Source organism: Emydura macquarii, unplaced genomic scaffold (assembly GCF_026122565.2).
Source record: "Emydura macquarii macquarii isolate MOO-44397 ecotype Brisbane River unplaced genomic scaffold, CSIRO-AGI_Emac_v2 contig_737, whole genome shotgun sequence".
NCBI lineage: Eukaryota > Metazoa > Chordata > Testudines > Chelidae > Emydura > Emydura macquarii.
The window spans coordinates 1-136,275 of NW_027130874.1; the positions used below are offsets into that span (position 1 = coordinate 1).

A 136,275-nucleotide genomic window follows, 5' to 3' on the forward strand; every position below is an offset into this window, starting at 1 on the left:
AGTCAAGGTATAGACAGTATAGACAGAAGCAGCCTAGGGCACCGGTGGGGGGGCTGCTCGATCCGAAACACACGGGACAGTTACGTTCTCCCCGGGAGCTCAGTCCCTGGTGCTGGGTCCCTCTGGTCCCCCTTGTCCTGCCCCTCCCAGAGGTGGGGGGGTGGCTCTGCAGTTAAGGCCTTGGCTTGGGGCACAGGAGATCTGGGGCAGTGCCCAGCTCTGCTACAAACGTCCTGTGCGCCCTGGGCCTGACACTGACCCTCTCTGAGCCTCAGCTGCCCTGTGAACCAGGGGCTGAGAATCCTCTGTGGCCGACGGCTCCCGTCAGCCTGGAACCTGCTCGGCCACAGCCTGTCTCTGGCTCCGTGTCTGGACGCCCCAGCGCGGTGAGGCTCAGTCTGGGCTGGGCTCCAGGCACCATTGAAATAGAATAAAATTATAGAGCAACGAAGTGCGTTAAACGAACGTCTCAGCCAGAACCAGGGAGTGGCCGGAAGGTGCAAAAGCTAATGAATGGGTCCTGCGCGAGCGGGCGAAGGTCCCGGGGTGCAGACTGGGTTGGAGGTGGGGCTGGGGTTTCTCTAAGCCGGTTACCGGCTCCAAAGGGTTCAGGGGCTCAGAACAGCCACAGACTAACCAGCCTCCCCCTGCCAGTCACAGGGGTCCCTTCCGGGCAAGCCGAGCAGCCAAGAGGCCCGGCCTGGATGGGGACCGAGCTCCTCCCTGCGCCCCGGGGGCTCCCCAAGATCCACAGGAGGCAGGCTGGGGCTGGGGCTGGGGCGGGGGGAGGAGCAGGGCGGCTTGTCCTGTCCCTGCCCTGTGGCGAGGGAGAAGAATCAGCCTCCAGCACCTTCGACCCAGCTCTGTCCCCGGCAGGAGGGACACTCAGAAATCAGTCACCCCCGATCCCCTGGGCTGTCCCCTCCCATCCCTTCCCCCCCGTGTTTCCCTCCCCAGGCACTATGTGGTGGTGAGCCCAGCCGAGCTCTACCACCCGCACACGGGGACGGTGTCAGTTCATCTCAGCGCCCTCAACGAGACCGTCCGGGTGAGCGTGCGGCTGGAGAGGGGGAATGGGACCAGCGCCATCACCCTGCTGGAGAGAGAGGTCCAGGGGCCCCGTCTGCACGAGAACGTGCGCTTCCAGGTGAGCCGCCCGCAGCCGCCAGCACGGCCCGGGGCACTGCCATGGGCACGGCGCCCTTGAGCGCTGGGTCTGCAGCCCCAGCCCAGCCGCAGGCCGGGCACGGGAGGGCTCAGGGGACTGGCCGTGCGCAGGGAGCTGCTCACTCACTGGGCAGCTGCAGCCGCAGCCCTCGAGAGCGGCCCTCAGCAGTGAGAGCAGGAGGGAGCCGGGACGGGACGGGTGCAGGGACAGAGGGCGCCTTGGCTTCCAGCTCCATCGAGCGCCCTTTGTCCATGCTCCCTCCCATTCACAGTCCTGTGTCTGGGGCGGTTGTAACGGTGACTCGCAAACACCACTGCCCCTCCCCACGCGATAGCAGGTCTGCCCCACGCCCAGCCCGTTCCAGCCGCTCTGGCCTTGTTGGGGTTTCCCGTGTGCAGGTCCCAGCCCCGTCCGGTGGGGAGCAGGAAGTTGCAGAGCTGCACGTCTCCATCCAGGGAGATTCCCTGCAGTTCTCTGAGCAGAAGAAAGTGCTGGTGCGGGCGCTGGAGCCCGGGACCTTTGTGCAGACAGACAAGGCCGTCTACGTGCCGGGACAGACAGGTGAGAGGGCAGGAGCTGCTGGAGGGGTTTTGAGGGGCCAGGCCCTTGGGATGGACTCCCGGGCTCTGGGTACAGGATGGTGCCCAGCAGTGGGTACGGAACTCTCACTACGAGGTCCCCAGCTGCACCCGGCCCCAGGGGGAGGGAGACCCAAAGCCTGAGCCTGTTTGGGGCCTGTATGGACTGAAGTGGGGGTCTCAGCCCGTCCTTGGTGACGGCCCAGACGCTGCAGGGGCACCGATCGGCCTCCTCTGGCAGCCTCAGCAGTGAGGCCGGGGCCAGCTGGGCCCGGGAGGCCGAGCTCCCCTCCAGCCGCCCAGGGCAGGGCCGCAGCACGGTGGCAGAGGGCAGCCAGGGGAAGCCTGGGCCGCCCTGCACAGCCTGTGCCATTCTGCGGGTTCGCAGAGGCCGCAGAGCCCAGGGCGTCCGGCTGGCTGCGTCCCCAGCTGGGAATTCACTCGGGCAAACGTAGCCGGGGCTGATCCCTGCCTCTGCGTCTGATCCTTTGCAGTGAAGTTTCGAATCGTCCGTTTGGACAAAGACTTCGTTCCCAGCAGCAGGAAGGTGAGCGCAGGGGCGGGGCTGGGGGCAGGTAACAGGCCCTGGGGCACTGAACTCGGTCGCTCTGTCTACCCAGGAGGCCACGCGTCCAGTGTGAAATCAGACCGTCTCTTTTTGAGGGGTTTCCCCCATTCATCCCATGCTGTTGTCTGGTGTCAGACTGGGGACGCCATTCAGAAGAGTGCGTCGCTCTGCCCCCACCAGCGTGAACTCACACTCGCCGTGTGTGCAAGTCATGCCACACGGACTCCACACGGACAGACAAGCACCCACCGCCTGTATCCACCGTCGCAGGGAGGGGCGAGAGCTGCAGCTTCACGGTCCCGGCGTGGGCAGGGCTGTGGGCTCCCCGTCATCTCCCTGCTCTCGGTCACCCGCGCTGCTGCCCGTACGATCCCCCACGGCCCCACAGACACCCGGCCTGGGCAGGTCACAGGCAGACGCCTGGGCACTGTGGGGTGTTTCCTGCCCCTCTAACCGAGCCCTCTCCTGTCTGTTTGCTTTGCAGCTGCCCCTGGTGACCCTGCAGGTCAGTCTGTCCCGCTCCAGCCTCCTCCTCTTCCTGTCTGGCTCCTTCAAGGGCACCAGGGGGTGTTCAGTGGGGGGGAGTCCAGAGGAGTCTGGGCTGTGACCACAGTGTCTGGCAAATCCAGCCCTAGACCCCTGGGCCCTGCTGTGGGGTGCAAAGGGTCCCAGAGCCCAGGGCATTGCTGGGCTGGGCCACATGGGGCAGGGAGGGGACATTTGTGCCATCGGGTTACGCCCTCCCCACCCCGAGTTTGCAGAGTCTGGGGCTGTCTGTCTGGGGGGCAGGAGGGTTTGGGCCGGGTTGGGATCCTTGCCTGAGTCACTCACCTCCAATGTTCCCAGCCCCCGAAGTCTGGGTCAGGCCAGGGGAACTCAGCGGGGAGCTCCCTGGGGACCCTCATTGGGGAAGGGGAGGGAGGGTCTCTGGGAGCTGCAGAGGCAGAGGGGAGGGGTGGAGGTTGGGGGAGGCTTCACGGGGGGAGGAGGACAGGGAACATTACCCCAGAGGGCTAGAGCTGAGATGGGAATGATCCCTACGGCCTGTTCCCTGGGCTGTGTCCAGGCTGATGAGGTGCCTGTGGGAGATTGTCCCTCCCCAGAGGTGGTGCCCTCAGGTCAGGGCTGAGGGGCGCTGGCTGGGGGCACCATGTGGGGGAACTTGCCCAGCGGCTGCCCGGCGGTGCCTGCTCCAGGGATAAAGAGAAGGATTTGAGCCCCCGGCCGTCGATCCAGCCCCCGTCAACAGCAGGAGGCGCACTCGGGGGCTGACGGGAGAAGCCATCTGTGGGGGGCAGAGGCTGAGCAGGGCGTGTCCGTGTGCCAGGATCCCAGCGGGAACCGCATCGCCCAGTGGCGAGATGTGACTCCGCAGCAGGGCATCGTGGACCTGTCCCTTCCGCTGTCTGCAGAGCCGGCCCTGGGGACGTACGCCATCGAGGCGGAGGGGAGGAGGCACTCGTTCAATGTGAAGGAATACGGTGAGCAGCGGGGCACGTGTGGCGGGAGGGGATTCATGATTCTCCTTGGGGCAATGTGTCTGTGGGGCTCCGTCAGAGGGTCCCTGGGAGCTCAGAGCCCTGGGACTGTCCCAGCCGGCCCCAAACTGTCCTGGGCCTCAGCCACCCTGTGCCCACTGCTCCCAGCACAGGGCACTGGAGGGGGAATTCAGTCTCCCTGCCCCCCCCCGTCCCTGCCCCACTGCAGTGACTTCCGCCTTTTTTCATTTGCGGGCCCCTTGGGAAATTCCCTGTGGAGGTGCCGGCTCCTCTGGAAACCCATTGCCGGTGGGAATAGTTGATTGTGTCCAGTCAGTTTTCGGTCTGTGTCTTTGACGGAAAACGCACTGAACAGAATTCAACGAGCGATGCTGCGCGCTCGGCCGGGCATCGGAGGCAGCGCAGAGGGCGCTGAGCTGAGCTGAGCTGAGCTGAGCTGCCGGCTGCTCTGGTCCGACAGCCCTGCCGGGGTCGGCTGAGGTGAGTGTGAGCAGGGAAAGGGAGGCAGGGCTAGAAACGCACGGCGCCCGGGCCCTGGGGGAGGCCTTAGGTCAGCAACCCCCGCGCCTCCTGGGGGTCAGACACCCTCCCCCGAGCCCCCCAAATGCCCCTGCTACCCCAGCCCTGACTCTGTGCCTGGTGCAGCCATAGACAGAGGCTCTGTGCCCCTCCTGGAGGGAGCAGGGATCACGGGGGACAGAGCCAACCTGAGGTGCTGGGCTCTCTCAGCTCCCCCCTCCCCCCTGTTGATGGTTTTAGCTGATCCCTCTCCCCCCCCCCTTCCCAAAAGCTCCTTTGGCTCCTGAGGGGAGGGGTGAGAGCTCTGCCTGCTCCTTCAGCAGCTGATTGGCTGCTCTTCCCACAGGAGGCGGGGCAGTGGGGAAGGCAGCCAATCAGCGCTTGCAGGCGGGGCTGGAGGTCGGGTAAAGGCCGGACCGTCCCACGTCTCCCCTGAGGGCCCCACCTGGCGGAGCCGGGCACTGGCCGAGGTGGGGATGCTGCTCCCCACAGCCCTGGCCTGCCCAGCGCCCGTCACCGGGGCCACGGGGCGCCGAGGAGCTGAGTCTGGGCGTGGCGAGAAGGGACTAGCCCCGCCCCCAGGCCGAGCAGGGGTCTCCGCACAGGGTCAACTGCTCGTTCCCTGACCAATCCACGGCCTGGGGGCTGCCCTGCCCTCCCGCCCCTCTGCCCCATGGCCCCTGCCCAGCGCAGGCCCAGCCGTTCCCCGGGCACCGAGCAGCCTGTCTGAGGGCAGACATCCTGCCCCAGGGGCTGATGGGAAGCAGTGACTCTGTTAGTCCCGGGCTCTCGTGGTCTCCAGGCCATTGTTAGTCGTCGCCATGGCAGCCACTTGGGCAGGGACCACGAGATGCTGCAGGGGTGAGGAGATGCCCCAAAGCTGCCAGCTATCCTGAGAGTCACAACAAGACTCCCGAGCCGGGGCTGTGGGTCCATTTCACCCTGTCCCTCTCTGCCCCCCAGTGCTGCCCGTGTTCGAAGTGACCATCGAGCTGCCCCCTGTGGTGACGGTGCTGGATGAGACGATCTCGCTGCGAGTGTGCGGCCCGTGAGTGTGAACCTAGCCCTGCCAGCCAGTGAAGGGGGGGCCTGGCACCACCCTGGGCCTGAGCCTGCCCCTGCCCCTGCCTGCCACGTGCTCAGCCATGGGGCTCACACTCCCACCCAAACCACCAACACCCCCACATGGGAGCCCCCTGTGAGCATCGGCCCCCCTCACCTCCCACTTACCCTCTCCCTCCCCTCTGCTAAACAGATACACCAACAGGAAGCGCGTCCTGGGGAGGGTCCAGGCCAGCCTGTGTCGGCAACACCACTCCTCATATATCTGGTGGGATTATAACCCAAATAAGAATCTGTGCATAGAGCTCACTGGCCAGGTGAGTGCGCCTGGGGAGGGCGGGTGAACCTGGCATGTTGCTGGATGCCAAGGGGGAGGGGGTCGCTGAGACTAGCTATGATGATGCTGTACATTCCCCTGGTATCTTTCATCCTGAAACGGTTTCAAAGCACTTTGTAGACTTGGGGGCCGGCTCTCACCTTCAGTGGGGTAAGTCAGTGATTACTGTGGAGAGACCCTGGTGTAAAACAGGTGTCAGTGGAGGTGAATCAGGCCCTGGAACCCTAGGGGTTCCTCAGCTGGGGTGGGGGTTGGGGGCAGCTGTCCAGCAGTGCACAGCAGCAACTCTTCAGGATGGGGAGAAGATTAAAGGATCCCACGAACCTGCTGTGATGTGTCCCGTGTGCACAGCAGGTTGCAGGGCTGCACCCAGAGGGTCAGGCTTCTGTAGCAGATATGGACTGGCTACAGAGCTCCCACAGTGTAGAGATACAGCAGAGATGTGGTCGCTATAAGACCCTTCAGTGCACTGCCAGGAATGGCTGTTGTGAGGTTAAATATATTACACATATCGCCACCTAAGGGATGAACCTCTGAAGTACCTGGCATTGGCCACTGTCGGAAGACAGGATACTGGACTAGATGGACCATTTTTTTGAGTCAGTGTGGCCGTTCTCATGTATTCACCCAAGTGTTCTGAAGAAACTCAGATATGAAATTGCAGAACTACTAATGGTCGTATATCACCTATCACTTAAATCATCCTGTGTACCCGATGACTGGAAGGTAGCTAATGTCATGCCTATTTTTTAAAAGGGCTCCAGAAGCAATCCAGGCAATTGCAGCTTGGTGAGCTTAACTTCAGTTTCAGGCAGATTGGTTGATACTATAATAAAGACAATATTTCTCAGACACATAGATAAACACTCTGTGTTAGGGAAGAGTCAACATGGCTTTTGTAAAGGGAAATCACGCCTCACCAATCTATTAGAATTCTTTGAGGAAGTCAACAAGCAAATGGACAAAGGTGATCCAGTCGATGTAGCGTACTTGGACTTTCAGAAAGCCTTTGGCAAGATTCCTCACAGACAGCTCTTAAGCAAAGTGACCAGTCATGGGATAAGAGGGAAGGTCTCTCATGGATCAGTAACTGCTGAAAAGACAGGAAAGAAAGGGTAGGAATAAATGGTCAGTTCTCAGAAGGAAGAAAGGTAAATGCAGAGTCCCCCAAGGGTCAGTACTGGGATCTGTGCTGTTCAACATATTCATAAATGAGCTTGAGAACGGGCTGAACGTGAGGTGGCAAAATCTGCAGACGATACACAACTATTCAAGACAGGTAAATCCAAAGCTGACTGTGAAGAGCTACGCTGGGATCTCACAAAACTGGGCGAGTGGGTACGAGTCAGTGTGTGAGTGCAGTGGTTCCTCTTTGGCCAGGCGGGACATGGCACCTGAACCCACTTGGCCTGGTGGGCTGTTCGACTGTTACTGGTGCCCGGGGGTCTGATGATCCTCTCCACTCTTACGTCCGTCAGGGGATCAGGAGGGGAACGTAGGCCGGCCTGCCCACTCCGCTGCGTCCCAGCTCAGGCCATCAAGCTAGATGAGCCGGATCAGGGTTCGTCATCTCCGGCTGTGTCCTGAGCTCCTTCCTGCCTCTCCCGGGTTTCTGCCGGCTTTTCAGCCTGCTGGTCTGGCTGTTTCTTTCTAGGGTGTTGTCCCTGAGCAGCTCTTCAGCAGCTCGCTGGCCTGAGTTCCCCCCTCCTCCAGGCCTGCTTCCTCTGCTGGTGCCGCCCCGCCCTGCCCCTCTGCTTCTCCGTCCTTTTATCCTCCCAGCTGCGTCCAGGCTGCCAACCAGCAATGGCCGGCCTGGCAGTGCCTGTGCTGCCCTTCGGTTGAGGGCCAGCGCGGGCACATACAGCTCATGAGACTGGGCAACCAAACGGCAGGTGAATGTCCATGTTGGTACCTACAAAGCAGTGCACATTGGAAAACGTAATCCCAGCCGTACCTACAACATGGCAGGGTCTAAATTAGCTGTTACGCTCAGGACAGAGATCTTGGCGTCACTGTGGGCAGTTCTCTGAACACATCCGCTCAGTGCGCGGCAGCGTCAATGTAGTGAACAGAACGCTGGGCACCACGAGGAAAGGGATAGATACTGAGACAGTAAATATCACTCGGCTGGGATGGGCACGAGTGGCCAGGGCCTCCTTTCGCAGCTCCTCCAACGACAGCAGCTCCAGCCGCACAGCGCCCCTAGCACCACGCTGGGACACCGCAGTCAGGGCTGACTCCAAGGCCAGAGAATCCCCCACTGCTGCTTTCACCCCCAGGCTTCCTTTGAGTGTCTCCCCTCCAAGTACTGACCAGACCCAGCCATTAGAGACCAGCTGAGCTGACACGTGCCGGGCCTGGCTGCTGCTAACCAGACTGTGATTCTCTCCCTCTAGACTGAGAGGAACGGCTGCTTCTCCAGAGAGGTGGGGACAGCTCCATTCAACCTGACCCGCTCTGGCTACGGGATGAGTCTCCAGGCCAAGGCGTCGCTAGTGGAGGAGGGAACAGGTGGGACCCAACACGTACTCCCGTGCACAGGCATCCACAGACACACGCCCTCATCCTCAGACACACACTGATGTGTGCAGCCCCATGCACACACATGCACTATTGAACGCACACACAAGCACTCATTTTTCACCCATGTGGTGAGCCAAAATCTGGGGGGGTTGCAGGCTGTTCTAGGGAGCAGGTGAAATGGCAGGTGGAGGCAGGGTCTCTTTGATGCAGTTTTGTTTATTTACCAGGAAAGTGCCAAGTCCTGTTTTCCTGAACACAGGAGGAACCGAACAACAGGAGACCGGGTCCTTGATGGCAGCCCCAAAGCTCAGAAATCCTCCCTCTAGGCTTCTGTCAGGGCCACAGGGCTTGTCCAGGCTGCGTCTGCAGCTTCCTTCCCTATCTGCGCACCCCCACCCTGCCCTTACCCCAAAACCGATTAGCCAACGAAGCCTCCACCCAGCTAGTTGTAATTCCTGGGCGGAGTCGCATGTGCCTTTGTTAAAGGGGCTGATGTAAAGCAGCTGAAGTGTGTTTACGGCTGTCTTTACCGCAGGGCGGCAGTTTCATGCACCAGCCTCAGGGAGGTTTGACCCAGCCTGTAATACGCCGCTGAGCACATGTACACACGGCCCACGACAGTGATCTCCGGAGGCAGAGGGGTCTGATACACATGTGATAATGTTGTTTCTAGCCCAGCTGCTCTAGAGATGGGCCCAGGGGGCAGCATTTGGGGGGTTTGGGCCTAGGGTTCGGTTTGGCCCCCCTCAGTGACCGAGCCCTCATGTGAGCTCAGATCTGGACCCAGAGCCGAACTCCCCACAGCTGGCGCTGCTCACAGCCGGGGTTCTGGCGGGGCTCATCTAGCTGACATGACGAACTTCTCATCTGCTTCGCTGCTTCTGTTGCAGGCTGCTCCCAGCCAGGATCTGGCAGGGATTCCCCTGGCCCAGGTACAGCCGGGCACAGCCATCTTCCTCTGATGTGTGCGGTGTTGTGTTTGGATCTTTGGAAGTGACTTGCACTCAGAGAGAACCAGCAGCCAGGGACACAGAGAGATGTAAACACACACAGACAGGGCCTTATTCAGCTACTCTAAGAGCAGACAGAATGGCTGAGCTGTCCTACAGTAGTCTAGCTCTGTTAGCTATGGCAAGGTGGCAGGACATAAAATGCACAACATGCGGCATCAGCTATTGTGAGAGACGGGACTCTGGGCCAATGATCTGATCTGGTACCACAGGAGGCAGGATGCCGGGCTCGATGGGCACTGGTCTGATCTGGGACCACGGGAGGTGGGACTCCAGCGCACATAATAAAACCACCCAGACCGAGTCAGGTAGACACTCTCCAGCTGGATGTGCCCCTCCCAGGAAGACACTCACTTGCTTCTGGATAGACCAGTTGCTGCAGCGGTTCCCTGGTCGCACAGTCGGCTTGGCTTCCCAGCCTGAGCTCATTGCTAAACTCTGGAGGTGGGGGCTGGGTGTGGGGATCCTTGTGAGATCTCACCCTGCTGTGTTGAAGTGTCCCACTACGACTCCACTGTGTGTGTGTGTGTGGGGGGGGGTGTTATTGTCTGGCATCTCCCATCACCTGTCATGTGCAGAGAGGTCTCTTGGAACTGAATTAACATCACAACCCATCAGGGCGCGGCTCAGCAGTTCCAATCTGTGCCATGTTGGCTCAGGCCTGTCACAGCAGAGCAATGTATATCACACAGGGACTGCGCTGTGAGCCATGGTCCCTCCTGGGAGGTCCCAGGACGCGGGGCAATGGACAGAGTGGCTCATTGTACTCAGTGGCGTCTCCTGGTGCAGGACAGCGGGAGGTTGCCCAGCCCAGGAGCCGCGTGGCCATGAGCCGCCCTCGGTGATTATTATTATCACTGTTATTGCCAGGTGGCTTTATACTGACATGAAAATGAACTGATTGTGGGCCCCACCACCTCCTCTCAGAGGAACCTTCCCACAAAGACTAAACCCTCTCCCGCGGGTGGCCTCTGGGTTTGGATTGAGCTGGCACAGACTGCAGAGAAGGGCCCAGCCTGTGTCGCTGGGTCCTGAGTCACTGCAAGTGCTAATCGCTGAGCAACGAACCTAGATAACTTCACCTTTAATCCATAAGAACCTGATCTCCAGAGCAGCCGCCTCCCATTTGTCTGAAAGCTTTAACCGTGGGGTGGCGAAAACGTTACCCAACATGTGCTGACCTCAGGGATGAAACAGCTGGAGGAGAGCGGGTCCAGAACGGCAACGGGTCCCTGGGCCCTGCTGAAAACAGCCTTTCTGGGAGCACGCCCCTGTTCTGAGAGGCCTGTGTGCGGGGTCGGCTCTGGGGCCATTCAGTAAAGAACACTGCTGGGGAAAAGAGCCAGGAGACCCTGCCAGCAAATGTCAAGGGGCTGGTTTGGGATTGAGCCCCATGGGAAGGTGAATCTAAATTTTCTAGTTTCCAGATTCCCCAGGAAAATCCTTCTCTGGCCCCAGTTTAACCTTCCAAATCCTCCCCGAAATTGTGCCCTCCGGTGCCACGCTAGAGGGGTGAGAAACGGCTGGGCGGCTTGTTGTGGAGGGAAATCTGGGAAGCAGCAGCCTGAACTCGGGTGTCGCTCCCGGCACCTTCCTCCTATCGTCCCTCCCACTCTGCTAGGCGTGGAGCTCCACGGGACCAAGAGCTGCACCATCGTGTCTGAAATTGCTACCGTGACCTTTGAGGAAGCTGACGATATCTACAAGGCTGGGATCTCCTACACTGGCGAGGTAATGAGATTACCCGCAACCTAGCTCACCCCAGCACGTGCTCACCCCAGCAACCACCGCTATTCCAGTCGTGCCCCCATACCCATCCCAGCCCTCAATCCTACCCCCAGCACACTCAGCTATTCCAGTCTTGTGCCCGCCCCATCGTGGCTTTGCCTACACGCCTCAATCCTGACCTCCAGGACCCCGGCTGTTCCAGGCCTGCCCTTTCTCAGGAGGCTGCACCCCAGAGTTGTGCGTCTCCCCATTTCTCTCTCGACTCAGATGCTCCTGAGGGCGGCAGACGGCTCTGTGCTGAAGAATGAGAAGCTGCAGCTCTTTGTTCACTATGGAGACGTGCAGAAGAACGAGACCTTCCTGACGGACGAGTCTGGCAGAGCCTCCTTCGAGCTGGACACCTCCGGCTGGACCTGGACGGTCACTCTGACGGTAGCAACGGGATCCGAGCCCCAGAGGGGACCCTGCTCTCCTGCCTCTATTCTTGTTTCTGTGATTTATAATGTTTATTTCGGTAGTGCCTAAGGAGCAGCCAGGATCGTGGCCCCATTGTGCTAGGCGCTGTACGCACAAACCGTCCCTGCCCCGAAGAGCCTTCAGGCTGAATAGACAGACAGACGGACCCCGGGCAGAGAAGGGACACAACCCCCCAGCACAGCCACCAATGGGGTGGCGCAAACGGCATCTCAGTGCCCCACTTGTCTTCACCTTAATGTTACTGGTGGGGTTAGGCTAGGACGGTCGCCCCCTGCGGGCTGCCCTGGCACCTTCGCCCTGTGTACGAGGCACCAGCGCTGGGCCCAGCAGCTCAGGGGTGCATTGCCGCTGTGGCTGCCCCATTCAAACCTTCTGACGGGCGCGGGGCCTTGAGGGCGAGCTCAGTCAGCAGCATCAGAGCCCGCCCTGCCCGGCAGCTTTCCTGTCCTGTGCCGGGCGCCTGCCCCCGGCGATCCCCATCGCTCTCTGCGTCCCACAGGGGAAGTTCACGAAGGAGATTCCCAGCTCTGTGGATGAGAGAGTCTCTCCCAGCTACCGGGATGCCATTCTTCACCTGGAGCCCTTCTACTCCAAGAGCCAGAGTTTCCTGAAGATCCGCTCGCTGGGAGGGGAGCTGCCCTGCGACCGGGCCCAGCAGCTGCAGGTGGATTATGTCTTTGCTAGAGAGTCGCTGGGGAACGGGTCCGAGAGCCTGGATTTCATCTTCCTGGTGAGCGCCATCCTGGGAGACTAAAGTGTGTGTGTGTGTGTGTGTGTGTGTGTGCGTGTGTGTGTGTGTGTGTGTGTGTGTGACAGCGCGAGGTGCGCAATCCGTCTTGTGAGCCATGACAGACCAGCAGGGAACAGAAGGTCCCTGTGACCGACAAGGGCTGGGCTAGATCAGGACGGGGCATCTCCCCTTTCCCCACGAGGAGGTTCTGGGTCCAGTCTGGCCCCAAAGCTGGGGCTGGCTACCCCGGGGGGCTGGGCACCGGGATACGGGACTTTCTCCCCCAAGGGGCGCTGGGTCCACTCCAGCCCCAGGCTGCTGGTGTCTGAATGTCCTCCCCCCGCCCACCCCACCTCTGCGGGCTCAGCGCATGGGGGGAGAGGCTGCGCCCTGCCCTGACTCCTGCGTGGCCAGCCCCACGTTTTTCAGCTGTGGAGAGCGTCAGCTCCGTGACTCCGTCTCCTCCTCCGCAGGTCGTGGCCAAGGGAGCCATCGCCAGGACCCTCCAGAAGGGGCTGGACCTCAGAGTGGGGGCTGGTAGGTGGCGGGGGAGGGTCTGTGCAGGGGTGAGGGGGGATTGAGCCCCTGGGCAGGGGCCGGGCTGGGGGAGGGGCTCTGCCGGCTGGCCCTGACGTCCCCTGTGTGTTTCCCACGCTCCGTAGGGCTGAAGGGCTCCTTCTCTGTGGAGCTGCCTGTCGGCGCCGACCTGGCACCCTCTGCCAAGGTGCTGGGTTACACGGTGCTGCCCGACGGAGAGATGGCTGCCGACAGCGCCCTGCTGCGCGTGGCCAAGTGCCTCCCAAACAAGGTGAGCCGGGCTCGGGGCAGAGGAGCCTCTGGGGGGGAATCGCTCCCTGCCCCACAGCTGGAGCTCTGACTAGGGGCATGGCTGGTGCCCTCGGCCCCTCCCTTCCCCGGCCTTACAGCAGCGCCAGGGTTGTTGCACCCCCATCTCCCCCCACCATGCACGCTGCCCGGCGTGTCTAGAAACAACTGCAGCCCCAGGAGCCGCCCCACGGGGGCACTGAATGAGCCTGGGCTGCCTCAACTCCCCGCTCCAGCCCCCAGCCCCGACTCCCAAAGCACCAGCCCTTCCGCCAGCGGGGCCTGGGCCAGAGCGACCTGGGTGCCCACAGCTGGGCCCCTGCCAACCCTGCCCGGGACTGTCTCCTCCTCCCCTGGGGTCTCCCCCACGTGACGCCCTGTGCCCCCGCAGGTGAAGCTGGCCTTCTCACAGGACCGGGCCCTGCCGGGCTCAGAGCTGCAGCTGCGGGTGCAGGCTGCCCCCGGGTCCCTGTGCGCCGTCCGCGCCGTGGATCAGAGCGTGCTGCTCATGAAGCCCGAGGCCGAGCTCAGCGTGGACACGGTGAGTCCAGAGCAGCTCGGCCGCTCGCCCGGCCCCCCAACATGTCCCCCCCTCGCAGGCAGGGGCCGTGCAGAGCCGCTGGGGGACGGGCCCTCCAGGCCACCTCTCCCCAATCTCAGGGCTGCTCCCATGGCACTTGACACCCCGAGCTCTGTAGGGTCCCCGCTTGCCTTGTCTGTTCTCCTATCAGCCCTTGCAGTGTCGTCCCCCCTCCCGACACCCCCACCCCGGCTCTGGCTGGGAACAGGGAGCTCAGAGCTGAGATAGTGGCCGGGAAGCGGAGCTCGCTCTCCAGGGCAGAGCTGGCCCCGGGGCAGGGGCAGGAGAATTTCCTGCTCCCCACGTACAGCATGGACAGCTGGCCAGGTGCATTGTGGGAGGCTCCAGCTTCCCCCGGGAGCCAGGATTGGCCCTGCCTGGGTGGTGAGAAGGAATCGCCCTCGGCCTGGCGCTGGCGCTGCCGTCAGGGGCTCCCGGGCTCTGCACACGGCCAGTGAAGCCTCCCAAGCGCCGTGAGGCAGCAGGGACAGGACTCAGTGGGCCAGGGATGACCCACACGTCCCTATGTGCTGCCGCCCTAGGGCAACCCTCGACGAGGACCCCCCGTGATGCAGACAGAGTGGGGGAGGGGGCACTAAGAGCCCCACAGAGAGAGGGGGCACCTGCCCTCCCCCCCACAGGTTCTCCCAGTGCGTTGGGAGCCGCGGGTCCCTCTTGTAGGGCTGGGTGGGGGAAGGCACAGGGAGAGGCCCCTGCAGGGTGCGGGGGCTGGGCAAGTGGGTGGAGGTGTCCAGACTGGGGATGAGGCTGGGGCGATAGGGGAGGGTTGTGGGGTGATGCGTTAGTGAGGGGAGGGGCAGCAGTTGGCCCTGGGGTAGCTCGTGTCTCGGTTTCGTGGCTGATGTTGTCTGTTGTTATCTTTAGGTCTATGACGTGCTCCCCCATTTTCTGCAAGGAGACTATCCCGCTGCGGCTCGAGACCCTGATTCACCTCATTGTGCATATGTCCATTGGAAGCCGGAATTTCCAAGTTCCTCAAGTCTAATTCCTACCTTCCATAATTTCCCGATGGACTTTTTCCAGAGGAGGAAAAGACAGACTAGCAGCTGGACTCCACCTCTGCTTGACCCCTTCAGCCTGTTTAAGGTAGGTTACCCCTGGCCGTGTCTCACGCTGCTTTGTAGCCTGCAAGGACTAAAATGGCTCCGATGCACCCAGGGCTGCTGGCACCCAGGGGCGATGTCCCAGCCTAACGCTCTGGCCGGCTCTAATGGTCCCCAGGGACGCTCCTAGCAAACTCAGGCCTGGGATACACCTCACCAGCCACCCCCAGACACGTCCCGGGCCCTGGGACAGATCCCCTGGCGTATCCGGAGAGCAGCCATACCCCACCCCGCCCACTCCGGGGCACTGGGATGTTACAGGCGGGGCTGGCAGCGCCATCTCCAGTTACGGGTGCCTGGCACTTCCCGTTACAAGTTACAAGTTTTCAGTTCTTGTCACTTTCTCAGACAGAAACGGTTGGGTGTGAAATGTCCCGAGCCAGGCGTCTGCCTCAGGCTGAACTTTCTGAGACGTTTCAGCTAAAACAGCTCAGCAGTTGCTCAGCCAGGGAGGAGGGGAAAACACCCGTTTGACCACGATAAAATAAACTGACTGAGAAGCTCCCTGCCGCGGAGCAGAGACTAGACCCTTGGCCGGGAGGTCGCCGGGGGTCAGGGAGGTGCCCTTTGCCTTCCCTGTGAAATTCAGCCCCCTTTGGCTGACTGGGAAGCCCTGGAAGTGGCTGTGCCCACAGGCCAGCAGGGCTTGGAGTTGGCTGCGTTATTCTCCGAGGAATCCCTCTGCACCGAGCAGGCTCCATCCCCGGCAGTTGCCGACCGGCCTGTGCGCACCTTCCCCCCGGCGACTGAGCCTGCTCCAGTCCGGGGCTGCAGGGCCTGAGCTGGTTTTCCTGAAATTGCTGCTCCCAGCCAGCGGGAGCTACGGCGGCTCTGGGTGCGGAAACGGAGCCCCCGGAGACGGTGCCTCCAGCGCGTCCACTGCACCCCTGCCCCTACCAGGCAGCCTGGAGGAGGAGGAGGAGGAAGGCACCTGAGTGAAATGTGCACAGGGGGCAAGGAGAGGGAGAGGGGATGGGGAGAGGAGGGGCAACTTGGGGGATGGGGAGGGGAGGGGCAGGTGGGGGATGGGAGCAGGGGGTTCAGGGACTGAAGCTAAGAGGAGTTGGGAGCCCACATCCCCTTTTGCAGACCTCGCCCTGCGTCTGCAGCGAACAGACCCGCCAGCATCAGGAGCTGGAGTCACGTTCTCGAGAGCCACTGGCATCCTGCCCCGCCGGGGGAGGGATGGACGACCCTCTTCCAAAGCCCTGTGGGGCTGGGAGCCAGCAGACCAGGGCTCTTGGCCCAGCTGGGGGTGCTCTGAGTGACGGCAGCCTCCCCAGGGCTTGGGATCCTGGTCAGGCGGCCACCATGCAATGGCCCATGGCTCGGCCTGTCCTGCCAGGAGGCCGCGTATGGCCGGGCAGCACCGGAGTAAGAGACGGCCCCTGCCCCCAAGAGCTCCCAGTCTGAGCAGTCAAAGGGAGGGGACGGAACAGGGGAGATGGGACCGGCCCAATGTCACCCAGCAGGTCGGTGCTGAAGGGAGGAACAGAACCCAGGTATCCTGACTCCAGCTCAGTGTCCCAGCCTCCGGCCCACAGGGCCCGTCATGGGACACAGTGAGGAGCAATGGGATCCAGCCACGGGGAAATGTCACGGGATAACTTCCCGACCGGGAGATGTGAGAGGCTGGAATCGTCTCTGGAGGAGGCTCCTTGCTTGGGACTTTTAACGCTAAAGCCAAAACCCTGGGAAGAAGTGGTGTAAGGGACAGTCCTGCCCCAGCCCAGCGGGACGAGAGGGTGGAGAGAGGAGCCGATGGCTCTTTACCATCTCTGACCTCTGTGACCCCATGCCTCAGTTTCCCCATGTACAAAATACTGACCCTCCCCCTTTGCTAAGCCAGTTGTAGGGTGCTGGGCACGGCCCTTGTCTAAGTGAATTCTGCTCCTGTATCGCTCTGTTGCTGTGTGAGCATTTAGCGTTTCAATGGACACTGACAAAGGGCATCGCGCCGCCTCCGATGCTTTTCCTGCTCCTGACGCTTTTTCCTCATCTTCCTTCTCTCCCAGGATGCGGCTTTGAAAACTCTCACCAACACCAACACCAACACCAGGAAGCTCTGTGAAAGTTCAATCTCATTTTTTCCTAATGGTATGAGAGGTGCGGCTGGCGCGCCGGGCCCTGCATTCACCTCACCATGGCAGTGGGGACAGGAGCTTCCATCCCTCTTGATTAGCAATTCCAAACGCCCTCTCAGACGAGACGGCCCCCAGGGGCTCATGGGCCAGGCCTGGGACCTGGGTTCGGATCCTGGCTCTGACTCTGCCCTGGGCAGTTCCATTGTTCTCAGTGGGGCAGGGATGGGGGTTTTGCCGTTGTTCTCAGCGGGAGCTGGGCAGACGTGATCATCTGACCCGTCCCATTCAGCTCTGCTCCTCCCCTTCCACTGTCGGCTTCGAGCCTGGGCCTGCACTTGCCTGTTGGGGAGACGGAGCCCAGCCTCCTGCGGGCACCACCCCGATGCCCATTCTAATCACCCTGCGCCACGTGGGGGTGACCGTGGCATCGCCGGGCTCCCTGCCTGTCTCTCGGCAACTCTAGCCCAGACACACTCGCTTCTCTCGGACAATGACGGCGTTTCTAGCACCAGCCCCACGCGCTGCCCTGGGATGTGAGTCAGGCTAGCTGGTCATGGAAGCGATCACATGGGCCCTGCAATGCCCCTCGTGGTCGGTGGTTGCAGTAGAAATGCCCTGAGCCGTGCTAGGCTCCATTTCCAGCTGCTGAGTGTGGCTAATGATTCTACCTGCCTGGCCAGCGTCTGTGTGTGACGGGCTCTGGGAGTGCGACGTAGGATTGACGCTGCTCAGGGGCAACGCTGGCACTGAGCACAGGTGTCCCTGGCTCCCACCAACATGCTGAGCCCACTGGTGTGTGCTGCCCCTAAGACACCCCCAGCCGGACCCCCCCAAACCCCAGCCCTGCCACTGGCTGCTCCCCACTCAGGTCACGCACGGGTCAGTTCTCAGCAGAAGAGGCTTTTGGTTTGTTCACAGTCACGGTTGCCATGTTCAGTCCCTGAAACGTCCCAAAAAATCCAGACTTGACCAGTGCAAACACACGTGAATCATAGCCTGGATCTGCCCCCACTGTGGGGTTCCCTCAGCCCCCTTTGTATCTTTTCTAGTGGTCCCTGAGGGGGAAGCCTGGCCCCCACTGAGCAATTACCTGCCAGCGCCAAGTGCGTACTTCCCAGAGACCTGGCTGTGGGACCTGGTCCCTGTGGGGTGAGTGAGGAGCTGTCACAAACCTTCCCTACAAAGCGGCCTCCAGGCCAGAGCCCCTGAGGCAGTAGCTTCCAGCCGTGGCGCACTTGCTGGGCAGGGCTGGCTGCCGCCGTGGGGCTGGGTCCTGCACCCTGCTGCCAGCAGAGAGGAACCCAGCGCAGCAGCAGGGAATAAAAAGTCCCTGGGCCGTGGGATTTGTCTCTTTACAGATGTGACAAACCCACAGAGGGGGGAGAGGGCTGGGAGCCCAGGGAACTCCGTGACCCTGTGTCTGGCCAGCAGGGTTCTCCCCCGCCCTGCCCCAGCCATTCCCTGGTCCTGACACGTGGCCCTTTGTGGTGTTTTAATTCCCACGCAGTGCCCGGGAGCTGTGGCGCTAAGAATGTGGGAGGGGTTTGAACCCAGGGAGAGGCCGTTGAGGGTGGACATGGGGTGTAAGTGGGAGAGGCGGGGGATCCCGAGCAGGGGGTTTGAGGATGACTCCCAACAATAACACCCTGACAGGGAGACGTGTCCAGCTATGGAAGGGGGGGGTCCCCATCGCGTGGGACACTGAACCCAGCCCGGAGAGCCCAGGGCAGGGAAGAACCCTGCGCTAGCTGGCGTGGGGCGGAGGAGGGGATGAGATGGGGGCACCGACAACTCTTCCTCCGATGTCTGGGACTGGCCTGTTCTGCGCAAGCGGCCCCAGGGCCCCAGCCCCCAGGAGTGTCGGGCAGAGACGTCTCTGATGGCTGTGCTCGTGGGCACTTCCCAGGGGCTGGCCGTGTGTCTGATGCTCTGTTTTTGTCCGTCCCGCCCAGCGAGGGGGGCTCCAAGGACGTCCCAGTCTCGCTGCCTGACACCATCACGGAGTGGAAAGCCGGGATGTTCTGCACGGCAGAGGTGGGCTTTGGGCTCTCCCCCACGGCCACCGTCACGGCCTTCAAACCCTTCTTTGTGGAGCTGGCGTTGCCGTACTCCGTGGTCCGGGGAGAGACCTTCACCCTAAAGGCCACCGTCTTCAACTACCTGCAGCAGTGCATCAAGGTGAGCGGCGCCCGGGGCTGAGCTGCTGGAGCTGCTGGGGCCGGTGACCTGGGGCTGGGGGCTGGGCCGTGGCGGAGGCCGACGAGTGGCCCCGGCAGTCCCTGGATGTGACCCGGACGCTCCACAGCGACCCCGTGACCACTGGGCTCAGCACATCGCGGTGAGCGGGGCCTGAGCCCCAGAGAGGCACGTCTCGGCCTGGAGCTGGGACGTGTGAGCGCATCCCCCACAGCCCTAAGGGGCTCCTGTGTTGGGTACCACAGGTGCGGGTGATGCTGGCGGAGTCTGCGCAGTTCCAGGTGCAGGTGGGCGAGGACGGCGCTTACACCAGCTGCCTCTGTGCAGACGAAGGGAAAACCTTCCAGTGGGAGGTGACGGCGAGCAGCCTGGGTAAGGGGCGCTGGGGCCGGTGCTGGGAGGAGTGGGGGGAAGGGAAGGGCTGGTGGGGGGAAGGAAATCCCAGCAGGGAATCCCCTTACCCCGCACTTGTCATTTCACACAGTCACTGCTTCCCTCCATCAACCCCCCCGCGGCCTTCTCTCTCTGTTCTCCCCTTTTCTCGCTCTCTCTCCCGCGGGGAGGGGTGCTGGGGCTGTCTAAGGGGGCATCTCCTGCCTTGCTCCGCAGGGGAGGTGAACGTCACCGTCAGCACCGAGGCTCTGCGCACCGAGGAGCTGTGTGGCAACGAGCTGGCCGTGGTGCCGGCCCAGGGGCGAGTGGACACCGTGATAAAGCCCCTGCTGGTCCAGGTCAGTGTCTGGTCGGCACCATCTGGGCAGAGCGGAGGGAGATCGGGTGCCCGGGTCTCACCTCACTGGCTGGAGGCAGAGATGATGATTCTTGTGACCTGCCACAGAAAATAATCCCCCAGCCCCACGCCGTCCGCGTCCCTGACCCCGACCTGCACTGCCCCGACACGCGGCCTCGCCACAGCGAGATGAGGGAGAAGGCGGGAGACCTCTGGGGCAGATAGAGACGGGTGTTACCCCAAGGGGGGCAGCCGGGAGTGACACAGGAGCAGTTCGAGGGGGCGGGGGAACGAGCAGAGGGAAGCTTCGCGGTGCAGAGGAGGAAGCCGCGAGATCTGCTGGGCTGAGAACCGTCTCCCCTGGCGCTGAGAGCGGGATGTGCCCAAGCACTCCCTAGCAGGCCCTGTCAGACTGTGACGTGTGTGGTCCATGCTCCTGAGCTTCTGTCTGATGCTCCTTCCCGACAGCCGGGGGGGATCCTGGAGGAGAAGTCGCACAGCTCCCTGCTCTGCCAGGAAGGTAGGATCCCAGCGCCTGTCCGCGGCTCAGTGGGGTCAGTAACACAGGGAGACGCCTCAGCCGTATCTCGGCGCTGGCCGGCCCAGCTAGGAGAACAGGAGCCACCAGGCGGTACTGGACCTGAGCAGGGACCGTCCAGGCCAGTGTCCTGCCTCTGACAGGGTCAGGACCAGCTGCCCAGGGAAGGGGCGCCCCTCGTGGGCAGTCAGGGAACATCGGCCATAGACCAATGGCTCGAGCATGGCTGGCTCCTGCTCCCGACTCGCATGGGGACCCTGTTGTACCAGCTCCTCTTCCCTGCAGCCCCCCTGTGCGTATGATGCTCCCTGCAGAGCTTGTCACACCGGCTCTATGGGGCCCGGGGAGGAACCGAGTCCCACACCACAAGGGCACGTCTGTGTCATGGCGGGGGAGCTTGGCATTGAGAGAGGGGCTGTGACGGGGCGAGGGAGCCCCGAAGGGTCAGAAACGGAGGGATCTGATTGGCTGGAAGCGGGGACCGGTTCCCGACAGGCCTGTAACGTTGTGTCTTTGCCTTCATGTTATGCAGCGTCCGAAGAAATCTCCTTGCAGCTGCCTGCGAACGTCCTGCCGGGGTCCGAGCGCGCCCACGTGACTGTGCTGGGTAAGGAATTTCCCTGCCCCATCCCTGCCAGGGCGCCAAGCCCTTCGGCCAGCCCATCTGGGCACAGCGCTCTGATCAGAGACGCCGGGGCATCGCGGATGGAAAGGATCAGTGAGGTCTAGTGGGTCCCTGGGGCCGGGGCAGGACTGGTCCCTGCAGTCTGTGCTCCAGGGCCTCGTGCTGCCCCAGCGAGGGGCCATAGACTCACGCGGTGATGTCATGCACCAGGGCATTGGTGTCATGGGCTATTCATCACCGTGTATCCATGTAAACCCACCAGGCCTGATCTGAACTGGGGGTGCTGGGCCCCCGAGTGCCTGGGCTCCAGGGACGTGGTGTTGGGGACGGGGCAGCTGTTGTGCAGTCTGGTCATTTTCTGCTCCCCCGACTCCCTTGGTGCCAGGAGACATGATGGGCACGGCTCTGCAGAACATAGACCGCCTGCTGGCCATGCCCTACGGCTGCGGAGAGCAGAACATGGTCCGGTTCGCTCCCAACATCTACATCCAGCAGTACCTGGAGAAGAGCGGGCAGCTGAGCCCGGAGATCAGAGACAAGGCCCAGGGATTCCTCCAGAGCGGTGAGTGTCCTCCCGCCCCTCCGCCCCAGGGCATGGCCGGGGACCTGCGACCGCCCTGTCCATGCCACCTCTGGGGCACAGGTTCCAATCCAGCCCCAGATGAGGGCGCTGGCTGGCTCTGGGGGTCGGGGAATGGGATCGTTTCCGTCTCGTTTCTGGGGCACCAGTTCCAGTTTTGGTCAGCTGGAATGATCTGCAGGACGGGGTGGATTGCACCCTCAGCATGTCAGCAGATGACACGAAGGTGGGGGAAGTGCTAGATACGCTGGATGGCAGGGACAGGATACAGAGCAACCTAGACAAATTGGAGGATTGGGCCGAATAATTCTAATGAGATTCAACAAGGACAAGTGCAGAGTCCTGCACTTAGGACGGAAGAATCCCATGCACAGCTACAGACTGGGGACCGACGGGCTAGGCAGCAGTTCAGCAGAAAAGGACCTGGGGGTTGCAGTGGAGAAGATGGTGAGTCAGCAGTGTGCCCTGGTTGCCAAGAAGGCTAACAGCATATTGGGCTGCATTAGTGGGAGCATTGCCAGCAGATGGAGGGAAGTGATTATTCTCCTCTATTCGGCATTAGTGAAGCCACATTTGGAGTATTGTGTCCAGTTTTGGGTTCCCCACTACAGGAAGGATGTGGACAAATTGGAGAGTCCAGCGGATGGTAACAATAATGATTAGGGGGCTGGAGCACAAGACTTATGAGGAGAGGCTGAGGGAACTAGGCTTGTTTAGTCTGCAGAATAGAAGAATGAGGGGGGATTTGATAGCAGCCTTTAACTACCTGAAAGGGGGTTCCAGGAGGATGGAGCTAGGCTGTTCTCAGTGGTGGCAGATGGCAGAACTCGGAGCAATGGTCTCAAGTTGCAGTGTGGGAGGTCTAGGTTGGATATGAGGCAGAACATTTTCCCTGGGCGGGTGGTGAAGCACTGGAATGGGTTACCTAGGGAGGAGGTGGAATCTCCATCCTTAGAGGTTTTTAAGGCCCGGCCTGATAAAGCCTGGCTGGGATGATTTAGCTGGGGTTGGTCCTGCTTTGAGCAGGGGGTTGGACTAGATACCTCCTGGGGTGCCTTCCAACCTCATCTTCTATGATTCCAGCCCAGGCCCAAGTCATAAGGAATTATGCTGCAACAGTCATAAGGACCGTTTGCCTCAGGGCTTCAGTGAATAGGAGACGGGACCTTCCCCTCTAGGGGCGCCAGTTGGGGTCCAGCCGCAGGTCGGGGGTGCTGCAGGGTTTGGGGGATCAGGGCCCTGTTCAGCCTTAACTCCATCCCCCCAGTCAGACCATCCCCTGCAATCTCTGAGTCTCAGTGTCGTGGGGGAGGGGAGGCTAGGGGGACCCACAGGACACAGGCTGGGGTGGATACTAGCCCTGTGGCTGAGCAGATCCAGGACTCGCTGTCTCTCTCCCCCACCGCAGGGTACCAGCGCCAGATGCTCTATAAGCGCAACGACGGCTCTTACAGCGCCTTTGGGTGGAGCGACTCCTCGGGCAACACCTGGTGAGGGGCCGCACGGCGTGGGCGAGTCAGGGGCTCTGGGGGGGCAGAGCTACGTGGGCTGCAGCCTGACCCCAGCCCCTCTGCTACCCCAGTCCTGTTCCCCACACAGCTCTGCCCCACGTAGCGTACCCCAAACCCCCCGTTCCCGTCCTGGCTGCCCTGATAGCTCTGCTCATCCCCCCCAATGCTGACCCCCAGCCCTGGCCCCCTGATCCCTTCCAACCCCCAGCATCTCCAGCAGAGTGTCCCTCTAACGGGTCTCTGCCCGCTCAGGCTGACGGCCTTCGTCCTCAAGTCCTTTGGCCAGGCCAGACCCTTCATCTTCATCGACAAGAAGCACCTAAAGGTCGCCCTCAAGTGGCTGCAGCGTCACCAGCTGGAGAGCGGCTGCTTCCAGAGCGTGGGGAAGCTGTTGAACAACGCCCTGCAGGTGGGAGGCTGGGGGGACGGGCTGATGGGGTGGGGGAGGAGGGGACACGCTGAGGAAGGGGGAGAAGGGTCCCCATGGCAGGAGGTTGTTGCAGTTCAGGTGTTGGGGATTCCCTGGGTTTTTAACAAGGGCTGAATGGCCGGGACGACTGGATCAGCTGCTTTTTGCAGGGAAGGAGGGAGCAGCCCTGGCCCAGCCACCCCGGCTCCTGTGCAGCCCAGCCCCCTCCCGCTGTCACTGAGCAGACCCACAGAGAGCCTGACAGCACAGCCTGGCCCAGCCCTGAAGTCATGTGACTCCCACAACTCCCCACACAGCTGGGTCAGGAGGGCCGTCGCGGTGCATCATGGGAGATGTAGTCCGAAGGCGCCGAAGCCGGGCCCCTGGGGAGAACGGGGCACAAGGCAGATGCAGTTGCAGGTTGAAGCGATTTGCAGCGAAAGGTTTCGGTTCAGGCCGCCAAGCCGAGAGGCTGCGATTCGGGCCCTGCCGACCCACAGCAGAATGTCGCGTTTCCATTTTCCAACAGACGTCGAAACATGTCAGCAAAAGTCACATTTTCCCTCCAAGTTTTGGTTTTGTGGAAACTGCATCTTCTGTCGAGAAATCATTTCAGTGGGAAATTCCCCCCAGCTCGAGTCACAGCCTCGTTCCTGCCGCTGGCCAGGAGTTGGCAGGAGCCGGGTCTCTGCGGAGGGGCCGGGGCTGCACCTGGGCGTTCGGGAGTGAGAAGGAGACGAATCTGAGGGAAAGTCCAGGAGCTCGTGCAGCGAGGGGCGAATCCTTCAGCCGCTGCAGAAATGTCCCCTTGTCTTCACTGGAAATTGGGCAAATGTCAGTTCAAACCAGCTTACCAGCCTCTGGTTATGGGGGGGCTCAAATAGGATTTTATCCTGGGAGCCCAGTGCAGCCTTGGCTATGTACCAGCTACTGCCTCTCCCAAACCAACCTGTGGAACTCACTGCCACAGTGTGGCCTCCCTGACTGCCAGAACTGGGGGCAGCTGCTTGGGACCGACATGGGCCTGACAGGACCCAGCAGCAGATGGGACCAAGTCCAGCAGGCCGAGTGCAGCAGAGCTAGTTCTGTGGTGGCCCAATGGGCCTGTCCTGGGCATTGGCCCGTCTAGCAGTGCGGTGCACGGCACGGCTGAGCCGGCTCTTGGTGTCTCTCCCCTCAGGGCGGCGTGGTGGGGGAGCTCTCTCTCTCGGCTTACATCACGGCGGCGCTGCTGGAGCTGGGGCGGCCGCTGACGGTGAGGCCAAGCCCTGTGTTCCCAGGGGAGGGGCCGGGAGCTGGGAGGGGAGCTGGGGTTCGGCGATTGGGGGGTACCCAGCGGGGGTCAGAGCAACGTTGGGGGCAGTGGCGAGGGCTGGCACGGGGAGAGGGGAGAGGTGATGATGTGGGGTCAGTGGGGGGTTGGTAACAAGATGGGGGTCAGGATGATGTGGGGAGTCGCTGTGGGGTTGGGGTAGGAGAACAATTCAGCAACTTGTGGAGGGTCTGGGCTGTTTTGGTGTCTAGCGCTCGGGGGGATCTGGGTGAGGCTTGTGAGGTGCAGGGGGTGGGTAGCGGCAGAGCGGGACGGTCGAGGGGAGGGGACGACTGACAGGCAGGGGGTTGTTAGGACCCCACTGGGTGGTTGCCGGGGGATGCGCACACAGGCTCCGGGTGCAGGGGGTCCCCTCTGGCCGGCTCAGCCTGACGGGGCGTCTGTTCGGTGTCTCCCCGTCCCAGGACCCCATGGTGAGCCGGGCCCTGCAGTGCCTGCGGGAGTCCTCGAACACCAGCGACCTCTACACGCAGGCGCTGCTGGCCTACGCCTTCGGGCTGGCGGGCAGCGCCGAGCTGCGGAGCGCCCTTCTGCAGAGCCTGGCCCAGCACAGCGTCAGCACCGGTACCGGCAGCGCCTCGTTCTCGTGCTCTCCAGCCTGACGGCCTCCAGACACAGGCCAAGGCCAGCTGCCCACGACCTGCCCACCCGGGTGCCCCCTGCCCCGGGGGACTCCTCAGGCTGGCAGGGCAGCTGGGTCCCCGTGACCCAGGCAGTCCGTGGTCTCTGCTGAGGGCGCCAGCGAGGGGCCGACGCGCTGGGCTGTTGTGGGGACACTCGCCTCCTCAGACCTGGAGTGAGATCGTCCCGCCATTTCCCAGGGCCCAGCGCACGGGGCAAAGGGGCCGAGGCTGGGTCGCAGCCAGCCTGGGGGGCTGGGAGCTGAGAACGAGAGGGGCAAAGCCCCATGTCCCAACCCAGCCGCTAAAGCGCCCGTGGTCACGACTGAGGCGGGTCCGTAGCACTCAGAGCCCGCGGGGCAGGGCGTCGCGTAGGCAGCTCCCAAGGGGAATGGGCCGTAACCGAGCCCTGGGGAGATGCTGCAGGATCCCAGCCCCCATCCTGGGTGGGAGACATCCCAGCTGGGGGCATCGTGTTACACTTGTGTAGCCCTCCTGTGCGCTGAGAATCAGCTGCCGTGTCTGCCCCAGAGGTGGCTGCATTCAGTGGGGAGCAGGAGTCCCTCTGGCCTGGGAAGCCCCTGGGGCCCCTTTGGAAAGCAGAGACGTGACCCATGGTGTGGTAACTGCAGCCGTGGGGCTGCCCTTCCATCGGCCCCTCTCCTAGGGGGACAGCTCCACTGGCAGCGGAAGGTGAAGGCCCTGCCCAGCACCGAGCCCTACTGGAACCAGGCCCCGTCGGCCGAGGTGGAGATGACGGCTTACGTGCTCCTGGCCTATCTGTCCCTGCCCAGCGTGTCTGCTGCCGACATGGCGACCGCCGCCCAGATCGTCCGCTGGCTCAGCAAGCAGCAGAACCCCTACGGGGGCTTCGCCTCCACGCAGGTAACGCCCCCGCCTCGGGGCAAAGCCAGCGCTGGGGGCTCTGGGGGAAGAAGGGGCCAGGAGCCCCCTGGGGTCTGCATCTGTGCAGCTGAGCTGGGTCCCTTCCTGGGCGAGGGGTCCTGGGTGCAGAGCCCCCTGCCCTAGGGGCTGGGAGCCTGGGCCCGGTGTCAGCGCCCCTGCGGGTCCCGATCCTGCTGCAGTGAGACTGAGCCGGGCTCCTGTCCCCAGAGCGTGACAGCAGCTCGGTGACCCTCCTTCCCCAGGACACGGTGGTGGCGCTGCAGGCCCTGGCCAAATACGCGGCCCTGACGTACAGTGCGAGCGGGGCTGTGTCGGTGACAGTGAGCTCCCAGGCTGGGGCCCGGCAGGAATTCCACGTGGAGAACGCCAACCGGCTGGTGCTGCAGCGAGCGGCCCTGCAGGAGATCCCCGGGCGGTACACGGTGCGGGCCAGCGGTGAGGGCTGTGTCTTTGTGCAGGTGAGTGCAGGGGCCCCTGGGGACCAGCAGGCCAGTGCTGGCTGTCTGTGCCCGTCGACTGCCCCACGGTGGGGGCCCACGGCACCTGGCTCTGCCCCAACCCTCTTGCTCTTCTCCCAGATGACTCTGCGCTACAACGTGCCGCCCCCAAAGAGCCCCGCGACCTTCGACCTGCGGGTGGAGACGGAGCCGAAGGAATGCACCGAGAACGCCACATCCCGCTTCAGCCTCACCCTGCACGCCCGGTACGAGCCCTAGAGCCCAGCCCAGCTGGGTCCGAGCGCCCGGGGCAGGGACAGGCTGCAGGGAGTGGGGGAATGGCCAGGCAGGGATGCCCCACTGCAGAGCCGGGGCTGGGCAGGAATCACTGGGGGAGCCATCCACACGCAGGGCTTGGGGCAGAGGCAGGGGCCCTTGAAATGCACCAGGCACTAAAGGGCTGGTCCTGGGGCTGATCTAGAACAGACAGTCGCTCCTGAGGAGCTCCGGGGCCGGTGCCCCTTGTCTGGGGAGCTCTGGGGTGGTCGGGGCTAGCGGGGGTCACAGCCCAGAGCAGGCAGAGGGCATCAGAGATGCCTGCAGGGCCAAGGAGACGGGAGGGCTCCCTTCCCCCACCGTCTTCCCTGGGCTCTGTGTCCAGGGCAATCCCTGAGCAGAGCGCATGGCTCCTGTTGCAGGTACAGCGGGCAGCGCTCAGCCACCAACATGGCCATCATCGAGGCCAAGCTGCCGTCCGGCTACAGCCCCGACAAGGGCTCCCTGTGGCAGGTGAGCTTCCCAGGGAGGAGAACAGGCCGGGTCAGTCAAACAGCATGAAACCAGGGCCCTGATCCACTGGGGGAGAGCCCAGAGCCCAGGAAAACACCGATTGCAGCTCTGAGCCCCGGGGGGAGCATCCTACAGAGCCTGCCCCCTGAGCATAGCACAGCACCCCTAGCGCTGCAGCAGGCACTGGGCAGCCCTTGGTACCCATCCCGTCACTGAGCAGGTCGGGCCCCTGCTTCGCTCCCCCACGTCTGTGTCTAGAGTCGGGCCCCAAGACTGGGGACACCCCATGATCAGGTGTGAGTGACGCGGGGGTGGCAGCCAGTCCCCTTGGCCACGGGATGTCTTTGGTGCCCCATGTCCCAGCCCGCAGCAGAGCAGTGACTCTGGCCCCAGCCCCACAGTCCCAGGCTCAGCTGTTTCCTCACCCTGTCCCTAGCTGAAGAATCAGCATTTGGTGAAGAAGCTGGAGGTGCAGAACGACCAGGTGACGCTGTATCTGGACCAGGTGCGTGCGGGCGGCTGGGGGCTCTGGGAGCCCGGTGTGAGCGCAGACGGCAAAGGATGGGGAGATGGGACCAGACTCAGCCAAACCCCAGGGAGGGCCCTGAACAGAGCGATGGGGAGCTCAGGGGTGGGGAGGCGGGAGCTGGGCCCTGAGTGTGAGGAAGGGGGTCACGTTTCAGGGGTGGGTAGAACAGGGATTGAGAGGAGCATTTTCAGCCTGTTCTAGGGGAGAGGGCTGGGCCAGTCCGAGCCAGGTGGAGGAGGGGTTCTAGCTGCCCACGCAGACCTTCAGCCCTGGCGCTCGCTGTGTCACTCTCTCGGTAGCTGACGAAGGAGGCGGCGAGTTTCACCTTCTCCCTGAAGCAGGATTTCCTGGTGAAGAATCTCAGAGCAGCCAGTGTGAGGCTGTACGATTACTATGAGACGGGTGAGTCCTGCCCTGCCTCTGCCTCCGCCTCTGCTCCAGCCGCTCCTGTGGGCTCCATGGCACAGTCAGTGTCTAGGGAGGACGATCCTGCCCTGATAGTGCCTGTGGTACAGCTGCCTTCGTGGCTCTATGGCGCACTCAGAGCCTGGGTGGCCATGCCCTGCCCTGGCGCCACCCGCATACAGCGGCTCTCGTGGGCTCCGTGTCACACTCAGGCTGTGGAGTCACTTAAATCTCCCCTGCTTCCAAGTGCCCCATTTCCATAAATCCTGCCCAGGTCTGAGCGTGGCCGGGTTTGATCTGTTGGTGGGATGTGCTCAGCGGGAGGGACACGGCAGCCTGTGCCCGTCGGGCGAGTGGGACAGTGCAGCTGATGTCACGGGGTCTCTCCCAGCCAGAACGGCTAGAGCAGGTGTGTCCTGCCCCTCCAGCACCCCACACATTTACCCTGCGATCCCTCTCCTCTGACTCCCCCAGAATCCTTTGTGCTGAGCCCAGGAGGTGGCAGGACAGTTTCCATGGGCCCTTGGAGGGTGGCTGGATGGCAATTGATGGAGCCCAGCTGGCTTAATTGGAGACAGGGGATGGGAGAGAGTTTGCAGTCCACTCCGGCAGCTGGGGTTGACTCCCCAACCCCGCCTAGGGGGTCAGAGCTACAGGAGGGATCCCCTGGGGCTGCAGTAAGAGACTCTGCCTGTGCGGGATTGGGGGGAGGGGCTCTCAGCCCCCCACTGGGTCTCTCCATTCCTTACATCCCTTGTTATCACAGGTGAGCACACGGAGGCTGAGTACAGCGCCCCCTGCAGCTCAGGTAAGTGTGATGCACCCATACCCCACTCCAGTCCCTACACGCTATGGGTGGGGGTGTCCATGGGCAGAGAGGTCTGTGTGTGTTGTGGACTGCAGAGGCGGGGGTGGGACCGTGGAACCCACAAGGACTATGTGTGGGGAGACATCTTGGGGGAAGAGTCGTGGGGCACAAGGGAATCTGTCTGGAGGACTGGGGGGTGCGTCTGAGGGGAGAGTCTTTGTGGGGTGGGCAGAATTCTGGGGCCATGTGTACAGGACTCTGACAGGTGTGCGGGGTGTGTGTGGATTTCGATCCCTATCTCAGGGGATGTTTGTGTTTGTTTAAAGCCCCTGACGCTGACACGATGGGAAATTCCCGTTGAAGCCCCTGGCCGTGCTGGGCGACCCCTTCCCCACCCATCCCGACAGCACCGCTCCGGCAGCCAGACACCCCGGGATGTGGGAGGCATGGACAGGCCCCTTCTCAGCCGCTGCTCCTCCCCGTACCAGCTGCCCTGCCCCCCAGCTCCTCGCTGCAAGGGGGCTGCAGCCCCACGGCCAAGACATGGACTCTTAGCGCCTTCTTCAGCCAGTGTGTTCCCATTCACCTTGGAAACATCCCACCTGCCATCCCGTCTATCAGCCTCCAAACCGGCCAGCCTGATCCCAGCCGTCTGTCACACGTGGGGCCAGGGGCTGCAATGGGGACCCCTGGGATTGCTGCCCGTCCTGCCTGGAGCGGCACATCAGAACTGGTTCAGTGTAAAATTAAAACGTCATCTGCTTGAGTGGCCGTTTTTTCACTTTGTGCCTGGCTTTCTACTGCTCCTGGCACGACTCTTGTGCATCCTTAGAGCAGGCAGATCCTGGGACTGCAGCTCTGTCCCCTTCCCCAGCCCTACGGTCAGTGGTGAGGAGTTTGGCTTTAAACCTCTGGGAAGGGCAGCGTCAGCGACAGCCCCCCGGGTTCCAGCCCCGGCTGGCAGAGCTGCCCTCGTTACACAAGTCCACATGAAAATGGAACCATTGAACTGAAATTAGTTTTTAAACCAATTTACTAAAACTAGTGAAAAGCCCAGTGTGGATGCACTTAGTTTGGTTTGAAGCAGGGTTAGTTTAGTTTAGGTTCAACCAATGAGGAGTTGATTGAAGCTAAACCAGAACGCGGCAGGAGAGCTGTACGTTAGTATTTGGGAAGTAGGATGTGCTCCCACATGGAAAGACGGTGTTGTCCTGTGTACAGCAAGGGGGCAGTCACAAAAAGGCATTTCTCTTTCTGTTTGCCAGCGCCTGGCTTCTGTACCCGCAATGTCAGGCTACCAGCGCTGGGGGTATTTGATTCCTGTTGTTGGGGGTGTCTATAGGGGGAGCTAGTAGCAGCCCCTATATTCAGGTTCCCTGACCCTTTCCCTGATAAAATAGCCTTGCAATCTTTTCTTGAGACGCTCTCACACCTCCCTTGTTTGCAGCAGGCCTTTGATATTCAGCCCTCGGGCTGGAGAACTGGCTGTTCTTTGTCCCATCAGATTCCATACAGATACTGCTGGGTATAAATCCCTGGTTTACAACCTGTTTTCATGTGCGGACCCCTAACGTATTTCGAAGGGAGATGCAGACTCCTCTGGAAATCTTAGACATGCTCTGCCGACCCCCAGGGGGCCGTGGGTGCAGTTTGAAAACCGCTGATATAAACCGTTGAAAACTATCCCCATTTCCCCTCCGGCACTTGTGTTTCTGCCAGAATATCACCGACCGCGAAGGTTCCCGGGTGCCAGGCTCAGGCTGCCACGCCCAGAGCAGCAGCGCCAGCTCCTGCCCCGGGAACAAGTGGGACCTGCTCTAGCAGGAGCCGTGGCCTTCGCCCACAGGACACGGAGCATGGCCCCAGTGCCTCTGCCACCTCTGGGGTCACATGGAGCAGGAGCGCCGTCCCAACCCCCACACTGAGCCAGGGAGCCCATCCCCCACCCAGGATAACAACCTTCTCTTGCTGCAGCTTCACAGAATACTGTGGCTCTAGTAGCAGCAGCCTGTGCTGACGGTTAAAAAGCACCAGGAACATTGCACAAAGGGCTCATTGTCAACTGCTCAGCAAACACTGGACGCCCTGAGCAGCGTGGGCAGCTCTGCAGGGGAAGGCTGGAGACTGAACTCAGTTGTGAGCGTGTCAGACCCCGGGCGGGCCCAGCACGGAAGGCTCCGCACGACCTGAGCCCTGGAGTCGCTGTGAAAACCAGAGCAGATCAAAGGGAGACAGTGCCATGGGTCCCTGCGCAGCCCCGGGGGCACATGTCCCACCAGCCACGTTTCCCTTTATTTGGGGGGTTCTCTGCACAGACGGGTCCGTGGTTCGGCAATGGGTCCCCCCTGGGTCCTGCAGTTCCTTCAGTCTGTGTGTGCAGGGGAGACAGCCGTGTTCTCCAGACCCTCCTATGGGGTCCCTCGTTAGACAGGAGGCTTGCAGGGCTGGGGGTGGGAGGGGCTGCCCACAGAGGATGTGGTGAGGCCTGAGATACAGCTAGGCACATGGTGCTGTGCAGAGAAGGCCCTGACAGACGGGAGATCTGTCGGGAGGGGGCAGCATTCAAACCTGGCTGGAACCGGCTGTTTCGGGTTCTCTTGGCCCTGCCGTGTTAGCTTCGTTTTCTGAGCTGAATCGTGTTTCTCTTATTTCCTGGCCAGTCGCCGAATCGCACCAGGTGCCTTCGGGTTATTTCCTGTCCTGCTCTGTGCAGCTGCTCTCTAGTTAGTGTCACTGATGTGCCTTGAGGAGGCTGGTCCATAAAATGGGGCCTGACCCGAGCCTGGGGTGCAGGCGAGCCCCCTCCCACCATCCTAACTAAGGGTGTGTCTGGCAGCTCCGTTAGCAGCCTCGGGCCCCGCGTCTCTGCCTTTGGGTTCTTGTCACTCTTTGCTATGGCCAGAAAGGCTGGAAGTGAACAGCCTCTGAGGAGAGGGGGTGACGTTCCCTCTGCCACCTGCACTGGGGTAAAGCTGTGTCAGCCCAACCCCTCACTCCTGGGCCCCACTTGCACTTACTCTTCTGTGTGACCCCCACTCCCGGGTCAGTCCACGCACAGCCTCCTGCAAGCTAGCGGCCCCCAGCTCAGTGAGTGAGTGCTTCTGGCCAGCCGCTCCTGGGATTATGCCATAGACTGACCCCAACAACCACCCCCAGTCCCAGATCCAACCCTAGGAATTTCCCTCTTGCAATGTTCAGTGCTGCCCACTGAGCAATGCAAGCCATGATCAGTGCCTCACTTTATCAGAGAATTGCTATGTTCCAGCCTGGTGCCCCTAAATGAACTCTCTGACACACGACACCACATGCACTGCTTAGATAGAACAAACACACACATTTATTAGGTACAGACAGATTTGTAGTGATTATAAGTCAGAGGAAAGCGGGTCAGAGTTGATCCCAAGTAAATAAAAGGCAAATCACATTCTCCACCAAGCGTAACACTTACAGCGACCATGCACTCTGGCCAGTCCGCCTCCAGCCAGGCCCTCCCCCCGTGGTCAATGTCTCAGTTGCTTGATGTTGTTTGTAGATGGAGTGGAAGAGAGAGAGAGATTGCAAAATCTCTCTGCATTTTAACATGTTCCTTTTCCCCCTCTTCAGGGTCAGGTGATGAACAATGTCCGAGTATGGCCCCCTCCACCTGAGTCCGTGAGTTTTCCCTTCTCGATGCTTGGCCTAGTCCACCGTTCCTGGAGGAGCTGGTTCTTTTATTCATGCCTCAGGGAGGCGTGAACTACCTCTCTGCTCTTGGAGGGTTTTCCCTGACTCTGCTTCGAGCCAGGAGGCACATGTTTGGGAATGATACAGAGCAGAGCCTCACAACCGTACATCTGACACTGCAACAAACGTATCACTGCAACAGTAATGTTCAGCGTGTCATGAGCACTCCAAAAACATCTCACACGACACACTCTGCATGAAACACTACACAATCACAGCACAGCGTGAGCATGAATGACGACCAATCACAGCGCAAGGGTGAGCAGAGGGTGCAGTGGGGCCCTAGGAGGCAGGAAAGAGAAGGAGCTAACGCAGCCCTCAGGGAGCAGCAGCGGGGCTGCTCCGGAGGGTCCATGGCTCGCTCTGACTCTCAGGCCAGCGCCGTGTCGCTGTGATGCCGCACCCCGAGTGTCCCACTGCACCCTACCCCTGGCCTGGGCCCTCACAGGAGAGAACAGAACCTGGCTCCCCAGCAGTGATCTCCCCGCGGGGATGGCCTCAGGCTGGGCACCGCCAGGCGTTTCCCTCCGGTGAGAGCCACTAGCCTGGCCCGCAGGGGCGCGGCAGGCCCAGCCCGAGTCATTTCACACCTGCCCTGGCCTGTGACAGAAACCTGAGCCCTTCATGGACGCCATCCAAGGGATACGGGCCCCAGGCCTGATGCCCGACGCTCTCCCCCTTCCTGAATCGCTCTCCCCTGGGCAGGGGGCTCCCACCCCGCCCCCAAGGGCCCTGATTGCCTGTTGGTGCTGAAATCCCTGTGACCTTTCAACTGCCCAGAGGGCAGGTAAATATTTGAGGGTAACCAGCAAGGGCCAGTGACCTGGGGCCAGATCTCGGCGTCCCTGGAGCTAACACAGAGCCAGGGCAAGTCAGCTGCAGCCTCACAGTGTGTGTAGGTGTCTGCAGTGCTGGGGGAGGGGAGGGGAGGGGACAGACCCAAACTCCCACTTCCCAAACCCGCGGCTTTGTGTTGTCTTCTGAGTCTCTTTGTAGGACTCAGCAAGTCCCAATGGATCCCCCTCCCCCATCTGATCACTGCACGGGACGGTAATGAGACATGATTCCCCTGTGACCCATCCCGTGCCTAGGGCAGTCACCTGAAAATGCCAAGATTAGGGCAGGCTGTAAAAGGAGAGCAGATTCTCCCAATCTGGAGGGTGACACTGAAGCCCGGCTTCCCAACCAGCTACAAACTGTGCTTCTGATTCCCCTACACTGGTTATCAAGAAGCCAGTACACAGATACACACAGCCCCGTTTACTGCATTTCAGTTTCTGGCTCCCAATCAGCCACTAAGTCCAGTAAAGAGACCAGTTATTTAAACTCTATGCTCTTTACTAAAAAGGTTCCCTTTGACCCCAAGGGGTCAGCCACAGCACCAGTCCAATATAAGTTTGCATCTTATGCAAAATACCACGCTGGCAGCCAATCCTTTAGTAACTAAAACTAAAGGTTTCTTGTAAAAAGAAAGAAATAAACCATGAGAGAAATGTTAAAGGGTTAGAGCAATCACATACATACAAATGATTAAAGGTCCATATACTTCAGGTTTCTGGAAGAAATGTGGAGTTGCAGGCTTGTATAGTTCCTCTGATGTACATCCAGTACCTAGATGGGCCTCAGTTCTTTGTTCACAGCTTCAGTTGCAGATGACTTGATTCAGAGGTAGACAGGTGTTTGAAGCTGAGTCCTGACTGAAAGATTGGTGACTGAAGACAAAATGGATTCTGAAGGTCTCTGCCTTATATACCCTGTGTCCCTGGCCATGCGGTCTGTAGAGTTTTACAGGAACTAAAATGGAGTTCAGAGCCACATGGGCCAGTCCTGGTGCCTCATCAGGTGTATCTCCGGCTTCTCCCCCTGGGCCCCTGGCACCTGGGGATGTCTTAATGGGCCATTAAGCAGGCTATTGTCCTGCCGCCTCTGTCTGGGGTATATCCCAGCCAGCACAATTTGAAATACAGGTACATCAAATATGTCCATAACTTCCATTACAGATATAACACATGAACATAAGTATTGTCATCTTTCTCAGTGCATTACATCCTTTCTAACAGTACCTGACATGGCATATCTTACATGAATCGTTATGATTTTGACATATTAATGTTACACGATACAGTAAACGCCGCCCCCCTCAAGCCAGCCCGCGTGACACATGGAAAGTGAATTCTCCTCCCACCCCAGCTGGGTCTCTGCTGGGGGAGCCGTGTCTGCACCTGCTTGTGCGTGTGCCTGTGAACACGTGCTCGTGCTGCCCGTGTGTGAAGGAGAGAGCTCAGCCTGTCGGTGGATTAATTTCTAGAGCTGGGAAGGAGGCTTAAAGAAAAACAAACTTTTTTTTACCTGCCACTGTAAGGATCCCCACCAGTACAGCCCAGGGCCGGAGATTTTAAGGCCAGGAGGGCCATACGATCATCTAGTCCAGGGGTTCTCAAACTTTTTTTGCTGGGACCCCCTTTGAAAATATTTCAGGCTGTGACACCCCCTACCCCAAAAGAGATGATCCCTGAAGACATGCCGCCCTTCCCAGCATGCCTGGGGGCTGACAGCTTGTGATCCCCCTCCCCCCATAATAACCTTGCAGCTGCCTGAGTGGTCACTACCCCCAGTTAGAGAACCCCTGATCTAGCCCGACCTCCTGCATAACACAGGCCAGAGAATTTCATCCAACTTTTCCTGTACTGAGCCTGTGGTTTGTCTTTGACTGAAGCGCATCTTCCCGAGAGGCGTCTGGTCTGGATGTGAAGATGTCCATCGTTGTTCTCTCCATCCAAACTGGAAAATAAGAGCTGGTGGAAACATGAAGATTGGCTGCAAGCACAGTGCGCCTCCCCCTAGGACAAAGTGTATTTAGATGGCAACACACAGGAGGATCTATTGTGTCTGTCCTGTCTCAGCCAGGGGGTCCGCAGGGATGGTAGAAGAGCAGGGTCAGGGCACATGGGATTGTGGGGCTAGGGAGCAGGTTCAGTGCTGATGTAGGTGACTGGGTCTGTAGAACATGTTCAGCGTGGATGGACAAGAACAGGGCTGGAGTGTGCTGAGCGCAGATTCAATGCACCAGAGACTTTAGCAGCAAAGCATCATAGACTGATAGCTTCCAAGGCCGGAAGAGACCATTGTGGTCATCTAGTCTGACCTTCTGTGTAACCCAGGCCAGAGAACTTCCTCAAAACAATTCCTAGAACTGACCTTTTAGGAAAACATCTAATCTTGATTTTAAAATTGCCCGTGATGGAGAATCCATCATGAGCCTCAGTAAATTGTTCCAAGGTTAATTACCATCAATGTTAAAAAAGCACACCATATTTCCAGTCTGAATTTGTCTAGATTCATCTTCCAGCAATTGCATCGTGTTATACCTTTCTCTGCTAACTTGAAGAGTCTGTTACCAAATATTTGTTCCCCGTGTAGGTTCTTATAGACGGTGATCAAATCACCCCTTAGCCATGTCTGTGGTAAGCTAAAAATATTGAATTCTTGAGGATATCACTGTAAGGCAGGTTTTCAATCCTTTAGACATTCTTTTGGCTCTTTGAACCCTCTACAATTTATCAACATCCTTTGTGAATGATGGACACCAAAACCGGACACAGTATTCCAGCAGCAGTCGCACCAGTGCCAAACAGTGTACAAAGGTCAAATAACCGCTCTACGCCTACCCGAGGTTCCCCCGTTTATGCATCCAAGGATCACATTAACCCTTTTGGCCGCAGCATCACATTGGGAGGTCATGTTCAGCTGATTATTCAGCACCACCCCCAAATCTTTTTCAGTCATCACTTCCCAGAATACAGTCCCCCATCCTGTAAGTAAGCCCTGCTTTGTTCCTAGATGGGTACATTTACATTTCGCCACACTGAAACAGACTGTTTGCTTGCGCCCAGCTTACCAAGTCATCCATACAACTCTGTATGAGTGACCTGTCCTCTTTGTTTTTTACCCCTCCCCCAATTTTTGTGTTGCCTACAGAATGCATCAACTGATGATTTTAGGTTTTCTTCCAGGTCATTGATAAAAATGTTAAATAGCAGGACCAGGAACCGATCCCTGTGCAACCCACTGGAAAGTCACCCTATCAATGATAAGTCCCTATTTACAATTCCATTTTCAGATCAATCAGTTAGCCAGTTTTTAATCCATTTAATGTATGGCATTTTAAGTTTATATTGTTCTATTTTTTAATCAAAATTTCAAGTCGTACCAAGTCAAATGTTTTACAGAACTCTCAGTATATTACATCAACACTATTACCTTTATCTACCAAATCTATAATCTCATAAAAAACATCAAATTCATTTGACAGGATCTGTTTTCCATGAACCCAATGTAACTGGCAGTAATCATCTGACTGTCTTCCCATATCAGACACTCCATTATTGTGCCAGGGATCCATGTCAGACTGACAGGTCTATCATTACTCAGGTCATCCCATTTTCCCTTTTAAAGTATTGACAAAACATTAGCTTTCTTCCAGTCTTCTGGAACTTCCCCAGTGTTCAAAACTTACTGAGAATCAACATTACAGATCCAGTGAGCTACTGACCAGCTCTTGTAAAACTCTTGGAGGTAAGTTATCTGCACCTCCTGATTTTAAAATGTCTAACTTTACAAAGTGCTTTTTAACATTCTCCCCAGACACTAGTGGAAGAGAATGAGTGTTATCCCCTTCATAACATGACAACTTCATCTGTTTTTTTTCTCAAATGCAGACCAGAAATACTTATTGAACACTTCTGTCTTTTCTCCATTCTTATTGATAATTATACCACGTCATCTAGTAAAGGACCATTGTTATGATTCATTTGTTCCTCATAGGCTTTAAAAACTCCTTCTTTTTGTCCTTAACTCTGCTGTCCATGTTGCAGGGTCGATTGAGGAAAGATTGAGCCGGGTGGAGTGATCAGGAGTGTTTATTCAGTTACAGCCTCTAATCCACTCGTTCCCCTGCGATCGATGAAGTGAACCCCGAGTGAACTGCTTTACAACTCTTTAGCTAAAATAATATGCAAATATACACACTTCTACAGAGCCCCATAAAACCCCGATTTCGTAATATAAATGGTAACAAAATTAACATGAATGGTCATGGGAGGCAAATAATCATACCCACCCCTGTTTGTTATTTCCAGAATTAACTCTCAGAACGCAGGCACGCTGCCTTGAAAACTAACAGTCTGCAAAATATGCAGGGGAGGGAAATAAGAGAATGCCCTCTTCCCACCAAAGGTCTTGTGCAGGAGGGGGGCATAGTTACTTTGTTAGTCTCAGTCCCCGCACAGATGTCTAGGAAGAGAGAGAAAGAAGAGAGAGAACCCGACTTCTAACTAGACATTAGACCGACCCCATTCCCATGGCACCCCTCCCTAACCCCAACGTTAGGGAGCTGCTGTGTGCTCAGCGCATGATTATTGCTTGTGTAGTGCATGGCCTTTAGCCCAAGCCAGGGGTCCCGTGGAGGACAATTTGTGTCCAAAGGCTGGGCCCAATTCCCAGCCCCACAGGAATGTGCCTAGCGCTGACCTCCTTTGTCCCCGCACCCACACGCCTTATATTTCTTCCAATGTTGCTTTGCTTCCCTTAACAATTTTCTGCAGTTCCTAGTTTCTGATTTACATTCATTACTGTCAGCTTTTCCTTTCTTCTCTCTGTTATACAGCATTTTTATACATATATTTTATAGTTGCTTTCATGTGCCTCTTAGCCAGGCCAGGTTTTTAATAAGCGTGGCCGGCTTCCTTGATTGTGGCTTTTGGGGCATCTAGTAAAGTGTTCGTAAACAATTTCCAATTATCATTCACATTTTCCTGATAAAACTTCCTCCCAGCTGGTTTACCTCAGCATTGTTTTCAGCTCTTTGAAATTGGTCCTTTCAAAGCACAAGTGTATATATTGCTGCTCTGGACTTTATTCTGTTTGCACATTATAAATGTGACCAAGTCATGATCACTTGTACCTAAGCTACCGTTAACTTTTAGTTCTGTGATCAATTCCTCTTTCTCTCTCAAGACGAGCTCTAATATAGTTCTAAGGATGTTTTAGTACCAGCAGCATCAGACCCCAGCATGGGTCGCTGATATTGAAATCCCCCGTGATCTCACAGCTTTTTTCCTACACTCTATAAACAGCTGCAGAAGCAGCCGCTCATCCTGTTCCTTAGTGTGATTTGGTGATCTGCCCCAGACACCAGCTAATACCCCATCTTGTGCTTTGTGGGTTAGGACAATGATCCATAACCATTCCAGATCATTTTCTTCCAAGTTGTCAGTGACTGGGAAACAAGTCAGACACTCTACTGAACATGTGCACATGGCCATGTTCTGTACTTTATAACCGAGCCAGATTTTCATAGCAACAGGAAAAAGACTTCTCTTTCCCTAGCCCAATCACCCTGCCACGTTTCAATTCCAGGCTCCAAAGCATGGAGGCACTAGAGGTCTTCAAAGAAATGGTCAGAAAAATGGATTTCCCTGGAAAATAACTACCTGTCTTAATGCTAACCTTGTTCTTGGAAATGGCTCAACTCGTTTTTGCTGAAACTTTACAAAAAAATTCAACCCAAGGCAGAGACTGAGCATGGAGATTTCATCCCCGGCAGACACAGGTTGGAGAGTTATAAGCGATTGAGAATGGGGTTCTCATGAGAAGTGTTCGGCAACCCTAATCTTCTTCTTTGCATTGCAGTAGTGGGGTCACCGCCCGAACCCACGTTAATGAGCTCATTCCACAGCAAGCTCCTCCCCCCTGCTCCTGCCAGGGCTTTCCCGGCATCCTGGCTACTGCATCATCACCGCCTGGCGGAGGGTCCCACCCCTGCCATGTAACCAATGCAGGGGCCTCCCTGGCCAGCCTGAGCCTTTGCCCAGCAGCATCGTCTGAGTCAAGTTGTCAGAGCCTCCAATCCAGCAGCTGGGGGTGGTGGGTAAATATTGTCCTAGCTGCGTCCCAGCCCCAGCCAGAGACCTGAGACGACCCTTGTTTACCCCTGGATCAAAGACGACGCTCCCGCTCCAGAGTCTCTCTCAGAGCAGAGCAGGCTGGTCTGCAGCACAGAGCGTGGCAGAGAGGGAGGAAGAAGGACCCGGAGGGGTGTGACGTGTGTCTGTCCCCTCGCGTCTGCCTGTCTGTCCGCACCCCAGGAATGGGAGCCCCAGTGACCCCGGCCTGCCTGCTCCTCCTCCTGCACCTCACAGCTGGGACGTCTGCAGAGCCGTAAGCCCTGTCCGTGTCTGTCTGTCTGTCTGTGGTGGTCGGCGCGGGATGGCTGGAAGCAGCCTAGGGCACCGGCGGGGGGGCTGCTCGATCCGAAACGCACGGGACAGTTACGTTCTCCCCGGGAGCTCAGTCCCTGGTGCTGGGTACTCCTGGTCCCCCTTGCCTTGCCCTCCCAGACGCAGGGGGGTGGCTCTGCAGTTAAGGCCCTGGCTTGGGACACAGGAGATCTGGGGCAGTGCCCAGCTCTGCTACAAACGTCCTGTGCGCCCTGGGCCAGACACTGACCTTCTCTGAGCCTCAGCTGCCCTGTGAACCAGGGGCTAAGAATCCTCTGTGGCCGACTGCTCCCATCAGCCTGGAAACTCCTTGGCCATGGCCTGTCTCTGGCTCCGTGTCTGGACGCCCCAGAGCGGTGAGGCCCAGTCTGGGGCTGGGGCGGGGGGAGGAGCAGGGGGGCTTGTCCTGTCCCTGCCCTGTGGGGAGGAAGAAGAATCAGCCTCCAGCACCTTCGACCCAGCTCTGTCCCCGGCAGGAGGGACACTCAGAAATTGGAGTCACCCCCGACCCTCTGAGCTGTCCCCTCCCATCCCGTCCCCCCCATGCTTCCCTCCCCAGGCACTATGTGGTGGTGAGCCCAGCCGAGCTCTACCACCCGCACACGGGGACGGTGTCAGTTCATCTCAGCGCCCTCAACGAGACCGTCCGGGTGAGCGTGCGGCTGGAGAGTGGGAATGGGACCAGCGCCATCACCCTGCTGGAGAGAGAGGTCCAGGGGCCCCGTCTGCACGAGAACATGCGCTTCCAGGTGAGCCGCCCGCAGCCGCCAGCACGGCCCGGGGCACTGCCATGGGCACGGCGCCCTTCAGCGCTGGGTCTGCAGCCCCAGCCCAGCCGCAGGCCGGGCACAGGAGGGCTCAGGGGACTGGCCGTGCGCAGGGAGCTGCTCACTCACTGGGCAGCTGCAGCCGCAGCCCTCGAGAGCGGCCCTCAGCAGTGAGCGCAGGAGGGAGCCGGGACGGGACGGGTACAGGGACAGAGGGTGCCTTGGCTTCCAGCTCCATCGAGCGCCCCTTGTCCATGCTCCCTCCCATTCACAGTCCCCTGGGCGGGGGGGTTCCTGTGTCTGGGGGGGTTGTAATGGTGACTCGCAAACACCACTGCCCTCCCCCAAATGATAGCGGGTCTGCCCCACGACCAGCCCGTTCCAGCCGCTCTGACCTTGCTGGGGTTTCCCGTGTGCAGGTCCCAGCCCCGTCCGGGGGGAAGCAGGAAGTCGCAGAGCTGCACGTCTCCATCCGGGGAGATTCCCTGCAATTCTCTGAGCAGAAGAAAGTGCTGGTGCGGGTGCTGGAGCCCGGGACCTTTGTGCAGACAGACAAGGCCGTCTACAAGCCGGGACAGACAGGTGAGAGGGCAGGAGCTGCTGGAGGGGTTTTGTGGGGCCAAAGCCCTTGAGATGGACTCCCGGGCTCTGAGGACAGGATGGTGCCCAGCAGTGGGAACGGGACTCTCGCCACGAGGTCCCCAGCTGCACCCGGCCCCAGGAGGAGGGAGACCCAAAGGCTGAGCCTGTTTGGGGCCTGTATGGACTGAAGTGGGGGTCTCAGCCTGTCCTTGGTGATGGCACAGACGCTGCAGGGGCACCGATTGGCCTCCTCTGGCAGCCTCAGCAGGGAGGCCGGGGCTGGCTGGGCCTGGGAGGCCGAGCTCCCTTCCAGCTGCCCAGGGCAGGGCCGCAGCACGTTGGCAGAGGGCAGCCTGGGGAAGTCTGGGCCGCGCTGCCCAGCCTGTGCCATTCTGCGGGTTCGCAGAGCCCAGGGCATCCGGCTGGCTGCGTGCCCAGCTGGGAATTCACTCGGGCAAACGCAGCCGGGGCTGATCCCTGCCTCTGCCTCTGCTCCTTTGCAGTGAAGTTTCGAATCGTCCGTCTGGACAAAGACTTCGTTCCCAGCAGCAGGAAGGTGAGCGCAGGGGTGGGGCTGGGGGGCAGGTAACAGGCCCTGGGGCACTGAACTCGGTCGCTCTGTCTACCCTGGAGGCCACGCGTCCAGTGTGAAATCGGACGGTCTCTTTTTGGGGTGTTTGCCCCCATCCAGCCCATGCTGTTGTCTGGTGTCAGACGGGGGCTGCCATTCAGAAGAGCGCGTCGCTCTGCCCCCACCAGCGTGAACTCACACTCGCCGTGTGTGCAAGGTCACGCCACACGGACTCCTCACGGACTCTCCACATGGACAGACGGACTCGCCATTCCTGGAAGTACCAGACAGTCTGGTGTCTGGGAGTGCCTCAGTGGCCACCCTGGTCTATGCGGCTGCCGTGGGCGAGTCTCCCGGGCGGGCTGGCAGCCTGGTGATATCAGGGCTTGCACTAGCTAAGAGAGCCGGGTGCACGTCTGGCTCGGGCTGTAGCTGGGGCTAAGCCTTGGCCTTCGGAGCCTGGTGCCCTGGGCAGTGGCCTCACGTGTCTGCAGTCACTTTACTGCACAAGGGGGTTAATTGCACCTTCGCTGACCTGGCAGCGGGCGCTGGGCACCCACTGGGCCTGGCTCGAATGCAGTCTGTGCATGTCTGTGGGTGCAAGGCCCCGCCCCGGGATGACCCTCATTAGCACCTTCAGCCTGGCACTGCCGGGCCTCTGAGTGAGAGCGGCAGAGGCAGGCCCACTGGGGACACCCAGATTTACAGCTCCCCCCTGCCCCCTGGCATGGCCACTGGCTGCAGCGCAGCCCGGCCCTCAGACTGCGCATTGGCGAGACACCAGCAGCTCGGCCCTGCTCCTCCACGGACAGACCCGCACCCACCGCCTGTATCCACCGTCGCAGGGAGGGGCGAGAGCTGCAGCTTCACGGTCCCAGCGTGGGCAGGGCTGTGGGCTCCCCGTCATCTCCCTGCTCTCGGTCACCCCTGCTGCTGCCCGTACGATCCCCCACGGCCCCACACACACCCGGCCTGGGCAGGTCACAGGCAGACGCCTGGGCACTGTGGGGTGTTTCCTGCCCCTCTAACCGAGCCCTCTCCTGTCTGTTTGCTTTGCAGCTGCCCCTGGTGACCCTGCAGGTCAGTCTGTCCCAATCCAGCCTCCTCCTCTTCCTGTCTGGCTCCTTCGAGGGCACCGGGGGGTGTTCAGTGGGGGGGAGCCCAGAGGAGTCTGGGCTCTGACCATAGTGTCTGGCAAATCCAGCCCTAGACCCCTGGGCCCTGCTGTGGAGTCAAAGGGTCCCAGAGCCCAGGGCATTGGTGGGCTGGGCCACATGGGGCAGGGAGGGGACATTTGTGCCATCGGGTTATGCCCTCCCCACCCCGAGTTTGCAGTCTAGGGTTGTCTGTATGGGGGGCAGGAGGGTTGGGCCAGGCTGGGATCCCTGCCAGAGTCGCTCGCCCTGAATGTTCCCAGTCCCCGAAGTCTGGCTCAGGCCAGGAGATCTTAGCGGGGAGCTCCCTGGGGACCCCGGATGGGGAAAGGGGAGGGAGGGTCTCTGGTACCTGCAGAGGCAGAGGGGAGGGGTGGAGGTTCGGGGAGGCTGCACGGGGGAGCGGACAGGGAACATTACCCCAGAGGGCTAGAGCTGAGATGGAAACGATCCCTATGGCCTGTTCCCTGGGCTGTGTCCAGGCTGATGAGGTGCCTGTGGGAGACTGTCCCTCCCCAGAGGTGGTGCCCTCAGGTCAGGGCTGAGGGGCGCTGGCTGGGGCACCGTGTGGGGAACTTGCCCAGCGGCTGCCCGGCGGTGCCTGCTCCAGGGATAAAGAGAAGGATTTGTGCCCCATGCCGTCGATCCAGCCCCCGTCAGCAGGAGGAGGCGCACTCGGGGGCTGACGGGAGGAGCCATCTGTGGGGGGCAGAGGCTGAGCAGGGCGTGTCCGTGTGCCAGGATCCCAGCGGGAACCGCATCGCCCAGTGGCGAGATGTGACTCCGCAGCAGGGCATCGTGGAGCTGTCCCTGCCGCTGTCTGCAGAGCCGGCCCTGGGGACGTACGCCATCGAGGCGGAGGGGAGGAGGCACTCGTTCAGCGTGGAGGAATACGGTGCGCAGCGGGGCTCGGGGCACGTGGGGCGGGAGGGGATTCATGAGTCTCCTTGGGGCGATGTGTCTGTGGGGCCCTGTCAGAGGGTCCCTGGGAGCTCAGAGCCCTGGGACTGTCCCAGCCGGCCCCAAACTCTTCTTCTGGGCCTCAGCCACCCCGTGCCCACTGCTCCCAGCACAGGGATTGGAGGGGGAATTCAGTCTCCCTGCCCCCCCCCGTCCCTGCCCCACTGCAGTGACTTCAGCCTTTTCTCATTTGCGGGCCCCTTGGGAAATTCCCTGTGGAGGTGCCGGCTCCTCTGGAAACCCATTGCCGGTGGGAATAGTTGATTGTGTCCAGTCAGTTTTCGGTCTGTGTCTTCGACGGAAAACGCACTGAACAGAATTCAACGAGCGATGCTGCGTGCTCGGCCGGGCATCGGAGGCAGCGCAGAGGGCGCTGAGCTGAGCTGAGCTGCCGGCTGCTCTGGTCCGACAGCCCTGCCGGGGTCGGCTGAGGTGGGTGTGAGCAGGGAAAGGGAGGCCTCCTCTGGGACCCGGACCCGGATGTTCGTAGTCACCTTTTGCGGGCCCCTTAGCCATAGTCCCCTGATCCCCGTAACTGCCCCCTGCTCCTGAGGCACTCAGCTCTCTCAGCTCCCCCCGCCCCCATGTTGATGGTTTTAGCTGGTCCCTCTCCCCCCCCCCTTCCCAAAAGCGCCTTTGGCTCCTGAGGGGAGGGGGAGAGCTCCGCCTGCTCCTTCAGCAACTGATTGGCTGCTCTTCCCACAGGAGGCGGGGCAGTGGGGAAGGCAGCCAATCAGCGCTTGCAGGCGGGGCTGGAGGTCGGGTAAAGGCCGGACCGTCCCACGTCTCCCCTGAGGGCCCGGCCGGGCGGAGCCGGGCACTGGCCGAGGTGGGGATGCTGCTCCCCACAGCCCTGGCCCTGCCCAGCGCCCGTCACCGGGGCCACGGGGCGCCGAGGAGCTGAGTCTGGGCGTGGCGAGAAAGGACTAGCCCCGCCCCCAGGCCGAGCAGGGGTCTCCGGGTGAGGTCAGCTGCTCGTTCCCTGGCCCATCCACGGCCTGGGGGCTGCCCTGCCCTCCCGCCCCTCTGCCCCATGGCCCCTGCCCAGCGCAGGCCCAGCCATTGCCGGGGCACCGAGCAGTCTCGTCCTGCCCCAAGGGCTGATGGGAAGCGATGGCCATGTGATGCCCGGGCGATGCCGGCCTCCAGGCCATTGTTATTCGTTGCCATGGCAGCCACTTGGGCAGGGGCCACGAGATGCTGCAGGGGTGAGGAGATGCCCCAGAGCTGCCAGCTATCCTGAGAGTCACAACAAGACTCCCGAGCCGGGGCTGTGGGTCCATTTCACCCTGTCCCTCTCTGCCCCCCAGTGCTGCCCAAGTTCGAAGTGACCGTCGAGCTGCCCCCCGTGGTGACGGTGCTGGATGAGACGATCTCACTGCGAGTGTGCGGCCGGTGAGTGTGAACCTAGCCCTGCCAGCCAGTGAAGGGGGCCTGGCACCACCCTGGGCCTGAGCCTGCCCCTGCCTGCTACGTGCTCAGTAATGGGGTCACACTCCCACCCAAACCACCAACACCCCACATGGGAGCCTCCTGTGAGCATCAGCCCCCCTCACCTCCCACTTACCCTGTCCCTCCCCTCTGCTAAACAGATACACCTACGGGAAACCCGTCCTGGGGAGGGTCCAGGCCAGCCTGTGTCGGGAACCAGAATTCAGACGTTATTTTCTACGTCAAACCAACGAGCTGTGCATAGAGCTCACTGGCCAGGTGAGTGTGCCGGGGCAGGGCGGGCGTACGTGGCATGCTGCTGGATGCCAAAGGGGGGCGCTGGGACTTGCTGTGATGATGCTGTACATTCCTCTGGTAAATTTTGTGCTCCCAGGGCTTCAAAGCATTTTGCAGAGTGGGGGCCTGATCCGGCTCTCACTGTCAATGGGGTAAATCAGGAGTAACCCCAGTGATGACTGTGGAGAGGAACTGGTGTAAAACAGGTGTCAGTGGAGGTGAATCAGGCCCTGGATCCCTAGGGGTTCCTCAGCTGGGGTGGGGGCTGGGGGCAGCTGTCCAGCAGTGCACAGCAGCAACTCTTCAGGATGGGGAGAAGATTAAAGGATCCCACGAACCTGCTGTGATGTGTCCCGTGTGCAAGGAATGGATCTTCTGTAGGATTTTCTTGGCTGTCCATACAGCTCCCTCTCTCTCCATTTGTTTGTCGGTAATGTGAGCTACTGGGAATATGATCAGAATCGTACTTTGTCTGGAGTAACTTAAATTCTGCTACAGTGAATTGGGGCCCATTCTCCATCACTAGTTGTGCTGGAATACCAATGGGGGCAAAAGTGACTTCAGTTTCCCGAGAACAGTACATTATTTCTACTTCTCTGGAAAAATAGCCCCTGATGACCAGGTAACGATGTCGTCTGAATCTGCATGAATTCAGTCTCTTCCAAGCTCCCGAGAACACTGCAATATGTCTCTCAAGTATATTATTTCTACTTCTCTGGAAAAATAGTCAAATAGTCAAATCGCTAACTGCCTTGGTACAGCAAACAGCTGCAAAACGTCCATGTTTGGTGCATGTATTACACTGTGCGCCTCTGTCTACACATACCTTGGTTGGGCTTTACATTTTCTCCATCTTGTACATTCATAGCCTCAGGGCTTTCAGACTTTTTGCACTCATGCTGTGTCTATTTACAGCTTTAAGATAGTTTCAGCTTCTTCGGGTGGGTCCTGCCTCTCTCTGCGGTCTGCATAGTTCAGACTGCTTGGCTACCTGTATAGCTGTGCGTAGAGCTCTGATTTTGCAGAGCTCTTAGGAAAGATTCCACATTTTCTCTTGGTTCCTGAATTCTCTGGTGAAAACATCCTCTTTCACATACCACGTCTCTGAGGTGTAAAGTATGCATCAAACATCGTCCACACTGTTTCACAATCATCTTTGTGACTGTCTTCAGTAAACGGAAAAGATTTAAAAAGATGCTCTGCCTGTTTCCCCATAGCGTAAATTAGGAAACACACCTGGATGTCTCTCTCGTTCCATGTGGACTTTGGTTGCGATTTAAAGTCTTACAGAGCACTGCTTCCAGCCTGCCCAGTCTGAAGGTTTCTTGTAGCTGAAGTTCTCCAGGGCATTGAAGAGAGGCATAGTGATGAGATTGATCCTGCAACCTTTATTTTTTGCTCTTCCTGTTTGCAATCTTTATTGCAATTTTCCTTCTGTTTCTGCTCTCCTCTGGCACCACTTAGGCAGTCTTTACTTCTGACTCTATGCCATGTGTACCTTAGGCACAGCAGGTTGCAGGACTGCTTCCAGATGGTCAGGCTTTTGTACCAGATATGGACTGGCTACAGAGCTTCCACTGTATAGAGATACACTAGAGATGGGGTTGCTATAAGATCCTTCAGTGCCCTGCCACTGCCAGGAATGGCTGTTGTGACCTTAAATATGCTATACATGGTGGCACCTAGAGGCTGATCTGTATAATGCAGTTTACCGTTCCCTTGCAACGGCACAGGAAATGTAGGGAAGCAGATTTATTTTGCATACGCAATCCCAGCCAAGCCACAGCGTTCTTATCATCGATGTTCAAGGCACGAAGACCTCCAGAAAGCTGAGTCATTTTGCAGTTCTCAGCAATCTGTGTCATGGTTTGTGGCCAACCACACTGACGTACTGGACTGTTTAAAACGCCACCGAAATTCCACTGCAGCACCAGTTCCATGTCTGGTATGAAACCGGTTCAGCAGGCTCCATTGCCTTGGTGGTAAATCAAACCTGGGTTGACACTGAATGGGGTCCGAGACACAATAAATTATTTCCTACTTTCTCTGTGGACCATGAAGCGCACCACGTGTCCTCTACCGTAAATCCCTCACCTGGTAAACCTATCCACAACAGGCGCTGTGAGGGCAGACAACCATGTGGTGGATCAAACAAGTCTTTAATTGATGGTAGATGTGGCCTCTCACGCGATTGTGTCATGAGATTTGCAGGGTTAACACCATGCTGGCTGGAGAGCACAGCGAGATTTGTGCTGAAGGAGAACTCAGCGAAGACAAGGCTGGTGTGGAGAAGCTAAATGAATTCTCTGCATCAGTCTTCACTGCAGCGCCTGTGTCCGACGTTCCCACACCTGAGCCATTCTTTCTAGGTGACAAATCTGAGGAATTGTCCCAGATTGAGGCGTCAGTTGAGGCGGTTGTGACACACCAGGGCACAATCCAGAGTAGTGTGGGACTGTCACCCCTGCCCTGCAACCTTGGGTGTCTTACGATGCTTTGCCGCAGTAGCTGCCACCTGGGCCGCTCACAAACAGCCTCCAGCATGCGGGTCACACCCTGAGTGTCTGTGTGTAACTGCAGCCTGCCAGCCACACGTGGGTTATACTCCAGCTCTCATCAGCCTTGGTTATGTTGCAGGGTGACCCCAATCCACCCCCAGTCTTAGATTTCCCCCCAGAAATGTGCGTCTTGTACTGCCCAGCTCTCTCCTGGACGATACAAGTTACATTCAGTCTGTTATTCCTTTGAGAGAACATCTTGTCACCCCAAATGGAGTTTTCCAGGCATTTCAATTGAAACACACTGGATTAGATAAAACAATAAAACAAGTTTATTAACTACAAAGAGACAGATTTAAATGAGTACAAGTATTGAGGCATAAAAGCCAGAAATGTTACAAGAAAAATAAAGAGAAGACATTTACTAACAGCTAACGTCACAAACTATAGCAGATCCAAGCAAAGTTTCTCACCACATGCTTTCAGCAGTCTGACTGCCCGAGCCCTCTAGGTCAGCACCCCTTCTCCCAGAGTACAACAAATGCTTCCTTTGTCACTTCAGGTACAGTGGACGCGATGGGCAGGGAGAAAGAGAGGGGTTTCTGGGGTATTTGTTCCTCCTTTTTATAGTTTCAGTCCCTCTCTTGAAAAACATTTCCATCTGAGTCTATGCGGAAGGATGTTCCGTGCTGACTTTTTCTCACCTATTAGAGCAGGGATAGTCAATTTTTTTTTTTCAGGTCCAAATTTCTTGGTCAAAGTCCAGACTCCAGAGAAAAGAATTTGAAATAACAATAATAACAATAACAATAATAATAAATAATTAATAAGTAAATAAAAAGATTTCAGGGTCCGTTCAAAAGCATCTGGCGATCCAGATATGGCTCCCGGTCCGCCTATTGACTATTCCATGTTAGAGATTTTTTAGTTTCCCTTGCTGCTCGATGACTCTGTTTACTACTTAAATGCAAATGTAGCAGAGCACACCTTCCTTTGTTTAGCACAGACCTTTGCTAATCTGGCCAGCACTGTGGGTTTGGAACAAGTGTTAGTAACATTATACAGGTAATCTTACAACTGAACATACAATGCTGTCACACTTATTTTGTCAGGATAATACTGACCAGCAAATGATGTAGTTTTCTGATGACACCTTACAAGACTTGCCTTCTACTAAAGCTATTACAATGGTGTGTAGGGTGTGAGCACAGCGGAACATTCTGTCCCAGAGCTTTGGGAGCAAATGGATAAATTAAAAAGTAATAATTCACTGAGAACAACTGGGATTAGCTGTTAGCAATGTCTATTAGCCAGGATTAGCCAGGATGGGCAGAGAGCAAAGCCATGCTCTGAAGTGTCCCTATCCTCTGTTTGCCAGAAGCTGGAAATGGGTAACAGGGATCACTTGATGATGACCTGTTCTGTTCATTCCCTTTGAAGTACCTGGCATTGGCCACTGTTGGAAGACAGGATACTGGGCTGGATGGACCATTGGTCTGACCCAGTGTGGCCATTCTTACGTTCTTATGTATTCACCCAAGTGTTCTGAAGGAACTGAAATATGAAATTGCAGAACTATTAACTGTGGTATGTCACCTATCACTTACATCATCCTCTATACCGGATGACTGGAGTATAGCTAATGTCATGCCTATTTTTTAAAAAGGCTCCAGAGGCAATCAAGGCAATTGCAGGCTGTTGAGCCTAACTTCAGTTCTAGCAGACTGGTTGAAACTATAATAAAGAAAATATTTCCCAGACACATAGATAAACACTCTGTGTTAGGGAAGAGTCAACACGGCTTTTGTAAAGGGAAATCACGCCTCACCAATCTATTATAATTCTTTGAGAGAGTCAAGAAGCAAATGGACAAAGGTGATCCAGTTGATGTAGCGTACCTGGACTTTCAGAAAGCCTTTGGCAAGATTCCTCACAGACAGCTCTTAAGCAAAGTGACCAGTCATGGGATAAGAGGGAAGGTCTCTCATGGATCAGTAACTGCTGAAAAGACAGGAAAGAAAGGGTAGGAATAAATGGTCAGTTCTCAGAAGGAAGAGCGGTAAATGCAGAGTCCCCCAAGGGTCTGTACTGGGATCTGTGCTGTTCAACATATTCATAAATGAGCTTGAGAACGGGCTGAACGTGAGGTGGCAAAATCTGCAGACGATACACAACTATTCAAGATAGGTAAATCCAAAGCTGACTGTGAAGAGCTATGCCAGGATCTCACAAAACTGGCCGAGTGGTTAGGAGTCAGTGTGTGAGTGCAGTGGTTCCTCTTTGGCCAGGTGAGACATGGCACCTGAACTAACTCAGCCTGGTGGGCTGTTCGTCTGTTACTGGTGCCCGGGAGTCTGACGACCCTCTCCACTCTTAAGTCCGTCAGGGGATCGGGAGGGGCACGTAGGCCGGCCTGCCCACTCCGCTGCGTCCCAGCTCAGGCCATCAAGCTAGATGAGCCGGATCAGGGATCGTCATCTCCGGCTGTGTCCTGAGCTCCTTCCTGCCTCTCCCGGGTTTCTGCCGGTTTTTCAGCCTGCTGGTCTGGCCGTTTCTTTCTAGGGTGTTGTCCCTGAGCAGCTCTTCAGCAGCTCGCTGGCCAGAGCCCCCCCTCCTCCAGGCCTGCTTCCTCTGCTGGTGACCGCCCTGCCCTGCCCTTCTGCTTCTCCGTCCTTTTATCCTCCCAGCTGCGTCGAGGCTGCCAACCAGCAATGGCCGGCCTGGCAGTGCCTGTGCTGCCCTTCGGTTGCTGGGCCAGCGCGGGGCACATACAGCTCCTGAGACTGGGCAACCAAACGGCAGGTGAAAGTCCATGTTGGTACCTACAAAGCAATGCACATTGGAAAACGTCATCCCAGCCGTACGTACAGCATGGCGGGGTCTAAATTAGCCGTTACGCTCAGGACAGAGATCTTGGCGTCACTGTGGGCAGTTCTCTGAACACATCCGCTCAGTGCGCGGCAGCGTCAATGTAGTGAACAGAACGCTGGGCACCACCAGGAAAGGGATAGATACTGAGACAGTAAATATCACTCGGCTGGGATGGGCACGAGTGGCCAGGGCCCCCTTTGGCAGCTCCTCCAACGACAGCAGCTCCAGCCGCACAGCGCCCCTAGCACCACGCTGGGACACCGCAGTCAGGGCTGACTCCAAGGCCAGAGCGTCCCCCACTGCTGCTTTCACCCCCAGGCTTCCTTTGAGCGTCTCCCCTCCAAGTACTAACCAGACCCAGCCATTAGAGACCTGCTGAGCTGACACTTGCCGGGCCTGGCTGCTGCTAACCAGACTGTGATTCTCTCCCTCTAGACTGAGAGGAACGGCTGCTTCTCCAGAGAGGTGGGGACAGCTCCATTCGACCTGGCTCGCTCTGGCTTCATGATATGTCTCCAGGCGTCGCTAGTGGAAGAGGGAACAGGTGGGACCCAACACGTACTCCCGTGCACAGGCATCCACAGACACACGCCCTTATCCTCAGACACACACTGATGCGTGTAACCCCATGCACACACATGTATACACGTGACTCTTGAATTCACACACACACATGCATATCATGCTCACTCATACACATGCATTTGTTACCCATGCCGTGAATCAAAAATTGGGGGGGTTGCAGGCTGTTCTAGGGAGCAGGTGAAATGGCAGGTGGAGGCAGGGTCTCTTTGATGCAGTTTTGTTTATTTACCAAGAAAATGCAAAGTCCTGTTTCCCTGAACACAGGAGGAGCCAAACAGGAGACCGGGTCCTTGATGGCAGCCCCAAAGCTCAGAAACCCTCCCTCTAGGCTTCTGTCAGGGCCACAGGGCTTGTCCAGGCTGCGTCTGCAGCTTCCTTCCCTATCTGCGCACCCCCACCCCACACTTACCCCAAAACCGATTAGCCAACGAAGCCTCCACCCAGCTAGTTGTAATTCCTGGGCAGAGTCTCATGAGCCTTTGTTAAAGGGGCTGATATAAAGCAGCTGAAGTGTGTTTACGGCTGTCTTTACTGCAGGGCGGCAGTTTCATGCATCAGCCTCAGGGAGGTTTGACCCACCCTGTAATACGCCGCTGAGCACATGTACACACGGCCCACGACAGTGATCCCCAAAAGGCAGAGGGGTCTGATACACATGTGGTAATGTCATTTCTAGCCCAGCTGTTCTAGAGATGGGCCCAGGGGGCAGCGTTTGGGGGGTTTGGGTCTGGGGTCCGGTTTGCCCCTCTCAGTGACCGAGCCCTTGTGTGAGCTCAGATCTGGACCCAGAGCTGAACTCCCCACAGCTGGCGCTGCTCACAGCCGGGGTTCTGGTGGGTCCCATCTTTCACATTAGCTGACATGATGACGAGTTTCTCATCTGCTTCGCTGCTTCTGTTGGAGGCTGCTCCCAGCCAGGATCTGGCAGGGATTCCCCTGCCCCAGCTACAGCCGGGCACAACCACCTTCCTCTGATGTGTGCGGCATCAGCTATTGTGAGAGATGGGACTCTGGGCCACATGGGCCAGTGGTCTCATTTGGTACAGCGGGAGGCAGGATGCCGGGCTCGATGGGCAGTGGTCTGATACGGAACACAGGAGGTGGGACTCCAGTGCACATAGGTTCTATAATCTAACACACCCAGACCCATGCAGGTAGACACTCTCCAGCTGGATGTGCCCCTCAGGAAGACACTCTCCTCCTTCTGGATAGACCGGTCACTGCAGCAGTTCCCTGGTCACACAGTTGGCTCATTGCAACACTCTGGGGCTGCAGGCTGAGTGTGGGGATCCTCTTGAGATCTCATCTGCTGTGTTGATGTGTCCCTCGATGACTCCACAGGGTGTGTGTGTGTGGGAGGGTGTGTTATTGTCTGGCATCTCCCCATCGCCTGTCATGCACGGTCTCTGGAAACTGAATTCCCATCACAACCCGTCATCAGTTCCAATCTGTGCCATGTTGGCTCAGGCCTGTCACAGCACAGCAATGGATATCACACAGGGACTGCGCTGTGAGCCATGGTCCCTCCTGGGAGGTCCCAGGATGCCGGGCAATGGACAGAGTGGCTCGTTATACACAGTGATGTCTCCTGGCGCAGGACAGCGCAAGGTTGCCCAGCCCAGGAGCCGCGTGGCCATGAGCTGCCCTCGGTGATTATCATTATCACTTTTATTGCCAGGTGGCTTTTTACTGACTGGGACATTGGCCTCCAGGGGAGCCATGCTGAGATAGCTTAAACAGGGCAAAGTGCAAAGAATGGGGCAGGCAAAGCCCTATGTACTGGTGGGTTTTCTTCCATAAGATAGACCACGCCAGCACCAAACAGCTTCTGATGACCCCACGGATCGTTCGGTCGACAAAACACAGTTCCCTTAAAACTATCCAGCCCTTTGGCTAGCACCCAGACAGCCAAGTCAAATACGATGGGATTCCTGAAAATCTTTATCCATCATATGTAAAAAAGTTCCACCAATCTCAAAGGATCGGACACATTACCAAACAGTAGTAATTCAGATCTTACCCAAATACACGTTTAAAGCCAATGCTTATTAACTAAACTAATATTTATTTGAAAAAATAAAAAAGGAAAGCGGGTAATGGTGAAAAGGTCAGTATAGATACGCAGATGAAAAGAAAGTTCTTAAGTCAGTTTCAAAGTAGAGACGATAACTGAGTTGTAAAGTTCTTTAATTGCAGAGTCTCTGAAATTACCCAGACAGTTTGGGAGCCATCACTCCTTGTTTAGAACTTCGTTGTTAGAAATCCAGTCCAGAGAAATGAAGACTAAATAGTCCATGTGCAGAGTTCGTTCAAATTGTCCCATGAGGGTGATTCCAGGCTGGTGGTGGGATCCCAATCTTGCGATCCAAACTTTCCCTGACAAGCTTGGACAGATTTGAGATAAAAAGGATCAGTCCACTAGGGTCTTTGATAGATCTGTGCGGCAGACAGATATCTTCTTGACAGCAGGTGCCTTCTTGAGCAATTAATAGATGATTAATTGTGGCTCTGAAGTATCATCTCCTATGTCCTGTGCACACCGGTAACTAGTTACACTAGCACAAGGCAATTGGCCATTTACAACCATTCACAGGCATTTACAACTTAAACTTCAAAGAGAAATACAAACAATAGTATTGATACATTGAAGTTGCAGCTAAACGTTCATGTCTTCCTTTTGAATTCTTAATCCATAGAACAGTGACAGACAGGAAAGCAGTTCATCTACGTTGCCAACCTCTTAACTAAACATACATAAACAACAGCAAATAACTACCAACAATACATTTGCAGACCAAGCTCTGATCTACTTATAAGGAACGACCCTCACTACCATTGTGTTTTCCTATAACAGGTCTCTAACGGTCAGATTTGGGCCATGCTACTTGCAAATTGCTTAGTTTTTTCTGGCCTCATGTCACACTGACATTGAAAATAAACTGATTGTGGGCCCCAAGAACTCCACTGAGAGGAACCTTCACGCAAAGACTAAACCCCCTCCCGCGGGTGGCCTCTGGCTTTGGATTGAGTTGGCACAGACTGGAGTGATGGACCCTGCCTATGCCATGGGTCTTGAGTCACTGCAAGCACCAATCACTGAGTAATGAACCTAGATAACTCCACATTTAATCCATAAGAAACCTGATCTCCAGAGCGGTAGACACCCATTGATCTGAAAACTTTAACTGTGGGGTGGCTAAAACATTACTCAACATGTGCTGACCTCAGGGATGGCGAAGTAGCTGGAGGAGAGCGGTTCCAGAACGGCAACGGGTCTCTGGACCCTGCTGAAAACAGCCTTTCTGGGGGCACGCCCCTGTGCTGAGAGGCCTGTGTGCGGGGCCGGCTCTGGGGCCATTCAGTAAAGAGCCTTCTGCTGGGAAAAGGGCCACAGAGCCAGGAGACCCTGCCAGCAAATGTCAAGGGGCTGGTTTGGGATTAAGCCCCATGCGAAGGTGAATCTAAATTTTCTAGTTTCCAGATTCCACAGGAAAATCCTTCTCTGGCCCCAATTGAGCCTCCCAAATCCTCCAGTCCCACGCTAGAGGGGTGAGAAACGGCTGGGCGGCTTGTTGTGGAGGGAAATCTGGGAAGCCGCAGCCTGAACTCGGGTGTCGCTCCCGGCACCTTCCTCCTATCGTCCCTCCCTCTCCGCTAGGCGTGAAGCTCAACAGGACCAAGAGCTGCACCATCGTGTCTGAAATTGCAGCCGTGACCTTTGAGTTAACTGACACTACCTACAAGACTGGGATCCCCTACACTGGAAAGGTAATGAGATTACCTGCAACCCTCAGTGCTCACCCCAGCATACCCCGCTATTCCAGTCCTGCCCCCGTATCAATCCCAGCTCCCCTGGTGGCCCCCAATCCTGCCCCCAGCGCACTCAGCTATTCCAGTCCTGTGCCCGCCCCATCCCAGCCTTGCCTACACCCCTCAGTCCTGACCTCCAGGAACCCAGCTGTTCCAGGCCTGCCCTCTCCCAGGAGGCTGCACCCCAGAGTTGTGCGTCTCCCCCTTTCTCTCTCGACTCAGATGCTCCTGAAGGCGGCAGACGGCTCTGTGCTGAAGAATGAGGAGCTGCAGCTCTTTGTTCGCTATGGAGACATGCAGAAGAACCAGACCTTCCTGACGGACGAGTCTGGCAGAGCCTCCTTCGAGCTGGACACCTCCAGTTGGACCGGGAATGTCATGCTGACGGTAATGACGGGATCCAAGACCCAGAGGGGACCCTGCTCTCCTGCCTCTATTCTTGTTTCTGTGATTTATGATGTTTATTTCGGTAGTGCCTAATGGGCAGCCAGGATCAGGGCCCCATTGTGCTAGGTGCTGTACGCACAAACCGTCCCTTCCCCAAAGAGCCTTCAGGCTGAATAACAGGACGGATGCTAGGCAGGGAAGGGGCAGAACCCCCCAGCACAGCCACCAATGGGGTGGCGCATACGGCATCTCACCTTAATGTTTCAGGGTGGGGTTAGGCTAGGACGGTCGCCCCCTGCGGGCTGCCCTGGGCACCTTCGCCCTGTGTACAAGGCACCGGTGCTGGGTCCAGCAGCTCAGGGGCTGCATTGTCGCTGTGACTGCCCCATTCGAGCCCCTGGGGCTTTCTGTCGTCCCTCTGACGGACGCAGGGCGCGGGGCCTTGAGGGCGAGCTCAGTCAGCAGCATCAGAGCCCGCCCTGCCCGGCAGCTTTCCTGTCCTGTGCCGGGCGCCTGCCCCCGGCGATCCCCATCGCTCTCTGCGTCCCACAGGGGCGGTTCATGAAGGAGGATCCCAGCTCTGTGGACAGGAGAGTCTCTCCCAGCTACCGGGATGCCATTCATCACCTGCAGCCCTTCTACTCCAAGAGCCAGAGTTTCCTGAAGATCCGCTCGCTGGGAGGGGAGCTGCCCTGCGACCGGGCCCAGCAGCTGCAGGTGGATTATGTCTTTGCTAGAGAGTCGCTGGGGAACGGGTCCGAGAGCCTGGATTTCATCTTCCTGGTGAGCCCCATCCTGGGAGACTAAAGTGTGTGTGTGTGTGTGTGTGTGTGTGTGTGACAGCGCGAGGTGTGCAATCCATCTTGTGAGCCATGACAGACCAGCAGGGAACAGAAGGTCCCTGTGACCGACAAGGGCTGGGCTAGATCAGGACGGGGCATCTCCCCTTTCCCCACGAGGAGGTTCTGCTTCAGTCTGGCCCCAAAGCTGGGGCTGGCTACCCCGGGGGGCTGGGCACCGGGATACGGGACTTTCTCCCCCAAGGGGCGCTGGGTCCACTCCAGCCCCAGGCTGCTGGTGTCTGAATGTCCTCCCCCCGCCCACCCCACCTCTGCGGGCTCAGCGCATGGGGGGAGAGGCTGCGCCCTGCCCTGACTCCTGCGTGGCCATCCCCACGTTGGCGTTTCTCAGCCTCGTAGAACGTAAGCTCCATTACTCCGTCTCCTCCTCCGCAGGTCGTGGCCAAGGGAGCCATCGCCAGGACCCTCCAGAAGGGGCTGGACCTCAGAGCGGGGGCTGGTAGGTGGCGGGGGAGGGTCTGTGCAGGGGTGAGGGGGGATTGAGCCCCTGGGCAGGGGCCGGGCTGGGGGAGGGGCTCTGCCGGCTGGCCCTGACGTCCCCTGTGTGTTTCCCACGCTCCCTAGGGCTGAAGGGCTCCTTCTCTGTGGAGCTGCCTGTCGGCGCCGACCTGGCGCCCTCTGCCAAGGTGCTGGGTTACACGGTGCTGCCCGACGGAGAGATGGCTGCCGACAGCGCCCTGCTGCGCGTGGCCAAGTGCCTCCCAAACAAGGTGAGCCGGGCTCGGGGCAGAGGAGCCTCTGGGGGGAATCGCTCCCTGCCCCACAGCTGGAGCCCTGACTAGGGGCATGGCTGGTGCCTTCGGCCCCTCCCTTCCCCGGCCTTACAGCAGCGCCAGGGTTGTTGCTGCCCCATCTCCCCCCACCATGCACGCTGCCCGGCATGTCTAGAAACGACTGCAGCCCCATGAGCTGCCCCACGGGGGCACTGAATGAGCCTGGGCTGCCTCAACTCCCCGCTCCAGCTCCCAGCACCGACTCCCAAAGCCCCAGCCCTTCCGCCAGCAGGACCTGGGCCAGAGCGACCTGGGTGCCCACAGCTGGGCCCCTGCCAACCCTGCCCAGGACTGTCTCCTCCTCCCCTGGGGTCTCCCCCCACGTGACGCCCTGTGCCCCCGCAGGTGAAGCTGGCCTTCTCACAGGACCGGGCCCTGCCGGGCTCAGAGCTGCAGCTCCGGGTGCAGGCTGCCCCCGGGTCCCTGTGCGCCGTCCGCGCCGTGGATCAGAGCGTGCTGCTCATGAAGCCCGAGGCCGAGCTCAAAGTCGACACGGTGAGTCCAGAGCAGCTCGGCCGCTCGCCCGGCCCCCCGACAAGTCCCCCCCTCGCTGGCAGGGGCAGTGCAGAGCCGCTGGGGGACGAGCCGTCCAGGCCACCTCTCCCCGACCTCAGGGCTGCTCCCATGGCACTTGACACCTCGAGCTCTGTGGTGTCCCCGCTTGCCTTGCCTGTTCTCCCTTGCAGTGTCATCCCCCCTCCTGACACCCCCACCCGGCTCTGGCTGGGAACAGGGAGCTCAGAGCTGAGATAGTGGCCGGGAAGCGGAGCTCGCTCCCCAGGGCAGAGCTAGCCCCGGGGTGGGGGCAGGAGAATTTCCTGCTCCCCAGGTACAGCATGGACAGCTGGCCAGGTGCATTGTGGGAGGCTCCAGCTTCCCCCGGGAGCCAGGATTTGCCCTGCCTGGGTGGTGAGAAGGAATCGCACTCGGCCTGGCGCTGGCGCTGCCGTCAGGGGCTCCCGGGCTCTGCACACGGCCAGTGAAGCCTCCCAAGCGCCGTGGGGCAGCAGGGACAGGACTCAGTGGGCCAGGGGTGACCCACACGTCCCTATGTGCTGCCGCCCTAAGGCAGCCCCGAGAAGGATCCCCCGTGATCCAGACAGAGTGGGGGAGGGGACGCTAAGAGCCCCACAGAGAGAGGGGGCACCTGCCCTCCCCACACAGGTTCTCCCAGTGCGTTGGGAGCTGTGGGTCCCTCTCATAGGGCTGGGTGTGGGGAGGTGTCCAGGCTGGGGATGAGGCTGGGGCGATAGGGAGGGTTGTGGGGTGATGCGTTAGTGAGGGGAGGGGCAGCAGTTGGCCCTGGGGTAGCTCGTGTCTGGGTTTCGTGGCTGACGTTGTCTGTTGTTACTTTTAGGTTTATGACTTGCTCCCCCATTTTCCGCAAGGAGACTATCCCGCCGCGGCTCGAGACCCTGATTCACGTCATTGTTCACTGGAAGGAGCATATCTGCCAGGTCCAATTCATAAGTCCCCGATGTACTATCGCCATGGGTGGAAAAGACGGACTAGCAGCTGGACTCCCTGGCTGCGTGACCCCTTCAGCCTGTTTAAGGTAGGTTATCCCTGGCCGTGTCTCACGCCCCTTTGTACCCTGCAAGGACTAAAATGGCTCCGATGCACCCAGGGGCAACGTCCCAGCCTAACACTCCGGCCGACTCTAATGGTCCCCAGGGACGCTCCTAGCAAACTCAGACCTGGGATACACCTCACCAGCCACCTGCAGACACGGCCCGGGCCCTGGGACAGATCCCCTGGCGTATGCGGAGAGCAGGGATCCCCCACCCCGCCCACTCCCGGGCACAGGGATGTTGCAGGCGGGGCTGGCAGCGGAGGTGTACGAGCGCAGGATTCGCAGCGCTCTGAACTGCACAGGCTGACTGGGATTGTCCTGAAATTGTCTCTGCCTCACGGCAGTGCAGGGCCAGGTCAGAGGGCCACGAGTGGGGTCATGTGAGCAGGGGCGTCCCAAGATCGAGCCCCCTCACAAAACGGGGTTACACACTCACCCGGCTCTTACCCTGCTTCTTGCCCACACTGGGGGCTCCAGCTCTGGCTCTGACTCTCCCAGACCGATCTCAGCTGCTGGGGATTATCTCAGCTAGAGCCTGGCCCCACCCACCCCGGGGCAATATCCCAAACGTCAGTACGGGGAAAGCTCAGACCTGAGGTCGGGCGACCCGAGCTGTGGAGAGTGAAATGCGCATGTGTGGCCAGGCTGGGCGCTGTGGAAGCCAGCGGGTTTGCAGGCAGGCTGGTGTCACAGTCCCTGAGGGGTGCCAGGTGACAGGCTGTGGCCTGTGAATCGCTGGGGCACCCTTGTGCTGTGAGTTCAAGCCCCACCCGTGGCAGGTTTCAGGCTGAGTTGTGCACGTTGCCTCTGTTATGCGGCGGCTCCTTCTGGAAGTTTTGCCGAGACCGAGATTTCGGGTTGAGGGCGACGTTTTCAGGGGCTCTAAGATGCGCACGCAGACGCTGCCTCTGCTGCAGAGGTTTGCCAAGGAATGAGCATCCACTGGACGGCAGGGCAAGGACACCAGCGCCCAGTTAGGATAATCTAAGCAGGCTCCTCAGCGCTGGACTGAGGCTGACTTGATCCTTCGAGGTAGACGTGCCCCTCTCCTCACGTCCCAGGGGCGGCTCTGCCAGCTCCAGCCAGTCCCGGCACCTCGCGCCCACCGCACCCAGCGCCGTGAGCACAGCTGCAGCGCCCGCAGCAATTCCTGGCTGGGGGTAGCACGAACCTTAACTCTTCATTGCCTGGTGCTCAGCAGTTCAGGGCTGGGTGCACTCCTCAGCCTGGCAGGGCACAGGGCACCGCTGGGCAACCTTCAGTCTGTGCTAAGGGCGTTTGGGGGCATTTAACACACGGAGTAAGAGACGGCCCCTGCCCCCAAGAGCTCCCAGTCTGAGCAGGCAAAGGGAGGGGGCGGAAGAGGGGAGATGGGACCGGCCCAGGGTCACCCAGCAGGTCGATGCTGAAGGAGGAACAGAACCCAGGTGTCCTGACTCCAGCCCAGTGTCCCAGCCTCCGGCCCACATGGCCCGTCATGGGGCAGAGCGAGGAGCAATGGGATCCAGACCCGGGGAAATGTCACGGGATAACTTCCCGACCGGGAGATGTGAGGGGCTGGAATCGTCTCTGGAGGAGGCTCCTTGCTTGGGACTTTTAACGCTAAAGCCAAAACCCTGGGAAGAAGTGGTGTAAGGGACAGTCCTGCCCCAGCCCAGCGGGATGAGAGGGCAGAGAGAGGAGCCGATGGGTCTTTCCCATCTCTGACCTGGGTGACCCCCTGCTCAGTTTCCCCATATATAAAATACTGACCCTCCCCCTTTGCTAAGCCAGTTGTAGGGTGCTGGGCACGGCCCTTGTCTCAGTGAATTCTGCTCCTATATCGCTCTGTTGCTGTGTGAGCATTTAGCGTTTCAATGGACACTGACAAAGGGCATCGCGCTGCCTCCGGTGCTTCTCCTGCTCCTGATGCTTTTTCCTCGTCTTCCTTCTCTCCCAGGATGCGGCTTTGAAAATTCTCACCAACGCCAACACCAGGGGGCCCTGTGAACACAGAGATTTTTCCCAGCGTGTTTTAAAAACTATGGCTGTCCTGCCAGGTCCTGCATTTTCCGCACGAGGTCAGTGGGCCAGGAGCTTCCATGCCTCTTGATCAGCAATTCCAAACGCCCTCTCAGAGGAGACGGCCCCCAAAGGCTCGTGGGCCAGGCCTGGGACCTGCGTTCGGATCCTGGCTCTGACTCTGCCCTTGGCAGTTCCATTGTTCTCAGTGGGGCAGGGATGGGGGGTTTTGCCGTTGTTCTCAGCGGGAGCTGGGCAGACGTGATCATCTGACCCTTCCCGTTCAGCTCTGCTCCTCCCCTTCCACTGGCGGCTCCGAGCCTGGGCCTGCATCTGCCTGTCGGGGAGACGGAGGCCAGCCTCCTGCGGGCACCACCCCGATGCCCATTCTAATCACACTGCCCCACGTGGGGGTGACCGTGGCACCGCCGGGCTCCCTGCCTGTCTCTCGGCGACTCCAGCCCAGACACACTCACTTCACTCGGACAATGACGGCGTTTCTAGCGCCAGCCCCACACGCTGCCCTGGGATGTGAGTCAGGCTGGCTGGTCATGGAGGTGATCACATGGGCCCTGCAATGCCCCTCGTGGTCGGTGGTTGCAGTAGAAATGCCCTGAGCCGTGCTAGGCTCCCATTTGCCAGCTGCTGAGTGTGGCTAATGATTCTACCTGCCTGGCCAGCGTCTGTGTGTGACGGGCTCTGGGAGTGCAACGTAGGATTGACGCTGCTCAGGGGCAACGGTGGGACTGAGCGCAGGCGTCCCTGGCTCCCACCCACATGCTGAGCCCACTGGTGTGTGCTGCCCCTAGGGCACCCCCAGCCGGACCCCCCAAACCCGAGCCCTGCCACTGGCTGCTCCCCGCTCAGGTCACGCACGGGTCAGTTCTCAGCAGAAGAGGCTTTTGGTTTGTTCACAGAGTCACGGTTCCCATGTTCAGTCCCTGAAATGTGCCAAAAAATCCAGACTTGACCAGTGAAAACACGTGAATCATCGCCTGGATCTGCCCCCACTGTGGGGTTCCCTTAGCCCCCTTTGTATCTTTTCTAGAAAGGACCTTTCTTCAGAAAGCAGCACCCCCAATGAGAAATATCCTGCCAGCACCAGAACCCAGCATCCCAGAGGAGCCAGCCCCACGTGTGTACTTCCCAGAGACCTGGCTGTGGGACCTGGTCCCTGTGGGGTGAGTGAGGAGCTGTCACAAACCTTCCCTATAGAGCGGCCTTCAGGCCAGACCCCCTGAGGCAGTAGCTCCCAGCCGTGGCGCACTTGCTGGGCAGGGCTGGCTGCCCCCGTAGGGCTGGGTCCTGCACCCTGCTGCCAGCGGAGAGGAACCCAGCGCAGCAGCAGGGAATAAAAAGCCCCTGGGCCGTGGGATTTGTCTCTTTACAGATGTGACAAACCCGCAGAGGGGGGAGAGGGCTGGGAGCCGAGGGAACCCCATGACCCTGCGTATGGCCAGCAGAGCAGGGTTCTCCCCAGCCCTGCCCCAGCCATCCCCTGGTCCTGACACGCAGCCCTTCATGGTGTTTTCATTCCCATGCGGAGCCCAGGAGCTGCGGCGCTAAGAACGTGGGAGGGGTTTGAACCCAGGGAGGGGGCATTGAGGGTGGCACATGGGGTGTAAGTGGGAGGGGCGGGGGATCCCAAGCAGGGGCAATTGAGACTGACTCCCAGCAATAACACCCTGACAGGGAGACGTGTCTGGCTATGGAAGGGAGGGTCGCCATTGCGTGGGACACTGAACCCAGCCCGGAGAGCCCGGGGCAGGGAAGGATCCTGCACTAGCTGGCGTGGGGCAGAGGAGGGGATGAGATTGGGGCACTGACAGCTCTTCCCCCCGATGTCTGGGACTGGCCTATTCCTGTGCAAGCGGCCCCAGGATCCCAGCCCAGAGGAGGGTCGGGCAGAGACGTCTCTGATGGCTGTGCTCGTGGGCACTTCCCACGGGGCGGCCGTGTGTCTGACGCTCCGTTTGTGTCCGTCCCGCCCAGCGAGGGGGGCTCCAAGGACGTCCCAGTCTCACTGCCCGACACCATCACGGAGTGGAAAGCCGGGATGTTCTGCACGGCAGAGCTGGGCTTTGGGCTCTCCCCCACGGCCACCGTCACGGCCTTCAAACCCTTCTTTGTGGAGCTGGCGTTGCCGTACTCCGTGGTCCGGGGAGAGACCTTCACCCTAAAGGCCACCGTCTTCAACTACCTGCAGCAGTGCATCAAGGTGAGCGGCGCCCGGGGCTGAGCTGCTGGAGCTGCTGGGGCGGGTGACCTGGGGCTGGGGGCTGGGCCGTGGCTCAGGCCGACGAGTGGCCCCGGCAGTCCCTGGATGTGACCCGGACGCTCCACAGCGACCCCGTGAGCACTGGGCTCAGCACATCGCGGTGAGCGGGGCCTGAGCCCCAGAGGGGCACGTCTCGGCCTGGAGCTGGGACATGTGAGCGCGTCACACAGCCCTAAGGGGCTCCTGTGTTGGGTACCACAGGTGCGGGTGACGCTGGCGCAGTCTGCGCAGTTCCAGGTGCAGGTGGGCGAGGACGGCGCTTACACCAGCTGCCTCTGTGCAGACGAAGGGAAAACCTTCCAGTGGGAGGTGACGGCGAGCAGCCTGGGTAAGGGGCGCTGGGGCCGGTGCTGGGAGGAGTGGGGGGAAGGGAAGGGCTGGTGGGGGGAAGGACACCCCAGCAGGGAATCCCCTTACCCCGCACTTGTCATTTCACACAGTCACTGCTTCCCTCCATCAACCCCCCCCCGGCCTTCTCTCTCTGTCCTCCCCTTTTCTCGCTCTCTCTCCCCCCATTTTCTTTCTCTCCCTTTTCTACTGTTCTCGGCCTTCACCATCCTCTCTCCTCCCCCTTCCCGTCCTGTATCCTACCCGGGGTCTCTCTGCCGCGGGGAGGGGTGTTGGGGCTGTCTAAGGGGGCGTCTCCCGCCTTGCTCCGCAGGGGAGGTGAACGTCACCGTCAGCACCAAGGCTCTGCGCACCGAGGAGCTGTGTGGCAACGAGCTGGCCGTGGTGCCGGCCCAGGGGCGAGTGGACACCGTGATAAAGCCCCTGCTGGTCCAGGTCAGTGTCTGGTCGGCACCATCTGGGCAGAGCGGAGGGAGATCGGGTGCCCGGGTCTCGCCCCCGCTGGCTGGAGGCAGAGATGATGATTCTTGTGACCTGCCACAGAAAATAATCCCCCAGCCCCGCGCCGTCCGCGTCCCTGACCCCGACCTGCACTGCCCCAACGTGCGGCCTCGCCACAGCGAGATGAGGGGGAAGGCAGGGGAACTCTGGGGCAGACCGAGACGGGTGTTACCCAAGGGGGGCGGCCGGGAGTGACACAGGAGCGGTTCGAGGGGGCGGGGGAACGAGCAGAGGGAAGCTCCGCGGTGCAGAGGAGGAAGCCGCGAGATCTGCTGGGCTGAGAACAGTCTCCGCGGGGAAGGGGGAGCCCCATCTCTGGGCGCTGAGAGCGGGATGTGCCCGAGCCCCCAGCACGGGCTGTAGGGGATGATCCTGCCCTGGCTGGGGACTGGGGGCACTGGCTGACCTGGCAGGCCCTGACAGGCTGTGACGTGCGCGGTCCATGCTCCTGACCTGTCTGATGCTCCTTCCCGACAGCCGGGGGGGATCCTGGCGGAGAAGTCACACAGCTCCCTGCTCTGCCAGGAAGGTAGGAGCCCAGCGCCTGTCCGGGGCTCAGTGGGGTCAGAGGATGAGCCATATCTCGGCGCTGGCCGTCCCAGCTAGGGGCACAGAAGCCGCCAGGCTGGACTGGACTGGACCAGGGACCGTCCAGCCAGTGTCCTGCCTGTGACAGGGCCAGGACCAGCTGCCCAGGGAATGGGCGCCCCTTGTGGGCAGACAGCGAACGTCGGCCATAGGCCAATGGCTCGAGCACGGCCGGCTCCTGCTCCCCACTCGCACGGGGACCCTGTTGTACCAGCTCCTCTTCCCTGCAGCCCCCCGTGTGTGATGCTCCCTGAAGAGCTCATCACAGCAGCTCTCTGGGGCCCGGGGAGGGACCGAGTCCCGCAGGCAGGACCCTGCGCTGATACCCCCGGCCCTTGGTCACAAGGGCACATCTGTGCCACGGTGGGGCAGCTTGGGATTGAGAGAGGGGCTGTGACGGGGCGAGGAAGCCCCGAAGGGTCAGGAACGGAGGGATCTGACTGGCTGGAGGCAGGGGCTGGTTCCCGACAGGCCTGTAACGTTGTGTCTTTGCCTTCATGTTATGCAGCGTCCGAAGAAATCTCCTTGCAGCTGCCTGCGAACGTCCTGCCGGGGTCCGAGCGGGCCCACGTGACTGTGCTGGGTAAGGAATTCCCCTGCCCCATCTCTGCCAGGGTGCGGAGCCCTTCGGCCAGCGCGTCTGTGCACAGCGCTCTGATCAGAGAGGCTGGGGCATCGCGGATGGAAAGGATCAGTGAGGTCTAGTGGGTCCCTGGGGCCGGGACAGGACTGGTCCCTGCAGTCTGTGCTCCAGGGCCTCGTGCTGCCCCAGCGAGGGGCCATAGACTCACGCGGTGATGTCATGTGCCAGGGCATTGGTGTCATGGCCTATTCATCAGCGTGTATCCATGTAAACCCACCAGGCCTGATCTGAACTGGGGGCGCTGGGCCCCCGAGTGCCTGGGCTCCAGGGACGTGGTGTTGGGGACGGGGCAGCTGCTGTGCAGCCTGGTCATTCTCTGCTCCCCCGACTCCCTTGGTGCCAGGAGACATGATGGGCACGGCTCTGCAGAACATAGACCGCCTGCTGGCCATGCCCTACGGCTGCGGAGAGCAGAACATGGTCCGGTTCGCTCCCAACATCTACATCCAACAGTACCTGGAGAAGAGCGGGCAGCTGAGCCCGGAGATCAGAGACAAGGCCCAGGGATTCCTCCAGAGCGGTGAGTGTCCTCCTGCCCCTCTGCCCCAGGGCATGGCTGGGGACCTGCGACCGCCCTTTCCATGCCACCTCTGGGGAACGGGTTCCAATCCAGACCTAGATGAGGGCGCTGGCTGGCTCTGGGGATCAGGGAATGAGATCGTTTCCCTCTCGTTTCTGGGGCACCAGTTCCAGTTTTGGTCAGCTGGAATGATCTGCAGGATGGGGTGGATTGCACCCTCAGCACGTTTGCAATGACACTAAGCTGGGGGAAGAGGTAGATACGCTGGATGGCAGGGACAGAATACAGAGCAACCTAGACAAATTGGAGGATTGGGCCGAATAAATCTAATGAGATTCAACAGGTACAAGTGCAGAGTCCTGCACTTAGGACAGAAGAATCCCATGCACAGCTACAGACTGGGAACCGATGAACTAGGCAGCAGTTCTGCAGAAAAGGACCTGGGGGTTACAGTGGATAAGAAGCTGGACATGAGTCAGCAGTGTGCCCTGGTTGCCAAGGAGGCTAACAGCATATTGGGCTGCATTGGTAGGAGCATTGCCAGCAGATGGAGGGAAGTGATTATTCCCCTCTATTCAGCACTGATGAGGCCACATTTGGAGCATTGTGTCCAGTTTTGGGCCCTCACTACAGGAAGGATGTGGACAAGTTGGAGACAGTCCAGTGGAGGGCAACAATAATGATTAGGGGGCTGGAGCACAAGACTTATGAGGAGCGGTTGAGGCAGAACTTGGAGCAATGGTCTCAAGTTGCAGTGCGGGAGGTCTAGGTAGGATATGAGGCAGAATGTTTTTCCTAGGTGGTGAAGCACTGAAATGGGTTACCTAGGGAAGAGGTGTAATCTCCATCCTTAGAGGTTTTGAAGGCCCGGCCTGATAAAGCCTGGCTGGGATGGTTTAGCTGGGGTTAGTCCTGCTTTGAGCAGGGGTTGGACTAGACACCTCCTGGGGTCCCTTCCAACCCCCATCTTCTCTGATTCCAGCCCAGGCCCAGGTCATAAGAACTGTTTGCCTCAGGGCTTCAGTGAATGGGAAACGGGACTTTCCCCTCTAGGGGCACCAGTTGGGATCCAGCCCCAGGTCGGGGGTGCTGCAGGGTTTGGGGGATCAGGGCCCTGTTCAGCCTTAACTAGTCCCCCCCATTCTGACCATCCCCTGCAATCTCTGAGTCTCAGTGTCGTGGGGTGGGGGAGGCTAGTGGGCCCCACAAGGCAAAGGCTGGGGTGGATACTAGCCCCGCGGCTGAGCAGATCCAGGACTCGCTGTCTCTCTCCCTCCCCGCAGGGTACCAGCGCCAGCTGCTCTATAAGCGCGACGACGGCTCTTACAGCGCCTTTGGGCAGAGCGACTCCTCGGGCAACACCTGGTGAGGGGCCGCACGGCGCGGGCGAGTCAGGGCTCTGGGTGGGCAGAGCTACGTGGGCTGCAGCCTGACCCCAGCCCCTCTGCTACCCCAGTCCTGTTCCCCACACAGCTCTGCCCCACGTACCGCACCCCAAATCCCCCCGTTCCCGTCCTGGCTGCCCTGATAGCTCTGCTCACCCCCCACAATGCTGACCCCAGCCTGGCCCCCCGCACCCTATCCGACCCCCAGCATCTCCAGCAGAGTGTCCCTCTAACGGGTCTCTGCCCGCTCAGGCTGACGGCCTTCGTCCTCAAGTCCTTTGGCCAGGCCAGACCCTTCATCTTCATTGACGAGAAGCACCTAGAGGACGCCCTCAAGTGGCTGCAGCGTCACCAGCTGGAGAGCGGCTGCTTCCAGAGCGTGGGGAAGCTGTTGAACAACGCCCTGCAGGTGGGAGACTGGGGGGACGGGCTGATGGGGTGGGGGAGGAGGGGACACGCTGAGGAAGGGGGAGAAGGGTCCCCATGGCAGGAGGCTGCTGCAGTTCAGGTGTGGGGGATTCCCTGGGTTTTTAACAAGGGCTGAATGGCCGGGACGACTGGATCAGCTGCTTTTTGCTTGGAAGGAGGGAGCATCCCTGGCCTAGCCACCCTGGCTCCTGTGCAGCCCAGCCCCCCTCCCGCTGGCACTGAGCAGACCCACAGAGAGCCTGACAGCACAGCTTGGTCCAGCTCTGAAGTCATGTGACTCCCACAACTCCCCACGCAGCTGGGTCAGAAGGGCCGTCGCGGTGCATCATGGGAGATGTAGTCCGAAGGCGCCAAAGCCCGGCCCGTGGGGAGAACGGGGCACAAGGCAGATGCAGTTTCAGGTTGAAGCGATTTGCAGCGAAAGGTTTCGGTTCAGGCCGCCAAGCCGAGAGGCTGCGATTCGGGCCCCGCCGACCCACAGCAGAATGTCGCGTTTCCATTTTACAACAGACGTCGAAACATGTCAGCAAAAGTCACCTTTTCCCTCCAAGTTTTGGTTTTGTGGAAACTGCATCTTCTGTCGAGAAATCATTTCAGCAGGAAATTCCCCCCAGCTGGAGTCACAGCCTCGTTCCTGCCGCTGGCCAGGAGTTGGCAGGAGCTGGGTCTCTGCGGAGGGGCCGGGGCTGCACCTGGGCGTTCGGGAGTGAGAAGGAGACGAATCTGAGGGAAAGTCCAGGAGCTCGTGCAGCGAGGGGCGAATCCTTCAGCCGCTGCAGAAACGTCCCCTTGTCTTCATTGGAAATTGGGCAAATGTCAGTTCAAACCAGCTTACCAGCCTCTGGTTACGGGGGGGCTCAAATAGGATTTTATCCTGGGAGCCCAGTGCAGCCTTGGCTATGGAGCAGCTACTGCCTCTCCCAAACCAACCTGTGGAACTCACTGCCACAGTGTGGCCTCCCCGACTGCCAGAAGTGGGGACAGCTGCTTGGGACCGACATGGGCCTGACGGGACCCAGCAGCAGATGGGACCAAGTGCAGCAGGCCGAGTGCAGCAGAGCTAGTTCTGCGGTGGCCCAATGGGCCTGTCCTGGGCATTGGCCCGTCTAGCAGTGCAGTGCACGGCACGGCTGAGCTGGCTCTCGGTGTCTCTCCCCGCAGGGCGGCGTGGTGGGGGAGCTCTCTCTCTCGGCTTACATCACTGCAGCGCTTCTGGAGCTGGGGCGACCGCTGACGGTGAGGCCAAGCCCTGTGTTCCCAGGGGAGGGGCCGGGAGCTGGGAGGGGAGCTGGGGTCCAGCGATTGGGAGGTACCCAGAGGGGGTCAGAGCAACGTTGGGGGCAGTGGCGAGGTGTGGCACGGGGAGAGGGGAGAGGTGATGTTGTGGGGTCAGTGCGGGGGTTGGTAACAAGACGCGGGTCAGGATGATGTGGGGAGTCGCGGTGGGGTTGGGGTAGGAGAACAATTCAGCAGCTTGTGGAGGGTCTGGGCTGTTTTGGTGTCTAGCGCTCGGGGGGATCTGGGTGAGGCTTGTGGGGCGCAGGGGGTGGCAGAGCGGGATGGTCGGGGGGAGGTGATGGCTGACAGGTGGGGGGTTGTTAGGGGCGCATTGGGTGGTTGCCGGGGGGGACACACACAGGCTCCGGGCGCGGGGGGTCCCCTCTGGCCGGCTCAGCCTGACGGGGCGTCTGTTCGGTGTCTCCCCGTCCCAGGACCCCATGGTGAGCCGGGCCCTGCAGTGCCTGCGGGAGTCCTCGAACACCAGCGACCTCTACACGCAGGCGCTGCTGGCCTACGCCTTCGGGCTGGCGGGCAGTGCCAAGCTGCGGAGCGCCATTCTGCAGAGCCTGGCCCAGCACAGCGTCAGCGCCGGTACCGGCAGCGCCTCGCTCTCGTGCTCTCCAGCCTGATGGCCTCCAGACACAGGCCAGGCCCAGCTGCCCACGACCTGCCCCCCCGGTTGCCCCCTGCCCCAGGGGACTCCTCAGGCTGTCAGGGCAGCTGGGTCCCCGTGGCCCAGTCAGTCCGTGGTCTCTGCTGAGGGCGCCAGCGAGGGGCCGACGCGCTGGGCTGTCGTGGGGACACTCGCCCCCTCAGACCTGGAGTGAGATCGTCCCGCCATTTCCCAGGGCCCAGCGCACGGGGCAAAGGGGCCGAGGCTGGGTCGCTGCCAGTCTGGGGGGCTGGGAGCTGAGAACGAGAGGGGCAAAGCCCCATGTCCCAACCCAGCCGCTAAAGCGCCCGTGGCCATGACTGAGGCGGATCCGTTGCGCTCAGAGCCCGCGGGGCAGAGCGTCGCGTAGGCAGCTCCCAAGGGGAACGGGCCGTAACCGAGCCCTGGGGAGATGCTGCAGGATCCCAGCCCCCAACCTGGGTGGGGGACATCCCAGCTGGGGACGTCATGTTACACTTGTGTAGCCCTCCTGTGCGCTGAGAATCAGCTGTCGTGTCTGCCCCAGAGGTGGCTGCAATCAGTGGGGAGCAGGAGTCCCTCTGGCCTGGGAAGCCCCTGGGGCCCCTTTGGAAAGCAGAGACGTGACCCATGGTGTGGTAACTGCAGCCGTGGGGCTGCCCTTCCATCGGCCCCTCTCCTAGGGGGACAGCTCCACTGGCAGCGGAAGGTGAAGGCCCTGCCCAGCACCGAGCCCTACTGGAACCAGGCCCCGTCGGCCGAGGTGGAGATGACGGCTTACGTGCTCCTGGCCTATCTGTCCCTGCCCAGCGTGTCTGCTGCCGACATGGCGACCGCTGCCCAGATCGTCCGCTGGCTCAGCAAGCAGCAGAACCCCTACGGGGGCTTCGCATCCACACAGGTAACGCCCCCGCCTCGGGGCAAAGCCAGCGCTGGGGGCTCTGGGGGAGGAAGGGGCCAGGAGCCCCCTGGGGTCTGCATCTGTGCAGCTGAGCTGGGTCCCTTCCTGGGCGAGGGGTCCTGGGTGCAGAGCCCCCTGCCGTAGGGGCTGGGAGCCTGGGCCCCGGTGTCAGCGCCCCTGCGGGTCCCGATCCTGCTGCAGTGAGACTGAGCCGGGCTCCTGTCCCCAGAGCGTGACAGCAGCTCGGTGACCCTCCTTCCCCAGGACACGGTGGTGGCCCTGCAGGCCCTGGCCAAATACGCGGCCCTGACGTACAGGGCGAGCGGGGCTGTGTCGGTGACAGTGAGCTCCCAGGCCGGGGCCCGGCAGGAATTCCACGTGGAGAACGCCAACCGGCTGGTGCTGCAGCGAGCGGCCCTGCAGGAGATCCCCGGGCGGTACACGGTGCGGGCCAGCGGCGAGGGCTGTGTCTTTGTGCAGGTGAGTGCAGGGGCCCCTGGGGACCAGCAGGCCAGCGGTGGCTGTCTGTGCCCATCGACTGCCTCACGGTGGGGGCCCCACGGCACCTGGCTCTGCCCCAACCCTCTTGCTCTTCTCCCAGCTGACTCTGCGCTACAATGTGCCGCCCCCCAAGAACCCCGCAACCTTCGACCTGCGGGTGGAGACGGAGCCGAAGGAATGCACCGAGAACGCCACATCCCGCTTCAGCCTCGCCCTGCACGCCCGGTACGAGCCCTGGAGCCCAGCCCAGCTGGGTCCGAGCGCCCGGGGCAGGGACAGGCCGCAGGGAGTGGGGGAATGGCCAGGCAGGGATGCCCCACTGCAGAGCCGGGGCTGGGCAGGAATCACTGGGGGAGCCATCCACACGCAGGGCTTGGGGCAGAGGCAGGGGCCCCTTGAAATGCACCAGGCACTAAGGGCTGGTCCTGGGGCTGATCTAGAACAGACAGTTGCTCCCAAGGAGCTCCGGGGCCAATGCCCCTTGTCTGGGGATCTCAGGGCTGGTCGGGGCTAGCGGGGGTCACAGCCCAGAGCAGGCAGAGGGCATCAGAGACGCCTGCAGGGCCGAGGAGATGGGAGGGCTCCCCTCCCCCACCGTCTTCCCTGGGCTCTATGTCCAGGGCAATCCCTGAGCAGAGCGCACGGCTCCTGTTGCAGGTACAGCGGGCAGCGCTCAGCCACCAACATGGCCATCATCGAGGCCAAGCTGCCGTCCGGCTACAGCCCCGACAAGGGCTCCCTGCGGCAGGTGAGCTTCCCAGGGAGGAGAACAGGCCAGGCCAGTCAAACGGTATGAAACTAGGGCCCTGATCCACTGGGGGAGAGCCCAGAGCCCAGGAAAACACCGATTGCAGCTCTGAGCCCCAGGGGGAGCATCCTACTGAGCCTGCCCCCTGAGCACAGCACAGCACCCCTAGTGCTGCAGCAAGGCACTGGGCACCCCTTGGTCCCCATCCCGTCACTGAGCAGGTCGGGCCCTTCTTCGCTCCCCCACGTCTGTGTCTAGAGTCGGGCCCCAAGACTGGGGACACCCCATGATCAGGTGTGAGTGACGTGGGGGTGGCAGCCAGTCCCCTTGGCCACGGGGGGCGTTTGGCGTCCCATGTCCCAGCCCCCAGCAGAGCGGTGACTCTGGCCCCAGCCCCGCAGTCCCAGGCTCAGCTGTTTCCTCCCCCTGCCCCTAGCTGGAGAAGCATCATTTGGTGAAGAAGCTGGAGGTGCAGAATGATCAGGTGACGCTGTATTTGGATCAGGTGCGTGCGGGCGTCTGGGGGCTCTGGGGGCCCGGTGTGAGCGCACACGGCAAAGGACGGGGAGATGGGACCAGACTCAGCCAAACCCCAGGGAGGGCCCTGAACAGAGCAATGGGGAGCTCAGGGGTGGGGAGGCGTGAGCTGGGCCCTGAGTGTGAGGAAGGGGGTCACGTTTCAGGGGTGGGTAGAACAGGGATTGAGGGGAGCATTTTCAGCCTGCTCCAGGCCACAGGGGCAGAGGGGAGAGGGCTGGGCCAGTCCCAGCCACTGGGAGGAGGGGTTCTAGCTGCCCACGCAGACCTTCAGCCCTGGCGCTCGCTGTGTCGCTCTCTCGGTAGCTGACGAAGGAGGCAGCGAGTTTCACCTTCTCCGTGGAGCAGGATTTCCCGGTGAAGAATCTCAGAGCAGCCAGTGTGAGGCTGTACGATTACTACGAGACGGGTGAGTCCTGCCCTGCCTCCGCCTCCGTCTCCGCTCCAGCCGCTCCTGTGGGCTCCATGGCACAGTCAGTGTCTAGGGAGGACGATCCTGCCCTGATAGTGCCTGTGGTAAAGCTGCCTTCGTGGCTCTTTGGCGCACTCAGAGCCTGGGTGGCCGTGCCCTGCCCTGGCGCCACCCGCATACAGCGTCTCTCGTGGGCTCCGTGTCACACTCAGGCCATGGAGTCACTGAAATCTCCCCTACTTCCAAGTGCCCCATTTCCAGAAATCCCGGCCAGGTCTGAGCGTGGCCGGGTTTGATCTGTGGGTGGGATGTGCTCACTGGGAGGGACACGGCAGCCTGTGCCCGTCGGGCGAGTGGGACAGTGCAGCTGATGTCACTTGGGATCTCCCAGCCAGAACGGCTAGAGCAGGTGTGTCCTGCCCCTCCAGCACCCCACACATTTACCTGCGATCCAGCTCCAGGGGATGGGAGAGAGTTCGCAGTCCCACTCCGGCAGCTGGGGGCTACCCCCCAACCCCGCCTAGGGGGTCAGAGCTACAGGAGGGATCCCCTGGGGCTGCAGTAACAGACTCTGCCTGTGCGGGATTGGGGGGAGGGGCTCTCAGCCCCCCACTGGGTCTCTCCATTCCTTACATCCCTTGTTATCACAGGTGAGCACACGGAGGCTGAGTACAGCGCCCCCTGCAGCTCAGGTAGGTGCGACGCATTCATACCGCACTGCAGTCCCTACACGCTATGGGCGGAGAGGTCTGTGTGTGTTGTGGATGGCAGAGGAGAAGTGGGACCGTGGAACCCTCAGGGACTATGTGTGGGGAGACATCTGGGGGGAAGGGTCAATTGGGGCACAAGGGAATCTGTCTGGAGGACTGGGAGGTGCATCTGAGGGGAGAGTCTTTGTGGGGGTGTGGAGCATTCTGGGGCCATGTGTACAGGACTCTGACGGGTGTGCGGGGTGTGTGTGTGGATTTCGATCCCTGTCTCAGGGGATGTTTGTGTTTGTTTAAAGCCCCTGACGCTGACACGATGGGAAATTCCCGCTGAAGCCCCTGGCCGTGCTGGGCGGCCCCTTCCCCACCCATCCCAACAGCACCGCTCCGGCAGCCAGACACCCCGGGATGTGGGAGGCATGGACAGGCCCCTTCTCAGCCGCTGCTCCTCCCCGTACCAGCTGCCCTGCCCCCCAGCTCCTGGCTGCAAGGGGGCTGCAGCCCCACGGCCGAGACATGGACTCTTAGCGCCTTCTTCAGCCAACACGTCCCTGTTCATCCTGGAAACATCCCACCTGGCATCCCGTCTGTCAGCCTCCAAACCGGCCAGCCTGATGCCAGCCATCGCTCGTGGAGGCAGGGGCTGCAATGGGGACCCCTGGGATTGCTGCCCGTCCTGCCTGGAGCGGCACATCAGTGTAAAAAGCGGTTCAGTGTAAAACTAAAACCTCATCTGCTTCAGTGGCTGTTTTCTCACTTTGTGCCTGGCTTTCTGCTGCTCCTCACATGAGTCTTGTGTATCCTTAGAGCAGCCAGATCCTGGGACTGCGGCTCTGTCCCCTTCCCCAGCCCTACGGTCAGTGGTGAGGGGTTTGGCTTGAAACCCCTGTGGAGGAGAGTGTCAGCGACAGCCTCCAGTTTTCCAGCCCCGGCTGGCAGAGCTGCCCTCGTTACACAAGTCCACATGAAAATGGAACCACTGAACTGAAATTAGTTTTTAAACCAATTTACTAAAACCTGTGAAAAGTCCAGTGTGGATGCACCTAGTTTGGTTTGAAGCAGGGTTAGTTTAGTTTAGGTTCAACCAATGAGGAGTTGATTGAAGCTAAACCAGAACCCAGCAGGAGAGCTGTACGTTAGTATTTGGGAAGTAGGATGTGCTCCCACAAGTAAAGACAGTGTTGTCCTGTGTACAGCAAGGGGGCAGTCACAAAAAGGCATTTCTCTTTCTGTTTGCCAGTGCCTGGCTTCTGTACCCCCAGTGTCACGCTACCTGCACTGGGGTAAAGCTGTGTCACCCCAATCCCTCACTCCTGGGCCCCTCTTGCACTTACTCTGCTGTGTGACCCCCACTCCCGGGTCAGTCCACGCACAGCCTCCTGCAAGCTAGCGGCCCTCAGCTCCGTGAGTGAGTGCTTCTGGCCAGCCGCTCCTGGGATTATGCCATAGAATGACCCCAACAAACACCCCCAATCCCAGATCCAACCCTAGGAACTTCCCTCTTGCAATGTTCAGTGCTGCCCACTGAGCAATGCAAGCCATGATCAGTGCCTCACTTTATCAGAGAAATTGCTATGTTCCAGCCTGGTGCCCTAAATGAACTCTCTGACACACGACACCACATGCACTGCTTAGATAGAACAAACACACACATGTATTAGGTACAGAAAGATTTATTGTGATTATAAGTCAGAGGAAAGCGGGTCAGAGTTGATCCCAAGTAAATAAAAGGCAAATCACATTCTCCACTTAGCTTAACACTTACAGCGACCATGCACTCTGGCCGGTCCGCCTCCAGCCAGGCCCTCCCCCCGTGGTCAATGTCTCAGTTGCTTGATGTTGTTTGTAGATGGAGTGGAATAGAGAGAGAGATTGCAAAATCTCTCTGCATTTTAACATGTTCCTTTGCCCCCTCTTCAGGGTCAGGTGATGAACAATGTCTGAGTATGGCCCCCTCCACTTGAGGCCGTGAGTTTTCCCTTCTCGATGCTTGGCCTAGTCCACCGTTCCTGGAGGAGCTGGTTCTTTTATTCATGCCTCAGGGAGGCGTGAACTACCTCTCTGCTCTTGGAGGGTTTTCCCTGACTCTGCTTCGAGCCAGGAGGCACATGTTTGGGAATGATACAGAGCAGAGCCTCACAACCGTACATCTGACACTGCAACAAACGTATCACTGCAACAGTAATGTTCAGCGTGTCATGAGCACTCCAAAAACATCTCACACGACACACTCTGCATGAAACACTACACAATCACAGCACAGGGGGAGCATGAATGACGACCAATCACAGCGCAAGGGTGAGCAGAGGGGTGCAGTGGGGCCCTAGGAGGCAGGAAAGAGAAGGAGCTAAGGCAGCCCTCAGGGAGCAGCAGCGGGGCTACTCCGGAGAGTCCACGGCTCGCTCTGACTCTCAGGCCAGCGCCGTGTCGCTGTGATGCCGCACCCCGAGTGCCCCACTGCACCCTGCCCCTGGCCTGGGCCCTCACGGGAGAGAACAGAACCTGGCTCCCCAGCAGTGATCTCCCCGCGGGGATGGCCTCAGGCTGGGCACCGCCAGGCGTTTCCCCCGGTGAGAGCCACTAGCCTGGCCCGCAGGGGCGCGGTAAGCCCAGCCCGAGTCATTTCACACCTGCCCTGGCAAAGCCCTGCAGGGCCGGGCACCAGTCGGGTGGGCCAGGGCGGGCTGTCCCCAGTCACTCTGATTTCCGTGGGGCGAGTGCTGCTCGTGGAGACGCTCCCGCAGCTGTGCCCAGAGCACACGGGGGCTGCGCTGCTGTTTGGTTTGCTGGCTGGGCTGTCTCGGGATGCACGGCGGTAACCCAGGGCAGAGCCGGGCTCAGTGATGCCGGGCCTGGCCCGTGACAGACCTGAGCCCTCCATGGACGCCATCCAGGGGATACGGGCCCCAGGCCTGACGCCCGATGCTCTCCCCCTTCCTGAATCGCTCTCCCCCTGGGCAGGGGCCTCCCACCCCGCCCCCAAGGGCCCTGATTGCCTGTTGGTGCTGAAATCCCTGTGACCTTTCAACCGCCCCAGAGGGCAGGTAAATATTTGAGGGTAACCAGCAAGGGGCAGTGATCTGGGGCCAGATCTCGGCGTCCCTGGAGCTGACACAGAGCCAGGGCAAGTCAGCTGCAGCCTCACAGTGTGTGTAGGTGTCTGCAGTGCTGGGGGCGGGGAGGGGACAGACCCACCCTCTCCCACTTTCCAATCCCGCGGCTTTGTGCTTTCTTCTGAGTCTCTCTGTGCAGGACTCAGCCAGTCCCAATGGATCCCCCTCCCCCGTCTGCCCCCTGCACTGCACGGGACGTTAGTGAGACCTGAAGCCCCCCACCCCACAGCAAGGACTCAGAACAGTTGTGTACTGTGGGTCTCCGGTGCCTGGGGACCAATACTTGCATTTGTGCTCCACCGCCCCATTGGAGGTAGCCGTGGCCATGCCCTGGGGGTGGGCTGTGGGGGTGGCGGGTGCAGCTGGGAGCAGGCGTGGCAGGGGCCCTGGGCCACCCGTCGGCAGGGGTGTGTGTGTGTGACGGGCTCTGGTCCCCGCGGCTCCCTCGTTGTGCCCAGCGCGGGGGCGGAGGGGCCAGGAGGATGCTTGCTTCCTCCTGCAGCAGGGGGGTGGCTCCTCCTCTCAGGGCCCTGCCAGCAGCCCCCTCAGACTGGCACCTGGGGGCATGGTCCTTCTGCTCCCCCCGGTACGAATGGACTGGGGGGGGTGGTACAGGGCAGCTGGTGTTTCTGTTACCCATCCAAGTTGCCCATTTCCCAAGGAAACCCGGTTCTCCCCCGCAGAATGAGGGCAGATGTGGAAAGTGAATTCTCCTCCCACCCGGCTGGGGCTCCGCTGGGCGAGCCGCGTCTGCGCCTGCTCGTGTGGGGCTGTGCACGCGTGCTGGAGCTCAGCTCATTGGTGGATTTCTGGCTCCAAGTTCCTGGCTCCAAGCCTCGGCCCCCCCATGAGGTGCAGTTCACCATTCAGGACCTGCCGTTTGAGGTCCGGCCTATTTACATCCCAGACAGACTCCAACCTTCACCACTTGAAGGACTCCAGGGCTATGCTGAAGTTCCTCGGACTGCACACTCCATCAACCCAGAAAAGCTGTTCAAGCCTCAGCCCATGCTCTGTTTTTTCAGGGTCAGCACAGACAGGACTCTAACCGGCGAAAGGGCAGGAACAATAGGAGGCCACCTCTATCCTCCAGCCAGGGCTCCGGCCAAGTGAGGCAACCCCATGGCCCTAAGCAAAACTTTTGAGAGGTGCCCGAGAACGGTGCACCAATCACGGTTCCGGATCCACCCTCTTCTTTGTGTTCGGGCCGTCTATTCCACTTCTACCGTGCCTGGTCCAGATCACATCAGATTGATGGATTCTACGCATGATAGAACTGGGATAGTCACTCCAATTTTCATCCCCCCTCCTGTCTTCAGGGACCCCTCTCACAAGCAACTTCTTCAGCAAGAGGTGCTAGCACTTCTAGGAGTGGGGGCAGTGGAGGAGGTGCCTCGGGAATTAAGGGGAAAGGGTTTCTACTCCTGCTATTTCCTATATGAAAGCCAAGAGAGGTCTTCATCCCATCCGTGACTTGCAGAACCTGAACAGGTTCATGAAGAAACGCACCAGGGCACAGGTGGAGGCAGACGTCAGTCCGATATGGACTACCTTCAACAGGTTGGGCCTTATTCTCAACAAACAGAAGTCATCACTTACGCCCATCCAGAGGATGGAGTTCATCGGGACGGTGTTGGACTCCGGATGGGCCAGTGCGTCCTTCCCGAAGGCTTGTTTCCTGGCCCTGCGGGCACAATAGAGGACTTAAATTGCTATCCTCAGACCACGGCTCGGAAGTGTCTAAAGCTGCTAAGCCATATGGCGGCCTGCACCTATGCAGTACGGCATGCGAGACTACAGTTCACGCCCCTGCGAGCATGGCTGGCCTCCGTTCACCACCCAGCTCGGGGCAACATAGACAAGGTGGTCTCACACCCCCCTCAGTTCTAGAGACCCTAGATTGGTGCTGTGAGCCTCGCGTGGTATGGGCAGGAGTCCCTTTCTCACCACCCTGTCCTTCGATATGTCCGGTCACGGACACATCAGCAGTGGGCTGGGGAACTCATCTGGGGACCTGAAGACCAAAGGTCTATGGTCCCAAGCAGAACTTCCGCTGCCCATCAATGTGAGCGAGTTGAGAGCAGTGCTTCTGGCTTGTCAGACCTTCTGAGGACACCTGGAGGGCAAAGTAGTATCGGTCCTAACAGACAATACAACAGCGATATTCTGTATAAACAGACACGGTGGAGTTCGCTCCTCTGCCCTGTGCCAGGAAGCCCTCAGGGAATTCTGTGGGAATTCTGCATTGCTCGATGGATACACCTGGAGGCATCGTACTTCCCTGGGATCCAGGATACATTGGCCAACAACCTCAGCAGGTCCTTCCTCACTCACAAGTGGTCAATTCGCCCAGATGTGTTGAGCAGCATTTTTCATCTCTGGGGTATTCCCGGGTGGACTTATTTGCTACAAAGCTCAACAGGAAGTGTCTACAGTTCTGCTCCTTTCAGATCCACAGCCCTGGGTGCACTGTGGATGCCTTTCTTATTCCAGCTATTTTATGCCTTTCCTCCAACCCCTGTCATCCACAGGGTCCTGCTAAAGTTCAGGCAGGAGAGGGCCTCAGGGGTCCTAATAGCCCCTGCTTGGCCCCACCAGCACTGGCTCACCACCCTCGTCGAGCTTTCAGTGGCCACGCCGATCACTGTGCCTTTGTTCCCGGACCGGATCACCCAGGAACGCGGCATGTGGCGACACCCCAATCTCAAGTGGCTGCACTTCACGGCATGGGAGCTCCGTGGCTGAACCCCATGGAGTTAGCATGTTCGCAGCAAGTTAGGGAGGTCCTCCTCAGTAGTAGAAAACCCTCTACCAGGGCTACTTATCTAGCAAAGTGGAAACGATTTTCAATTTGGGCAGCTCAGAAGGGTAGTCAACCCACGATGGTATCGATTCTGTCAATCTTGGACTATTTACTGCACCTTAAGCAACAGGGCCTCTCCAGCTCATCAATTAAAGTCCACTTGGCTACCATGTCTGCATTCCATCCCAGAGAATCCGGTCGCTCAGTGTTCACTAACTGCGCAGTTCCTGAAAGGGCTGGACAGTCTGTACCCACTGACACACTCGCCGGTGGCCCAGTGGGACCTCAACCTCGTCCTCTCAAGGCTGATGGGACCTCCGTTTGAGCCTCTAGCAACCTGCTGTCTCCTTTATCTGTCCTGGAAGGTGGCCTTTCTCATAGTCATTACTTCGGCCAGCAGAGTATCTGAGCTCAAAGCACTTACATCGGAACCACCTATATGACTTTCTTTAAAGTTAAGGCGCATCTCCGCCCTCATTCAGCGCTTCTACCAAAGGTTGTCTCTCATTTCCAACTTGGACATTCGTCTCTCATTTCCAACTTGGACATTTTTCTCCTGGTTTTCTTTCCAAAGCTGCACACTAATAGCAGGGAGTGGAGGCTGCACTCCTTAGATGTCAGGAGGGTCTTAGCCTTCTACACTGAAAGGACCAAAACGTTCAGGAAGACGACCCAGCTATTCGTAGCGATAGCAGATAGAATGAAGGGGCTACCAGTGTCTTTCTAGCGTATTTCATCTTGGATCAGTCCTCGTCTTAAGGCATGTTATGACCGGGTGCAGGTCCCCACACCGCCGATAACAGCCCATTCCACGAGAACTCAAATATCCTCCCCAGTATTCCTGGCTCAGCGGCTGATCCAGGATATCCGTAGGGCAGCGACGTGGTCATCAGTTCACACCTTCGCAATCCGCTGTGCTATTCCCAACATGCCAGAGACGATGCAGGTTCGGTAGAGCCGTACTGCAATCTGTGAGTCTTTGAGCTCCGACCCCTCCTCCTAGGGTCTGGCTTGGGAGTCACCAACTTGAATTGACATGAGCAAGCACTTGAAGAAGAAAAACCAGTCACTGACCTTCGGTAACTGTCGTTCTTCGAGATGTGCTGCTCATGGACTATAAAATGGATAGAGAACTGGCTAGAGCAGCGGTTCTTACCCGAGGGCCGGGTGGTACGCGCGGCGCTGAATCCGCCGCCGCCTGGGCCCTCCCACCCACCCCTTCGAAACTTTGACGGTGAAAATGGGGAAACAGCGGAAGGGTTTCGGCGGTGGGTATTGTTTCCGCCGCGAAACCCCGCCGCCCGTCTCTCCCCGCCGCCGTGAAACCCCGCCGGAAATCCCTCCTGCCGCCACAGCGAAACCCCGCCGCAAGTCCCCTCCCTTTTTTTTCCCGAGTGGTACTCGGGTCGGGTACAGTCGGGGCAAGTGGTACTTGACCGGACTGTACCTGGCCCGAGTGGTACTCAGGAAAAAAAGGTTGAGAACCGCTGGGCTAGAGCATACGGCTCAATGGGTAGTGATCAATGGCTCCATGTCTAGCTGGCAGCCGGTCACAAGCGGAGTGCCCCAGGGGTCAGTCCTGGGGCCGGTTTTGTTCAACATCTTCATTAATGATCTGGAGGATGGGGTAGATTGCACCCTCAGCAAGTTTGCAGATGACATTAAGCTAGGGGGAATGGTAGATACCTTGGAAGATAGGGATAGGATACAGAAGGACCTAAACAAACTGGAGGATTGGGCCAAAAGAAATCTGATGAGGTTCAACAAGGACAAGTGCAGAGTCCTGCACTTAGGACAGAAGAATCCCATGCACAGCTACAGACTGGGGACCGATGGGCTAGGCAGCAATTCTGCAGAAAAGGACCTGGGGGTTACTGTGGATAAGAAGCTGGATATGAGTCAGCAGTGTGCCCTGGTTGCCATGAAGGTTAACAGCATATTGGGCTGCATTAGTAGGAGCATTGCCAGCAGATGGAGGGAAGTGATTATTCCCCTCTATTCGGCATTGGTGGGGCCGCATTTGGAATATTGTGTCCAGTTTTGGGCCCCCCACTACAGGAAGGATGTGGACAAGTTGGAGAGAGTCCAGTGGAGGGCAACAAAAATGATTAGGGGGCTGGAGCACAAGACTTATGAGGAGAGGCTGAAGGAACTAGGCTTGTTTAGTCTGCAGAAGAGAAGAATGAGGGGGATTTGATAGCAGCCTTTAACTACCTGAAAGGGAGTTCCAGGGAGGATGGAGCTAGGCTGTTCTCAGTGGTGGCAGATGACAGAACAAGGAGTAACAGTCTCAAGTTGCAGTGGGGGAGGTCTAGGTTGGACATTAGGAAAAAGTTTTTCCCTAGGAGGGTGGTGAAGCACTGGAATGGGTTACCTAGGGAGGTGGTGGAATCTCCATCTTCAGAGGTTTTTAAGCTGTGGCTTGACAAAACCTTCGCTGGGATTATTTAGCTGAGGTTAGTCCTGCTTTGAGCAAGGGGCTGGACTAGATACCTCCTGAGGACTCTTCCAACTCTATGATTTTATGATTGATTCTATGTCCATTCCGAGACCCACCTGCCTGCCCCTCTGTCGGAGCCAACCAGGAAGAAGAAACTGAAGAGGAGGAGGGTCAGCAGAGCCCTGTATGGAGGTACGACTCCAGAGGGTCCAGGGGGCTCCACAGCTGACCCTACAGGTAGTTCTCACAGCTTTTTTCCTACACTCTATAAATAGCTGCAGACGCAGCCGCTCATCCTATTCCTTAGTGTGATTTGGTGATCTGCCCCAGACACCAGCTAATACTCCATCTTGTGCTTTGTTTGGTTTGATCCAGTACACCAATTCCTGCTTTCCTCTGTCACTAGTGTAAAGATCTATGTGACCTGCTCCAAGCTTCACTCCAAAGGTTCTCCATCTCCCTGGATTTAGAAAAACAAGCCCAGCACTGAAGGAGCGACGAACCATCTGATCAGACGGAGGGAACCAGAGTGTAATAGCAGAGTGGGGGCGGGCAGTGAGCTTAAAATCAATGAAGGGAAGTGGAATGGCCACGTGGTGGCAGAACAGGGTAGAGGACAGCTAAGGATTGCTGTATTGTAGACACCAGCATCCATCACTATCTATCCATCATAGGTACAGATGCCTGAGTTAGATCTTCACCCACACATCTAGCATCAGAAAAGAAACAAGATGGTTAAAATGGATGCAAGACCCCTATGTTCATCCCCAGTGTAACTTCTCTGAAGTGAATGGAATAGCACAAGGAGCCACTGAGGCCTGGTGTGCATTAGAACAGTTAATCTGCTATAACTCAGGGAGGCAGGAGTGTGATTTTTTTTAACCAGTATAGATATATGGATCCAAGCTTTAGTGTGGATGCATCGTGCCCATAGAGAGGTGACTGATATTCACATAGCTTATTTAGTATCCTGAATCAGACTAAACTACACTGCTAGAAAGTACTACTATACTGCGTACGAGTGCACACATGCGTGCAGATATTCATTGGGGGTACGTATTTGTGTTGGTACATACATGAGGGGGTTTAGGGGAGGTTGGGTGTGTGTTCATATGCGGGTATGTGATGGGATGTATGCGGGTACATGCGTGTTTGTGCACATGTGACTGTTGGGGTGTGTATGGGGGTAGGTGTGCATGGGGATGTCGGGGTATGTGCGGAGGTACAGGTATGCGTAGGAGTGTTGGGGGGTAGGTATGCATTGGAGTGAGTGTGCAGGTATGGGTTTGCATGCATGGGCGTCAGGCTGTGCGCATGGGTATGAGTGTGCGCATGTGGGTGTTGGTGTGTGGTACGGGAGTGCGCATGTGGGTGTCGGTTTGTGAGGGAGTATGGGTTTGCACATGTGGGTATTGAGGGTGGATGTGGGTATGTATTCAGGAGTGTCAGTGTGTGTATATGGGTACATGTGTATGCGTGGAGATATAGGTGTGTGGGGGTGGTACAGGCATGCATGGATGTGTGTTGGTGTGGGGATACAGGTGCACATGAGTGAGTGTCTGGGTGTGAAGGATACATGCCTAGATGCATGTGTGTGGTGTACGTGTGCATGTTGGTGTGTATGTAGGTACAGACATACATGCGTGGGAGTTGGAGGGTGGGGGTACAGGCATACGTGTGTGTGTGTGGGTACAGGCAAACACATGTGCATGTTGGAGTGTGCGCGTAGGTATAAGCTGGGCGGCGAGAACGTGCATAGGTACAGGGGCATACACATGGGTGCCAGGCTGGGTGTAGGTACACATGTTTACGTGTCGGGATGTGCATAGGCACAGGTTTACTGCATGGGTGTTGGTGGGTGGATAGGTACAGACATACATGTGTTTGTGTGAGGGTTTGTATATGGGTACAGGTGTACATGTGTGTCAAGGTGTGTGTAGATAAAGGCATATGTGTGTGCCGGTGTGTGTGTAGGCACAGGCGCACACGTGGGTGTCGGTGAGTGTGGGGGTACAGGCATAGGGGTAATTCTACTTCTATATTTGGGGGGGCAGCTCCACTCAGGGCCACATGTGGGAGGCCAAATTTGGTGTCTGCCGAGGCTTGCAGTTTGGGGGGGCCAGCACCCCTGTCCCTTCTCAAACTGTGCCCATTTGTCCAGGCATCCATGCGTGTGTGTTAGGGCGTGGGGGCGGGGGGTACAGGCGTACCTGCGTGGGTGTCTGGGTGTGCGTAAGGGCAGGCGAGTACAGGTACAGGTGCATGCGTGTAGGTGTTGCGGTGTGTGTGGGTAGAGGCATGTGTGCACGGGGGTAGGGGTGTGCATAGGAAGAGGCGCATGTGCGTGTGTCAGGGTGTGCGTAGGGACAGGTGCACACGTGTGTTGCTTTAATTACGGGTAAAGCAGCCAATCATTCTAGCGGAGACTGGCCTGGACCCACCTTTGTGCGGGGGGGCTAGGGGGGAGGGATCTCCCTCCCCAGCGGGCTCCGGAGACAGGTGGGGGGTGGGATTTAAGGGGAGGGGCGTGGCCTAGGTACCGGGGGCGGGACTTGGCGTGGGGGTGTGGCCCAGAGATCAGGGGGCGGGGGTGCTCGGAGGGGGCGTGGCCCCGGGCTCAGGGGGCGGGGCTGGGCAGAGGGCGGGGCGAGCCGCGCGCTGCCTCGCCTTGGCCGGGAGCCGCCCCCGCCGCTCGCTAGTAAACAGCCGGGCCGAGGCCGCGCGAGCCCATGTCCGGCCGCGGCGGGTTCCCGCTCAGCCCCCTGACCCCGGCCGCCGGGGCCGCGCCGGCCCCCTCAGCCCTGGGGCCCGGGCTCATGCGGGGCCCGAGCCCGGCCGGAGCGGGGCCCGCCGGCTACCGGCCCATGGGGCCCGCCGCCGCCCAGTACCAGGTGAGGGGCTCCGGGCGGGGGCGCGGGGGGGACACTGAGGGGGCACGAGTGTGTGTGTGTGTGTGTGTGTGTGTGGAAACACTGGGGGTGTGAGGAGGAAGGGGGTGTAATGAGGGGGCTGTGTGTGGGGGGGGCAGTGGGGGCTGTGTGGGGGGGGTACTGGGGGCTGTGTGTGGGGGGGCAGTGGGGGCTGTGTGGGGGGGGGTTGTGGGGGGGGGTACTGGGGGCTGTGTGGGGGGGGGCACTGAGGGGGCACTGGGGGCTGTGTGTGTGGCCGTGTCCGCTGGCCCGCACCTGGCTGAACACCGTCCTCCGGACTCGCCCCAGCCCTGGCGCACCCCGCAGCCTCCCCACGGCACCGGCGCGAGGAGACGCTTTCCAGGCAGGTGCCTGCGCTGCTGGGAGCTGCGGGGTCGGCCAGAGGCACCTCTCGGGTACGCGGGTCTCCCCCCGTTCGGGGCAGCAGCCCTTCAACGGCGGTGGCACGGCTCGGGCGCTGCCCGCTTTAGTGCCCGGTCGTTCTCCGAAGGTCGCGCTCGGTTCGGCTGGCAGTGACAGAGGCCTGGATCGGGGCGGTGAAGTCGGCATCCAGAAAAACGTGTCTCCCTCGTCATGCCCGGCACGGATGGAAAAGCCTGCCCGTGGACACAGCTTCTACCTGTGCGTCCAGCGGCAGCCAGGGTCGAAGTAAAACAGCGCGCGCTGCGTGGCACTGCAGTGACCCCGGGAGCAAGTGGGCAAGGGTTACACTCCGGGAATTCCAGCTCTTCCGCTCTCGCTCCTCACAACATAGTTTGGAAGAACTCGTGAAAGGGGCTGAAGTTGTCAACTGAAGAAGAGTCTGTAACTTTGCTGTTGGGCCCTGAGGCCTAGAGATCTTGCCCTAAGGGTGGATTTACTCTGGGGCTGGATGCCATCATTCCTCGTACTAGTTAAAAATCAAAAATTGGCTGGAGCAGTCCCACTTACAGACCCCATGTTCTCTGAAGCAGTGGGGAGAGATGTGTGGAGCCCCCCCTCAGGGGATTCCCCTTCTCTCTCGGACTCGTGGAACGAGCTCGTGCACAATTTCCTGTTTCTGAATTTAGCTGAGATCCTTTTCAAATGGCCAAGGGGTGGGGTGTCTTCTTGTAGGAGCTGTCTTTTGGGGGCCTGTTTTGTTTTGGAGAGAATGAGATGGAGATGGTAGCTTCCACTTGAAAGGCAACTGGATTGTATTGACCAGGAGCTTGGTGGCTTTTATGGTACCTAAAGCAACACTGTGTGTGTTTGGGGGAAGGGTTCCTGCACAAGCATCACTAGAAGATAACAGGACAGGAAACAGACTCCTAATGAATTATGTTCTTTGCTGTTTTGGGGCCCCAACCAGATTCTGGGTACAGGAGTCTGGTAACCAGGGCCTGTCTACACTGCAGCTAGGAGCATGACACGCTAGCTCTGCCGCCAGCCTGGGTAGACAGACACACAGCTGTGGCACAGGCATCAGTGTGTCCGTGTGCACATAATATATATGGGTAGCTGTAGTATTCTATAGGAATGTGCTCGAGTCTGGCCAACCGCTCTTTTTTTTTTTTTCCCCCCCCACTCCAAACTGAGTGCATCAAACTGCCCTCTCCGCTTTCCGAGGTGCTGAGAGGAGGTAACACTTGTGGGCTTGAATTGGCTATACAGCAGCCCATTGGCTGCTTTCCCTCTTCTGAAGTGGTGAGTTGGATCGTGAAGGAGCAGTCAGCCAGCAAGCAGCCCCTCTGCATGCAGTTTTGGATGTTAGAATCTGCTTTAGAAAATGTTGGCCTGAACTGCTGGGCTAATGCTGGATGGCAAGCCAGTGGCAGAGCTGGGAATAGAATAGTGACTTTCTTCCCTGTGTTTTTAAGTACAAGAGTCTCCTTCCTCATACAGTTTCAAAAAAGTGCCATGGGATCTCTAACACGCACCAGACTTGGGCCTTGGATTAACATCTCCTCCTTAAGATGGTAACTGTCACGATGCAGGGTGATCTCACAGGCTCCATATTGTGAACTGAGAATTTTATTCTGTTGAAATTCTCGCGTGCGATCAGGATGTTAAAGAAATTTTTTCCAGCTGCTATTGCAGGCTTGTCCCCTATACAGTCTCTGTTTACGCCTTCTTTGCCCTGGTTCTCTGTGGCTTTTAGCCACTTAGTCCATGAAAACGTTGCTAGCAGCTGAACGCTGACTCACTTGGGATGTTGCTGTGCAAACGCTGTCTGTGTCAGCAGCATAGGATGATGCCCTGGGTCTGCTGTAAACAGCTAGCAGGAACTGTTGCCCGTGACTCCATATTGGGGCAGCACTGAGATTCACTTGAGGTTCATGGGACGTTCATTCTGTTTGTGTGAAAACAAACCCATTCTGAAGATAGCTAAGCATAAACCGCTCCAAGCAAAGACGATATTTTCTCCTTCAGCTTCTCCAATTCCCCTGTTTTCCGTTTCCCCTTTTGCAGAGCTCTCATGTAAGTGAATATTTATGCATGTGTTTTGTGAGTATGGCAGTTACACCCACATTTTAGATTTACTGCATACAGCTTACATAAAGAAAGTTGGACAGATAGTGGAAAATAATGGATGGGGGGAGAAGGCTGCTGCTAGTATCGGAAGCAGGGAGTGGACACTGGTTGATGGTCTCTGGAGTGGAGCTGGCCAGAGAGCAGAGCTACGGAAGTTTGGGAGACAGTAAAACAATTCTGTCGGCTGTCTAAATCTTTCTTTGTGAGGAGTGTAATGTTTTAACTAACACTCAAACTTTCTGCCCCCGGTATCAAAGCTGTTCAGGACACTAGGCTCCTGCATGCTGTTGTGATGAGTTTTGAGCAGGCTGGAGTGTTGGTTCAAGTTCTCTCTGCCAGGCAAGCAAGTTTTTAAATGGAGACCTGATTGTTCTACGGTCTCCAGCTAGCCTGTCTCCCACTTTTCTGATAGTCTCCACCTCCAGGTCACAAAGGCGCCCTCATTTATATGCATGAATATAAAACAACCAAACAAACCCCCCACTCCCTCAAACCTAGGAAATTTCCACATTGAAAACGCCATTAACATAGAGTTAAACTTGTTCAAGTTATTCTCTCAAACACCAAGGAGCAAGGAAATCTCAAATCAAGGCGGCATACACAACTCCGAGCATTAGCCCACTGAGGCCCCAGCTCTCAACCATACTAATGTGGTCCAAGGGCTTCTCTTAACATGCATTTTCTTTTCAACAGTGTTATCGCCTGTAATGCCACAAGCCTCCCCTCTTTGCATACTGTCCAACTTTTGTATTCTCCCTGTCTAGTGTAGGGTATGTGGAGATGCTGAGATTGTGTCATTAAACTAGTCAATAAAGACCCACGTCTTAAATTGTAGAAGGTGCTGTAGGGCAGGACAGAGATACACTAACAAGGGTTTGTTAAGATTTTGGGCTGGGGTAGCAAGGGGTGCTCTGTGGGTCATGACTGGGGTGCATTACCAAAGCTATGGGGGAGGTAGGAGACGACCTACTTGTCTCTACTGTGGCTGGCTGGCTGTAGACATTACTATTGTCCCTTCACTGTCATGAATGCTCCTCGTTTGTGCCTCATAGCACTTGGGGGATGGGGAGGAGGAAGGGGTGCCCGCCCTGCAAAACTGCTGCCTTCTGCTCTGTGCATCTGGAGAATGCTGGTGTAATCCCTATGGACGCATTTAATTCAAACCTGTTGTGCCTTGGTTTACTTGGGGGCTTAATCCACAGTTTAGGCTCTGAGGGACACAATAATAGTCAGTGACTCGGGTCTGTGCCAGGGAGCACTCAGGGCTCTTTAATTGGTGGATTATTAACATGATACATTCATCCTTCTGTATCCTTGTGTATCAGTTGGCGGGTTCATTAACAGCTCAAGCAGGGAGTTTAAGCAGGTGGCTTGTCTTGGCGTTAGGGGACTTTGTCTCTGTCAATCCCCCATGCATTAGTGGCACCAGAGCCTTCTAACCTGGTGGTTAGTTACTGGAATTTCCAGACTAGCCTGACCTTTGTCCTTTGCCTGATGCCCCACAGTCAGCTTAGAAAACAAAGGGGACCTTGAGTAGGAGTCAGAAAATGGATGAGTAGTCAAGCTTTGTCAAGGTGCTTGGCACAGTACAGAATGAGGCCTGCCAGCTAATTCAGACATGGGTGTCCAGAGGAGTTCCAGGAGTGCAGGGCCCTTGCCGAAAGTCATTGCTGAAGGGCTTTGCAGAAGGGTGGCTGAGGGCAGGGTTTGAGAAGTGGTGGTGTGGCGGGGCCGTTCAATGCATGAGAACTCTGTCCTAAGCATAGATGGAGTCAGACAGAAAACTGGATATTAAAGGGGAAGGTTGGGTAGAGTGAAGAAAGAAAAAAAAAAAATAAAGACGAGTGGAGACAGGCAGAGTCTTGCTGGTGAGGAAATGAAGCCTGAGCTTGTTGCAGACGGCAAGGAGAAACTCATGAAGGGATTTGAATAAGGGAGTGGTGTGGTCTGAGTAACCTGCGAAGAAAAGGAATTGATTTGCAGCATTTCCGCTGTGCTTTTCACCTCTAATGTGGAAGTGCCGCCCAGAGAGGCTGAGTCCCAGGATGAAATGCTCCATCTTGATCACACCGGGATCCAAATGCCATTTGTACTCTTCAGTGCAAATTAGGTGATGCTTTAGTTCAGTTGAAATTAGGGCATCCTTCATTTACAAGGCACAGACCTAATGCTGGGCCTAAGGTATTTAAAATGTTAAAATGATTATATCCTGGTGAGGAAAGGGATAGTTTTAAGATACAGTGGCTTTAGGTTTTTATGTAGGACCTATACAAAACTGTTGTGCTCTTTGCTGCCCGTAGTGACTCTGCCCTCTAAATTAACTATCTCATATCCTGATGTTACACCAGGACCTAAATAAGAGAACAGAAACTACATACTCCATTAGAAGTGGTTTGATCAGTAGTTGCTGAATGAGAAGCATCTTATTTCTAAGGTATTTAGAGACTGTTTGAAATAAAAGTTTTGTTGTTTGTATTGCAGTAGCACGCAGAGGTCCCATTGTGCTGTATGTACACACAGTGAGGCAGTCCCTGCCCCAAAGAGCATACAATCTCACTGATATGCAATTTAAAGGGTGTAATGCATAGTGAAGGATGTATCAGTAATATGAATGCATGGTTATGTAAGCCAGTTTTGTTACATAATTCACAGGAGTTTTTAGTAGGAATTTGCACCAGGCTACTTGTCTGCAGTGTAGAAGAGAGATCCAGTGGAGGGACTCGGAGTTCAGTGTTATGGGCAAAGTGACAGACCAAGAAGATTTCAGCAACAGCAGCATCTTGAATGAATCTGAGTAGGGATCAGGGTGGCGAGGAGGGGCTGCAATAGTGAAGATGAGAGAGAGGACCTGGGCTAGGGTTCTAGCAGAGTGAGAGAATATGCCCTCTAAAAACAGCTACATGGATGTACTGTCACGCTGGTGTGTAACCCTCCCTTTCCTGAATGGCGGCGGTTTTGGAGGGCAGATTTTGTCAGAGAGATTATACATCTGAGTTAAATTCTGTATTGTCACTTAAATCATCTGCTTTCCTTTTGCGGAGGTAGTGAGAAGCAACAGCTGAGTCATACCCAGCCCCTAGCCCCCAAGAGGAAAGCATCTGAGGTTGTGAGAATGGAGTTAATCTAGATGAAAATCTCTATGAAACCTGCTGTCTGAGTCTTCCACTCCACCCATCATCAGTTCTTTCTTTGCTGCTTCTCTTGAGAAGCTCTCCCCCCGCTCCCTTTGCAGATGTTCCCTTGACTCGCCTCTTGTCTCTAGTCTTCCTTTCCTTAGTCAGGGTCTGGAGAGGGCGGTCCTTGCCAGTCCAGCCCTTTGAAGTGCCAGTTCAGTGATCAGTGGAAAGCTCCTTGTCTCCCCTCTGAGCTTGCTGTGGGATCTGTGCTACTTCCCATGCTGCTAACTGTAGCCTGCTGAGCAGAAAACTAGTTTTTCCAGCACTCCCTTTTTGTTGAGAATCATACTCTTTTTTTTCCTTATTTCATTTTGCCTTAATGCTTACATTACATATTAAATTCCAGTAACTTTTCTCTTCTCCCCTTTGCTGTCTCCTTCCTTGTCCCTTTCTTGGATTTGCTTGTGAAGTTTTCACTCCTGCATTTACTTTTTTCTTTGCCATCTCAGTTTCTCTTCTGGAGTCCATGAAGTGTGTGTGCGTGTGCGTGCGCCTTGTTCTGTGATGTTTTGCATGAAGGATGCCGTGGGTCTAGCCTGGTGTGTTTCAATGGCAGGTGCGGAAGTCTCGGGTTATAACTTGTGCATCAGTCTGTAAAGTGTGCTGGGGGGAGCAGAATGTTAGGAATGGATTTTTCACACGTGTTAAATGGACCTCTGAAGTGCAGTGTAAACCCACTTGTTTCTATCCCTTCCCTCAGTCTCCTTCCCCGCCCCCTCCCCTCCACACTGGGACCTTGTGGTAGCAGTGAGCAGTAAAGCCTCCATTGTGTGTTCTGGCACAAGCATTGCTTCATGCCCAGGTTGAGCTGACGGCAGAATCCTCTGACCTGCAAGGTCTGTGGCTTTGCAAGCAAATCTGCCTGGGCCCAAATATCTCAGCTGGTGCTTGAAGCACTGCCAGCACCTGACTAAATCCTGCTCAGTTCTGGCCATTGCTTTGATCCCAGTCCCTTTTATTCACTACCCTTCTGCCTTCAGTTTTTAGTGCCGGACAGTTCAACTTCTCAAGTTACTTTTATATGAAAATGCTACAAATTTCCAGTCATGCAAGTCCTGACCCCACAACCTTCTACTTACACAGCTGTAGGGGAGAAGTCTGTACTGGGATCTCCAGGAGATAAGGCAACATCTTAATATTGCCTTTCTCTGACACCTTCTGTTTGAAGATTTCCATGCACTTGCACAAACTGATCTTCCTGATGTCCCTGTGGGGCAGGTATTATTCCTGTTCTACAGACTGGGAAACTGAGTCGAGGGGAAGTGAAACTGCCATGGACTTCGAGTACCCCATGGGAATTGGGCCCTTTGGCAGTGTGAGATGCCCGGTAGAACTGTAGCTTTGTGATCCCCCACATCAGCCTGAAAGCTGAGCTGAAATCCTGTTTGAACAGGGTTTGTTTTATGTGTCAGAATGGTAAACATTGCTGTTTGGGCTTGTGGGGATTCTGGAGGAACATGCAGGAATCGCCTTCACCTGGCATCCGTCCAGGCCTTGCTTCCAAAGCTCTGGGCAAGAATACATGTGGCTCTCTCCGTAAATGTCAGTCTGTACAAAGTTGGATCACACGCTTCTGGCATGTCAAGAAAGCCTCATTTGCTCTTTGTTCTTAAAAGGCTTCACTAGATTCAGTTTTGGGAACTGACAGATAGCTACAGTAACAATGGCCTGTAGGATCCTGAAATGCAAACCAGAGCGAGGACTATATTCTGTTCTGCACCAGGAGTACTGCGGACCTGCCCCTGTGGCCGCAACCTGTCTATGTTTCAGTCACAGATGATTTCCCACACCTTTCCAGCATGTGCCCTGCACACAGCTTGTCTAGAGAGTGCTCTGTGTGCACATGTCCTCTGGGGAACTTGATGCTGGATCCTAGTGGCACCATGCCTCATTTTCATTAGACAGAAGAGGTCTTTTTGATCATCCTTTCCTTAGCCGGGGGCATTACTCCTTCATGCTAAATTGTAGAGAAGAGCCATTATAGTAGGACAAAGAGGAACAGAGAGTTAGAGAATGGCTCTTCCCATTACTTTCTGAATCACTCTGTTTATTTCTTATAACAACCTGTGACTCAGACTCTCTGGCTTGGCTTCTCTCTGCTGATCCAGCACTGGAGTTAGCTCTCCCCTCCTCTTCCCTACTTGCAACTTCTCTAGTTTCTGGCGTGCCCCCTTCTCAGAAACCTACATGCCTGCCAAGGGCTCCTCTGTCATGCAGGCAGATGTTTATCAGGAAGCATTCCAAACTTGGGTTACTTCTGAGAGAAGCTGACTCCAATCAGGGCTCTCAAAGTGCAAGAGGCCTGTGTGTTGGCCCGGAATGAACCGCTCCATCTGTGCTTCCAGCTTTGGGAGAGAATAGAAGCAAACTTTCTATCCCATTTCCAACTGGCTCCACTCATTTTCCACAGGGAGTTCTGGCCATTACCCAACATGTTCCTTGGAATGTCACTTCTGACTTTTGCCCTTAGGTCAGCCCGTCAGCTGCGGTGGCAGGGTCACAGCTAGAGGACTGCAGTGTTGAGGAGGATTGGGATAATGGCGCCAATGATTCGCTGCTGTAATGTATGACTAGGTATGTAAGCTGTTGGGCAGAATGATCTCTGGTTTGAGTCCAAGGGAGTATCGCTAGTTGTAGGAGCCTGGGAGGATCTCCTTCATCTGAGCCATTCAATAGAATTACCTGAGTCTCCGCCTTGGGTATGTCATAAATTCAGAGATTGTAAAGGCAACTCCCTAGTGCCAGGGATTGCAAACGACGGAATTGGTGACAGCTGCCTTCGGGAAGGCCCGTGGGGACCGCAGAGACTTCTGTAGCTTTAGCCAGGATGGGTATTACATTCTAGGAACTGGGGAAATTATTTTGATGCTGGCTGTAATAAACACAAGCCAGTACCATGGATGCTGCTGGTAGGACTCCAATCAGTAGGTGTTTTGCTCCGTCCTAGAGAGGATTCTCTAAGCAGCTGTTTAACAAGACGTCAGGAATAAACCAAGAGGTGGGGAACCTACTTGTGTGATTTTTGCCCTTACAGTTCCTTTTATCTAAGGGATTGAACGCAGTTGCATGACATGCTGCCTGGACGGTGGACTAAAGCTGAGCTGTGGGTGAAGACAACTCAAGCACTAGTTGAGGTGATGCCATAGTCAGGAATCAAAGATCCATTTGTCATTGTGCTGACACTTCTTTTATAAACATAAGGCCTCCCTTCTCCCCACTGGAGCCATGTGGTCTCTGTTGGCCCCCAGGTGCCAGATAACATCCTGTCTGAAGATTTCTTGAAGCTTATCACTCATGGAAAGCTTTCAAACACCCTCTGTGCTGACTTCAGACATGCTCCATGTCCCTCCCCGAAGAGATCTCCTTTTCCTGCCCAAACTTCAGAAATCTGATCAAATAAAATAGCACCATGACCAAAGCTAGGAGTGAGGTGGACATGTCCCAAGAATGACTCTGTGGGGTTGGTTACTTTAGAGTGTGAGAGAGAGAAATAAGGAGTGAAGAGGTTAGGAATTGGAGATACCGCAGAGCTATTGCACTCTGGCTGGCAGAGACTTGGCCAGGCCCTGACCATTACCCACATCCTCTCACTTGGTAAGCTTGTCAGATGTCTTGTTTGGACTCCAAAGGGTTGGGGTTAGAGACCATGCACCAATGCTTGGGAAGCCCACCATAAAGAAGCAGCAGACCCCTTTGCTTTTGATAGATGAAATCATGAGTCCTTTTCCTCTACTCTTCTCTTCCCCCACTCTTGGGCTGTCCCGGTTGTGACGCTCCTGTGATAGCAGGTACCAGCTCCTGCTCTTCGTGGTTAAAAAAATGCCCAAGTCAGAACAATGCAAAATGAAATCCATCTTCTGTGACTGACTCTGAACTTTGGTTTATGAGGAGACTGGATAATGCCATGGCAGATTCATAAAACTTCATAATAGTGTCACTGTTGCTTGCGGTCACTCACATGGCATCCTAAAAACCTAGTGATGTACATTCCCTGCTCTGAAAAGCTTCCAATCCAAGACAGACATCTGATAAATCCCCATAGCTCAGCTCACAGGATGGTGAGATATTTACAACTTCCTGCCACTGGCATCTGGTGCTGGCTACTGCTGGAGATGGGATTTGGAGCTAACTGGACCAATCTGGCAATTCTTGTGTCATACCACTGTTTCCCAGCCTGGGAAGTAGGCTTTTCCATAGGACTCCATGTTGTCCTATAATCTCCTCTGGATTAGAGTTGAGGAGCAGTTGAGCTGGAAAAACTCCATGACTTTTGATCAGCTTCCCCAATGCTCTGATCTGCTCATGCACTCCCTTTCGCCCCAGACTGGGAAAGTCCAAGTGGCAGTTGAGTCCTTGAAAGCCACTTGTCTTTCCTCTCTGTTATTACAGTGGGTATGGGAGGGAGCCTCTCATGTAGGGTTGTAGGTCCAAGTGCAGTTCTGCTCTGACAAGTGACTGTCAGTGGCACTGTGGGGCTCCATGGTGCTGCCCCTCATTCATTCCATTTCTTGTGCTCTATTTCCACAGGAAAAGAGATTTTTCCTACTGACCTGTCACAAACCCAGCCTGGGCTCTCATGGCTTGTCTGTGTTAAAGAAGGTCACACCAGGGTGAGAACATTGAGGTAGTTACCCTGGTGCTAATGCTGTAGACACACTGTGCTGGCCCAGAGCAGGGTTTACATTGCTGCTTACTCCGGAAAAATAACCAGCATAAACTACCCCAGTCAGCCTTAGGACTGCATTGACATAGTCACGACATCCCGTCTCAATATCCTTGCTGTAGATAAGCCTGAAAGTGAGGCTGGGCATTCTCCTTTTGTTTCACCACCGTGAGGGTTCTTTCGAGCAATTGCACACGTCCATTCCACCCTTGGTGAGTGTGTGACCCGCGCGCAGTCGTTGGAAATTTTTCCCTCGGTGGTAGCTGTCTGGCTACTCGAATACCCTCAGCTGCTGTGTGCCTGTGTAAAGGGCCCTGCTTCCGCCCAGCTCCCTCAGTTCCTTCTGACTGCCCGTGACGGTTGCCGGAATCGCTTGGCTTGCCTTGCCTTAGAGAGTGCTCTGTGTGTTTGTTGTAAACTAACGGTAGCTAGATTTATGGTGTTAGTACTTCGTTAATAATCTAAGTTTTTCTTTTTTGGCTGGACTTAAGGTTTTTTCCATTACTCTGTGCTGAGGGATGCCTCGGACACCAGTTTCAAGCCCTGCGCCTCTTGTGTTAGCCTGATGCCCGTGAGTGACCCACACTCCGGCTGCTTGATGTGTTTAAGGGAAGCTCATATTGGGGGTCATTGCCAGATCTGCCAAGACTTTAAGCCTCAGGAAAGGAAAGGAAAGGAAAGGAAGAGAAGCCAGAATGAAGCTTTTGCTGATGAAGGGAGCCTTAAGACCTGTCTGAGCCCAGTCGGTCAGACTGTGCGGAGTGCCTCAGCATCAGTTAGGACACCGCTCACCCATCCCAATGCCTAAGAAGAGGCATAAGACCCCTAAGCAGATTGCTGACAGGGGAAGACGGCCTGGGGATGAGACTAGAGTGCAGCTGAAAGACACGCACTCCTCTTTCCTAGCACTGCAGAAGCTGGCACCATTGACTCCGGCACCCAGGCGGGTGCTGTTGGGTCTGGAGCTGGAGGGAGCGCCTTCTACATCTGTGGCACCGCGCTGCCCTGGGACCTTCTCGGCACTGAGCTTGCCGGATGCGTCTGCAGCAGCAAGAGATCGGCCGAGCCTTTCAGTGCCAGCATTTCCACTGGTGCAGGAGACTATGCTCTTGGTACCTGCAGACGAGGAGGGCACCAGCAACATCGGTGCGCCACTTGGTACCGTGTCACCATCTGTTACCTCAAACTTCATGTCCGTCAGTCCCAGCCTCAGAGCCACTCGTGCTACTTTCCATTGAGGCACTACCCTGCTAGGCAGCCTTCAGTGGGAGTCCCATTGAGTGGGTGGCCAGGAGGTCACTGGGGCCCATCACCGGGCCACTGATCTGGTGGTCGCTGAGCCCAGTGGCCTTTTTGGACCAGGTTCTAGGTCATGCACGAGATGTTCCTGTTCTGTGTCCTCAGAGAGGCGTGGGGCAGCTACCCACCAGGCACCGCCTGTTCTGAGTTCAGTACCAGGCCTGGAATTGAGCAGCAGGAGATGGTTCAGGAGGATCCTGCTGGATTGCTACTGGAGGAAGAGCAGCTGTTCTGGCCACCTCCTTCCTCCTCTCCAGATGAGGCAGTCTCCTAAGGGGCATTTTGCCTCCCCTAGGTGACTGTAAGGTCCCCCAGGAACTGTTAGAGGGGGTGGCCTTAAGCCTGTGGACCAGGTGGAAGAGGTCAGAAAATCCTCACACCGCCTTGTTGACATTTTGACCACAGCAGGGCCTTCGCGTGGCCTGTTAACCAGTCGATTAGGGACTCGGTTAAGGCTCTCTGACAGAACCCTTCGTCCCTTCCCCCTGCCTCAAGAAGGGTCAAATGTAAATACTAGGTGTTTTCTCAGGGGTTTGAATGCCTGTATTCTCCCCTCTCGGGGGTGTCAGCAACTAATGAAAGGGGGCAAAAAGAGAAGACCAGTAAATCAAAAACCACAAAAAAACTAGGTCTGTTTGGTAGAAAAGTTTATTCTGGTGGTGGGTTGCAGCTCAGCATTGCCAAGCAACAGAAGCTATTGGGCCGGTATGATTTTAAAGTGTTGGGCTCCATTTTAAAGTTCAAAGACGTGTTGCTGGAGGACGCTAGGCAGGAGTTCTCATTAGCTGATGAGGGGAATCTGTAGCAAGACCTTCTCTGCAGGCTGCGCTGGATGCTGTGGACCCAGTGGCTAGGTCCATGGCTTCTGCAGTGGCCACGCGCAAGAGCTCTTGGCTACAAGTCTCAGGGCTTCTCCAAGAGGGCCAACAGCAGGCCATACAGCACCAGCCCGTGGAAGGGTCTTTGCTGTTTTTGGAGCAAACTGAGTCTAAGTGCCACAGCTCGATGGGCTCTAGGGCCACTCTAAAGTCTTTGAGTGGTACACTGCAGCACCCGCCAGAAAGCTTTCCAGGTAGCCATCTCTTCGGCCAGGAGGGTGGCCGAACTGCATGCGCCACATCCGAACTGCCTTACACGATCTTTGTTAAGAATAAGGTGTACTTGCACCCTCATCCGAGATTTCTCTCTAAAGTAGTATCTGATTTTCATATTAACCTGTCAATGTACTCACCTGCATTGTACCCAGAACCACAGCCAAGAGAGGAGCAACGTCTGCACACCTCAGACGTTAGGAGAGCAATGGCTTTCTACACAGACAGGACTACACAGTTTCGTTTGTCAGCCCAAGTATCTGTGGCCATAGCAAACAGAATGAAGGGTCTCTCACTCTTTGCAAAAAAATTTCGTCTTGTAACTTCCTTCATTCCTGTTTGCTATGACCTGGCAGGCAAACTGACGGCACATTCCACAAGAGGCTAGGCAACCGCGATGGCGTTCCTTGTGCAAATCTGTAACCAGGACATTTGTAGAGCAGCAGGCTGGTCTTTGGTTTACACCTTCGCATCCCATTATACCATTACTGGGTATTCCAGAGCTGATGCTAAATTTGGATGAGTTGTATTCCAGTCTACGTGTACATGAACTCCAATCCCTCCTTCTGCATTATGGCTTGTGAGTCACTAAGAGAGGAATGTACATGTGTGATCACTCGAAAAAGGAGAAGCGTAACTGTTTGTAACTGTTCTTCAAGATGTGTTGCACATGTCCATTCCACCACCTGCCCTCCAACCCCTCTGCATCAGAGCTGTCCAGCAAGAAGGAATTGAGGGAGCTCGGTGACAGCTGGGCTTGTGCAAGTGGAACTGACCGGAATGAGGGGAACGCTTGTGGTGGTGGTGGTGTCCAAGAAGTAAGAGATTCCACCTCACTGTCCCTTGCATGTGCTGACTGTGTAGGGTAGTGATTCATGTCACTAAAGCCAGCAGATCTGATTTCAGTGCACGTGTGTGGGGGTGTGTGGATCTGTTGATGATGCCATGTTTACATTGTTGCTTATCAGAACAGAGATGTGCTCTAAGACTGGGCCACTGGCTCAAGTTTCTCTTACCTTTTTTTGCTCCTACAGCACCACTTCAGTCACAAGAGTACATGTGGCCAGCTCTGCAGAGCCATCAGTGGCTGGCTTTCAGCAAGTTGGGGGAAGGAGGGAAAGCTCTCGGGGGAGGAGAGGAAAAACAATGTGAGGTGAGGGTGGGGAGAGAAAATAAGCAATATGGGGAGAGCAGAGAGAGAAAGCAGCAACAGTGCTGTGGTGTGATGGGATGTGCGAAGCGTGGACCCAAGTGAGGGAGTTAGACACCACCAAGCGAGGCCCAGAAATGTCCCAAGAACTGCTTCATTTTAGTTATCAGGTAAAGTGAGAAGCAGTTTAACAGTCTAATTGCTGTTTGAAATTCTCATTAGCCGTTTGGACTACTCTGTCCATCCAGTGCCGGTCCCTGGGGAACACTGCTGCTTGTTCATTGCATGTCTCTTAAGTTGAATCAGTTCCCTGAGCTGTTCTTCCTTGGAGGGAGTGCTCGCCAACCAACAGCTCACTCCGTCTTTCTGTAATGGGCTCGTTCCACGCTATCCAACTCCAGCCATAAAATGCAGGGCATAAGTGAAAGCAGCAGGGGAACGGTGGGTGCTGTCTCGGCACGCTCAGGAGCTGCCAGCAGCAATGAAATGTTGTCCTGCTGGCTTGGTAACTTTCCCAGCCACATAAGCTCCTTGGCAATGAGGAGCCCGTTCTTGATCTCAGGAAGCAGATCAAGCGAACCGACATCGCCCAGCCAGCGGCCATGTTGGCAAATTGTCACGCACCCGAGGGCTGCACTTAACATAGACAATATGGAGCCAATTGCAGCCTTGCGTTCAGTGCAGCAGCGCTGCCTGCAGAGACTGCGGGTCACAGCGTGCAATGCTCCGGTTGGGTCTGGGTGCCCTGTAGGGACTGGGTTGTAACTCTGCAAGGAGGCGGTGAGTGGGATACTCTGGAGCTGTCTGGGCCCGTCTGTGTGGAAGTGGATCCTGGGGAGAAGGTTTGAGGTGTGACGTTATGGGCTTAGGCCAGGCCTACACTAGAGTGCTGCTCTAGCATGTCTGGGGAAGTCTTTGCATGCCTGCAGGAGAGCGATCTCCTGTTGGCATAATTACGTCACCTCCATGAGAGGCAGAAGTTATGTCGGAGGAGAGCGTCTCCTGCCGACATAGCACCAGTCTGGACAGCGCTTAGATCGCTGTAACTTGCCTCACGCAGGGGAGTGAAAGAGCGATGCAAGTTAGATCAACTTAAGCAGTAGTGTAGACCTGCCCTTAGCGGCTCATAGGATTCCTCTGCTGGATCCCTGGGGGGGGTTGCAAGATGAGGATCACAGGATCAAGTTCCTACCTCCAGAGGTGTCATCGGGATTCATTTAATGTCACACAACCCCTCTGGCCACAGTGCAGCCTTTGTCACCCAATCGGATACTGTCTGTCACAATGAACATGTAAGTGGTGCGTCAGTGGGCCATTGGGGAACCATGTTCTCCCTAGCACAGCCCCATCATTGTGGTTATGGTGCCAGCCTTGGCTCTTTCAGGAGAGAGGACCTGTCCTGAGCCATCCCCACCACCTCTGGGCAAGTGACACTAATAAACCAAACTGTTTGAAGGCCATTGCCATGCTTTAAAGAGCTGTCGTGTGCCCCGAGTCAAGGCTGTGCAGCTGCTGGGGATTGCAGCATTCGGGCAGGGCACTGGGCCAGCCCGGAGCCAGAACCTCCTACCAGTAGCAGCCAAGTACTCTGGGTTTGCATCTCCTTGGTGGGCTGGTTCCCTTATTGTAAGTAATGTATTCAGCAGCATAATTATTGCCACGGGTCCCCAAAGGCATTGGGAGGGAGGGCCTGCCCCAGTGCAGGGCACCCTCGTTTAGTGCTGAGCCCCAGTGCCCCCTCCTCCTTCCAAGGGGAAGTGAAAGCTGGTCGACAAGGCCTGTGCTGGGGCCTGCCTGGACTCCCAAAGGGGGGTTTCCCATGTACTGACAAGTCTGTTAGCGCTGGTGGTGCTCCCTGCGGCTTGCACTTCTGCATTTTCTGTTCCACTTCCCTGCTTGTATTTTTGAGAACAGCTAAGACTGCAGCCCCACCAACGCCCTCGTCCCACAGCTCACTGAGTGTGCCTCATCCGCTGTGCTCCCCCCTTGGCGAGTGGCCTCTCACTGTGCCCCCCCCCCATGCTGCAGCTCACTGATGGCTCGCCGTGTCCCCCAGCCGTGCCCCACACTAAGCTCAGTGAGTGACTGTGCTCTGTGCTCAGCCTCGGGCAAAACACAGATGTTTGTGGCATGTCCAGTCTAGTCCAATGTGCTGATTGGCAACCAGTTATCTCTGGGTAAAACCCCTGAAGTACACAAGCCCTCACCTTGTGCAACTGCCCATCCTCCATGACTTCGATGCTGCCCCCCGTGCCGCACCGTTACCCTCCGCAGTGAGTGCGGGGTGCTCTAGCTCTTCCGTGCCTACTCCCAGTGCCTGTATGTTAAGGCACCTTCTGCCTCGGTGGGACGTCCATGCTGTGGCTGGAAGCAGGTGGGCGCGTAGACTCTTGGGCCACGTGGTTCAAATGCTATAGCCCAGAACAAGGCTTTCCCAAGGTAACGGTCTCTCATTCTGTCTTGCTAGCGTCCTGGGATGCCACCGGGGAGCCGGATGCCCATGGCAGGACTGCAGGTGGGATCCCCTTCCGGATCCCCCTATGGAACAGCCTCTCCGATGCGACCAGGAATGCCGCAGTCGATTATGGATCCCTTTAGAAAACGCCTGCTTGCACCACAGTCCCAGCCAGCCCTGGCAAACCAAAGGCGAGGGTAAGAGTATCTGTAGGTGATTGTTACCTGCCTAACCCGGGGATGGGGCGAGCGTAAGTCCCCATCGCTGGGGTGGTTAGTGCGCTGTTTCTGGGGTGTGCGGCTGCCTCCCAGCCCCAGTTCTGCCAAGGGCGTCAGGCTGGGAATTGTGCCCTCACTGATCTACCTCCGCCTCCATTTCCCTGGCTGCCAGCTAGGGAGAATGCTGGTGCCCTTGCAGGGGAGTGTCTGTCACTTGCTAGCTACCCCCTGAGCAGCATGGGCTCTGATGGGGCTCTGGACTGCCCTGCCCCCCACGCAATACTGGTTCCCAGTGGGGCTTGCTGGGCTCCTCCCTCCCCCCAGAACAAAAGCTGAAATGGCGTGAGTGGGGCTGCTGCTGTCATGCTGCTCTGGTAGGTGCATGGGCACAAATGGGAGTTATGAACGTCTCCTGAGAGGCGCTGTGCGTGGCGAGCTCCATGCCCCTCACGTGCTGTCTGAGGCGTCCTCCTTCCACACTGCAGTGCACGGTGAAGAGAGCCGCGTGTGCTCTGTGCACACCGAAGAATGAGGTGCATGGGCCGGGATCTGTCATGCTGTGAACGTCTCTCTCACTTCCCTGCCACCTTGATGGATGGATTGCTCTGGGGCTGGAAGTGACGCTCTCCTAAGTCATGGCTTTGCAGCAGCTAGCTTTCCTGCACACAGTGTTCACTTGGCCTCTTCCTCCATCTGACCGTGCCAGCACATCCTGAGTTGTTTACAATGCTCTTAATCTTTTCGCTCTGTTCCTATTTTCATTAGGGTTTGTTGATTGTTTGAGGCTGTTTCTCAGGGGCCCCAGGGCAGGTTCTCCTGGGTCTAATGGATGCTTCGGCTCAGTTCCCTGCCCTGGCTCTGCGCTAGGCCCCATTTATTTCAAAACTTGTCTGAAGGTCCGTTGTCTCAGCTTTGCAGATTGCTGGTCAAAATGAGCCCTTACTTTTGCATTCCCCTTAGCAGAGTCCAGCTGTAACTGAGTGAGGCCAGAGCATCCATGCTCTGGGAATAAATGCAGCTTTCCACGCTGCCACAGAGCTGGCTTCCTGGCTGCAGGCGTCTGCAGAAGAGACTCACTCAGGTGGATCGCTGGGTCTGTGCATCCAGAGGTGGAGTTTGGATAAATGGGGAAATGCACCTGGCTGAATGAGGGGCATGAAAACAGCTGATTACAGGCAGCGCCCCTGGTTCTGGGTGAAAAACCCCTGAGAGTACTCAGTTTGCCTCCTGTGCTCTCCACAGCGCCCAGCCACTCTTGAGCTGGGGGGAAGGAAAGGAAAGGTGGAGTGAGACCCCTTCCAGTGGGCTGAACTTGGCCTCTGCAAGATGCCCAGCTGAGCTCTAGCCAGCATGGCATTGTGCTGTGACCATAGCGTGCATTGCTCTGGCTTTGCTCCCTTATTAGCCATAGATCTAATGGCCAGCGCCAGGACTCCCCAGCTGCCTGGTTTGGTGCAGGAGGCAAATGTAGTCCAGAAGCTCGTGAGTGTGGTCCTCTTCCTCGTTCTGCCTCCTTCCCCAGAGGGGCAGTTACACTTGTAGGAGCAACCTTCCGGCTTCCTGTGCGTAGCTCTCCTCTCCACGACCAGCTGGAGGTTTAAACTGCTTGAGAATAAAGAGATGTCCCAGTGGAGATCTTGTGGGGTTACGGCTGTAAATCAAGCATTGATTTATAATGTCAATAGACTGTGGTAGTTAATTTAAACAAGAAATCAGGGTTAGGTTGTCACTGAAAGGACATCAACACCTGAGTCTGGGAAGTGCTCACTGACAGTATTCACTCCAGCCTGCTGCACTCTGCCCATTACCACAGTTCTCCATCTACCTTTCAGCTGTGGGCAACAGACCCTTGCTGTGCTGGGGCAAACTCAGCCCCTAGCTGATCAGGATGGTCTGGAGACCTGCTTCCAGCATCCCCCTCTTGATAAGGTCTAGAGGCCAGCACACCTTAGAATCCTAGAAGATGAGGGTTGGAAGGAACCTCAGGAGGTATCTAGTCTAACCCCCTGCTCAAAGCAGGGCCAGGCCCAACTGGAAGGAAGAGGGGAACCTTGCCACGTTCCCCTCCATAGGTGATGTACCCCAGATTCTGCCCCTGTGGGTGGAATACCCCCCCCCCCACCATTCCCTTTCCAGTAAGAGTGCGAGGCCGTGGGCACCAGATATAGCCAAAAATCAATGTTTCCACTTCCATCCTGAAATCTTAGGCCCTGGACTGTCCAGACAGGCCTGAGATGCCTCTGACAAGGAGTTTTGTTTGAGAACAGGGAATTCTGGATTAAAATCCACGCCTGGAATTGCAGCTGTGAATTACGGTAATGTACCAGCCATGGCTGTTAAACTGCCAAGTTCCAGAATGCGCTGTCCGAAAGACCTGAATCCACTGTTTCAAGAATCAGTTATTTATCGTTTGGTAGCTGGTACCTTTCCGCTGAAAATCTCAAAGCCCTTTGTCAGAAGGGGAAACCGAGGCACAAAGGTGGCTGGGAGTGACTTGCCAAGGCCAGAGGAAATGAGCATCTGCTATGGCTGGAACCCAGGAGTCCAGACTCCCAGTCCTGTGCATTAACCACTAACCTACGCTGCCTGCATTTCCAGTAAACTCTTGGAGCAGAGTCCTGATCCTTCTCTCTTCCTCCTGTTGCGGGGCCTGTTACTTCTGTTCAGAGTGGGGTGGGAGCCTGCCAGTCTGGCCACAGTCGCACTGGGTCACTTGTCTGCACAATGCATGTCATCTCCTGGTGCCTGGGATCTGGGACTTGTTACTGGCTCCAGTGATCGGTAGCGTAGGGGAAGCACCTCTGTCCAAGGGACTGCAGGGACATGGCAGTGCTCTGCCCCGGAGAGGGAAGTGGTAGGGTTTCGTCATGGAAGATAGGGCAGGTTCCTGGAGTTTCACACAAGGAGTGAGGTATGTGGTGTCCTCCAGGCTAATGGCTGTCGCCTAAAACTGCCATTCTGCTTGCAGACTGAAAAGAAGGAAGATGGCGGACAAGGTCCTACCGCAGAGGGTAAGTGCTGCTTTCCTGCACAGTGAGCGTGGGCTGGGCCCAGAGCAAGGGGCAGTGATAGCAGGGGGCTGGGCATTGTAGGAGGAAGATGGTTTGAGGGTAAGAAGGTGCCCAGGGTCTCCGACACTGTCAGTGATGTGGGCATTTGGGAGTGGGCTTGGGGGAGGGGAGATGCCCCCTGTAGGCAGTGGGGGAGGAGGATGCCCGTGGGTTAGAGGCTACCCAGGATGGGGTTGGGGGTTGGTTTCGAGAACCCTGGTAGCGCTGCTGAGCAGTGGTTCCCCTTCCAAGCCTCTGGCCCTGTTGATAAAGGCCATTGCACAAGGGTGCTTGGTCTGCCCCGCTCTGAGCCCCTTGACGGTGCTAGGTCACCGGGGCTGGCTGCAGAGTGGGGTGCGGGTGCCAGGCTGACTGGCAGCACCCACGAGGGCAGGAACGTGCCACCAGCCCCGGTTTGCTGAGCACCCTGCTTGTGTGCTTCGCAGGTACATCGCAGGCCCCCGCTGGGCGCGCTTGCAGTAGTGCTGCTCCAGAACTAAACTCGCTCCTCAAAGATGGGCTGTGGGGAAGCTTTGTCTGCACCTGCCTGCAGCTGTGCAGCTTGGGCCAGCAGAGAGTCGAGGCTGGCTGCCCGGAGCCATGCAGCTGGGATACCTAGCGCCAGACGCCCCAGTGCGGGAGATGGCTTGTCCAGGCGTTGTGGGTGGGGATGTACGCTGGTATGGTCAGATGAGTGGGAGCAGGCATTCCCAGCCCGTTCAGGTGGGATGGGAGATTCAGGCATCCCGTGGATTGTTTGGGGAATTGGACAGCTTTTCCAGATGGCAGCAAGGCCGAGCGGGGCTCCACCTTGTCGGGCTCGGCCGTGCTAGTGATCGCTTTGCTCAGAGGCTCAGTGCCATGATTGGGGAGCTGCCACTGTGGGATATGGGGGAGAGAGCTTGAACGTGTTCATGGGCTGGTGAGGGCAGAGACCGACAGGCCTTTCGTGTGGGGGAGGTGACAGATGTGCTGTTCTCTGACTGGCTCTCTTTGGTAGATCCGGGAGCTGGTCCCAGAATCTCAGGCCTACATGGACCTTCTCGCCTTTGAGCGCAAACTGGATCAGACCATCGCCAGGAAGAGAATGGAAATCCAGGAGGCCATCAAGAAACCCCTGACGGTGTGTTGGAGCCCCTGGGAAGCCAGACCCGGCTTGGGCAGTCCCTTCTTGTTATCCAGCCCTGGGAACAAAGGAGCAGGCAGCTGTCTTGCTGGGAGGGCATGTGGCCAGAGCAGCCCAGTCTGAGTGGAGCCCGCCTCGCTCCTGGGCCTTCCCGAGGGGGAGCGCTGCTGAGACACATGGAGGAGGTGGCTCTCCAGCCAGCTGGGACCAAGAGGCACATGCATCCTAGCAGCAGTTCGTGTGGTGCTGGGGAAGCATAGGCAGACTGCAGCCAAGGGCCGGCTTGTCGGCTCCTGTGTGTGCTTCTCTCCCCCTCCCCAATCACTGTGGGAGATGGGGCTCCCCGTCCACTGGATGTCCTGCCATCTGTGGCCTCCTATCCCCGCAGCAGGTCTCCGTGGGAAGAGACTCCTAGAAGAGGAGGGTTGGAAGGGACCTCAGGAGGTATCTAGTCCCACCCCCCCCGCTCAAAGGGGGTCTGCATTGGGTGCTGCTGAGTGTTCAGTGAATCCTGAGTGTCCCTCTGTTCTTCTCCGCACTGCAGCAAAAGCGGAAGCTGCGGATTTACATCTCCAACACCTTCACCCCGGGCACGGAGGAGGGGGACGGCAGCGAGCGGGTGGCCTCATGGGAACTGCGCGTGGAAGGCAAGCTCCTGGAGGACGTAAGGACGCAGACACGCTTGTGTAAACTGACTGCCGGTGTCACCTGGTGCTGCTCAGCGGAGCGGAGACCAGTTTCCTTGTTAGCCACAGTGCGCCTGCTGGGGGCGCCGCACACAGCTGTTCGGTCCTCTCACGACCCCTCTGTCTCACCCCATGTTGGGACCCCCTCCCTTGGCCCAGATCTTTCCTTCGATAGCATCCCGCGTACAGGACAAGAGCAAAGGTTCTGTCCTTGGCCGATCTGAGCTTGCCTCCCGCAGTGCTCTCTGCCCCAAGGGAGGGAGGCTGTATGAATTCCCACAGGGCACCCTGTACAGAGCCCCACAGCACTGAGCCCCCTTGGCCTCCCCCCCCAGTGTGCCAACAGGCTCCCAGCCCCTCTCTTAGAGTGGCCCTTAGCTAGCTGCGGAGGGTCTCTCTCTCTCACCCCTGCAGGGCCTTCCAAACTCTGCCCCCTCCCCTGTACCCCACGCGTCACTGGAGCCCAATCAGGGCCTGGCATAACTTTCTGCTCCCCGGAGCCCATAGACGCAGTGGCAGCTCTGAAGAGCCCACAAGTCCTCAGAGCTGCCTGTGTAACACACGGTTGTAATTCTCCCCTCGTCCCCCAGCCCCGCAGCTGCAGGGCCCTGGGGCTGGGCAAGCGTCAGGCTGAGCGCTGCACCGGTTCTTCTCTTTCAGCCGAGTAAGCAGAAGAGGAAGTTCTCCTCCTTTTTCAAGAGCCTCGTCATCGAGCTGGACAAGGAGCTCTATGGACCAGACAACCATCTGGTGGAGGTAAGGCGCGCAGAGCTGCTGCTGCGTGGCCGTCCCGAGGAGCACCCCGCAGTGGGTCTCCAGCCTGCGATCTCAGGGTACCTGGGCGGTCTGGGGCTGACTCTGTTGAATGCTCACAGTGGTGGGAGTACAGGGCTTTTGGGCCAAGATCCCAGTGGGCAAGGGGAGACCATTAGCCCGGCTCGTTACCCCCGAGCGCTTGGTACCCCCGGGGCGAGTGTACGTAGCTGCCATCTGCCCCGCGGGGGAGGTGCCGTAATGCTGGGGCTGGGCGTCTACGCAGCTGCGCTGCACCGGCCCCGCCTGCAGGGAGTGGCTGGCTCTTGCTCTGGGCTCAGGCTTGTGGCTTTGTTTTGTTCGTGTCGTTGGCCCGTGGCCCAGAATGAGGTGGCAACCGCCTGGCCTGGCCTGTCTCTCCCTCCCCGCCCCCACCTGGAAGACTCCCAGCAGCAACCGACCGACCGCAGCTCTGCTGCCCCACCCCACCCTGCCAGCCATGGCTCAGCAGAGCTCTCTCCATTAACCTCTTTGCTCCCGGGGCAGAGGGTTGGGGGGAGGAGCAGGGGCAGCCTGGGGGTGGGGTGGCTTTGAGAAATATTCTTGGTAAGAGGGGCAGGCGGGAGAGGCAACCTAGGGTCCCTTGGGTGGGCTGGGTGCACTCGTCACCGGGGGTGTGGGTGAGGTTCAGGTGGGGGGGGAGCCTGAGCAGCAGGGAGCAGAGCAGCCTGGGGACAGGTGGGGTGGGGGGCGAAGGAGGCAGCAGAGGCTTGGCAACCCCAGTCCAGGCTGCAGCTGCAGCAGGACTGCTCGGAGGGGCCTGGGGCCGGGGTGGCAGGAGACTGGAGCTGGGCTGTCTCTCAGCACGGTGGATGTGGCCCCTGTGCTCCGTGGGCAGGTAGCACCCTGCGGAGCAGGCGTGCCGGGACGGTGACCTGGTGCCCACGGCATCGCTTCCCGGTGCTTTTAACCTCTCGATTTAAAAAAAAAAAGAGTGGGAAGGGCTGGTGCAACCCTGCCCTATAGACGGCAGAGAGGGGCTTGCCGCCAGTCTAGGGCTTTACTGGCACAATCTTGTGTGTGTCGCCTCCCCATGGCCCACGTGTAGAATGACTATTGCAGCCTAGGCTCAGGGAGATCCTACCTCGGGCCCACACGCTCTAAAATCCCATCGATAATGTGGCGTGAACCTGACCGATACCTGCTCCTGACAGTCGTGCCCTGGAAGCGACTGAGTGGAGCTCTGTGAGGCAGCTCTGCCCTGGGGATGGAGCAGGGTGGGGGAGCTGGGTCTGCGTGGCTCCTCTGGCGAGCTTTATAGGGCTCTGTGGGGTGGTACAAGGGTCTGTACAGCATGAGTGTCCCATGGGGAGAGGTTCCCACGCTGCCACGAGGCTTGCGCTAGACACTTCCAGTCTTGGTGGTGCATGAGACTCTCAACCTTCAAATTAATGCTGGTCTGGGGCTAAACGTTGCCTGTCACAGCCCTCAGACGAACGTCCTCGTAAATCCGCTTTGTACCTGCCCCCCGACGCGCTGTGCGATTAGCCTGTGGAGCTCATGGCCAGAGAAGTGACTGGGGGCAAGAGCTGAGCAGGTGTCGGAGCAGGAGCAGGGCCTGATCTGGACAGCGAATGCTGGAGGTCCTGCTCCAAGACATCAGCCAGCCTCGAACAGGGTCTGAAGAGACTGACTCCCCCACTCCCCAGAGCAGGTCGTTCCAGAACTGCTCCTGCAGGCTCCTTGCCCCTTCCTCAAGCGTCTAGCACTGGTCAGCGTCCGAACCAGGACACTGGGCTCGATGGGCCTTGGTTCTGGCACCGCCTGGCAGTGTATGTGGATCCGAACAGTTTCTGAAGTGGCTATAACGCCCGTGATTGCCGAGATCTGCCTGTGGACCATCTCTGGGGATGTGGGGCGGAGGTGTAGGAATAATGGATCAAGGCACCGTGTGCTCCCTGACACAGCGGGACCAAATTCTGCAGCAACACTAATGGATTCCATTGCTGCGATCCCGCCCGCAGCTATGATTCCTAGCCCAAAATCCCCACATGACGTTAAATTCCTGGAGGATTATCTTCACCAGAAAGCCCGGGGTTTTCCACTGTTCTTTCTTCGCTGCGGAGATAAGTGAGGCAGGGCCCAGGTCTCAGAGCTGTTGATCCAGGCCGGCTGCACACTCCAGTTACACTTGGTTCATGTCTCTGAGCCTGTCTGCAGCCGTGAAACACCCTGGCTTTCGTTAGGCAAGTTCAGATCCTGGACCACGATTCTGTGGGAGGGTGAATTCCACGGCCGGTCCTGGGGCCCTGGAATACATAGCGCAGTGCTCAGAGTGGAGGTTACTTACAGAACTTACCTCTGACTCTCCTGCCCACCAGAGGTCTGTGTTTGATAGCTACGCTGTTCCAGGGATGTGGATTTGTATTTCCAGCTGCGGCTCTGCTAACAAGCTGTAATATCTTAGGGTTCTGTATCCACTCTGGGCCCGCAGGAGCCGGGAGCTCTTTAGAGGGCAGCAGGCAAGCGGCACGTGCTGAATGTGCAGGGTGGGTTTTCATCTGAGGACGGGGGCTCAAACTTAGCTGCTCTGGGATCTTTGAAGTCCACCCAGAGCAGATGGAGACCTGGGTCTTCTAGTCTCATGGCTAGACCCCTGCCCAGTGACCCGGTCAGCAGATCTACCAGGGTGCCAGCCTGTTACTGCCTGGTGTGGAGGGGGCTCGGGCTCCACGCTATCTCCCCAGCATGTTGCAGGGTCAGGCTCCAAACTGCCCATGTTGATGTAACTCGCGAATAACTTGTGTGACGCGACCCCTCGTGGTCCAGACAGTAAACGTCAGTCTTGTCCCCAGTGGCACAGAATGCCCACGACCCAGGAGACCGATGGCTTCCAGGTCAAGCGCCCTGGCGATGTCAATGTGAAATGCACCCTGCTGCTCATGCTGGATCACCAGGTGAGGCCCTGTGCGGACAGCAGCGCCCTGGCGTCCCCCGACTCCTCCACTGCCCATGCCGGGGATGGCAGTCTGCCTGCCTCGGGGAGGGGGCCGGGGCAACGTCCCTTCCTCTAGCGTGGCCATGCTGCGCTGGGAGCACGGTGAGGGGCAGCCCCTCAAGTGACGTGAAGGAGCCTGGGGGTCCCCCAGCAAATGTACGTATCAATACCTGCCACGAGGATGCTGGGCCTCACAGCGGCAAATCATTCGCTGGTCTGGAGCAGGTGTAAGGCCCCCCTGAGCGGGGCATACATTCAAGCGGCATGCCCCTGGCACTGACTGCCAACATGTAGCCACCTTAAACATTCTCCACCCGCCCCGCCTACCTCCCGTCCATACTCACCACCCCTGGGAAGTGCTGGGCTCCTGCTGGCCCCCTTTCAGCTCTCCTGCATGGGGGGGTGTCGATGGTTGCCCCCTGCGACAGTCCACTCTTTCTGCTTGCTGTAGAAAGCCCAGGGTATCTGCCTCCACGGGGGGAGAGGCTGGTGTGGCCCAGCTCCGGGTTTTAACCTGCAGCTTCGTGAGCATGTGTGGTAATGAACAGCACCTGACCAGCCAGGCCTGTCCATCCCGCTGGGAGGGTCCTTTCCCCAGACGGGCTGGCCTCCTATGGGAAACAACTTCTTCCCACCCAGTGACGTCTTCTGCCCCTCCTGACTCGTGAAGGATGGTCACCAAAGGCACTGGAGACAGTCTGCGTCTTTGCAGGGGTTAGCAGGTCACCAGGAAAGGAGGGATGGAGGCTCCACTCCCTGCAGAGGCCTGGGGAGCCCTTGGCTAGCGGTACCCAGGTCACCGGGGTGGAGAGGAAGGCAGTGACCAGGTGGGTCCATGCGAGGCTCTGTCCTTGCAAGGAGAGGCTCCGAGCACATTGGTGGCCAGGCAGGTCCCAGCAGGCTGTGCTTCATCACGATCCGATCCGCCCAGCCCTGCTGCATGCTGGGATAGCGCGGCTGGAGCTGCAGCAGCCGTGGGGGAAGTGCAGACCGCTCCCAGCAGAGCTGCACCCTGTCTTTCCAGGCTGAAGGGGACCTGAATTTCTAATGGCAATACCAGGCCAAGCTCCCCACCCCTCTGACCGCAAACCCTCCAGGACCCAGTGTGCCTGCCACCAGAGGAGGGATGGATGCAGACAGCTCCATTCCCCGCAGGCTTTGTGCGGCTTGGTGTTAGCAGGCGGTGCTGGGAGGGAATTCCCGGGTACCCCAACGGAGCCAGGATGCCCGTGCCCTCCCTGGGGGGAGCGTTCCTCTCTCACCGGGCGCTGTGTGTCGTTGCAGCCTCCGCAGTACAAACTGGACCCTCGCCTGGCTCGCCTGCTGGGCGTCCACACCCAGACCCGGGCTAGCATCATGCAGGCGCTGTGGCTCTACATCAAACACAACAAGCTGCAGGACAGTCACGAGAAGGAGTACATCAACTGCAACCGCTACTTCCGCCAGGTGGGCCTGGGGCTCGTCGCTCCTTCCCTGCCCACCTGGGGCTCCAGCCAGCTCGGCCTGGCCCTGCCCTCCCTGGTCTCGGTCCTTTGCCGGCTGGGCGGCCTGTGCATCGCAGCCTGGGGTTCTCCCCAGCGTAAGCCTCTCCCTGCAGGACAGGGCTGCGTTTTGGTCCCGGCTGTGCGGAAATGGGCATAGCACCCCGCTGTGGAGCCCAGCCAGCTGCAGGGCCTGGGCTGGGGGCGGGGAGGGTGTGCCCAGGGTTGCAGTCAGTTTTGCTGAGGGTCTCGCTGCCCTGTGCCAGCTGCTCTGCAATGTGCCCCGCTCCCTGGGCCCGTAAGTGAAGCGTTTACCTGCCTTACACCCACCAGAGGGTCTGGTCCCTGCCATGTTGGAAGTTGCACTCCCTTCGTGGGGCGGGGGCTGGGCTGAAGGAGCGCTCGTCACCGGGCTGCTAACGCTCTGCCTTGCCCCCACTAGATTTTCAGCTGCATTCGCATGCGATTCTCGGAGATCCCCATGAAGCTGGCAAGCCTGCTGCAGCACCCGGACCCCATCATCATCAACCACATGATCAGGTAGGGCAGGGCACGGCTCCTGCGTCTGCACCTGGACCGGCCTGGGGTTTGGTTTGCTTCTGGGACCCTACAGGGCCGTGTACGTGGGGTGTGGGAGGGGCAGGAGTGTCTGGCTCTGGAGTGCGGGGTGGGCAGGACTGGCTGGCGCTGGAGAGGGAGACGGACGGTATCTGGCTGGAGGAGGCCAGGAGATAGGTCCAGCGCACCGGCTCCAGCCTGGCCAGTGGTGAGCTCTGTGGCACAGCTCTGTGTCCTGCCAGGCTGAAGCTTGCCCTGCCACTGCCTGTGCTTCTGCTAGGCTCGTGGGAGGGCAGGCAGGGTGGGGGGCTGCATGTGACCGTGTCTCAAGCTGGGGGCGGCTGCTGTTCGAGAAGCGCCAGGTGTAGCCCCTCACCGCCTGACGTCCCCTCTCGCTCCCCAGCGTGGATCCCAACGACCAGAAGAAGACGGCCTGCTACGACATTGACGTCGAGGTGGATGACCCCCTGAAAGCTCAGATGAGCAATTTCCTGGCCTCCACCACCAACCAGCAGGAAATCGCCTCCCTGGATGCCAAGGTTTGGGGGTCTCCACGCCACCCTTGGGATCAGTCCTGGCCCCATGATCAGAGCGCGGCGGAGCCGCTATCTGCTCCGTGACCCCAGCTTCAGGCTGTGAATGGCAGGGTCCTCCGTCAGTGCTTTCTGCTGACGACTCTGCTCCCAGAGCCCAGCGCTGCATGTGGCGTGGGAGATCCAGGCTGGTAGGGAGCCACTCTGCATGGGCCGCTCGCAGACCTGCAGGGAGAAGTTGATAGGGTGCCCAGTGGGCTTTGCCTGGAAGCAGGGACCGGGCAGCCCCGAAGGGAACTGAGGAAATTTCCTTTCTTGTCTGCTCTCCCAACGCTCTGTTAGATGGGCCTGAGCTCTATTGACGGGGGCACCGGGGCAGCTGGAGTCGTGTCTGCATTGTGGGGTGAGCCGTCAGCTGGGGAAGTCTGCAACAGTGAAAGAGTCCCCGGCGTGGACACGCATTGTCCACCTGGAGGACAGAAAGGGCTGTGAAGGGGAGAGCTGGTATCAGGCTGTCGGCAGACTCAGGCAGATGCTGCACCAGTCCCTGGGTCATGTATTCAAGCTTCCCCCTCACCCTCGTGGGTTCAACCCCTGGGGTTTTGCGTGACGGCCGAGATCCCAGCCCTGGGCAAGGCCTGGCCTTCTGAGTGCACAGCACCCAAGGCCTGGGGTGGGAATCCGCTGCTTCTCGCCTGGTTGTGCACTGCGCTGTCCGCTGCTGGCAGGGTCCTGGGCTCTGAGTGCGCCCGAGCCATCGGACTGCGGCTGCCTGCCCCAGGTGAGCAGGAGATGAGCCGCTGGGGCAGACTCACGGTGCCATCCAAGCTCACGCCAGGCCAGCAGTTTCCCACGCGGCGAGCGCACCAGAGTCCAGGCCAGTGCAGGCACCCCTTCCCCCCCGCTGTCTGCAGAGCTCTGGGGGAGGGCTCGGTCCTGTCCCAACGCGCATTGAGCCTTCAACTCCTCTCCTGCACCAGGCTTGCCTGACCCTTCCCCCTCCCCGTCAGCTCGCTGTGCTGCGGGTCGCAGGTCAGCAGCCCGGCCTGGCTGCACTGGGAATCCAGACTCTGCAGCTGCCCAACCATGCCGGGCTGGATTAAGGAAGGCACGGGGGCTGGGAACTGGAATCCCGGAGCAGATTCCAAACACTAAGACTGGGAGGGGCTCCCGCTGTGTGCCCAGCACTGGGCAGGGGGACGGGGTAAGCCCTGTGCATGGCTGCTCCAGCTGAGCTGCCGCCCCGCGTGTTCCTGGGCTTCGGTGTGAGCAGGAAGAGCCGAGCCTTCCCTTGGGCCCTGCTCGGCTCTCCCCGTGCTGTGGAGGGTCCTGACATGGAACCTCTGACAGACCATTGCAAGCAAAATGGCACGGCCAGCCCCGCCCCAGCGGGCCATCTCACCTAGTGTCTCTTGCCAGATCCACGAGACCATCGAGTCCATCAACCAGCTGAAGACGCAGCGAGATTTCATGCTGAGCTTCAGCAACAACCCCCAGGACTTCATTCAGGAGTGGATCAAATCCCAGAGGAGGGACCTCAAGGTAAAGCTGGGGCCCTGCCAGCGAGCTAGGGAGAGCAGAGCCACTGCAGAGCACCTCTGCACGGAGCCGGGAGTGCAGCGTCCGGCCAGTGGCGTCTCCCCTCCTGAGTAGTCTCCGCCCTACCCTGCCCTGCTGCCATCTTTGTGGGAGGGAGCGGGGTGTGGGGGGAGACTGGGATGGCAGCAGCCTGCGCCCACTGACCCTTCCCTCCCTCCCCACGTGCGGTGCTGCAGATTATAACGGACGTGATTGGGAACCCCGAGGAGGAGAGACGAGCTGACTTCTACCAGCAGCCCTGGGCGCAGGAGGCTGTGGGGCGGCACATCTTCGCCAAGGTGGGGCTCCGTGCCGTGCAACCGGGGACCAGCTGCCTGCGCTTGGCCCTTCAGCATTTCCCAGCTTCCTCGCCACCCTCCCCACCCCTCCCCAGCTCAGTGAATGCCAGAGGGGTGGGCAGAGCCCCATGCTCCTTGGCCTGGTCACGCTGCCTATTCCTGGGAGGCCAGTTCTGGGGATGTCTAGCTGGGAATTGGGGGGGTTCTGAAGGACCTCAGCCCCTCCCCTTTCCTGGCCAGATTTGGTCATTCCCACCCCTGTGCACCCCCCAGACAAGTAGCTTTGTCCCTGCCCTTCTCCTTCAGGCCAGCCAGAAAAAGCAGCAGCTTCCCAGCCAGCAGTGAGGACCCTGGTCAGTTTGACTGGGTGGGTGAAACTGATCCAGCCATGCGGGTTTCACTGACTGCCTAGGGAGGGGACAGATAGTGCAGTCCTCCCCTGGAGGAAGGATGCAAGGGTGGAGAGCTATGGGAGGGCTCAACTAGGTAAGATCTGCCCCACAGCATCCTGTGGGAATGGAGTGAAGCCAGGGGAAAGCAGCCAGTGCGGAGGGCTTCACACAGACTTGCTGTCTAAAATCCTGAGCAGTGTCAGGGAAGGTCCCTACTGCCTCACTGCCCAGTCCCCTCATTCCTATGGGCCTCTGGCATGTTGGTGTGAGGTTCTTGAGTGGCAGCTGAGCTCAGGTTTTTGCTTCCATCCTAGTGAGATGCTCAGACGTGGGGAACGCCCATAGGGGCAAGCGAGCATGTGACCCTCTGAGGTGCCATCCTGCCCTGCATGGTTCCCCTAAGCCACCCCAGCCTTTCCTCTGGGTGTGCATCTGCGGGTCCCCGAGCCCGTCTGACCGTGTGCGTCTCTTGTACTTTCAGGTTCAGCAGCGCAGGCAGGAACTGGAACAAGTGCTGGGGATTCGCCTCACCTAATGGGCTGGGTGTGGCTCAGGGTTTTGCTCTCTCCTCTCTAGCAGCTGAGCCTTACGGTACATCTTACTGGAATCAAACAGCACCTGCGCAAAGCCGGTGCGCCCAGAGCGGCTCTGAGCCACGAGCTTCCCCAGCCCTGCTGCTTCTGTGGGGCAGGAGGCTCTGCCACAGGCAGAGGGGGTGCGCTGGGTCACATGGGAACCCGTGCAGCCTCTGTCCTAGCTTGCTGCGTTTGCTCTTGGCTCCTATCCCCCTGGCATTCATTGCAGGCTTCCTCTCCACGTGAGTTGCAGGATCTGACTTCTCCCCTGCCCCCAGGGAATCAGCGCTGCCTCTCCTGTTCCTGCGGGGCCGCAGCCTGGGCGCAGTGGTTGAACAGAGGGTACGAGCTCCCCTCGCGCTGGAGCCCAGAGCCAGTCGCTGAGGCACTTCTTCGGCCTGAGGCGTCTAGTGTCCACAAATGATGCTGTCAGCGAGGGGGCCACCCCTGTTTTATCTGCTCCTCAGCTCTAGCCCAGGGAGGACAAGCGTTTCCCTGGCAGGCTGGGGGGGGGGCAGAGGCTGCTGTCACTTTTGAAACCAAAGCGTTCTCCATTCCAAAGGCCGGCCTAGCTGGCGCCCCATGTTTTGCACTGTCTGGTTCTGTGACAAGGTTTTATAGACAAGCCTTTTGTACGGTGGGTTTGTATTCGCTCACAGGAGGTTTCGCTCTAGTGCTGCACTCACGCCTACACCTATGCAATGGATGTACTTTGTTCCTGGGCAGGGCTCACTCTGCCCTGGCCTGGGCGCGGGCGTCTTCTCATGGGTAACTGAGCTTAACGTGTCTGACAATCAGCAGAATAGTCCAGCCCCCCTCTCGCTTTACCTACAGCAGCTTGGCCCATGGGGCTGCTCTGCCCCCAGCCTGACGAGCACACGCTGCCTGCAGCTAGCATTACCCAGGGCCACATACAGAGGCCTAGACACCACGGGAGAAGCCAGAGCGTCTGGTCTAGGGCAGGAGGCCACAGCAGCGGTGACAGCGTGAGCTGGGCTCTCCCAAGTGCCTTACCCCAGCCCAGCTGTCCCTTAGGGGAACAGGCTGCTGGGGGTGCTGCCCTGGCCCTAGGGCCCCTGGGGGGGAGAAGAGGTGCTTGCTGTTTCCTAGGCTGGGGGCAGAGCAGCCCAGCAGTGGGCAGGCGGGGGCGGGGGGGTGTTTAGACACACCCAGGCTGTTGCTGGCACTGAGGCTCAGGCCACCTGCTCTTGCTGTTGTAACCATTTTGTCTGGGTGGATATTTTCTAATAAAAACATTTAGCAGCAGCGTGTACCTGGGTCTCCTTCCGCAGCAGAACTGCCCCAGAGCCGCAGGTGGGGCCGCCAGCCGCAGACGAGCTCAAAGGCCAAGGGAGTAACTGTCACCCTGTCTTCCCTGCTGTGTACACAAGTGCTGGGCCCAGAGCAAAGTCCAGTTCCTGCCCCTCGGGAGAGCCACAGGGACAGGGCTGGATGCACCAAGCCCCCGCACCCCTCAGGGGGGCAGCCCTGCCAGCTGCTGAGCCCCCCTTTCCTTCCCCAGGCAGAGACCCTGGGCTCCCTCCCCCTCAGACAGCCCGGGCCTGGGCTGGAGTTTCTAGACACCTTGAACTCCAGCCTGCTGGGACCTAAGGGGGAAGAGGGGCAGCCTCCCGGCCTGAGCAGAGGCAGTTCTCCTCCACCCCCCCTTCCCAGCCAGAATCTGCAGGGGTAAGTCAGAGCCCAGAGCTTTATTGGGGGGAGGGGTACAGTACCCAGCACAGCAGCACACAGGGTTCAGGGCCTCAGTTACTTCCAGAGCTTCTTGATGGACATGTTCTTCTCACTGTCCTTCTGCATCACCTGGGGGGAGGGAGGGGAGGGAAGGATCAGGCCCCTCTGCAAGCACTGAGACCCTCAGCCCCTGTCCTAAATCCTCACGGCAGGGGGCTGGGCCCCAGAGCTCTGCGCTGTCCAAGACACACTCCCTCTCCACAGGCAGGGGAGTGACAGCAGCTGTAAAATCCCCCCCCCACCACCACACACACACACCTGCTTGGGAGCTGGCCCTCAGGTTGCCCCCCAAGGCTGCACATGCCAGACCCTCCCCCCCACAATCGCAGGGAGGCCCCCAGGGTTGCCACTAAAGCCAGTTAAATACTGTAACCAGTTAAATGAGGGAAGGGAGGGGGCAGCTCAGCTGCTCCCTGTCAAGTGAGAGCCCCCTAGCTGCAGCTCCCAGACTTCCCTGCCAGCACGAGCTGCCCTAACCCCCCACCACACTGGGCTCCCCACTTCCAGCCAGCTGCAGCTTCCCTCCCCCTGTGGTTTCCATGGGAGGGGCAGCCCCACAGCCAGCACGGGCCACTTGATGGCACATCAGGCAGCTGCAGCAGCTGGGAAGGAAGGCAGAGCCAGCAGTTGTTCCCTCTCCCACCCGCTGTGGGGCCAGAGCCGCGAGGTCAGGAGGGTTTTTACCTTGGCTACGGCCATTTCAAAGTCTTCTTGGGTAACGTGCACCCTCCTCTCCCGCAGGGCGTACATGCCAGCTTCCGTGCACACCCCCTGCAGGGGCACAGAAGGGAAGGATCAGGCCCCTCTTCAAGAACAGTCACTCCCCTTTCAGCGCAGCTTGCCCTGCAGCCTCCCCCGACGCCCACCCCACAGGCTGCAGCCATCTTCTCTCACCAAGAGAGCTGCCCCCCGCCCCCCGCGCCATCCTCCCTAGGGAACACTGCGCTCAGCACTGCTCAGAAGGGCCCCAGCCTGCCCGTGTAACATGCCAGGAGCAGGGCCTGGCTGGCACACAGCGACTGGAGCCAGCCCTGGAACATCCTCCCTGCACCAGCCCCTAGAGCTGCAGGCTCAGCTACTCACCTTCACCTCCGCCCCAGACGCTCCTGGCATCAGCTCCGCAATTTTACGCAGATTTATCCCCCGTGTCAGGTTCATTTTCCGGGAGTGGATCTTCAGAATGTCTAGGCGAGCCTGCGGGGAGACCCAGCACCTGAGATCAGCCAGGGAGGGGCCAAGCCCCCCAGCAGGCGGAGGCCAGGGCCTGACACACCTGCAGGAGCCAGGCTGGGGTTATCAGATCCTTTTGGTGCCCTGACGTGGCAGATGCAGAGTTAATCCCCGGCCGTGGCAGGAATGTCCCTGGCCAGAGCTGCATCCTAGGGCAGTGGGGGAGGCCGTTGATAACTCCAGGGAACACGGGCAATGCGCACACAGGCCCAGCAGCCCACCACACGGGAACGCCCCCGTTACCTCTTCGTTTGGAGGTGGGAACTCGATCTTCCTGTCGATGCGTCCCGGGCGCAGCAGAGCAGAGTCCAGGATGTCTATCCGGTTCGTGGCCATGATCACCTGCAAGGCAGGACGTGGTCACTGCGCAGACAGCAGCCGGGCCGTTGGCCTGCAGCACGAGGCAAGTCGTGTCCCTCCCCGCCAGGCCATAGGGCCAGTCACGCTGGGGCTCTGGTGCCAGCCAAGCTGACTGTGACCCTTGGGAGTCACCTGGCTTCAGCTCCCAACCGACGGGCGTGAAAGGGGAAGTGACTCCTCTCCTACCCTAGCCCCAGGGGACAGCTGGGGAGACTCACCCAAGGTCACAGCCCCCGGTAGTGGGGCTGAGGCGCCCAGGGGGCCTGGCCCGGGTCACGCTAGGCTCTACGCACCTTAATGTTCTTCGTGGCCTCGAAGCCATCGAGCTGGTTGAGCAGCTCCAGCATGGTGCGCTGCACCTCGCTGTCCCCCCCGGAGCCGCCCTCCAGGCGCGAGGAGCCGATGGAGTCGATCTCGTCCATGAAGATAATGGAGGGAGCGTGTTCCCTGGCCATCACGAAGAGCTCCCGCACCATGCGAGCACCTGAGGGCAAAGCCGAGAGGCCCCTGAGCGCCTCACCGCAGGACGGGACACGGCCCACCGCTGCCCTGCAGCCCCGGGGCCAAGCACCAGCCCCATTCTCACGGCAGGGATGGAGTCCAACACCCTGCCTGGGGCTGGCACCCGACGCCTTGGAGGGGAGAAGCCTGGTCATGGGCCCAGCCAGAGGAGCGAATACAAGGAGGCCACCATGCCCGGGCCACGGTTCACCTGGGCACCAGTTTGAACCATGGTTTAAATCAGTAACCAGGGAGCCCGGATTGAAATCGCTGACTACAATCTCGGTTTGCATTGGTACTGTAGCTGTTTTCCCACGGAAAGGTTCATGCTCATGGGTTGGAATAACCGTTACCACATCAACCGCCAAACAGCCCCAGCCCCTCAGCACTTGCTGCTTCCTTCCGCCAGCCACGACAGCAAACGAGATCTCGGCACATTTATTTTTCAGATTCTTAACTTTCCCACTTTAGAAAATGGTCAGTGATTCCCGTATTTACTGGGTGATCATTCTTGGACTGGGGACTGGTGTCCAGCTGCAGCTGGCTGGAAACTGGATGTACAAACCCAGCATTTTAAAACTGCTTCCGTTCAATCAAACTAACGTGCTGGAGACGCAAGAGAAATGTTTGTCCAACATGTTCTGCAGTGAAAGCAGCTGGACTTATTAAACGAAGAAAGCACCCGTCCTAACGATCCAGCTGACAGAGGCCTACGGCTTTCGGAAATCCCAGGAGGCCCTACCTGCATCTTTAGGTGTCTCAGCACCTTGGGAAATCGGGCCCCACGTCCTTCACGTTTTTACAACTGGCAGGGCTTATCCTCCCCCACCTGCTTCTTGGTCACCGCGTGGAAGAGGAGAAGACGTGTCCCAGCTGTTCCAGCTCACAGCAGATGTCAGCTTGGAATGAGCTGGTCCAAATGGAGGATTCTCTGCAGCTGCTAGTGAATCCATCCCCCCCAACACAGCTCTTCAGAACCGTGCCACCAGCCCCAGCAGCGGGGGGGCCACAGCACACCCCAGACCCCTCTGTCCTGCCCCCAGGGCTTTGCAGAGGCACAGCCTGAAGACAGGGGTCTGAACTCACATCCATCCATCTCCACGCCACCCATCTGCCCCCCACCCGGCGTTCCCACATCCACACTTACCCTCGCCAATAAACTTCTGCACCAGCTCCGAGCCCGAGACGCGGATGAAGGTGCAGTCGGTGTGATGAGCCACGGCCCTGGCGAGCAGGGTCTTCCCGGTGCCGGGAGGTCCGTAGAGCAGCACACCCTGCAACGGCCAGCGGGCACCCTTAGCACTGCACAGCCTGCCCCACACGTGGGCACGTGCTGCCACCTAGTGGGCAATGCACTCACCCACCCCATCCGGCTCCTAATAGAACTAGGCATCAAACTGCCTGTCCAGGGTCACACCGCCCGTGTGCCACCGCCCGGGCAGAGAAGGGAGCCAAACCCCGCTGCCACAGCCATGCCCGGTGCCGCCGGATGGGGGGAGCCTGGCTTTGGGCGGGCAGAGCCCTCAGAGATTCACGCCGTGGAGACGCGGCTCACTGCCCTGGCAGCAGGAGGCTACTCAAGTTCTGCCTCCTCTGGCAAGGGCAGCGGGGGCGCTCTGCTAATCCCTGGGACCAGGAGGGGGAGGCTGCGGTGTTCCCTGAGGATCACCCCTCCTCCCCGCATGGGCCAGGAGCTGCCATCTCCGTGAAGGGGGGAGGCAGCTGGTGTGCCGGAGCTGCCTGCCCGCAGATGCACAGGAGTCATGGGCCAGGCCTCTCCTCTAGGGAGACTGGGGTCCCACCCACTCAGTGACGGGCATGTGAGAGATTCCCGAGGCTCGGACCCGGCTCCCTCTTCCTCGCCGCAGAGCCAGAGAACCCAGAGCACCTCACAGAGGAGAGCAGCAGCAAGAGGCGGTGAACAGCCAGCTCCGGCCTGGCAGTGCCAGCTGCTCTGCCGTTCTCATTGCAAGGAGCGGGTCATGAACCCCCTCCCCTCTCCTCCCCGCCCAGCACACAGCAGCGCGGGGCTGTTGTCGCTCCGTTCTGAGCAGCAGATCCGAGATGCTTATGGGAGTGGATCCCACCCGCAGCCGGCCGAGTGTCTGTGCACAGGCTGGGGGCACGGGCAGCACCACGTCCCCCCCTGCACCGCGAGGACAGCGCTTGCCTTGGGCTGGGCAATGCCCAGGGCCTCGAAGAGCTCCGGGTGTTTGACGGGCAGCTCGATCACTTCCTTGATTTCCTTGATCTGCTTGTCCAAGCCGCCGATCATCTCGTAGGTGGAGTCCGGGACCTTCTCGACCATCATCAGGGAAACCAGCGGGTCCACTTTGTTGGGCAGGATTTTGTGGAGCGTGTAGCTGTCGTTCCTCAGCGCCACGCGGCAGTTCGGGGTCACCTTTAGAGACCGGCAGGCAGGAGCTCACCGCGCGGCCCTGACGTGCAGCACCAGCTGGCTGGAGCCACCTGCCGGGCATCCGTCGCACGCAGGGCCCCAGCCCACACACCCGGCCTGGGCACCGCCCCAGCGAGGGCAGGCAGCTGTCTGAGCAGGGCATGGCCCAGGGAACCCCTGGGCTGTGACAAACAGACGCAGCAGCTGTTCAGACGGGAGCATCACCCACCGCTGCCCCCGGCAGGCTGGTGAACGTGGGCCCCAGGGAAGGCAGCTGCTGCTGCCAAGCCACCGCCTCACCCCAGTGCTGGGGCGCGCTGCTTTGAGGGGGGGCTCACCGAGGGGCCTGGTACTCACGTCATTGATGTCAATGTTTTTATCAACATCCACCACAAACTTCCCTTCCGGGTGAACCTGAAACACAGAGCAGGTGCCTGTGGGGTGGAGATGGGGCAGCGCACGCAGCCCCCCCAGTGCGGTGCACAGCCCCCACAAACCTCCCAGGCAGTGCGGGAGAGCCAGGGCCCTAGGCAGATCCCACAGGGGCCAAAGAGCCGGGACTCTGAGGGTTGCGCAGTGGCTGGCCCCGCACAGGGGCAGTCGAACCGTCAGTTCTAGGGACTGGGGCAGGTCTCCCAGGCCCAGCCCGGCTCAGTTTTGGAAAGCATCAAGGCCCAGCCCATCAGCTCAACGTCGCCTGCCCTCGAAGGTGCCAGGCACGGCTAGCCATAGGGGTTCTCCAGGCCCTTGAGGGGAAGAGCCCAATGAGGTCCCTGGGGCTAGGGGAAGGGCTGCTCCTGACCAAGCTTTTTCTAACTCTCTGTCCCACCCCCCTGGGCCCATGGCCCAGCAGAAGGTGCTGTAGCCTACATCTCCACAGAGCCAGGCCCCAGATCCGTCCCGTCCTTCCTAGGTACAGCCCCACAGGCCACCTCAAATGACTCTCCCCCTGCCTGGAGCGAGACCTGCCCCCAGTTCCGGGGCCTCTGCCCCAGGGCCGTCCCCTCGGCGCTGGGAGGGGGACAGATGGCTCCCTGCTGCCGTACCGGATTTGCAGTGCACTGGCAGCCCTAGGTCTAGTTCCCCTCCCTGTCTGCTCCACGGTCGCACCGCCGGTGCACCCAGGCTTTCTGTAGCCAGGCTCATTTGGGGAGCGAGCTCCCCAGCGGCATGGGACACACCTGGGAAGGCCAGGAAAGCTGTGATCCCCGGCGGCGAGCAGGGCAGCACTGCCCCGAGGTGTGTAAGTCATAAGCCTGGCCACGAACGCAGGGCCACAGGCAAAGCCATTGATCACCCCGGCAGCAGCACCCCAGCTCCGTACCTTGACAAGCACCTTCTTCTTATCCATGGCTCTCACCACCTCGCCAACGTAGGAGCCCTGTTCCTGCAGCAGCTGCAGCTCCTCCCGCAGCAGGCGCACTGCCACGGAACAAGGAGACATCAGCTGCAGCCCAGCCTGGCCACCAAGAGGTGAAGAGGGCCAGCGGCCGCTCCCAGGGCTCTGATCGGGGCCCAAGAAGAAAGGGCCTCGCACTCTCCTGGGTGCGTTTCCAGGGCAGGGTTAGCCAGCCACTGCCACTACCCGAGGGGGCCCACGCTGCTAACTCCCCACGTGCCCCGTCCCAGCCCTTTGGGGACTCAGCAGCCACGCTCCAGAGTCAGTGCCAGCTTCCTTCTCAACACACAGGATCTCAGCCGGGGCTCACAGCCACTGCTCCTGCCTGAGTGTCCCGGGAGAGCGCGTGTGGGGAGGAGACGCCCGGCTTTCCTGCTGGGGTGGAAATGAAAAGGCTGCGACCGCCAGGAACCCAACAGATCACCCCAGCCAGCAGAATGGGGAACAATCCAACCTGTCTTCCAGGAGGCTGCTTTCGGGGTACACTCTGGTCACCCCTTGCGGGTGCTGGCTCCCGTCCCACCCAGCAGGGGTCCCCACTGGGGACTCGCAGCCTCCTGGGGACGTTCCTTTCCTGTTTTCAGAGCACCAGTCCGGGCCGAGGCAGCTGCCCTCGGGGAAGGACTAGCAGGAACCCTACCTTTGGCGTTCAGCTCATTCCTCTGTGCTTGCAAGCGGCGGAGATTCTGGCTCTTCTCGTTCACAATGAGCTTTGGGGAGAGGGAGAAGGGATAAGCCCACCTGAGCCCAGGGGTCCCCCCTGCACGACTGGTCCCACCTCAGCTCTGGGGTTGGGTCCCTCCTGAACACAGGCCACCCTCCAGTCTAGCAGCTAGGAAGAGTTTGTGCGCGTCTGGTCGGCAATGCATGGACTTCCCCGCGGACAGAGCTAGGGCCGTCGTTCCAGCTTCATGCCCGTCACTATGGTGGCCCGTGCACCCTGCATCCTCCCTAGCGTCTCCAGAGTGAACCGCTTGGGAAAGCAGCCCAGCGCTGGAAGTCTGGGGAGAGGACCTGGGCTGTGAGAGTCTCACCACGTGGTCTGTAACCAAACCAAACCAAGGTATTGGCCTCCCCTGCACTCAGGGGCTTCGCCAGGAAGGGATTTGCAGGTTGCTGTATCCCTGTCGCAGGAGCATGGGTACCACCACCCACTGCTGCTGTCACACGCCCTCCCCCGGGTCCATTATCCATTCATCGGCTCTGAGGAACGACTGACAAAACGGCCGCTTCTTGCCCTGCAGACCTGCCTTCCTGGGAGTCGGGCAGTGGGCTCTGTCCGGCTAGAAACCCCACCTAGATGTTGACCTGCGTCCGCCTGCTGGTTAACAGCACGTCCTGGGTTACAACCTGGATCTCCCGCGGGGAGCCCCACAAGAGCCCAGCCCCACCGACAGCGCCGGGGTCACAGAGCACTGAGGGCGGTCGTGTGGAAGAGGCTGCACATCCCCTGGGAAGCCCGGAGAAGCAGCACCCCACAGGAGAGGGGAGCACCCTGCCGGACAGCAGAGCACATACCCTTCCCCCCGCAGGACCCGCGCAGCAGGGAGGGAGCCCGGCCGGACCCCCCGTCCTGCGGCTGGAGCCCTACCTGCAGCTCCTCGATCTTGGACAGGTAGTACTGGCGCAGGCCGGTGCCCCCTTTGCCTTCCTCCATCTCCATCTGCAGAGGACGCACAGCTCAGCGCAGGGACAGAGAAGCCCGGCGGGGCGGGGCGGGGCGGAGCAGGGGGATCCCGCGGGCGGGCGGGTGGCGGCAGGCCGAAGGCGGCGCTGTCGGAGCCGGGCACAGCCTGGGCCGCTGTGAAACGAGCCTCGCCCGGGGCGTCCCAGGCGAACCGGCCGCAGCGCGGCGCGGGGCTTCTTCTGCCCTGGCTCGGCGCCAGCCTCCGCCACCCCGCCCGGGCCGGGCCGGTCCCGACCCGCCTCCCCCCATCCCCCAACCCCGCCCCGCCCCCAACCCGGCCCCCCTCAGGCCTCCCCCGCTCCTCCAACCCGCCCCCCCGGCTCATCCTCCCGCCGCCCCCGGCCTGACTCAGCAGGTCCCGGTCCCGGTCCCGGCCCCGCGAGCAGGCCGCACGCCGCCCCCCGGCCGCCCCTCGCCCCACCCGGGTCCCCCCCGCACCTGCTCGGGCCCGTCCACCGCCATCTTCTCCGCCGGCATCTGAGCCGCGCCTGGGCCGAACCGAGCGGAGCGGGCGCGAGACCGAGAATGACGCGCACTGTGCGCAGGCGCAGCTGGGCACACGGCGCTATCCGCCCATATCCAAGATGGCCGCCTCCCCACCCCCACCCCCGGCGTGCGCACGCGCAGAAGGGACGGCGCGCTGTCGTCATTTCCTTTCTGTGACAACAGGGCGGCGGAGCGCGCCTGCGTGGTGGGAGAGCTGACTCGGGGCCGCAAATGGCCACACCTAAGATGGCCGCCTCCACCCGTCCTTAGCCGCCGTCTCGGCCGGGCCTTTCCTGCCACCTTCGGGCTCGCACGGGGCGGGGGGAGCCCAGGGACGAGACGGCTCCCGCCTGAGTCCCGGGAGCCGGCTCCGCCCTGCAACCTCGGCGGCTCGACGCCACTCACAAGATGGCGGCAAGTCGGCGCTGTTCCGGAAGCGGAAGTGAGTGCGCGCGCGGGGCAGTCTGGGAAGTAGTTTAGCGCGTGCTGCCGCTGCTGCTGCTAGAGTGAAAGTGTGCGACCGCCACCGACTCCGAGCTGGGTCTGCTGCACCGGCGCCGGGCCGCAGCGAGCGAGTGAGTGAGCGAGCGAGCGAGTGAGCGCATGCATTTATTTTTCCTGAAGCTGCCCGCAGCTGGCGCCTCCCCCCACGGCTCCCCGGCCGGCTGGGGACCCTGCCCCCGCCCCCCCCGTGGGCAGCCGCTGTCTGCAGGAGGCCTGGCCTGGCGCCCCTGTGGGGTCGGGGCTGGGGCAGCGGGTGCGGGTGACACTAGCTCTGCGCAGCCGCTGCTGGCGGGAGGCCGGGCGGGGTCGGGGTGCGCAGGGGCCGCGTCTGCCCATTTCAAAGGCCACTTCCCGCCGTTCTCTGGTGTCGCTGCGGGGAGCTCGGTGCACCCAGAGCCGCCTCCTGCGGTGGACAGGCTGGGGCTGGGGGTTCCTGGGGGGCAGGGCGGGGGTGTGGGGCTCGGGTGGAGTCACGTGATCACGCCCGGGTTGGTCTGTAGCAGTCTGGCTTGCAGGGCAGCTGCGCAGGGTGTGTCGGGGGAGGGGTGCAGCCTCCCTTCCCCCCGCCCGGCGCTGTGCTGGGTCTGACCTGCTCCCGGAGCCGGTACCGGGTCGCGTTAGCTCTGGGTTAAACTCTGCTTGTTCTCTCTCCGCAGGAGGCGTGTCCGCTGCTGTCCGTGGCTGGTCGGAGCGGGCAGCCCCCGGCCCTGAGTGAGCGCACGGGCTCGTTCGCCCCCCGACATGGGCAAGAAGGGGAAAGTGGGGAAGAGCCGCCGGGACAAGTTCTACCACCTGGCCAAGGAGACGGGTGAGCGGGGGGCGAGTGTCGGGGTCTGCTGAGTTCTGGGGGCGTCTCTCCCGTGATGCGACTGGTCCCCGGTACCCACAGCCTGTCTCTGCCGTCGGCTGGGCCACAGCCTGGGCTGTGCTCCCCTTCCCGCTCCTTGTGTGTCTGGTCCCCCCACCCCTCCGCGGCGTGCAGAGCTGGGACTGACCAGACCCTCTGTAAAGCTTGGCCTCTCCCTTCCTGCAGGGTTTCGCTCGCGATCCTCCTTCAAGCTGATTCAGCTCAACCGGAAGTTCCAGTTCCTGCCGAAATCCCGCGCGCTGCTGGACTTGTGCGCAGCCCCTGGCGGCTGGTGAGTGTCCGGGGCCATGGCTGCCCTTGTCAGAACCCAGGGGAGGCGCCAGCCTGCAGCCCAAGGAGCAGGGGGGTGGCAGGTAGCCTTTGGGGCAGGAGTGTCCTGGATGGCTTGACATAGCTCCAGCCCGCTCGCTTGCACCCAGGCTCAGGCAGTTGCTCAGCTTCCCCCTGGTGCGGGGGCAGGAGCAGACCCTGTCCAATGCCTTCTGCCTTCCCCAGGGCTGGTGAATGCTTCGTGGCCACCGCAGGCTGCTGCGGGGGGTTGTCGCTGTCAGGCCAGAGCCCGGCGCAGCGTCTGTCAGGCCAGTGTGGGCTGAAGCCCCAGGGATGCTCCCCGCTCTAGCTCCTCCACAGGAGGCATCACACGTGTCCCCCCCCCCCTCCACAAAGTCAAGGGCAGAGGCTCCCCCCCCCCCCCCCCCGAGGCAGCACTCCTGCCCCCAGCTGAGGCAGTGTGGCCTGGGCGGGGGGGGGGGTGCTGTGTGTGAGGGGGAGGGGAGCTCCCACCAGGGCCAGCGACTGCAAGCTGGAACCCAGCCCCCACTGTGCCCTCTGCCCCTGCTGGTCAGCCTCTCTCTGGCCCGCCTGGTACAGGGGTGACCCCAAATGGCCGTATCCGGGGGCTGCTGTCAGGGGCGTCAGACAGGCCCCAGGAGTTGGCCGTGGAGCCCAGCACTGCCTGGGCTTCTCCCGTCAGTCAGTCCCGTGGATGCTTGGGGGGGAGCCCTGTGTGGGTCATTCGGGGGGGGGGGCTGGGAGCTGAGGCCTTACGCTGTCTCTGGCCCTTTCTCCTCTCCACAGGCTGCAGGTGGCTTCCAAGTTCATGCCGGTTTCCAGCCTCATTATTGGTGAGTGATGGGAGCCGGGACGGGGACAGGACAGGACGCCTGGGGGCTGGCTGGGAATGGGACACTGTCCCGGCTAATGGCTGGGGCAGGCGCCTCCCCCATGAGAATTGGGGGCTGGTGGGAGGGGTGTGGGAATCCGGCAGACACCGAGTCTCTCCCTCTCTCTCTCTCCTAGGGGTGGATTTGGTGCCCATTAAGCCCATCCCCAACGTGGTGACGCTGCAGGAAGACATCACCACAGAGAAATGTCACCAGGTAATTCCACCCCCCCCCCACCCCCCCAGCCTGCTGACTCCTTAGCGCGTCCCTGGTCTCAGCACTTTTTCGAGGGGGGGGGGGAGGGCATCATGTCCACCTGCCCTCCAGAGGCCTCTGTGGGGTTGTATTTCTATTCGCCCTCCACCCCCAGATTCCCTGCAGGGGAGTGGGTAGGACCTTTGGGGGTGGCTCAGCTGCTCGGCGCCTGGGACACGGTTCTGTGGGTCATGGGGTGCTGGTGGAGAGGCCCTGCTGTCCCTGGGGGAGGCTGGAGGGGGCAGGGCAGGCTCGCTGAGTGCCTTGTCCTCCCCCCTCACTCTGCTGCACGGGGTGTGAGGGGGGCTATCCTGGTGCGAGGGGTGCCCCAGGCTCACCATCGGCCCTCGCCCCATAGGCCCTGCGCAAGGAGCTGCAGACATGGAAGGTGGACGTGGTGCTGAATGACGGGGCCCCCAACGTGGGGGCCAGCTGGGTGCACGATGCGTACTCCCAAGGTACGTCGCTGCTCTCCTGGGGCTGAGGCACAGTTCCTGGGTCCAGCTCAGCAGTCCTGTGTCCCACGGCCCACGAGCCCAGTGCAGGACCAAAGGGGCCGGCGGGATCAGCCCAGTTACGACGGATCGGGACCCTCCGGCTGTAGCACGGCGCTCCAGGGCAGAGAACGGCAGGAGACCTGGGCCCCCTGGAGTCATGAGACGGAGACCCTGGGGGAGGGGAAGGAGCACGGCCCGCAGCACCGGGTGCGTCTGTGTGGGGTTGTCTCCTCCGCAGGCCCAGGGCTGAGTCTGACCCGCCCCCAGCCCTGCCCCACCGCTCCCCTCAGGTACCACGATGAATCGAGCTGGGTCCCTCTCCCCGGCCGTGCCCTGAGCTGTCCTGCCTGGAGCCCGAGAGGAGCAAAGGCTCATAGGCATTGGCTCCACACTGACTCCCCGTTCTCCGCTCCAGCCAACCTGACGCTCATGGCTCTGAAGCTGGCCTGTGAATTCCTCTCCAAGGGCGGCTGGTTCATCACCAAAGTCTTCCGCTCCCGCGATTACCAGCCCCTCCTGTGGATCTTCCAGCAGTTCTTCCGCAAGGTGCAGGCCACCAAGCCGCAGGCCTCCCGCAACGAGTCGGCCGAGATCTTCGTCGTCTGCCAGGGTGAGCTGGGGCTGGGGGTCGCTGGGCGGGAGGCGGTGGGGGTCGCTGGGCGCTGTCTCACACTTCTGATCCTTTCCTTTTCCCTCTCCCAGGATATCTGGCTCCAGATAAAATTGACGGCAAATTCTTTGACCCCAAATTTGCCTTCAAGGAAATTGAGGTTCAGGCAAAATCCGTGAGCGAGTTGGTGACCAAAAAGAAACCAAAGGTACAAATGAGCAGCTCGGGGGGGCTTGGCTGTGGGTGGGGGGGCCCTTTAGGGCAGGGAGAAAAGCCCCCAGGGTTGAGGAGAGGGTCCACAGCTCAGAGTCTGGCTGAGGGAAACTGTGGTGCTTGGGTCCTGCCGAGTGGAGCCTGCAGCTCACTCATCCCGTCTGGCTAGTAATAGACGTACGTGGCACTTCAGACACGCTAATTTCCCAAAGCTGAGAAAACTGTGAGTGAAATTGCCTGGGAGGAAAATGTAGACAGGGAAACGTGAATGAAAATTGGGAGCCCTTTCAAAAGGGTTTATTACATGGCCAAAAAGCCTGGATTCTACCATCAAGAAAGAACTTTGTCTAAAATCTTCACCGCTGAGCCTGGAAGGGAGCAAGTGGCAATTAGGCGTAAAGAAAAGCAATATATAACAATGTCTGAGCAATGGGAAAAGGGGAAATAGATAGCAACTGGTATAAATTAGAAGTTATGGATGGTAGGAAATTGATAAGGGAAGGTAAGATACCAGGGTAAAACGCTGGCTTACAGGGCGAGGGACAATAAAGAAATTAATGATGTTGGGAACAAAAGAGAAGTTTGCAATGGTCTGGGCCTGTTACTCGAGGTGGGGATGGTGACATTGGTGGTAATACAGAAAAGGCAGCAGTGTTTAATAACCATCTGTTCCGTGTGTGGCGAGAAGCGAGATGGTGATCTCATATTACAGGAGGGGGATGAAGTACTTTCCAGTCCATCAGTAACCAGGGTGGGTGTTAAAAATCACATACTAGGGATAAAAAGTTTAAATCAGCAGACGTCGGTAACTTGCACCAAAAAGTCCTAAAGAGCTGGCTGAGAAGATCTGTAGCCTCGTGATGTTAAGTAATGCCAATCAAGGTGGTTTTGGGGAGGGGGCGGAGTCTTGTCAAACAAACCTGATTTCATGCTTGGCTGGTTTGGTTTGATTGGTTTCTGTGCGGTACCGGCTCAGTGCAGCACCAGGATCTCATTAAAAGCATGAGCATTGCACAATGCCAGTGAAGCACACGGCAGGTGGGTTGAGGCCGGGCTAACTGGCAGATCTCAAAAGGCTTTTGTCAGTGGGGAGCCGCCATCAAAGGGGCGAGTTTCTCGTGGGGTTCCGCCGGGACTGGTGCTGGCCCTGACGTCATTCAACGTTTTCAGCAGCCTGAAAGTAAATATAAAACTTGCTGATAAATGTCGCAGATGACACAAAGGTTTGTGGAGTGAGAAATGATGATCGGGGCAGGGCAGGGACACAGAGCGCTCAGGATCGCTTGGCAATCTGGATCCATTCAAACAGTGTGTTTTAATACAGCCGAAAGCACGGTCAGATGTCTAGGCACCAGGAACGCAGGCCGTGCCTCTGACGGACTCTGGAAAGGATCGTGGTGGACAGGCAGCTGAGCTCCCAGTGCGATGCTGTGGCACAAAGGGCTGATGTGACCTGGGCTGGGTGAAAGGGGAGCAGCAGCAGGGGGTGGCGTTATCTTCTGGTGTCCACGTTTGGAAAGGAGGCTGGCGTATGGGGGGGGCGTGGAAAAGAGCCACAGAAACGTTTGAGGGCTGGAGAAGATGTCTGAGAGACGCGTGTCTGATCGCAGAGAGGTGACTTGATAACCAGCATTTGATCTTCGCTGGGAAAAAATACCGGCGGCTAAAGGGCTCGTTTAGGGTGAGAGGCAGAACGAAAACCCACGGCCGGGAGCTGAAGTCAGACACGTTCAAGTTAGAAAGGAGTCGCGAAGTGTTCCCAAAGCAGGCGATTAGCCACTGGAACAAACCGCCCAGGGAAGCGGGGGTCCCATCTCTTGGTGTCCGAGCCACACACAAGCGGTTGGGCTCGTGGGGGTGCGAGCGGGGGAACTGGCGTGGCCTGTGCTGGGCAGGTCAGACTAGCTGGTCTAATGGCCCCTTATGCCAGGACTCTACGGCTCTGACCCCTGTCGTCCCGTCTCGCAGGCAGAGGGATACGCAGAGGGTGACACGACGCTTTATCACCGCTTCACGCTGATGGATTTCCTCAAGGCCCCCAACCCCGTCGATTTCCTCTCCAAGGCCAATGAGGTGAGCGCCCTGGGCCCAGCGCGGCGTGGCCGGCCGCCGTGGGAGCAGAGCAGGGAGCGCACGCGGGCTGGGCTCGGATCCCCTGCTGGACGCCTGCAGTGCAGTTAGCAGCTTCCAGGGGCTTGCTGGGACCCACGGCCCTGACCCGGGGGTGGGGGCAGGGGCAGGATGGTGGGCGCTGCTGGGCCTCAGGAAGGAGGCAGCTGCAGCCCTTCCCCTTTGGTTCCCGTGCAGATCACGCTGGGGGATGGTGAGCTGGAGCAGCACGGCGCCACCACCGAGGAGCTGCGCCAGTGCTGCCGGGACATCCGTGTGCTGGGCCGCAAGGAGCTCAGGTACGGGGCAGCCTGCGGCTGGGCCTTGGGCGTCCTGCCTCGCCCGGCCGGAGCGGCTGGTTCTAACTCGCTGCCTCTCTGCTCAGGGCCCTGCTGAACTGGAGGAGACAGCTGCGTCGCTTCGCGGCCAGGAGGCTGAAGGAGCAAGCCAAGGAGCTGGACATCAGGTGGGAGGAGGGAGCCTGCGTGTGCCCCTCCGCACGCACCGCTCGGCGCCCGGAGCTGGATGCCTAGTCCCCCCCAGCTGGGGCACCAGGACGCTGGAGCCTGGCCTGGGGGGGGGAGGCAGGGCCAAGCTGAGTAACTCCTGTCTTCCGGCAGCCTGAGCTCTGGCGAGGAGGAGGAGGAGGGCGGCGTGGAGCAGGCCAGGAAGTCACTGCCAGCAGCGGGGCAGGGCAGCGCGGAGGAGGAGGAGGAGCTGGAGCTGAGGCTGGCGGAGGTGAAGGCAGAGGAGGTGGCTGAGCTGAAGAGGTGAGTCGTGTCCCCCCCCCGGCGTGGCTGGGGGCTGAGCCAGGGCGTGACAGGCTCCCACACGGGCTGGACCGAGATGGGGCGCGGGCAGGTCTGTGTTGTGGGTTTGGCCAGGAGCTTTGGCTGGGGGGATCTGGGCACCCGGGGGTGGGGGGAGCTCAGTGCCGTGAGCTCCTGCCACACTGCAGGCTGGAGATGTGCCTGTCGCCAGCTGGGCGGGGCTGCCCCGTGCCCACGAGTTGCAGGGGGCTGCCCTGTGCCCCACGAGCTCCGTAAGGCCTGGTGCTCCGAGGCGAGGGAAGCCGAGGCCCTGAGCAGTCTGCGGCAGAGCTGGGAACCCAGGAGTCCTGCCAGCCAGGCCTTCTCTGACACCCCCCGTGAACCCCAGCTCCGTGTGTTCCCAGCAGCAGCTGGAGCTCGTTGCCTGGTGGCAGCTGTGCCACCCCTCGGGCTCCCCAGGCTCTGCCCCGCAGTCGGGCGGGCAGTGCTGCTGATGCCCTCGGGGGGGGGGGGGCACGGTGCCGCTTCCCGCATGGCCACGCAGCACGGCTCTGCACTGCATGGGGAGCCACGGGCCCAGAACCCCAGCACGGGGGTCTCCAACCAGGGGGCAGGACAGGCCTGCTGGGGGGCAGGCTCTAGGGCAGCAGAGCTCCCCTCCCAGCGACGGCTCGCGGAGGGGCCGGCAGCCATGGGGCGCTGGCTGCAGCGTGACACCCCCTCTGGGCGGGGCCCCCCCAGGAAGAAGAAGAAGATCCTGAAGGAGCAGCGGAAGCAGCGCAAGCGCGTCGAGCTGAAGATGGACCTGCCCGGCGTCTCCATCGCCGACGAGGGCGAGACCGGCATGTTCTCCCTCAAAACCATCGGCAAGAGCCGGGTGAGGCTCCCGCCGGCGGGATGGGCAGAGTGGGGGCGTTGGCGGGTGTGTGGACAGGGCTGGGGCAGGGGTGGGGGGAGGTGTTGGTGGGACTGGGACACTGGGGAAGCTACAGGGATGTGAGCAGAGCTGGGAGGGGCTGGGGGCACTACGGGGTGTTGGTGGGACCAGCCCAGGGCCGTGGCTGGCCAAAGGGGGGAGGAAATGGAAGCGGGACGATCTGATTTCCGTGGGGCTCGACTCCTGACGCTCGCTCCCTGGCCTCCAGCTGCTGGACGAGGTGGCCAGGGGGGACATGGCGTCTGCCGATCTCTTCGCGGAGGCGCCGCCCGGGGAGGACGACGTGGCCCTCTCGGACCAGGACGACGCGGACGACGTGTCTCTGGCCAGCGACCTGGGCTCGGACGAGCTGGCCGATGTCGAGGAGCGGCAGGGGCGGCTGGAGGAGGCCAGGCGGGGACGGGGCCCCAAGAGGTCAGAGCTGCTGTGGGGTGGGGCCGCTTACCCGCTTGCCGCGGGGCTGGAGGGCAGGCGGGGGATCCTGGCACCTGCAGTAAATTCCCCAGGTTGGAGCAGCCTGAGGGTCCGCTTGGCCAGGAGGGGTGGTGGGCAAACCAGGGCCTGGTCTCCCAGCCGGGGCAGTAACCAGCCTGCCTGGCCCTTCCCCTCGCTGCACCGCTGCCCAGCCGGCAGGAACTGCCTGCAGTGCGAGGCTCTGCCCCATTTCCCAGGGGTGGTAGCCGCGTGGGCAGCCCTGGCTGTGGCCCCGGTGCTGAGCCGGCCTGGCTGTGTTGCAGAGTGACCTTCCAGCAACCGGAGGAGGGGGAGGAGAATCCCCTGCTGGTGCCCCTGGAGGAGAAATCGGTGCTGGAAGAGAGGCAGACCAGCCTGTGGTTTGGGAAGGTGAGTGCCTGCGCTGGCCCGTGGGCCCCTGCCCCGGTGCGGTGTCCTCAGCCCCCAACCTGTCCTGGCTGGACCTGGGTCTGTGCTGCTCTGGCCGGTCGCCCTCTGGCGGCAGCACCAAGCAGGTGCCGTGGTGCTAATGGCTGGCGGGAGAGTCCTGAGCTCCCCGAGGGAGGCCGGGCTGGGGCAGGGGAGTCACGGGGCCTGCCCTCTCCCTTGGGCTGCAGGGGGTGTGGGGAGGGCAGTGAGAACAGCCCGTGCACAAGGGTCTGCGTCTGAGCCTCAAACATCCACTCGCCTCCTGGCCCCGCGTGTCTGCCGCTGCCCCTGTGACCGGCTGCTCCCCCTTCCCAGGAGGCTTTCGCCAGCATTGAGGAAGACGCAGATGAGGCCCTGGAGATCAGCCAGGCGCAGGCGCTGTCCGAGAGGAAGGAGCCGCTGCCAGGTGAAGGGGGGGTGGCTGCATCGTGGTGTGTGGGGCCCGCTGCCCGAGGTAGCGCCCTTGGAGCCAAGCCTGAGAGGGAGCTGGGCCCGGTCTGCTCTCGGCACCCACTGGTGCAATGAGCTTGACCATGGCTCAGCCTCCCCCGGGGAAGGGGCCCAGCCAAGCGGGGCAGGCGGCAGGGCTGTCCATCCAGCCCATGTCACTGGGGCCCACGGGAAGCAGGAGCCCCCCACCCCAGGACGCCCCTCCCAGCCATGAGCTCCCTTGGGCCCCCGTCACTCACTGGCTTCTCGTCACTCCCAGGGAAGGCGAAGGCGAAGGGGCCGAAGAAGCTGCCCCCGGCCCAGGAGGGAGCCGCAGCGGAGGCGGGGCCCAGGGCGGCTGTGGGGGCTGCCCAGGGCGGGGGGGGCAGCGAGGAGAGCGATGCTGACAGCAGCAGCGACGAGGAGAGGTGAGGAGCAAATGGGGGTCGCTGGCCTGCCCTGGGGGATGGGCTGTAGCAGAGGCCCCAGCCCCCCAGACTCTGCACAGTCAGACGGATGAGCTGGGGGGCTGCCCCATTGCCCTCCGCTTGGGGGCGCCGTGTGGGCAGCAGGCACAACTCCTCTCTCCCCAGGGAGATGTCGCCCAAGGGAAGGAAGCGGGCGCCGGCCGAGCCAGGCGACTTCGAGGTGGTGCCCATCGAGGAGCCAGGTGAGCCGGGGCAGGGGTACCCTGCTGGGGGCTGCACGGGTCCAGCGGGGGGGGGGGGGGGGGGGTTAACTGGCTGTGGAGATGCTGGGTGGGGGGAGTGTAACAGCCTGAGCCCTAACTGCCCTGCCCCCCCCCAGCGAAGAGAGCCCGTCTCCTGGATGCGGAGGGACTCGCGCTCGGCTCCATCATCGCCGCCAGCAGGAAGGCCAAACGGGACCTGATCGACGACTCCTTCAGCAGGTACCGGGGGCGGATGCTGTGACGGGGAGGGGGGGACGGGGATGGCCGGCTCCCCCAGGTGCCAGCTCCCCCTGGGCGGGCACTGTAGGAGGGGTTGTGTGTGGGGGGGGTTGGGGGATGACCAGCTCCCCCCAGGCGCTGGTCATTTGACCCCTTCTCTCTGGGCCCTGGGGGGTGAGCTGTCTGCCAGTCACTTCCTGAGCTGGTGGGGTCTCTGTCCATTAGCCCCGAGGCAGGGGGACGTGCGGGAAGAGGGGCTGCCCCTCTGCCTATCCCTCGCTCCCACCCTCACCTATCGGGCGCCCCTCCCCCAGGTACACCTTTAATGAGGAGGAGGGGGAGCTGCCCGACTGGTTCCAGCAGGAGGAAGGGCAGCACCGCCGGAAGCAGCTGCCCGTGGACCGGCAGACGGTGGAGGAGTACCGGCAGCGCTGGCGCCAGATCAACGCCCGCCCCATCAAGAAGGTGGCGGAGGCCAAGGCCCGGAAGAAGCGGCGGGTAAGTGAGCTGCACGGCCGGTGTCCCTGGGAGGGGTGGTGCCTTCCTCTGCCCTCTGCCCTGGCGCCCCAGCCCCACCTCACCTCTCCCGTCTCCCCCAGATGCTGAAGAAGATGGAGCAGATGAAGAAGAAGGCGGAGGCCGTGGTGAGCACGGTGGATATTTCGGAGCGTGAGAAGGTGGCCCAGCTGCGCAGGTG

General features: G+C 59.1%; 5 protein-coding genes across 7 annotated transcripts in view; 4 read left to right on the top strand and 1 right to left on the bottom strand.

The window, feature by feature from the left end:
- Positions 1-957: 957 nt before the first annotated feature.
- LOC137149373 (alpha-2-macroglobulin-like protein 1) lies at positions 958-29,761 on the top strand (the record flags this gene model as incomplete). Its single annotated transcript, XM_067542873.1, has 35 exons — positions 958-1,147; positions 1,567-1,729; positions 2,241-2,293; positions 2,799-2,819; positions 3,642-3,795; positions 5,296-5,380; positions 5,588-5,711; positions 8,128-8,242; positions 10,886-10,995; positions 11,260-11,424; positions 11,969-12,199; positions 12,673-12,736; positions 12,862-13,007; positions 13,416-13,565; positions 14,490-14,711; positions 16,744-16,834; positions 17,862-17,961; positions 18,765-18,990; positions 19,254-19,380; positions 19,618-19,739; positions 20,207-20,258; positions 20,809-20,883; positions 21,287-21,463; positions 22,890-22,971; positions 23,245-23,401; positions 24,582-24,656; positions 25,139-25,298; positions 26,022-26,239; positions 26,503-26,718; positions 26,839-26,963; positions 27,396-27,486; positions 27,923-27,991; positions 28,315-28,417; positions 29,187-29,228; positions 29,555-29,761. Coding segments are annotated over 35 exons (4,336 nt in total), but the record flags the coding sequence as incomplete, so codon positions are not given.
- Positions 29,762-40,033: 10,272 nt separating this feature from the next.
- LOC137149368 (alpha-2-macroglobulin-like protein 1) lies at positions 40,034-74,464 on the top strand. Its single transcript, XM_067542866.1, has 36 exons — positions 40,034-40,169; positions 40,788-40,977; positions 41,415-41,577; positions 42,081-42,133; positions 43,208-43,228; positions 44,044-44,197; positions 45,573-45,657; positions 45,855-45,972; positions 51,795-51,903; positions 55,603-55,712; positions 55,977-56,141; positions 56,694-56,924; positions 57,377-57,440; positions 57,566-57,711; positions 58,120-58,269; positions 59,132-59,329; positions 61,287-61,407; positions 62,397-62,529; positions 63,341-63,566; positions 63,828-63,954; positions 64,288-64,409; positions 64,953-65,004; positions 65,572-65,646; positions 66,050-66,226; positions 67,510-67,591; positions 67,864-68,020; positions 69,202-69,276; positions 69,753-69,912; positions 70,636-70,853; positions 71,118-71,333; positions 71,455-71,579; positions 72,012-72,102; positions 72,539-72,607; positions 72,946-73,048; positions 73,702-73,743; positions 74,058-74,464. Exons 1-36 carry the CDS (start codon positions 40,099-40,101, stop codon positions 74,090-74,092), a joined length of 4,434 nt encoding a protein of 1,477 aa, XP_067398967.1. The 5' UTR covers positions 40,034-40,098; the 3' UTR covers positions 74,093-74,464.
- Positions 74,465-84,802: 10,338 nt separating this feature from the next.
- Positions 84,803-116,734, top strand: SMARCD2 (SWI/SNF related, matrix associated, actin dependent regulator of chromatin, subfamily d, member 2). Of its 3 annotated transcripts, none has more exons than XM_067542868.1 (13): positions 84,803-85,005; positions 101,384-101,568; positions 104,558-104,600; positions 105,640-105,762; positions 106,310-106,429; positions 107,112-107,207; positions 110,060-110,161; positions 111,487-111,648; positions 112,126-112,223; positions 112,645-112,780; positions 114,194-114,316; positions 114,550-114,651; positions 115,525-116,734. In XM_067542868.1, the coding sequence occupies exons 1-13, from the start codon at positions 84,844-84,846 to the stop codon at positions 115,576-115,578; spliced, it is 1,506 nt and encodes a 501-aa protein (XP_067398969.1). In that variant the 5' UTR covers positions 84,803-84,843; the 3' UTR covers positions 115,579-116,734. The 3 variants fall into 3 exon arrangements, with proteins under 3 accessions (XP_067398969.1, XP_067398970.1, XP_067398968.1); XM_067542869.1 differs by lacking the exon at positions 115,525-116,734 and adding an exon at positions 115,358-115,519; XM_067542867.1 differs by lacking the exon at positions 115,525-116,734 and having other exon boundaries at positions 114,550-115,519.
- Positions 116,735-117,009: 275 nt separating this feature from the next.
- PSMC5 (proteasome 26S subunit, ATPase 5) lies at positions 117,010-125,487 on the bottom strand. The gene is made up of 12 exons (XM_067542870.1): positions 125,384-125,487; positions 124,850-124,921; positions 123,899-123,968; positions 123,184-123,281; positions 122,217-122,273; positions 121,632-121,862; positions 120,609-120,735; positions 119,254-119,444; positions 118,844-118,942; positions 118,454-118,564; positions 118,055-118,141; positions 117,010-117,439 (listed from the first exon to the last, which is right to left on the bottom strand). Exons 1-12 carry the CDS (start codon positions 125,420-125,422, stop codon positions 117,386-117,388), a joined length of 1,236 nt encoding a protein of 411 aa, XP_067398971.1. The 5' UTR covers positions 125,423-125,487; the 3' UTR covers positions 117,010-117,385.
- Positions 125,488-126,597: 1,110 nt separating this feature from the next.
- The window catches only part of FTSJ3 (FtsJ RNA 2'-O-methyltransferase 3), a 13,230-nt gene continuing 3,552 nt past the window's right edge, over positions 126,598-136,275 (top strand). The window contains exons 1-20 of the mRNA XM_067542871.1: positions 126,598-126,743; positions 126,969-127,074; positions 127,881-127,927; positions 128,103-128,182; positions 128,580-128,679; positions 129,134-129,328; positions 129,421-129,536; positions 131,510-131,614; positions 131,849-131,949; positions 132,036-132,116; positions 132,271-132,420; positions 133,162-133,297; positions 133,566-133,771; positions 134,095-134,200; positions 134,555-134,645; positions 134,949-135,096; positions 135,262-135,338; positions 135,476-135,578; positions 135,893-136,076; positions 136,178-136,272. Coding sequence (XP_067398972.1) covers positions 126,677-126,743; positions 126,969-127,074; positions 127,881-127,927; positions 128,103-128,182; positions 128,580-128,679; positions 129,134-129,328; positions 129,421-129,536; positions 131,510-131,614; positions 131,849-131,949; positions 132,036-132,116; positions 132,271-132,420; positions 133,162-133,297; positions 133,566-133,771; positions 134,095-134,200; positions 134,555-134,645; positions 134,949-135,096; positions 135,262-135,338; positions 135,476-135,578; positions 135,893-136,076; positions 136,178-136,272 — 2,294 coding nt within the window. The 5' untranslated portion in view covers positions 126,598-126,676. The remainder of the gene's footprint in view (positions 126,744-126,968; positions 127,075-127,880; positions 127,928-128,102; positions 128,183-128,579; positions 128,680-129,133; positions 129,329-129,420; positions 129,537-131,509; positions 131,615-131,848; positions 131,950-132,035; positions 132,117-132,270; positions 132,421-133,161; positions 133,298-133,565; positions 133,772-134,094; positions 134,201-134,554; positions 134,646-134,948; positions 135,097-135,261; positions 135,339-135,475; positions 135,579-135,892; positions 136,077-136,177; positions 136,273-136,275) is intronic.

Coding starts and splice junctions, on each gene's coding strand:
- PSMC5 (XM_067542870.1), bottom strand. CDS start 125,422: ATGCCGGCGGAGAAGATGGCGGTGGACGGGCCCGAGCAG. Junction 121,863..122,216: donor AAAACATTGACATCAATGAC/GTGAGTACCAGG, acceptor CGGTCTCTAAAG/GTGACCCCGAACTGCCGCGT. Junction 118,142..118,453: donor CGTCTGGGGCGGAGGTGAAG/GTGAGTAGCTGA, acceptor GTGCCCCTGCAG/GGGGTGTGCACGGAAGCTGG.
- LOC137149368 (XM_067542866.1), top strand. CDS start 40,099: ATGGGAGCCCCAGTGACCCCGGCCTGCCTGCTCCTCCTCCTGCACCTC. Junction 44,198..45,572: donor GTTCAGCGTGGAGGAATACG/GTGCGCAGCGGG, acceptor TCTGCCCCCCAG/TGCTGCCCAAGTTCGAAGTG. Junction 63,955..64,287: donor GGTGACGGCGAGCAGCCTGG/GTAAGGGGCGCT, acceptor CTTGCTCCGCAG/GGGAGGTGAACGTCACCGTC.
- SMARCD2 (XM_067542867.1), top strand. CDS start 84,844: ATGTCCGGCCGCGGCGGGTTCCCGCTCAGCCCCCTGACCCCGGCCGCC. Junction 104,601..105,639: donor ACAAGGTCCTACCGCAGAGG/GTAAGTGCTGCT, acceptor TCTCTTTGGTAG/ATCCGGGAGCTGGTCCCAGA. Junction 105,763..106,309: donor CCATCAAGAAACCCCTGACG/GTGTGTTGGAGC, acceptor TCCGCACTGCAG/CAAAAGCGGAAGCTGCGGAT.